The sequence below is a fragment of the Henckelia pumila genome, unplaced genomic scaffold (assembly GCF_033568475.1).
Source record: "Henckelia pumila isolate YLH828 unplaced genomic scaffold, ASM3356847v2 CTG_298:::fragment_3, whole genome shotgun sequence".
Taxonomy (NCBI): domain Eukaryota; kingdom Viridiplantae; phylum Streptophyta; class Magnoliopsida; order Lamiales; family Gesneriaceae; genus Henckelia; species Henckelia pumila.
Genome location: NW_027331797.1, coordinates 106,024 through 250,202, shown reverse-complemented (window position 1 = coordinate 250,202; position 144,179 = coordinate 106,024). Strand labels below are relative to the sequence as shown.

At 36.5% G+C, this 144,179-nt stretch overlaps 13 protein-coding genes and 1 pseudogene across 16 annotated transcripts in view; 8 read left to right on the top strand and 6 right to left on the bottom strand.

Annotated features, from left to right (window-relative positions):
- LOC140870911 (ATP-dependent zinc metalloprotease FTSH 4, mitochondrial-like) overlaps positions 1-6,105 on the bottom strand; it is a 6,140-nt gene extending 35 nt beyond the window's left edge. Inside the window, exons 1-7 of one of the 2 annotated variants that reach the window (XM_073273317.1) lie at positions 5,858-6,105; positions 5,118-5,202; positions 3,065-3,313; positions 2,639-2,884; positions 2,429-2,553; positions 1,420-1,896; positions 1-1,216 (exon numbers count right to left, since the gene is read on the bottom strand). The exon at positions 1-1,216 is cut by the window's left edge and continues 35 nt beyond it. In XM_073273317.1, coding sequence (XP_073129418.1) covers positions 290-1,216; positions 1,420-1,896; positions 2,429-2,553; positions 2,639-2,884; positions 3,065-3,313; positions 5,118-5,202; positions 5,858-5,884 — 2,136 coding nt within the window. In that variant the 5' untranslated portion in view covers positions 5,885-6,105 and the 3' untranslated portion in view covers positions 1-289. The remainder of the gene's footprint in view (positions 1,217-1,419; positions 1,897-2,428; positions 2,554-2,638; positions 2,885-3,064; positions 3,314-5,117; positions 5,203-5,857) is intronic. The other variant, XM_073273318.1, reaches the window with a different exon arrangement.
- Positions 6,106-6,282: 177 nt separating this feature from the next.
- LOC140870912 (pentatricopeptide repeat-containing protein At1g09190) lies at positions 6,283-7,934 on the top strand. Its single transcript, XM_073273319.1, has one exon. It carries the CDS (start codon positions 6,308-6,310, stop codon positions 7,781-7,783), a length of 1,476 nt encoding a protein of 491 aa, XP_073129420.1. The 5' UTR covers positions 6,283-6,307; the 3' UTR covers positions 7,784-7,934.
- A 528-nt stretch (positions 7,935-8,462) lies between these two features.
- Positions 8,463-10,553, top strand: LOC140870913 (heat shock factor protein HSF30-like). The gene is made up of 4 exons (XM_073273320.1): positions 8,463-8,885; positions 9,256-10,085; positions 10,170-10,231; positions 10,311-10,553. The coding sequence occupies exons 1-2, from the start codon at positions 8,574-8,576 to the stop codon at positions 10,021-10,023; spliced, it is 1,080 nt and encodes a 359-aa protein (XP_073129421.1). The 5' UTR covers positions 8,463-8,573; the 3' UTR covers positions 10,024-10,085; positions 10,170-10,231; positions 10,311-10,553.
- A 44,317-nt stretch (positions 10,554-54,870) lies between these two features.
- Positions 54,871-58,258, bottom strand: LOC140870920 (IQ domain-containing protein IQM1-like). Its single transcript, XM_073273327.1, has 9 exons — positions 57,839-58,258; positions 56,976-57,506; positions 56,732-56,846; positions 56,581-56,646; positions 56,404-56,492; positions 56,229-56,316; positions 55,906-56,136; positions 55,722-55,823; positions 54,871-55,614 (listed from the first exon to the last, which is right to left on the bottom strand). The coding sequence occupies exons 2-9, from the start codon at positions 57,443-57,445 to the stop codon at positions 55,234-55,236; spliced, it is 1,542 nt and encodes a 513-aa protein (XP_073129428.1). The 5' UTR covers positions 57,446-57,506; positions 57,839-58,258; the 3' UTR covers positions 54,871-55,233.
- A 4,621-nt stretch (positions 58,259-62,879) lies between these two features.
- On the bottom strand, positions 62,880-65,779 carry LOC140870944 (U-box domain-containing protein 35-like). Of its 2 annotated transcripts, none has more exons than XM_073273364.1 (7): positions 65,611-65,779; positions 65,447-65,520; positions 64,895-65,199; positions 64,566-64,767; positions 64,401-64,490; positions 63,872-64,300; positions 62,880-63,791 (listed from the first exon to the last, which is right to left on the bottom strand). In XM_073273364.1, the coding sequence occupies exons 1-7, from the start codon at positions 65,759-65,761 to the stop codon at positions 63,048-63,050; spliced, it is 1,995 nt and encodes a 664-aa protein (XP_073129465.1). In that variant the 5' UTR covers positions 65,762-65,779; the 3' UTR covers positions 62,880-63,047. The 2 variants fall into 2 exon arrangements, with proteins under 2 accessions (XP_073129465.1, XP_073129466.1); XM_073273365.1 differs by having other exon boundaries at positions 62,881-63,791; positions 64,949-65,199.
- An 8,261-nt stretch (positions 65,780-74,040) lies between these two features.
- LOC140870933 (peptidyl-prolyl cis-trans isomerase CYP57) lies at positions 74,041-80,216 on the top strand. The gene is made up of 10 exons (XM_073273349.1): positions 74,041-74,375; positions 74,812-74,990; positions 75,076-75,177; positions 75,305-75,402; positions 75,511-75,652; positions 76,069-76,288; positions 77,821-77,851; positions 78,489-78,681; positions 78,995-79,132; positions 79,702-80,216. The coding sequence occupies exons 1-10, from the start codon at positions 74,156-74,158 to the stop codon at positions 79,840-79,842; spliced, it is 1,464 nt and encodes a 487-aa protein (XP_073129450.1). The 5' UTR covers positions 74,041-74,155; the 3' UTR covers positions 79,843-80,216.
- A 440-nt stretch (positions 80,217-80,656) lies between these two features.
- Positions 80,657-82,993, bottom strand: LOC140871016 (RNA-binding protein 2-like). Of its 2 annotated transcripts, none has more exons than XM_073273464.1 (6): positions 82,810-82,993; positions 82,008-82,134; positions 81,611-81,914; positions 81,414-81,475; positions 81,146-81,227; positions 80,657-80,902 (listed from the first exon to the last, which is right to left on the bottom strand). In XM_073273464.1, exons 2-6 carry the CDS (start codon positions 82,125-82,127, stop codon positions 80,787-80,789), a joined length of 684 nt encoding a protein of 227 aa, XP_073129565.1. In that variant the 5' UTR covers positions 82,128-82,134; positions 82,810-82,993; the 3' UTR covers positions 80,657-80,786. The 2 variants fall into 2 exon arrangements, with proteins under 2 accessions (XP_073129565.1, XP_073129564.1); XM_073273463.1 differs by having other exon boundaries at positions 82,008-82,120; positions 82,810-82,992.
- A 324-nt stretch (positions 82,994-83,317) lies between these two features.
- LOC140870932 (uncharacterized) lies at positions 83,318-95,201 on the top strand. Its single transcript, XM_073273348.1, has 13 exons — positions 83,318-83,517; positions 84,502-84,676; positions 84,962-85,045; positions 85,551-85,792; positions 85,913-86,156; positions 86,799-86,878; positions 87,234-87,318; positions 92,950-93,081; positions 93,152-93,265; positions 93,827-93,874; positions 94,059-94,143; positions 94,531-94,581; positions 94,667-95,201. The coding sequence occupies exons 1-13, from the start codon at positions 83,375-83,377 to the stop codon at positions 94,759-94,761; spliced, it is 1,578 nt and encodes a 525-aa protein (XP_073129449.1). The 5' UTR covers positions 83,318-83,374; the 3' UTR covers positions 94,762-95,201.
- A 154-nt stretch (positions 95,202-95,355) lies between these two features.
- Positions 95,356-98,006, bottom strand: LOC140870964 (ran-binding protein 1 homolog b-like; annotated as a pseudogene).
- Positions 98,007-99,328: 1,322 nt separating this feature from the next.
- LOC140870963 (uncharacterized) lies at positions 99,329-101,153 on the top strand. Its single transcript, XM_073273390.1, has 4 exons — positions 99,329-99,648; positions 99,842-100,396; positions 100,524-100,839; positions 100,917-101,153. Exons 1-4 carry the CDS (start codon positions 99,329-99,331, stop codon positions 101,151-101,153), a joined length of 1,428 nt encoding a protein of 475 aa, XP_073129491.1.
- Positions 101,154-116,681: 15,528 nt separating this feature from the next.
- LOC140870983 (uncharacterized) lies at positions 116,682-118,417 on the top strand. Its single transcript, XM_073273418.1, has 2 exons — positions 116,682-116,811; positions 117,108-118,417. Exon 2 carries the CDS (start codon positions 117,158-117,160, stop codon positions 118,199-118,201), a length of 1,044 nt encoding a protein of 347 aa, XP_073129519.1. The 5' UTR covers positions 116,682-116,811; positions 117,108-117,157; the 3' UTR covers positions 118,202-118,417.
- A 1,113-nt stretch (positions 118,418-119,530) lies between these two features.
- Positions 119,531-120,882, bottom strand: LOC140870962 (uncharacterized). The gene is made up of 4 exons (XM_073273389.1): positions 120,513-120,882; positions 120,171-120,430; positions 119,920-120,102; positions 119,531-119,842 (listed from the first exon to the last, which is right to left on the bottom strand). The coding sequence occupies exons 1-4, from the start codon at positions 120,880-120,882 to the stop codon at positions 119,531-119,533; spliced, it is 1,125 nt and encodes a 374-aa protein (XP_073129490.1).
- Positions 120,883-127,428: 6,546 nt separating this feature from the next.
- On the top strand, positions 127,429-128,343 carry LOC140871030 (uncharacterized). The gene has a single exon (XM_073273478.1). The coding sequence runs from the start codon at positions 127,453-127,455 to the stop codon at positions 128,341-128,343; it is 891 nt and encodes a 296-aa protein (XP_073129579.1). The 5' UTR covers positions 127,429-127,452.
- A 13,066-nt stretch (positions 128,344-141,409) lies between these two features.
- LOC140871028 (protein BIG GRAIN 1-like A) lies at positions 141,410-142,349 on the top strand. Its single transcript, XM_073273477.1, has one exon. The coding sequence runs from the start codon at positions 141,455-141,457 to the stop codon at positions 142,337-142,339; it is 885 nt and encodes a 294-aa protein (XP_073129578.1). The 5' UTR covers positions 141,410-141,454; the 3' UTR covers positions 142,340-142,349.
- The last annotated feature ends 1,830 nt before the right edge of the window (positions 142,350-144,179 follow it).

Sequence of the window (144,179 nt, the reverse complement as noted above, 5' to 3'; positions counted from 1 at the left end):
AAGAAGATAAAAATAGTTCCACGGCGACATTGAAACAACGAGTATTCATTGCCCTTTGCATTTACGGCTTTCTCCCTTAAATTAAAAGGCTACACATTAACGGCCGCATCGGCCGTAATACGAACCGCGATTATTCTTCACAGGACCAAAATACTCATGCAAAGAACCAAGCATATGCACATTATAACTGATATACCAGCCAGCACGTTTTGTCGAATAGAGTTGGGCCCGAATCTTCCAAGTAGATCCTCTTCTTTCCAGCACCACTACTAGAGGAGCATGTAACATGCTAAGATCCAACAGGGGCAATCCCTTTTGCTTTGACCGCAGCAGTTGCAGCCGCGGCAGCAGCTGCGGCAGCAGCAGCGGCTGCATTTGGTGTCATTGGGGGAACTGGGGACTGTGAATTACTACCGTTCTGCGTTGCAATGATCTGCTGCTGTTGCTGCTGCTGAGTCTGCTGAGACTTCACTTGGTTAAGCATAGTCTTGATTTGACTTCCTGTAAGTGTTTCATGCTCGAGCAATGCGTTGGCCAGAGCGTGAAGCTCGTTGTTACGTGTGGATAGAATCGTTTTGGCATTGTTGTATGCCCTCTCCAAGAATTCCCTTACTTCCTGCTCAATTAGGAGCCGAGTCTCGGTGCTCATGCTCTTACCATTATCGTCATAGTTGTGAGTGACGACACCCACCTGTTTGCTCATGCCGTACTTGGTTACCATTGCTCGGGCAAGGTTTGTTGCCTGCTGAAGATCACTAGACGCACCTGAAGTCACTTCGCTTTCCCCGAAGATGAGCTCTTCAGCTACTCTGCCACCCATTGCAACATCAAGACGTGCGAGCATTTGTTTACGAGATATGCTCGTTTCGTCCTTCTCTGGCAACTGAGAAACCATACCTAGAGCCATACCTCGTGGAACAATAGTTGCTTTGTGTACTGGTAACGCGCCATCTGTATAAATGGCTACGAGAGCATGTCCTCCCTCATGGTATGCTGTTAGTTTCCGTGATTCATCGGAAATAACGGCTGATTTCCGTTCGCTGCCCATCATAATTTTGTCCTTCGCATGCTCTAGATCAAACATGGTCACTGCTTTGGCACCATCCATTGCAGCTTTTAGAGCAGCAACATTGACCAAGTTTGCAAGATCAGCACCTGAGAATCCCGGTGTTCCTCTTGCAATTATCATCAGATCGACATCATCAGCCTTGAGTACCTACACGACGGCGTGAAAATTGAAGCATTGAAATTTCAAATATTTAGAATCAAACGGATGTTACCAGCAACTAATTAACTCGTTCTTGATACCACACGGAGATAAAATGGTACTCAAGAAACAACAATGTTCACAGGAAGCAATGCATAGTAAAAACACCAATGGTACTCAAGAAACAACAAATGTTCACAGGAAGCAATTACCTTTGACATGTGAGATTCCAAGATCTGCCTCCTGCCCTCAACATCAGGATTAGGGACAACAATATGGCGATCAAACCGCCCAGGTCTCACCAGTGCCTTATCTAATGACTCTGGAAAATTAGTCGCAGCAATCACGATAATCCCCTCATTTTGTTTGAACCCATCCAGTTCAACAAGCAACTGATTTAAAGTCATTTTCATGTATTGCTGATCCTTTGGATTACGGCTCCCTCCTATAGCATCAATCTCGTCGATGAAAATGATACAAGGTGACCGCTTTTTTGCAGCAGCAAAGAGATCTCTCACCCTACGAGCTCCAACACCAACAAACATTTCTTCAAATTCACTCCCACTGCAAGAGAAAAATGGCACACCAGCTTCTCCAGCTATAGCTCTTGCCAACATTGTCTTTCCAGTGCCAGGTGGGCCAACCAGTAGAACTCCCTTTGGAAGCTTTCCACCTAGACGGGTGAAACGCTGCAATGACAAGCTAGCTAAAGTGAGAATATATATATTTATACTCCTTCCGCAAACCAGTACCAGGAGTTGGTTTAGGAATTCAAGAAAGGAAGGAAGAGAGTGGATGAACACGTAAGGTGTGAGGAACAACTTGCATTTTCAAGTCATTTTTGCCCCCGAAAACATAGTCCGAACAACCCTCATTCCAGTGCTAAATTCGCCCTCAACCAAACCCTCCAAAACTGCTTTCTCCCATTGAAGAGTTTAAAAGCTTTTGCAATTGAATATTGATGGAGAAAGAAAACGAATTAAGGTAACACTGAGACATGGAAGCAGAGTAAAACTAAAGCCATTTCAAAGAATCATCTGATATGGCTATATACCAAACTTATTTGGAGGGAACACACAAGTTCTAAAGTCAAATCTCTTGACATCATGTTAAATGCAATCACCGAAAACAAACATTTAAAACAGTAGTGTTCACAAGTACTTCATTCTTTTGGGCGTGTATTTGGGGGTTTACAAAACAATAGACCCATAAAGGCAATACCTTGGGATCACGAAGATAGTGTACAATTTCTTCCAGTTCAGCTTTGGCCTCATCAACTCCCTTCACATCACTAAACTTTGTATTAGATTCCATACTAGGCTGCACTTCTTCATGTAAACCAAGCCCTATACGCAAAGTGAGAAGCAGATTATTTATCATTTAATTAGAGAAAACACTGGATCACGAAGCAAGAAATCTGGCTGCACATACCTTTGCCAATTCCTCTATCCTCAATTAGAGCCCCAATACCAGAAATTAAAAGGAATGATAAACCCAAAGCACGAACAGTTCGCCACAACTGCTCTTTAAAGTGTCCTCCTTCCGCGGTCACCATATGTATAGGTGCATTTGCAGTACCCAGAACTCCCTCTTTGGAAGATTTCCCCACATTTCTAAAAGCTGAGAGTGCTCCAACACTTTCTGCACCCACTTGCGAGCTAGTAGCACCCGAGATCCCTACATATAACTCCAGTCAAAATAATAGCTCTCAAGGTACAAAACAAATCCGTAACCAGAGAATAGGAGTTACAAAACAATGGGGAGTAGTTCTTTCAATATAGCTTTACCGAGGTAGGAATATATTAATCAAAAGTAGCAAGTATTACAATTGGAAACAGTTTTCTCATTGATCCTCACCTCGGTGCAATGTTTTGAGAAGCTCACTTTCATCCAGCCTATCAACCTTCACCAAAGCCTTGACATATTCGGCAAGAGCTGACGGGTTAGCGTGTAGCGAAGGTTCACTCTCAAACATCCTTATGACTGACTCTGGATCATTTCGACGATATAGATCCTTAAGATATGCACCGTCATTTGATCCATCTGTTTCCCGCAATCTACGAGCTAGACTGCCAAAATAATTGGGCCTTCCAATAGATTCTGCTCCTAGAGTAAAATGAAGTTTGTGCACAACATGAGAAAACTAAAGAGGGTAGGAACAGATTGTAACCAAGAGAGTAGCATGAAATTACTGAATGTTCTACGATAAATCAATCACTTTAATCATGAAGCAGATATGACAACCAAACAAAGATGCAATAGATAATAGATTAAATTAATTTCCAATTGCATTCGGAACAAAAGAGGAGAAAAGGCACTACTAGAACTCAAAACACATAAAGAACATGGATATGCACTGTCTTTAATAACCTACAGACCTTTTCTCCTTGCTAAATGCATACTGACAAAATGGATTTTTACATTTTGAGCCGATCTCAAGAGGGACATTACCCTTGTCCAGGATTGTCAAAAGATTGACATGACATGCCATGATCTCGTTCAGAATGAGGAGACAATATTTATCAAATGATTTCATCAATGCACATTTAAGCATTAATTTTAATTTATAAGTAAAAGTATCGCTGGTTTAAACAAAGCTTTGTTGGCAATCCTGAATGCTTTCATGGGCTACAAAGGATGTGCAATTTGACACATGCAAGCTATGTTTAAAAAGTTAGCTGGGTCATTCTTGGCCAATTAATAATATGAAGGATTTTCTAAAACGGCCTCCCACAAAATGCCATAATTAGTATTGGATCTCTAATAAATTAACTTTTTTAAAAAATAGCCTTAAGTTTCAAAAATACCCTTTAAATCATTTTTTATTTTTAGCATTCCGTTGAATCATTTCTGCACGAACACAAAATGCATATTAAATTACATCTAAAAATAAAATAAAATTTTCCATCAAAATTCAAAACTAATAATAAAATAAAAGATAAGGTGGTATTTGGAAAAAAAAAAAAAGAAATAATGAAGTAAGAACTCTCATTTTGCATCAAAGGAATAGTTAGTGCAGAAGTCAAACTTTATTTTTCTTTTTAAAATTTAGATAGAAAATAAATAATAAAAACAATAATTTTAATAAAAAGTAATAAAATTAAAATTAATGATAAATAATAGAATACTAATGATCGTTGTCGCCGTCGTCTATAAATACTGCAGCCATTTCTATTGAAAGTTCACTTTTTATGTCATGTTAGAACAAGAGACATTAATATTTCCAAAAATAATAATAATAATAATAATAATAATAATAATAATAATAATAATAATAATAAATAACAAGAGACATTAATAATTTTTGCCTTTAACTTGAGTACTTCAAAATATTTAGTTTTTATATTGTTCAAGAAACATTGCATGTCAAACCCAAAAATAAAATACATAGAGGAAATTTATTTATGCTTAGTTAGAAAAGGGTAAAATAAGGTCATTTTAGGATTTTTTTACATGATATAAGGCCATATTATAAAATTTTAAGTAAATAAGGCTATTTTAAAAAATAGAGGTTTTAAATAGGCTAGTACAACTAATTTCTCTTAATTTGTACATATTCAACTCTTATGCTAATACAACCAAGTTCATGTTACCCACACATGTGGTGAGAGATAATCATCATAAAACACATCCACGGATCAATTAGCATATCTAAGTATTAGTAGCATGAAGCACAAATTCACATGAAACAAATACTAGAAAGCAAACTTTTGATTAAAAAACCATCAGAATCCAATTAAATTGAAATCAATCAACCTAAAATGTCTTCATTCTGTGTGCTAGTTTGCTACCATTCGACGAAGTTGTGAAGGAGAAAGTATCACAATCAATTTGATCGAAAAGAGTAAATATTTACATATTTGAAAGGGGCTGAACATAAGTTTTTAGCTGGGAAAGAAAAGGTAAGTACCACTTCCTCTAGCATATGGTGAAGTTCTGCAACTTCGGGCAGCTAAAATACTGAATTGCCTCAGCTGAAATTGTTCCCTTTTTGCCTGCAACAGCAATGCACGGGGAATCACTAAACAAGAACAACAAGTTAAAGGCTTAAAGCATACATAATCTCAAACTTTGGAAAGGTACATACATGCGATTAAGTGGTCATTTCAATGGATACAGAAACAAGTTGAATCTAAAATTTCCAAAGAAAATGTGATTAAATGGCAATTTCAATGAAGTTACAAGCAACAGAGCATTATGACAGCTTTTCCTTTCCAAGCGCCAAAGTGGCCACACCAGAACAACTTGAAAGAAGAGAACAATAAACTAAAAAGGAGAAGAAAACGGAGCTAAAGGGAATACAAAATGTCAACCACTTGAAACCTTTATTCGCGTTTACTGGATGATACTGATTAAATCAACAAAGAAAAATCCAATTTAGTCATCCTCCAACACAGCTGTATTTCAAAATACTGAATAGCCAATCTACTTTCCCACAAAAAAATAATGAATCTAAAGCAGTTAATTCAGCTAAATCTACAGAACTTGCAGCAAATTAAAACAGAAGTACAACAAAAATTCCAAGACTAGGGCTTTCGTAGGCGCACTCAATTCTCCACAGCAGGGCTTTAATCGTACAAAATTAAATTAATCGCATGTAAAATAAGTATAAGACATTAGATTTAAGTGATTAAAAACTTGGAAACTGACCTGATGGAGAAGACGTCGCAACACCATGTTTATTATTTCCCAAAAATTATTTTTTCGAAAAAAGGGATTTTCTTCTCTGCCCCTTGTGAAAGAATTTCAAAACTAAAACTTAAGTGTTGCGCGATAAAAATTGGGATATTTTTGAGGTAAGAGGTGATCGGAAATGGGAGGAGCTATGGCTATGCTTGGTTGGTTGGAGGCGAGGAGGGGAGGAGACTGGTCACAAGAACTTGCCTTGTCTAAAACTGACATTTTTTTTTATGAGATGAGATGAGATGGGCCCAATCTTGGACCAGATTGATTCTTGGTAGTGTTTTTTTCTTTGTTGGGCTTCAGGATAACTGGGCCTAGCCTGTTTACGAGAATATATATAAATTATTTGGATTTCAGTTTCATACTGTATCGAGAAAATGAGAGGCTATGAAGTGGAGCTTGACTTGTTTGAATGCCATGCCCATGAGTCGAGTTGGAGGAAGCGCAAAACAAGATGTGGAACGGAGGCTTCTCCGCCTTCTCCATGGTCGTCATACTAGAACCCGACTTGGAGAAATACATGGACACTTTCTTCGCCACCATCTCCACTGCTCCAACCAACTTCTTTCCCACTTCATTTCCATATGCTCTTCACTTAACAAAATGCCTTATGCACATCTTGTTTTCCATCACTCCCCTAACCCCAACATCCTTCTTTTCAACTCCCTCGTCAAAGGATACTCCCTTTGTGGTCCTTACATCCATTCCATAACCATGTTTTCCAACATGACACGCCGTGGCATTTGGCCTGATGAATTCACTTTTGCACCTCTACTCAAAGCTTGCGCCAATCTCCGGGAACTTAACTTGGGTCTAGCAGTCTACAAACAAGTTCTCGTCTTTGGGTTCGAGAGATTTGCTAGTATAAGAATCGGGTTGCTGGAGTTGTGTGTGAATTGTGAAAGAATGAGGGAGGCGAAGAGGGTGTTTGATGAAATGTGTACCCGGGATGTGATCGCTTGGAACTTGATTATTCGTGGATTTTGTAGGTGTGGAGATATGGAAATGGGGTTGAGTTTGTTTAGGGAGATGGGCCAGAGGAGTATTGTTTCTTGGAATACAGTGATCTCTTGCCTGGCGCAGAGTGGGAGACTTACAGATGTTTTGGGTCTTTTCCGTGAAATGTTGTATCAGGGGTTTGAACCTGATGAGGCGACAATTGTGACAATTTTGCCGGTTTGTGCTCGGTTAGGTGAAGTTGACATCGGAAACTGGGTACACTCTTTTGTTCAATCGAGTGGCATTTACGCAGAATATGTATCTATCGGCAATTCTCTGGTTGATTTTTATTGCAAGTGTGGGGATCTTGAGAGAGCTCTCATGGTTTTCGAGGACATGCCTAGGAAAAATGTTGTCTCATGGAATTCAATGATTTCAGGTTTGGCTCTCAACGGAAAGGGTGAACTCGGAGTTGAATTATTTGAACGAATGACGAATCACTGCAGCATAGGCCCAAATGATGCAACATTTGTCGGGGTTTTAGCATGTTGTGTCCATGCAGGCCTGCTGCAAAAAGGCCGAGATTTATTTTCTTCGATGGTCAAGAATCATCGTATTCAGCCGAAATTGGAGCACTATGGTTGCATGGTGGATTTGCTTGGTCGCAGTGGCAGTGTGGAGGAGGCATATGGGATTATGCAAACGATGCCTATGAAGCCAAATGCAGTTATATGGGGTGCATTGCTTAGTGGTTGCCGCGCAAAGGGCGAAATGGAGCTTGCTGAGCGTGCAGTTAAGGAGCTTATAAATCTTGAACCATGGAATTCAGGAAACTATGTGGTGCTGTCCAATATTTATGCCGAAAGAGGTGATTGGAGTGGAGTTGAGGAGACGAGAATGTTAATGAAACAGAACCGTGTCTCTAAAACGGTGGGACAGAGTTTGGTTCCGTAATTATGCCCCTACCTATTGGTCATGTTGTGATGAGATATGAACTGAAACTAAGGGGATGTAGATATATAGATACTCGTTTTATTAATTCTAATTCTAATTTGTATTGGACAACATCTTATCAATCTATTTGTGATTGGACTCACGTATTTGCCATCGGAAACAACTTTGTCACAAATTTTCTTCCTTCCTTCGTATTTTGGCCTACAACCTTTCTTTCATGTATTAGATCTCATCTCTTATTTGAGTTAATTTTAATATCCTTTCTGTTTTATGCATGCAATTTAAACTTTAGTCGTTTTCATGATCCTAATTCCTATCCGCCAACACTAAATTATGGCAAATGATAAAATTGTTTAAAAGATCTAAAAGGAAAACCATAAATTAGTTGTTCATTTTTGTGCAATTAATTTTCGTGCGCAGCATATACAAAGATGAAAGAATTGCTCCCAAGTCCGGAATTTATTTCCCTTAAATTAAATGCAAATAATTTTTAGAGATCAGGAAGTTTCTAGTTATAGAAATGATGTGTCTAGAGGGTTCTGGACCATTTCCCAAATTGTATTTGTAGCAGGCTATATCTTGGAATCCAGTAAGGCCCACCTAGAATATGCTGACCAAAATCCAAGAGAGATTCAAAAAAAGTTCAATTTCGTTCTCTAAATTTCCAGAACTTTCCTTCCCACTCTCACTTCCCTAATAAAAGTCACCTCACTCACTTGGAACTACAAATCCAGACGAAAAACAAACTCAAAAGTCAATTCTCGGGACTGAATTTTCGATCTTCAAGGCAATGGAAGGCGTCAAAACTAAATTACAGGGGGAATGCGACACCACCGATGGCGGCGTTGGTGGTGCAGCCTACTCGTCGTCGTCATCTTCTTCGCCACGACCGCTGGAGGGTCTTCATGAAATGGGTCCACCTCCATTCTTGATCAAGATCTTTGAAATGGTTGAGGATTCTTCCACTGATTCTGTGATTTCTTGGAGCAAGGCTAAGAACAGCTTCATTGTATGGGATTCTCATAAATTCTCATCCACTTTGCTTCCAAGATACTTCAAGCATAGCAATTTCTCTAGTTTCATTCGCCAGCTCAACACATATGTAAGTGTCTTCAAGATTTCCATCTCAAATTTGTTTCTTGCCTTTCATATTTACTGCATTATTTGCATAGATTCATACTAGCTAGGCCATAAATGGTTGCTGAATAATCTTTTACATTAAATTTTGCGTTTCCCATTCTGTGAGTTTTTATTAACTTGCTCTTTTCCATCTACTTCAACGCTCTGCTGGCCTATTTACCACTGGGAGCGGAAGTTTAGTTCAACGCGCTAATCTGTTTATAGACAGGGCAAAAAATAAAATATTTGCTTAATTTGATGATTTCCGATGCTTGCAATGGATTGTTTGCTCTGGTTCTGATATCAATATAGTGTTGGTTTTTATGATGTTACTAAAATGTTGAAATCTACAGGGCTTTAGAAAAGTGGATCCAGATAAATGGGAGTTTGCCAATGGAGGGTTTTTGGGAGGACAGAGACATCTCTTGAAAACCATCAAAAGGAGGCGGAACCTTGTGCAAAGCAGCATAATTCAACCAAGTGAAGGTTCTTGTGTAGAGTTGGGTCAATATGGAGTGGAGGAAGAGGTCGAAATAATGAAAAGAGATCGAAATCTTTTGATGACAGAAGTCTTGAAGCTTAGAAAACAGCAGCAAAAGTCGAAGGACCGAATCCTGGAAATGGAAGAAAGGATACACCGCGCAGAGGCAAAACAACAGCAAATGATGAGTTTTCTTGCCAAAGCCTTTAGTAGTCCAGAGCTCCTGCAGCAATACTATGAGAAATATAAGCAGAAAAAGAATCCAAAACGAATAGAAATTGGGCAAAAGAGAAGATTGACAATGGGTCCAAGCGCGGAGAATGTTCGAGAAGACCAAGATGAGGAGCAGTTTCAAGATATTGAACTGGAAATGGAAACATTTCTTTCGGCTGCAATGTTTGATGGATCGAGCAGTGGTGAAAAGGGTGCTTGTGACGAGAAAACTCCCTCCACGGGTGTGGCAAGTTTGAATCCTACCACGGAAGAACTGTGGGAGAAGTTGCTCGGTGATGATCTTACAGTTGTTGATGTCGCTGATGAAGTACCTGCCACAGACGTAACAGTGCAAAATTTGGTATCTGATACTCCAGAGTGGGATGAAGATCTACAAGAGCTTGTCGATCAGTTGGAATTTCTTTAAGCCCGAAGATGTTATTTGTTCTAAGATTGTGAAGCTTTTGGCTTTGACTGCTCCCACACCTGGTATGGAGTGGTGCATTTTCAATTCTGTGCAAAGATTCACCTTTATGCCAATATGATATGCTTCTTCTCTTCTTCTGGTTTCAGGGAATTAACGTGAGCGTGGCTGGAGGAAAAGAATTGATCAAACTCTCTATATCCTTTTCTTAGTTAAATGAAATTCACTTATCATCATATTTTTCAGGGCGAAAGTGTCGATGAGCTCAATTCTGTCTTCTGCGGATGCAGGTACAATAGTTCTCAAGTCTTCAAGAGGATCGGAAGAATGAATCCAGCAATTCAACATATGTTTGAAGCTATAATATTATATACATTTATGTTCTTATTATATTTATCTATCCCATGGGTCGTCGGAGTGACAATTGTGATCAATAATAATGATTAGTTTGAAACATTGTAGTATTATGTTATTGATTTGATTGATGTGAGAATATTAATTAATGCATTCTTTAACGATTAATAAACATTTGATTGATGGTAGAAATTGTTATTATCTTTCAACAGCATGCACACAGCAACACAGTATATAGCAAGCCGAGAGTTTGACTCTTTATCTTTAAGACAAATTTGTCCGCCTAGGTGCTTACGGGTTGATTAAAGTGTCTTTCAAAATAGAACTCTATCTCCAACTTCGATTAGTAGCACTACAAAATCGAAGCACTACGAACACTTGAAAGTGTTTAAAAAACTCAGACTCGATATGAGTATGCAAGAGAAGAAAAGAGAATCAGAAAATGAGAGAGTAGAAATGAATGGGGAGAGGTCTATTTATAGACGTTGGAAGACTGTCTTGATGGGTTGCATCACTTCAGACGCACTGGTTCAGTCGAAGTGGTGCACTGGTTCAGGCGAAGAGACGCACTGATTCAGGCCAAAGAGATGCACACGTTCAGCTTAAAGGACGCACTGGTTAGGACCCAAAAGTCGCACTGATTCAGGCTGAAGCGTTGCACTGATTCGGGCTGACACTGATTCGGAAGCAAAAAATAAAATACTTATTTAATTTTTGTCCAAAAAAGTTATATCATGTCCCAGCCCGTGCCGAGCCGGTCACGGACGGCGGCGGCGCACGCGTGGCTAGTGGTTCGAACCTAGCCTAGGCTAGGTCCGCTTTCCTTAACAAACATGGGTACCCCTTGGGGCCCCAACCCCTTGTCTTATCTTAGGCATTATATAGTGGTGTTCTTTCCCACATTTTACCAATGTGGGACAATGAGTATCAATCTCATGAAAGAGTGGGTGCCCGGTTAGCCAACTTGTGGCTAAAGGCTTTTATGACTCTATGTAAAACAATCTTTTGTTTAATATAATTTACACTTTTATAATGGCATTGACTTTATCTTTCTTCATATTGTTATATTATGATATACTATTGTTGTTTTGATAAAGACCTTGAATATACTATAGTGTATGTAAGATGTGGTAGCACATGGGGATGGCTATCATGAAACACATCTTATAGTCACTGTATATTCTAAACTGTTCCTAGTCAATTGAGCCGTCCGCAAATAAGGATAAGGATCGCTCGAGATTGAGACTAGCATTTGCGATGCCGAGTACCACGTTTCATTGGTATGGAACATAGAGATGTTCAAAGCATGCAAATGGATATTCATATGATGAATGATCGAACTACCCTATTCGGACTTTCCAAGTGGTTATCACTTATCGAGTGGATAAAGTCCGCGGTTTTGGTTGTACACCATTAGTCCTTATTACTTGAAACATTATTGAGACTCTATATGCTAGTACTGTACTTTGACTCGTTTACCGACTCTATTAGGGTCATCAGGTGTCGGGATTGGGTACAGTTACGACACATATAGGAGTCGATGCTTTGTTGTCAAGGATTCACCACATACTTGCGAGTGTGGATATCCTATGCGATCTGAGGAGATATTAGTGTGACGAATCTCTGGCCAGAGTGCATGATTTGTTTTAGGTTAATGGGTTTTCTTAATAACACATGCGATGTCATTAATAGATCTCCAAGATGTTATGCATAGTTATCGAATCTCGAACGACTCTCGATGCACCAATGGTTGTTGATTCGATCGGGATATTTGGTTGAAGGGACCGTACTGTACGCTAACCAAAATCTACTGGTTCTTGCAGGCACTATCAGTAATACCTAGGGAATCATGGGGCAATGTTGCTAGGCGCTCTTACCATGATTCGATGGGTAAGTCGGAAATTGTTGTTCCGAGTCACAAGGAGTTGTGAGCCCACGGTTAGCTGTATTCCTGAACCATTGAGGGTTATACAAGTAATGGATTACTAAAACCCCGTAGAGATAGTTAAATTTAAAGAGTTAAATTTAATGAATGAGAAGTTGGACTTCTTAACTAAAGGGAGTGAGATTTCCTAAAATGACATAGAGATGAGCATTTTTGGAAATCACTGAATTCGGATTCAGAAAAATTATCTTGACTCTAAAAGATGCAGAAATGGTTTCTGTGCACATTGGTGAAATCAGTTTATCAATCGGAGTCACGATGAATTTTATATTAATTTCTATAACAACAGGCTTGGCTTGTTGGGCTTAAGTTATGGATTGTGGGCTTTAAGGAGTTAGAGTCCTGATACAATTATAACTAGAAATTATCTATAAATAAAGGTGTTGGGTTCAAAAATTAGAAGCATTGTATATTGCAATTTTCGAAAATACACTCTAGAATTTTCAAGGGGATTTTCGAAATCCTCTATCTCTTTTTGGAGAAAATTCGACTTGTGATTTTTGTAAAAAATTACAAATCGAATTAACAGATCATATCTGTTTATTCTCTACGTAAAACTTCTGATTGATTTCTAGTGCAGTCAATCAGAGGGTTTCTGTTTTTTGTTCGTGGACCTAATTCCGGAGATAGATCGTGACTGTCATCAGTTCCCGGGATTTACAAGAAGAGCAGATTAAATTCTGTTGGAGTCCACGATCAAGCCTTTGCTTGACGAGGTAAAAATTTAATTGTGATTTTATTTTTACTTGAACAAATTTAATCGTAAAAGTTTTGATACCCATATATGGAATCGTTGCATATAATAAAATAAAATTTTAAACTTCCGCTGCACTGGGTATCAATTCTTAATTGATCTAAACACAGTTTTCCAACAGTGGTATCAGAGCCAGGTTGCTCAGATTAAACGATTAAATTAATCGATTGTACAAAATTTTTAAGCCTCGGTTTTTGAAACAAAACGAAAATTTAAATTGAATTTTAATGGGCAAATCGGGCAGCATCGTCGCTGCCCAAGGGGCAGCGACGGGCTGCCCAGCCCGGGATTGTCCCGGGCAGCCCGGAAAAAATTATTTTTAATTTTTAATTAAAATTTTAATTTTTTGAAATTCTAGTTTTTGATCCGATCGAAAATTGTTTTTGATTGGTTCACGAGGCATCGGATTGAATTGTTCGAGTACGAAAATTTTAAAATTGATTTTTGGATAAATTTGAATTTTTGGAAAATTTATAAATTTTATCCGTTAAATTAAATTTTATAAAATTAATTATTTTGGTACAATTGATGATAAGATATGATCTTATGGATGGATAAGATAAAATATGATTTTATCTTTTAAATTATGATGCCTTTGCATGTTTATCCAATTATTTAATTATTGAATTAATTAATGGATAAAGGATGATCGATTGCCATGACCAATGTTTTAGGTGTATGTTAGGTGATTTACATTTGTATTATTGTTGTTGGTGTTTATTAATGGGCTTGGTTTATAGCCCAATATGATTGTCATATGTAATAAAAGTGGGCCTGGTTTATGGCCCGTTCCCAACCCTAAAAATGTATCTCATATTTGTCATCAAAATTTATTGTAAATTTATTAGACTTAGTGGGAGACAAATATTTGAAGAAATGGTGGGCCCAGCAGACAATGAAGACTGAAGAAATGTAAATTGGAAGCACAATGTAATAGGATTGCATTGCATACTTGCATATCACCTAGGATTGGACTTAGACTTGTGATTGGCAACCACGGGTCGATTAGTTAATGGGATCGATCATCCTTAAATAATATATGATATTATTGATGTATGCATGTTTAGACTAAATTATATGAATCCCGCAAGCATACATAAATTGCATGATGAGACAAATTTTCAAAATTAAAATCCCTCATTTTAAATATGATTTAAAATTGATATCAAGATTAATAAAAAAGGAATTTAAATATTGTTTAAATATTTCTACCTTCCATCAACGATCAATGTATGAGATGCTACCCGCGGATACGGTCCGGCTCATATTATTGGGGGGGCCCGTTCGTCGGAAAGCTGTACATTGGATCGACACATGTTGTAAGTTGGGTGGAACTCCCATGGGATTGACTCATATTATTGGGGATCCACATGGCGACCGTCCATCAAAACTTAATATTGATGGGTTATCTTGACATGTCACAATAAGCGGCGTCATATTATTGGGCCCTTATTGGACATGAGGTAAAAATATGGGGGTTACTTTGGAAGTAATTGGGCTCTACCTTTTGAAAATTATGGTTGGCTGATATTATTCGGGATCATGATTTGTCAATTGGACTCCATGTTCTCACTAAGGAAAACAGTTTCCCGTTTTCACTAGAGGGTAGTGAAATCGTTAAAATAGTTGGAGTATAATTCATAAAATTAAAATTCGCCATATTTTATGTCTTAGTAAATTAATTAAACAATCATTGATTATTGTCTGTTTTCTTTTCAGTATACTATTACAATGACTTCTCGCAATCCACTGTTTTCAATTCTCGAACAAAACAAATTGACTGGCGCAAACTATACGGAATGGTTCCGTAAGTTGAAAATTATTCTTACTTCGGAAAAAGCTTTCTACGTGTTAGAGAAGCCGCCTCCGAAGGAAGCCCCGGCTAATACAAGTTCGGAAGAATTGGCCAAACTTGATTTATGGTGGGACCATGATATCAAGGCCAAATGCTACATGTAGGCTTCGATGTCTGATGAGCTTCAAAGGAGATTCGAGGATACCGTGAATGCTGCTGACATTCACAAGAATCTCAAGGAACTCTTTGGAGCTCAGTCAAGGTCGGAGAGGTATGCCACCGTCAGAGATCTCATGACGAGCCGCATGCGAGATGGGACTTCGGTCCGTGAGCATGGGGTGCACATGATTGGGCTCATTGAAAAGTTGGTAACACTCGACTTGACTTTGGAGCATGAACTTAGCGCGGACTTGTTGCTTCTATCACTTCCTTCATCGTTTGACGGTTTTGTGATGAACTTCAATATGAACAAGATAGAGGCCACCCTTGAAGATATGGTCAATATGCTTGTCACATATGAAGCCACACTAAAGAAGGATAAACCGGTACTCTTGGTTGGCTCCTCTTCTAACTCTAAGAAAGGACCAAGTGGAAAGGGTAAGAAACGTTCTGCCCCGCCCAAGAAGATTGTACCAAATAAGAAGGGAAAGGCCAAGGCTTCAATTGGGACAAAAGATGAAAACGTTTGCCATTACTGCAAGAAACCCGGTCATTGGAAACGTAACTGCAAGGAATACCTCGAACAATTGCGAACTGAAAAGGGTATGTTTTACATTGAAATAAATGTTTCGCTTAATACTTCTTCTTGGATATTGGATACCGGATGTGGATCTCACATTTGCAATGATTTGCAGATAATGACAAGAAGTCGTAAGCTAAGGATAGGTGAGACCCAGCTAAGGCTCGAGAATGGTTCTAGAGTCGAAGCCAAAGCTATAGAAGACATTTATTTAGTTTTGCAAAACAATTTTAAGTTATTTTTTACAGATGTTTTATATGTTCCGGATTTGGTCAAAAACATTATATCTATTTCTATGCTTGATAGAGATGGTTTTTCTTGCAATTTTGTGAATGAGATTTGCAATATTTACAAGAATGAATGTTTGATTGGAAATGGACAACTTGAAAACGATCTATATAGCTTAAAATTAAAAGACGTTCCAATTAATTATGTTGATAAACCGGTAACAACAATTAAAAGGAAGGACGATAGTCAAAACCCGGCAAACCTTTGGCATGCTAGGCTAGGTCATATTTCCTCAAGGAGGATGAACAAGCTAGTGGGAGAGGGCATGTTTGATATGTCTGATATTAACTCTCTACCTACTTGTGAGTCCTGCCTAAAGGGAAAAATGACTAAATCTCCTTTCAAAGGGAAACCTGAGCGTAGTCAAAATCTGTTGGATTTGATCCATACAGATGTTTGCGGTCCATTTAGGATTGGTACTAAATGTGGCAACACTTACTTCATTACCTTTACTGATGATCATTCTAGGTATGGGTATTTATATTTAATGAAATATAAGTCTGAAGCATTTGAAAGGTTCAAAGAATTCAAGGCTGAAGTAGAAAACAAACTAGGTAAAAGTATTAAGGCACTTCGATCGGATCGAGGTGGAGAATACTTAAGTACCGAGTTTTTGGACTATCTAAAAGAGAATGGGATTCTCTCTCAGTGGACTCCTCTGAAAGAGTGGGTGCCCGGATAGCCAACTTGTGGCTAAGGGCTTTTATGACTCTTTGTGTAAACAATCTTTGTTTAATATAATTTACATTTTATTAATGGCAATGACTTTATCTTTCTTCATATTTTTATATTGTGATATACTATTGTTGTTTTGATAAAGACCTTGAATATACTATAGTGTATGTAAGATGTGGTAGTACATGGGGATGACTATCATGAAACACATCTTATAGTCACTGTATATTCTAAACAGTTCCTAGTCGATTGAGCCGTCCGAAAATAAGAATAAGGATCGCTCGAGTTTGAGACTAGCATTTGCGATGCAGAGTACCACGTTTCATTGGTAGGGAACATAGAGATGTTCGAAGCATGCAAATGGATATTCATATGATGAATGATCGAACTACCCTATTCGGACTTTCCAAGTGGTTATCACTTATCGAGTGGATAAAGTCCGCGTTTTTGGTTGTACATCATTATTCCTTATTACTTGAAACATCATTGAGACTCTATATGCTAGTACTGTGTTTTGACTCGTTTACCGACTCTATGGGGGTCATCAGGTGTCGGGATTGGGTACAGTTACGACGCATATAGGAGTCGATGCTTTGTTGTCAAGGATTCACCACATACTTGCGAGTGTGGATATCCTATGCGATCTGAGGAGATATTAGTGTGACGAATCTCTGGCCAGAGTACATGATGTGTTTTAGGTTAATGGTTATCCTAGTAACACATGCGATGTCACTAATAGATCTCCAAGATGTTGTGCATAGTTATCGAATCTCGAACGACTCTCGATGTACCAATGGTTGTTGATTCGATCGGGATATTTGGTTGAAGGGACCGTACTGTACGCTAACCAAAATCTACTGCTTCTTGTAGGCACTATCAATAATACCTAGGGAATCATGGGGCGATGTTGCTAGACGCTCTTACCATGATTCGTTGGGTAAGTCGGAAATTGTTGTTCCGAGTCACAAGGAGTTGTGAGCCCACGGCTAGCTGTATTCCTGAACCATTGAGGGTTACACAAGTAATGGATTACTAAAACCCCGTAGAGATAGTTAAATTTAAAGAGTTAAATTTAATGAAAAAGAAATTGGATTTCTCAACTAAAGGGAGTGTAATTTTCTAAAATGACATAGTGATGGACATTTTTGGAAATCACTGAATTCGGATTCAGAAAAATTATCTTGGCTCTAAAAGATGCAGAAATGGTTTCTGTGCACATTGGTGAAATTAGTTTATCAATCGGAGTCACGATGAATTTTATATTAATTTCTATAACAACGGGCTTGGCTTGTTGGGCTTAAGTTATGGATTGTGGGCTTTAAGGAGTTAGAGTCCTGATACAATTATAACTAAAAATTATCTATAAATAGAGGTGTTGGGTTCGAAAATCAAACACTTTGTGTCTTATAATTTTCGAAATTACAATATAAATATTCTAAGGGTTTTTTCGAAATCCTTGTCCCTCCCGGAGAAAATTCAGACTTGTGATTTTTGTGAAAAATTACAATTCTGAATTAACAGATCATATCTGTTTATTCTCTACGCAAAACTTCTGATTGATTTCTAGTGCAGTCAATCAGAGGGTTTCTGTTTTCTGTTCGTGGACCTTATTCCGGTGATTGATCGTGACGCCATCGGTTCCCGGGATATACAAGAAGAGCAGATTAAATTCTGTTGGTGTCCATAATCTTGTTTCGAGATTGGAGGTAAAATATTTAATTAATTATTATTTATTTTACTTGTGTGATTTAATCGTTAAACGTTTTGATACCCATGATATGAAATTGTTTCATATCAAAGAAAAATAAAATTTTTAAACTTTCGCTGCACCGGGTATCGATTCAATTGATCTGAACACGATTTTCCAACAGTGGTATCAGAGCCAGGTTGCTCAGATCAAACGATTAAATTAATCGATTGTACAAAAAAAAAAAAATTTTGGCCTCGGGTTATTGAAACAAAACATATTTTTAAAAATCAAAATTTTATTTTTCTGACGGGCAAGAAAAAAAGGGCAGCGATCCAGCCCGCGCCCGGTCAGGGTACGGGCTGCCCGGGATTGTCCCGGGCAGCCCGGAAAAAAAATTAAAAATTGATTTTTGAAAATTTTGAATTTTTGAAATTCTAGTGTTTGATCCGATCGAAAAATGTTTTTGATAAGATCACGAGGCATCGGATCGAATTGTTCGAGTCCGAAATTTTTAAAATTGATTTTTGGATAAATTTGAATTTTTGGAAAATTTAAATATTTTATCCGTTAAATTGAATTTTGAAAATTGATTATTTTGGTACAATTGATGATAAGATGTGATCTTATGGATGGATAAGATAAAATATGATTTTATCTTTTAAATTATGATGCCACAGCATGTTTATCCAATTATTTAAATTTTGAATTTAAAATTGGATAATGGGATGATCGATTGCCATAACCAATTTTGTAGGTGTATGTTAGGAATTTACATTTGTCTTATTGTTGTTGGTGTTTATTAATGGGCTTGGTTTATAGCCCAATATGATTGTCATATGTAATAAAAGTGGGTCTGGTTTATGGCCCGTTCCCACCCCTACAAATGTATCCCATATTTGTCATCGAAATTTATTGTAAATTTATTAGACTTAGTGGGAGACAAAGATTTGAAGAAATGGTGGGCCCAGCAGACAATGAAGACTGAAGAAATGTAAATTGGAAGCTCAATGTAATAGGATTGCATTGCATACCTGCATATTACCTAGGATTGGACTTAGACTCGTGATTGGCAACCACGGGTCGAATAGATAATGGGATCGATCATCCTTAAATAATATATGATATTATTGATGTATGCATGTTTAGAACAAATTGTATGAATCCTGCAAGCATACATAAAAATGAATGATGAGACAAATTTTCAAAATTAAAAATCCCTCATTTTAAATATGATTTAAAATTTATATCAAGATTAATAAAAGGGAATTTAAATATTGTTTAAATTTTCCTACCTTCCATCAACGATCAATGTATGAGATGCTACCCGCGGATACGGTCCGGCTCATATTATTGGGGGGACCCGTTCGTCGGAAAGCTGTACATTGGATCGACAAATGTTGTAAGTTGGGTGGAACTCCCATGGGATCGGCTCATATTATTGGGGGATCCACATGGCGATCGTCCATCACAACTTAATATTGATGGGTCATCTTGACATGTCACAATAAACGGCGTCATATTATTGGGCCCTTATTGGACATGAGGTAAAAATATGGGGTTACTCTGGAAGTAATTGGGCTCTACCTTTTAAAAATTATGGTTGGCTGATATTATTCGGGACTATGATTTGTCAATTGGACTCCATGTTCTCACTAAGGAAAAAGTTTCCCGTTTTCACTAGAGGGTGGTGAAATCGTTAAAATAGTGGGAGTGTAATTCATAAAATTAAAATTTGCCATATTTTATGTCTTAGTAAATTAATTAAACAATCACTGATTATTGTCTGTTTTCTTTTCAGTATATCGTTACAATGAATTCGCGTAATCCACTATTTGCAATTCTCGAACAAAACAAACTCACTGGCGCAAAATATACGGAATGGTTCCGTAAGTTAAAGATTATTCTCAATTCGGAAAAGGTTTTCTACGTGTTAGAGAAGCCGCCTCCGAAGGAAGCCCTGGCTAATACAAGTCCGGAAGAGTTGACCAAACTTGATTTATGGTGGGACCATGATATCAAGGCCAAATGCTACATGCAGGCTTCGATGTCTGATGAACTCCAGAGGCGATTTGAGGATGCCGTGAATGCTGCTGACATTCACAAAGAACTCAAGGAGCTATTTGGAGCTCAGTCAAGGTCGGAGAGGTATGCCACTGTCAGAGAGCTCATGACAAGTTGCATGCGAGAAGGGACTTCTGTCCGTGAGCATGGGGTGCGCATGATTGGGCTCATTGAAAAGTTGGTAACACTCGACTTGACTTTGGAGCATGAACTCAGCTCGGACTTGTTACTCCTTTCACTTTCTTCATCGTATGACGGTTTTGTGGTGAACTTCAACATGAACAAGATAGAGGCCACCCTTGAAGAGATGATCAATATGCTTGTCACATATGAAGCCACACTAAAGAAGGATAAACCGGTACTCTTGGTTGGGTCCTCTTATAACTCGAAGAAGGGGCCAATTGGAAAGGGTAAGAAGCGTTCTGCCCCGCCCAAGAAGAGTGTACCAAATAAGAAGGGGAAGGCCAAGGTTTCATATGAGAAGAAGGATGAAAACATTTGCCATTACTGCAAGAAGCCCGGTCATTGGAAACGTAACTGCAAGGAATACCTCGATCAGTTGCGAACTGAAAAGGGTATGTTTTACATTGAAATAAATGTTTCGCTTAATACTTCTTCTTGGGTATTGGATACCGGATGTGGATCTCACATTTGCAATGATTTGCAGGTGATGACAAGAAGTCGTAAGCTAAGGATGGGTGAGACCCAACTGAGACTCGGGAATGGTTCAAGAGTCGAAGCCAAAGCGATAGGAGACATTTATTTAATTTTGCAAAACAATTTTAAGTTATTTTTGAGAGATGTTTTGTATGTTCCGGATTTGGTCAAAAACATTATTTCTATTTCTATGCTTGATAGAGATGGTTATTCTTGCAATTTTGTGAATGGGATAATATTTACAAGAATGAATGTTTGATTGGAAATGGACAACTTGAAAACGATCTATATAACTTAAAATTAAAAGACGTTTCAATGAATTATGTCGATAAACCGGTAACAACAAATAAATGGAAAACCGATAGTCAAAACCCGGCAAATCTTTGGCATGCTAGGCTAGGTCATATTTCCTCAAGGAGGATGAACAAGCTAGTGGGAGAGGGCATGTTTGATATGTCTGATATTAACTCTCTACCTACTTGTGAATCCTGCCTGAAAGGAAAAATGACTAAATCTCCATTCAAGGGGAAACCTGAGCGTAGTCAAAATCTGTTGAATTTGATCCATACAGATGTTTGTGGTCCATTTAGAATTGGTACTCAATTTGGCCACACCTACTTCATTACCTTTACTGATGATTATTCAAGGTATGGATATTTATATTTAATGAAATATAAGTCTGAAGCATTTGAAAAGTTCAAAGAATTCAAGGCTGAAGTAGAAAACAAACTAGGCAAAAATATTAAGGCACTTTGATCGGATCGTGGTGGAGAATACTTAAGTGCCGAGTTTTTGAACTATCTAAAAGAGAATGGGATTCTCTCTCAGTGGACTCCTCCTATGACACCACAAGTGAATGGTGTTTCGGAGCGTCGTAATAGAACCTTGTTGACATGGTTTGATCCATGATGAGCTTCACTGAGCTCCCACCATCGTTTTGGGGCCACGCGCTTGAAACGGTGGTTTTGTTGTTGAACAACGTTCACACTAAAGCAGTAGATAAAACACCATACGAGTTATGGAATGGCAAAGCTCCTAAGTATTCGTACTTAAGGATTTGGGGATGTCCTGCTTACGTGAAGCAGACAGTGGGAGATAAGTTGGATAGTCGATCCATCTTATTTTATTTTGTGGGGTATCCGAAGAATTCAATCGGATATTATTTCTATCATCCTGCTGAAACAAAGGTGTTTGTTTCAAGGAATTCCACCTTCTTGGAGAAGGAATTCTTATTGGATAAGAAAGTCAAGATGATGGAACTCGAAGAAATTCGAGAAGAACCCGAAATACAAATTAACGATCCTACACCTCAAGAATCATCACAAGACACGCCTATTGCTAGAAGATCCGAGAGAACTTCTAGGCCTCCTGTTAGATATGGTCTTCTTCTTGAAGGGGATCAAAGTGAACCCGATATTGGATGTGATCCAAGAAACTTCAAGGAAGCAATTTCTGATGCGGATTCTAATTTATGGCTTGAAGCGATGCAGTCGGAAATAGACTCGATGCATTTAAACCAAGTTTGGTCTTTAGTAGATCCTCCTGATGGAATTGTTCCAATAGGATGTAAATGGATTTACAAAAGAAAACTTGGGCCTGATGGCAAGGTGTTGACCTATAAGGCACGATTGGTTGCAAAAGGTTATACTCAAAGACAAGGAGTTGACTATGATGAAACCTTTTTACCAGTCGCAATGTTTAAGTCCATAAGAATCCTAATTGCCATAGCAGCATGGTATGACTATGAGATATGGCAAATGGATGTGAAGACTGCATTTCTTAATGGAAATATTAAGAAAGAAATCTATATGATACAGCCTGAAGGATTCACTTCCATGGGAAGCGAGCATAAGGTATGCAAGCTTCAGAGATCAATTTATGGTCTAAAACAAGCATCAAGAAGTTGGAACCAGAAATTTGATGAAACAATAAAGGATTTTGGTTTCATCAAGAACCCGGAGGAACCATGCGTGTACAAGAAAGTAGTTAAGAATGCGGTAACATTCTTAGTACTTTATGTTGATGACATCCTACTCATTGGGAATGACGTAGGGATGTTGCAGTCAACAAAGATATGGTTATCAGGTAGATTCTCGATGAAGGATTTGGGTGAGGCATCCTATATTCTAGGGATACAGATCTATAGAGATAGATCGAAGAGAATGATAGGATTCACTCAAGCAACCTACATCGACACTATATTGAAAAGGTTTTCAATGGATGAGTCCAAGAAAGGACATCTACCTATGTGTCATGGAGTTTATCTATCCAAGTCTATGTGTCCCAAGACTGATGAAGAGATAGAGAAAATGACACATATACCATATGCGTCAGCCATAGGTAGTATCATGTATGGGATGATATCTACTAGACCGGATGTGGCCTATGCTCTGAGCGTCACGAGCAGATATCAAGACAATCCAGGTCAAATGCATTGGAAAGCCGTGAAGGATATTCTTAAGTACTTGAGAAGAACTAAGAATATATTCATGGTTTATGGTGGAAGAGAATTGAAGAGTTCCTGCCCGGATAGCCAACTTGTGGCTAAGGGCTTTTATGACTCTTTGTGTAAACAATCTTTGTTTAATATAATTTACATTTTATTAATGGCAATGACTTTATCTTTCTTCATATTGTTATATTGTGATATACTATTTTTGTTTTGATAAAGACCTTGAATATAATATAGTGTATGTAAGATGTGGTAGTACATGGGGATGACTATCATGAAACACATCTTATAGTCACTGTATATTCTAAACAGTTCCTAGTCGATTGAGCCGTCCGAAAATAAGGATAAGGATCGTTCGAGTTTGAGACTAGCATTTGCGATGCAGAGTACCACGTTTCATTGTTAGGGAACATAGAGATGTTCGAAGCATGCAAATGGATATTCATATGATGAATGATCGAACTACCCTATTCGGACTTTCCAAGTGGTTATCACTTATTGAGTGGATAAAGTCCGCGTTTTTGGTTGTACACCATTAGTCTTATTACTTGAAACATCATTGAGACTCTATATGCTAGTACTGTGCTTTGACTCGTTTAACGACTCTATGGGGGTCATCAGGTGTCGGGATTGGGTACAGTTACGACGCATATAGGAGTCGATGCTTTGTTGTCAAGGATTCACCACATACTTGCGAGTGTGGATATCCTATGCGATCTGAGGAGATATTAGTGTGACGAATCTCTGGCCAGAGTACATGATGTGTTTTAGGTTAATGGTTATCCTAGTAACACATGCGATGTCACTAATAGATCTCCAAGATGTTGTGCATAGTTATCGAATTTCGAACGACTCTCGATGCACCAATGGTTGTTGATTCGATCGGGATATTTGGTTGAAGGGACCGTACTGTACGCTAACCAAAATCTACTGGTTCTTGCAGGCACTATCAGTAATACCTAGGGAATCATGGGGCGATGTTGCTAGACGCTCTTACCATGATTCGTTGGGTAAGTCGGAAATTGTTGTTCCGAGTCACAAGGAGTTGTGAGCCCACGGCTAGCTGTATTCCTGAACCATTGAGGGTTACACAAGTAATGGATTACTAAAACCCCGTAGAGATAGTTAAATTTAAAGAGTTAAATTTAATGAAAGAGAAATTGGATTTCTCAACTAAAGGGAGTGGAATTTCCTAAAATGACATAGTGATGGGCATTTTTGGAAATCACTGAATTCGGATTCAGAAAAATTATCTTGACTCTAAAAGATGCAAAAATGGTTTCTGTGCACATTGGTGAAATCAGTTTATCAATCGGAGTCACGATGAATTTTATATTAATTTCTATAACAACGGGCTTGGCTTGTTGGGCTTAAGTTATGGATTGTGGGCTTTAAGGAGTTAGAGTCCTGATACAATTATAACTAGAAATTATCTATAAATAGAGGTGTTGGGTTCGAAAATCAAACACTTTGTTTCTTATAATTTTCGAAATTACAATATAAATATTCTAAGGGTTTTTTCGAAATCCTTGTCCCTCCCGGAGAAAATTCAGACTTGTGATTTTTGGGAAAAATTACAATTCTGAATTAACAGATCATATCTGTTTATTCTCTACGCAAAACTTCTGATTGATTTCTAGTGCAGTCAATCAGAGGGTTTCTGTTTTCTGTTCGTGAACCTTATTCCGGTGATTGATCGTGACGCCATCGGTTCCCGGGATATACAAGAAGAGCAGATTAAATTCTGTTGGTGTCCATAATCTCGCTTCGAGATTGGAGGTAAAATATTTAATTAATTATTATTTATTTTACTTGTGTGATTTAATCGTTAAACGTTTTGATACCCATGATATGAAATTGTTTCATATCAAAGAAAAATAAAATTTTTAAACTTCCGTTGCACCGGGTATCGATTCAATTGATTTGAACACGGTTTTCCAACATCCTCCTATGACACCTCAGCTTAATGGTGTTTCGGAGCGTCGCAATCGAACTTTGTTGGACATGGTTCGATCCATGTTGAGCTTCACTGAGCTCCCACCTTCGTTTTGGGGCTATGCGCTTGAAACGGCGGTATTGTTGTTAAACAACGTCCACACTAAAGCAGTAAATAAAACACCGTACGAGTTATGGAATGGCAAAGCTCCTAAGTATTCGTACTTGAGGATTTGGGGATGTCCTACTTACGTGAAGCAGATAGTGGGAGATAAGTTGGATAATCGATCCACCTTATGTTATTTTGTAGGGTATCCGAAGAATTCAATCGGATATTATTTCTATCATCCTGCTGAAACAAAAGTGTTTGTTTCAAGGAATGCCACCTTCTTGGAGAAGGAGTTCTTATTGGATAAGAAAGGCAAGATGATGGAACTCGAAGAAATTCGAGAAGAACCCGAGATACAAAATAGCGATCCTACACCTCAAGAATCATCACAAGACACACCTATTACTAGGAGATCCGAGAGGACTTCTAGGCCTCCTATTAGATATGGTCTTCTTCTTGAAGGGGATCAAAGTGAACTCGACATTGGATGTGATCCAAGAAACTTCAAGGAAGCAATTTCTGATGCGGATTCGAATTTATGGCTTGAAGCTATGCAATCGGAAATAGACTCGATGCATTCTAACCAAGTTTGGTCTTTTGTAGATCCTCCCGATGGAATTGTTCCAATTGGGTGCAAATGGATCTACAAGAGAAAGCTTGGGCCTGATGGAAAGGTATTGACCTACAAGGCACGATTGGTGGCAAAAGGTTATACTCAAAGATAAGGAGTTGACTATGATGAAACCTTTTCACCAGTCGCAATGTTCAAGTCCATAAGAATTCTTATTGCCATAGCAGCATGGTATGTGTTGGGATCGGTTCAGAGGGTAGAGGGGGGGTGAATACACTCTGAAACTTTTCTTCTTTTTCTTCAAAATGATCAAGCGAGGTTTAGTTCACTTAATCGGTTTCCTCAACTTCTAAAACGTTTTGAACAACTTAAATAGTGCGGAAATAGTTCAGAGGTTTTAGTGATGCAAAGTTTATAATGCAATGTATGAGCAGGATGTAAGATAAATGGCAGTAAAGGCTAAAGCACGATTTTATGGAAGTTCGAAGGCTTAATCCTTCTACGTCTCCCCTTCTTCCACTTAGGAAGGAATTCACTAGAAGACTTTGGTTATTACAACGTCTTGTAATACACCCACTTCAGACTTAGGACTTATCCAATGCCTAATCCGAAACTCCTAGATTTACACAGATAAGATTCTCAGTTCTTATCAGACTGGTGGAAGCTTTCAGAGCAGCTTCAAGTCTCTTCAACACTGAGTATAGTTGAGTTGAGCTTCTCAAACTGCAGAGCGGTCGAGAGGCTTGGAAACCCTAGGATGATCCTTGACGATCAGATATGTGAACTGTAGGCGAGGGTTTATTTGAGCAGCAAAAATGAATGATCTTGTAAGTGTGCTCAAGTATATCAGATCAGGACTTCTGATATTATTCAAGTAATTGAGTTGATTGAGATTTTTCTGAATTGCTTGTCTCTCAGCGTTGTCACTCTTTTGTTTCTTGAGCAATCTTCCCTTTATATAGGTCAATCATCAACGTCTTTATTTTGAACGTTCTGATGCTGCATTGAATGCACATTTAATGCTCATAAATGCATTGATGATTCTGCATGAAGATCGTACACTGCAGACAACTTCCAGGGTCCAAAACTGGAATAAACGGTCGAATGCTTTATCTGTAGTCATTCTGTGTTTTTGCCATTTTGGTGCAACCTGTTGTCTCGATTGCAGGAGTCAACAAATCTTCTGATACGCCGGTTCTGCTTTTAATAAAGGATCCTGCAAAGAACATCTTGTCACAGGTACTTGTCTCGAGATATCTAGATAGGCAGTTGGCATTCTACCGGTAGAGATATTTGTCCTCTGCTGGTTTGAATAACCAGTTGATAAGCTTGTGACTTCAATCGGTCGAGAGACAAAGGCGGTTGCCAAGCTTCCGGTAGATAGATTTATCCTTGTGTCTTCAGCCGGTCGAGAGCAGGGGCGGTTGACAAGCTTCCGGTAGATAGATTTATCCTCTGCTGGTTTTGATAGCCAGTCGATAGGCTTGTGACTTTAACCGGTCGAGAGACATAGGCGGTTGACAAGCTTCCGGTAGATAGATTTATCCTCTGCTGGTAGATTCCTGAAATACAATGGTTGGCAGCACATTCTTATACAATGAGTTGTTGTTTGTTATCACCAAAATATCGGATTCAACAATTTCCCCCTTTTTGGTGATGACAAAACTTAAGTGCTCCAAGAACAATATGAAAGCATTAAAATGAACTTCATTGAGAGAATGAATTTCATTAAGTACAATAGGCATTTTTATTACACCTACAGAGAAAAAAAAAAAAAAATGCAGCTGCGATAAGTAAAGAAGAGATAAGTTGTTCATCTTTTGAACCAACTGGCTCCTCCTGACCTATCGCCTGACCTGTCGCCTTCTCTTCTTCTTCTGTCGGCTTATTCCTTTCTTCTGGACTCTTCTTCTCGTCTTCTTGCCTCTGCTGCTCTACGTTGCTCTTCTTCCCCCTTTTTGGCATCACCTTGGTTGAGTCGAAGGATGACCTCAGTGAGTTGAGTGCCAAGGCAGGCTTGCATAGTGTCTATTTTTGCATCGATTTGAGCAAGTAGAGTGGCTTGCATAGTGTCCATCCGATCATTCAACTGCTTGTGAAGGCGATTTTCGGATCGGATAACTTGTTCAGAGACGGTAGAGAGCGTGTTGATTTGAGTGAGATGATGATTAGTGATCTCTGTGGTCATACGAGCAAGGTCTCGAGACACGGTCTCGAAATGCCGAATCATCGTCTGGCGTGAATTATCAACGGAGAAGGAGGAGTTAGTGATGTCTTGAGAGAAGGACCTAACCGTTTGCGTGAGCTCATGTAGCCTATTAATCAAGGTATGATCTAGAGCTGCGGCCATGGCGTCAATCAAAGAATCATCAGTCTGAAGCATTTGCCCTTGTTGGTCATTTCTTGGTGAAACCGGGCTAGACTCACGATGATGTGGTGATGGTGATCTGGCTGGAGAGCTAGCTGATGGACCTTCCAATAATGGTACAGTTGGAGATGTAATAGTCTCGACTGCAGCCAATATGGTTGGTGGAGTATCAGGATCAGCACTTGGTTCATCCATAATGAGATCTTCCATAAACTTTTCAGTGGATGGAGATGGTTGATGTGCTTGATCAGCATCAGTCACTTGCTGTACTGGAGATGCAGGTGATACAATAGTGCTTGGTATCTCCATTGGGGGCACTATTGCTGCACTACTGCAAGGAGCTTCTGTCACAGAGGTGACAGGTATCTCTTGTGCAACCACTTCTGAAACATCTTGTGGATGACTTGGAGAGGTGAGAGCGGTCGTCACTGGAGAGGAGTGAGCAATTACAACTGCTTCCGGTTGAGTGACTGGTTGGACTGCGGTTGAGGAGGGGTCGACTGATGAAGATGCTGCCACACTCGATTTTAGAGCAGATGATTGAAAGAGGTCAGCAGTGATGAGATCGGTCAGAATCCCATCTGAAGAAGGGAGAGCATAGACGTCTTCTTCACCCTGATCTTGAGTGAGAAAGGTCTTCATCATCACTTGTGCTTCCAGCACATAAGCTTGTAAACAAGCTGCTGAAGCTGGTGTTTTGACATTGTTGAGAGCTTGGAAGTGCTGAAGTAGTTGAGTGATTTGACGTAGACTATCCTGTAGTCCAGTCAAAATCACAAAATCATCGGCAGCGGTAGGACTCTTGGATTTGAAATTCTTGACACGCTCATTAATTAGCAGAGATAGCAGGCTTCCTCGAAGCTTCAAGTCTATGAGCTGTCTTCTTCCCAGAGCCTCCACGATATCTTCAGTATCAGCAAATAGAAGCATCTTCTGCTCAATGACGTTTAGAGATTTCCATTTAGGAAATATTTGAGCGAGTGTCAAGTGAGTGCGGGAGTGATGCCATTTGTCAAAACGTTGTAGATGACGCTTGACAGTACGGAGCACGTGAGAGATGATCAGATTAAGCTCTATCGTAGCTGCTGGTTGAGCCTTGGGTGTGTAGATCATCACACCTTTCCCTTTGTCTTTGGGATCAGCTAGAGTGACCTTAGGAGCTGATAAGGCACCTTCTCGGATTATCACACCCTTTGTAGGATGAGGAGCAGAAGAAGCAGCAGCGGTAGTGGTCTCGACCGTTGGCAGGGTAGGAGCAAGTCCAGAAAGAGACTTTAACTTCTTGTGCTGCCTCTTCTTCTCGCCTGCAGACGTGGATGACACAGCTGCTTTGGAGACCGAAGGAGATGACTTGCTGAAAGCTTGAATCAGTGGAACATTCTCACGTGATTCGTCTTCAGAGTCAGATTCGATGATCAGTTGGCGCTTGGCAGACTTCTTGGTATAGACTGGTTTGGCCACGACCGGAACCGTTGAAAGCGGTTGAGGGATAGCAATAACCTTTGCGGTTGAGGGCAAAGTGTCGACCGCAGTCTCCTTTTTGTTCAGGAATTTGAGAATCGTGGACTTGTTGAGCCATTTGGTGGGATGCAGAGGCTCAGTCTTGGAGAAGTCCACTCCAAGGACGCTCAAAATGTGGCAAATTTGCAGAGCAAATCCCTCGGATTGCCCTTTGCCCCTGATCATTTCACATAGAATATTGAACAGAATATCTGACCAGTTTATGTTGATCTTGGAGGCAATACACGCCATGTATTGAAATTTCTCCAGCGTCACTTTGTCGTAAGATCCAGCCTTGGCCAGAAGATTCTTGGCCACGATGTTGGTCAAGAGCCTGAATGGAGCTTTGAGAGATGTCTTCTGGGCCGGCAGTTTGATTGGAGCATCAGTGGTTGAGAACTCCTTCAACCAATAAGAGCAGTTACCATCTGGAAGATCCGTGCATTTTGTCAAACCCCTGGAGGGCAAATCAAATGTGCTGGCGAAGAACTTCTGATTGAAAGAGTAGGCCTCTGTCTTGATCACGCATTTGATAGTCCCATGCTCGATTTGAGCGGTGGCGAAGAACTCCTTCAAAACAGGCAAATCGCAGATGGCACTGCATTCCAGAAATTTCTTCAGTCCAGAGACTTCAAGCATGGTGAAGACCTCTGTAATTCCTGCATTGTTTGCCTTAACCACGGAGTCAAAGTTGATTGCCAGGCAGGTCTTCTGGATCGACATGATAGCTGTAGATAGAAACTAGAGCAGAAAGTAAGCAAAATCTAGAGAATAATTCGATGGAGCGTTTAGTGCAATATGAAGGCTTTAGCAAATGTGAAAGGTTGATATACGAGTGTAAAGAGGTATATATAGGAACCTATGGGCCATAGGGTGACGTCATGAAAAGTATTTTTGAAATTCAAAAAGTTTTTGAAGAATATAATCACCGCGCCCAATTAATATCATCTGGTTCAAAGCACAAGGCTGCTAGTACTAAGCCTGTCAGACACTAGTTTAAGGCGGATGATATGCCAATATTTATGGCAATGTAAAAGCTAAGCTATTAATGTCATAATGGCAATTATTCCCCTTAAAAACATGCATACTAACTCAGATCTACTAAGCCAAGAATATTTCGAAAATATGAAAACTTAGCGTCCGGTAGAGGCTTGGTGAATATGTCTGCTGCTTGCTGATCGGTAGAGATGTATTCCAGCTTGATTTCCTTTTTTAAGACATGATCTCGGATAAAGTGATGCCTGACATCAATGTGCTTTGTCCTAGAGTGCATCACTGGATTGTGAGTGATGGCTATGGCACTTGTATTGTCACAGTAGATTGGAGCTTCACTCGACCGGATTCCATAATCCTTAAGCTGCTGTTGAATCCAGAGTATTTGAGCACAACAGCTGCCAGCAGCAAGGTATTCTGCTTCGGCGGTCGAGGTAGCAATTGATGTCTGCTTCTTACTTGACCACGAAATCAGTCTATCTCCAAGGAATTGACATGTGCCGCTTGTACTTTTGCGATCAATTCTACACCCTGCATAATCTGCATCTGAATAGCCAATAAGATTAAGATTTGAATCTTTGGGATACCAAAGACCCACATTAGTGGTTCCCTTAATATATTTAATGACTCGTTTGGCAGCAATGAAATGAGATTGCTTAGGTGCTGCTTGAAATCTAGCACATAGACAGACTGAATACATAATATCCGGTCGACTGGCAGTCAAATAAAGCAATGAGCCAATAAGGCCTCGATACATGGTTACCTCGACCGGAATTCCCCCTTCATCTTTATCAAGCTTGATTGATGTACTCATGGGGGTAGATCCAGTTGAGCATTGTTCCATTCCAAACTTCTTTACCAATTCCTTGGCATACTTGGACTGATTGATAAATATTCCAGTTTCAAGTTGCTTCACTTGAAGTCCAAGAAAGAAGTTTAGCTCGCCCATCATGCTCATTTCAAACTTCTCCTGCATTAGCTTAGAGAACTTTGAGCACAACTTGGGGTTAGTTGACCCAAATATAATGTCATCAACATAAATTTGTACTAGTAACACATGATCACCTTTTACAAATTTAAACAGGGTCTTATCGACCGTTCCAATTTGGAAATCATGTTCCAGTAAAAATTTTAGTAATGTGTCATACCAAGCACGTGGTGCTTGTTTTAATCCATAAAGAGCTTTGTCAAGTTTATAGATATATTGAGGATGAGTAGGATTGACAAAACCTGGTGGTTGTTCAACGTACACCTCTTCTTGAAGTAGACCATTGAGGAATGCAGACTTGACATCCATTTGATAAACTTTAAAATCCTTAAAAGCTGCATAGGCAAGAAAGATGCGGATTGCTTCTAGTCTTGCAACTGGCGCGAAAGATTCCTCAAAGTCTATGCCTTCTTGTCTGAATCCTTGAGCAACAAGTCGAGCTTTGTTACGCACAACAGTGCCATGTTCATCGAGCTTGTTACGAAACACCCATCTAGTTCCAATCACATTTTGATTTTCCGGTCGAGGAACTAGATGCCAAACATTGTTGCGGGTGAATTGATTCAGTTCTTCTTGCATTGCCTCGATCCAGCTGGCATCTGATAGGGCTTCATCTATCTTCTTGGGCTCTACCTGAGATATGAAAGTTGCATGCAAGAATTCATTAATCATTTGACCACGTGTTTTTCGAGGAGCAGAAGGGTCACCTATGACCAACCCAGGTGGATGATCTTTGTTCCACCTAAAATAATTCCCTAAAGGGTTGTCATCAATTGGTTGATGAACGTCCTCGTTTACTGGATCATCATTGGCAGGAGGATCGTTATCAACCGGTGGATCCACTTCTGGCCTTGTTTGATCACAAACGGTAGAGGGAGCTGGATCATCCTTCTTTGGAGGATATAGATCACTGTCACTCTCTTCCTGTAGATTTGTGTTTTCCAATCTGTGACTCAGATCATTTATGCTCCCTTGAGTTTGTTCTGTACAAAGAATAGATTCATCAAAAACAACATGAATGGTTTCCTCGACCGTTAGTGATCTTTGATTGAACACTCGATAAGCTCTGCTAACGGCTGAGTAACCAATAAAAGTTCCTTCGTCTGCTTTGGCATCGAAGGCTGTCAAATGGTTTTTGCCATTGTTGTGGATAAAGCATTTGCACCCAAAAATTTTGAAGTATGAAATATCAGGTTTTGTGCCATTCCAGATCTCATATGGAGTTTTGTTAAATCGTTTATTAATCATAGATCTGTTTTGAGTATAGCAAGCTGTGTTAACTGCTTCTGCCCAAAGCCTTTGAGAAACATTTGAATCAGCAATCATAGTTCTGGCTGCTTCTTTTAAAGTACGGTTCCTTCTTTCAGCCACCCCATTTTGCTGTGGGGATCTAGCAGCTGACAGCTCATGCTTGATTCCCTGATCATCTAGATAAGTCATAAGAGTGGTGTTTAAAAATTCAGTCCCTCTATCACTCCTGATCCTATCTATCACAGTAGATTGTTCATTTTGCAAGCGTTTAAAAAGTTTAATCAGGTGAGGTGCAGTTTGATCTTTTGAAGAGAGAAAGATGACCCAAGTAAATCGAGAAAAGTCATCTATAACAACAAGAGCATATCTCATTCCTCCTATGCTTCTTACTGGTATAGGGCCAAATAGGTCCATGTGAAGTAAATCTAAGCATTTGGAAGAAGACATACACCCTTTATTTTTAAAAGTTGCTCTCACCTGCTTTCCTAGTTGACAAGCAGGACAAACTTTATTTTTTATAAAAACTCCTTCAGGCAGACCAGAAACCAAATCATGCTTCCTCAAGTTAGAAATGGACTTAAAATTTAGATGATTTAATCGCTTATGCCACAACCAATGTTTATCATGATGAGCAGTAAGACAAGTAGGTGAAGAAATATGTGAGCAAGACCAGTTTACCTTGTAGGTGTTTAGGTCTCGTACACCGGTCATAAGAGTCTCACCTTTGTCATTTTTTATGAGGCAAGTGTGTTTGTGAAACTCGACCGAATGATCATTTTCACATAGTTGACTAATACTTATCAAATTATAGCATAGTTTGTCAACAAGTAACACATCTTTAATAATGATGTTACCATGGATAATCTTACCCTTACCCACGGTTTTACCTTTGGAGTTGTCTCCAAAGCTGATCTTTGGTCCTTTGCACAACACCACTTCTGTTAGAAGTTCTGGATTCCCTGTCATGTGTCGTGAGCAACCGCTATCTAAATACCAGGTAGTGTCCTTGATAGAAGTGGTTTTCTCACCCGTTTGGACTTTTAGTACCTGCAAAGAGTGAGGAACTTTTGGTACCCATATCTAGTAGGGTCCAGGTCGGATTAGCCCTTTCGGGACCCACACCTGGAACACCCTTACAGGTTTGCCCGTGTGTGTGTCCAGAAATCTGTGCGGTCGATAGGCAGTAAATGTGTGTGCTTGTGAGGTTGCTGTGTGCTGCTTGCCTTTTTGATTTTCATCAGTTAGCCTGTACCTCTTTTGAACTGGCCTGCAATTAAAGTACTGGTAAGGCTTCTCCTTTGACCATCTTTTCTTAGAGTAGTTAGACTCATTCCATGGCCTTTTGAAATTAGATTGGTTTCCCTTTCTTCTTTCATTAGGTTTTGGTTTGATCCAAGTTCCTCTTTGATTAGAGATCTGGGGATCCACATATCCCAGCCCTCTATGCTTAGAGCTTCGTTCGTTAGATACTTTCTGATTTTTGTCAAAGCTGCACTTATCGTGTTCATATATCGTGCTGGACCTGACAAATCTTATTTTGTTAAGATTGCCTTTGTCCAGGCTTGACTGAATACAGGACTCCATAGACTGTTCATTTGTTCCAAACCCTAGACCGGTCTTATCATGTACCGGTCTTTGGATTTCTTGAATCTTGTCAATGGTTACAGAAGATTTATTCCAAGCCTTAATGGTTTCAAGTAGTTTTTTATTCTCAATCAAGGTAGCTTGGAATACTCTTTTCAAGGTGTCGTTCTCAGTAGCCAGCAGACTTAGCTTGACCTTAAGACCATCAAGCTCTTTTTGCTGCATGCAGCTTGATTCGCTTGACTTATCTTTTAGGTCAGCTCTTTCTGCCTTTACTTCCTCGAACTCCTTGGATAATGCTTTGTATTCATTAGCCATTTCGTGTAAAGCAGTAACCAAATCACTGTGAGTAAATTCAGGTGAGCCAAAGTCAAATACCTCCTCAGCTTCTTCTTCGATGTCAGCCATAAGGCATTCCACCTTTTCATCATCGCTGTCATCTGAAGAGCTTCCGGTATTGGAGTTGTCGGAGTCAGACTCAGCCCACTTGCTTTTGCTTTCGTCTGCTACTAGAACCCTTTGGTCTCTTCCTTTTCTAAGGGTCCTCTTGTCCTCCTTGCCCCTTCTTCTTTCAGAAAATTGCTTCTGATCATTGCTCTTAGGCTTGGTGCACTCTGCAATGAAGTGGCCTGGCTTGCCACAGTTAAAACAAGTAGGACCATCGTTTGTATGGTCCGATTTATGATAATTTTTAAATTTAGAATTGTTTTTACGCATAAATTTACCAAATTTCTTGACAAAGAGTGTCATGGCTTCATTGCTGATTTGCTCAGCTGATCTCTTTGGAGCTTTCTCGACCGGTGGACGTATCACGGTTGAGGTTAAGGCCTTGGTTGGTTGAGAGGTAGATGGTTCATCTTCTGTTCTCATGTTGAGCTCGAACTCGTAGGCTTTGAGATCTGCAAAGAGATCATGCAGTTCAACCTTGCTCAAGTCTTTTGACTCTCTCATGGCCACTGTCTTGATCTCCCATTCTTTGGGCAGAGCTCTCATAACCTTCACAGCAATTTCACGGTTAGTATAAATTTTACCTAAAGCAATAAGATCACAAATGATACTACTGAACCGTTCATCAAATTCAGCCATGGTTTCCCCTGGCTTCATTTTGGCGTTGTCATATTTTCGAATGGCCAAGGTGAGCTTGTTTTCCTTTGTCTGGTCATTCCCTTCACACAGCTGAGTGAGCTTCTCCCAAATCTCCTTTGCTGTGGGACATGACTTGATTTTGCTGAACATATTCTTGTCCAGTGTTTTGTATAGGATGTCCCGGGCCACATTGTCAAGATTGGCCTTCTTTTTGTCCTCAGTGGTCCACTCAGCTCTTGGTTTCTCAATCATTTGTCCTGCACCATCGGCTAGAGCTGGGTTGACCTTCATAATTTTGATAGGACCGTCTGTTATGACATATAGCATGTCATCATCCTGTGCTGCAAGATGTGCCTGCATGCGAATTTTCCAATCATCATACTCTTCTTTAGAAAACATAGGAATTCTGTTGAAAGAAGTCATGATTTTAAAACTTTAGATCAGCAGTTGAGAAAGGAACCCGCTCTGATACCACTTGTTGGGATCGGTTCAGAGGGTAGAGGGGGGGTGAATACACTCTGAAACTTTTCTTCTTTTTCTTCAAAATGATCAAGCGAGGTTTAGTTCACTTAATCGGTTTCCTCAACTTCTAAAACGTTTTGAACAACTTAAATAGTGCGGAAATAGTTCAGAGGTTTTAGTGATGCAAAGTTTATAATGCAATGTATGAGCAGGATGTAAGATAAATGGCAGTAAAGGCTAAAGCACGATTTTATGGAAGTTCGAAGGCTTAATCCTTCTACGTCTCCCCTTCTTCCACTTAGGAAGGAATTCACTAGAAGACTTTGGTTATTACAACGTCTTGTAATACACCCACTTCAGACTTAGGACTTATCCAATGCCTAATCCGAAACTCCTAGATTTACACAGATAAGATTCTCAGTTCTTATCAGACTGGTGGAAGCTTTCAGAGCAGCTTCAAGTCTCTTCAACACTGAGTATAGTTGAGTTGAGCTTCTCAAACTGCAGAGCGGTCGAGAGGCTTGGAAACCCTAGGATGATCCTTGACGATCAGATATGTGAACTGTAGGCGAGGGTTTATTTGAGAAGCAAAAATGAATGATCTTGTAAGTGTGCTCAAGTATATCAGATCAGGACTTCTGATATTATTCAAGTGATTGAGTTGATTGAGATTTTTCTGAATTGCTTGTCTCTCAGCGTTGTCACTCTTTTGTTTCTTGAGCAATCTTCCCTTTATATAGGTCAATCATCAACGTCTTTATTTTGAACGTTCTGATGCTGCATTGAATGCACATTTAATGCTCATAAATGCATTGATGATTCTGCATGAAGATCGTACACTGCAGACAACTTCCAGGGTCCAAAACTGGAATAAACGGTCGAATGCTTTATCTGTAGTCATTCTGTGTTTTTGCCATTTTGGTGCAACCTGTTGTCTCGATTGCAGGAGTCAACAAAACTTCTGATACGCCGGTTCTGCTTTTAATAAAGGATCCTGCAAAGAACATCTTGTCACAGGTACTTGTCTCGAGATATCTAGATAGGCAGTTGGCATTCTACCGGTAGAGATATTTGTCCTCTGCTGGTTTGAATAACCAGTTGATAAGCTTGTGACTTCAATCGGTCGAGAGACAAAGGCGGTTGCCAAGCTTCCGGTAGATAGATTTATCCTTGTGTCTTCAGCCGGTCGAGAGCAGGGGCGGTTGACAAGCTTCCGGTAGATAGATTTATCCTCTGCTGGTTTTGATAGCCAGTCGATAGGCTTGTGACTTTAACCGGTCGAGAGACATAGGCGGTTGACAAGCTTCCGGTAGATAGATTTATCCTCTGCTGGTAGATTCCTGAAATACAATGGCTGGCAGCACATTCTTATACAATGAGTTGTTGTTTGTTATCACCAAAATATCGGATTCAACAGTATGACTATGAGATATGACAAATGGATGTAAAGACTGCATTTCTTAATGAAAACATTAAGGAAGAGATCTATATGATGCAGCCTGAGGGATACACATCCATGGAAAGCGAGCATAAGGTATGCAAGCTTCAGAGATCAATCTATGGTCTCAAACAAGCATCAAGAAGTTGGAACCAGAAATTTGATGAAATGATAAAGGATTTTGGTATTATCAAGAATCTGGAGGAACCATGCGTGTACAAGAAAGTAGTTAAGAATGCGGTAACATTCTTAGTACTTTATGTTGATGACATCCTACTCATGGGGAATGATGTAGGGATGTTGCAGTCAACAAAGATATGGTTATCAGGTAGATTCTTGATGAAGGATTTAGGTGAGGCATCCTATATTCTAGGAATTCAGATCTATAGAGATAGATCTAAAAGAATGATAGGACTCACTCAATCAACCTACATCGACACCATATTGAAAAGGTTTTCTATGGATGAGTCAAAGAGAGGACATCTACCTATGTGTCATGGAGTTTCTCTATCCAAGTTTATGTGTCCCAAGACTGACGAAGAGATAGAGAATATGACACACGTGCCATATGCGTCAGCCATAGGTAGTATCATGTATGGGATGATATCTACCAGACCGGATGTGGCCTATGCTCTGAGCGTCACGAGCAGATACCAAGCCAATCCCGGTCAAATGCATTGGAAAGCCGTGAAGGATATTCTTAAGTACTTGCGAAGGACTAAGAATTTATTCATGGTTTATGGAGGGAGAGAATTGAAGTTGGAAGGCTATACCGACTCTAGCTTCCAATGTGACGTGGATGACTCGAAATCAACCTCTGGATTTGTATTCGTGCTCAATGGCGGTGCTGTCTCTTGGAAGAGTTCCAAGCAGGACACCACAGCGGATTTCATCACTGAGGCAGAATACATTGCAGCATCAGCTGCTGCTAAAGAGGCGGTTTGGATAAGAAAATTCATCCAAGAGTTGGGTGTAATTCCTGAAGCTGTTGGTCCAGTCCCGGTGTACTGTGACAACATGGGTATCGTTGCTCAGGCAAAGGAACTAAGGTCTCATCAGAAGTCCAAACACGTACTGAGGAAATACCACATCATCCGGGAGATCGTGGAAAGAGGAGACATCAGTGTCGAGAGAGTGGCCTCTACAGACAATATCGCTGATCCGCTTACTAAGCCCTTGCCAGGACCATTGTTTGACAAACATCGCGAAGCAATGGGATTACGTAGTATGACTAGTTGGCTTTAGGGCAAGTGGGAGATTGAAAGAGTGGGTGCCCGGTTAGCCAACTTGTGGCTAAGGGCTTTTATGACTCTATGTAAAACAATCTTTTGTTTAATATAATTTACACTTTTATAATGACATTGACTTTATCTTTTTTCATATTGTTATATTATGATATACTATTGTTGTTTTGATAAAGACCTTGAATATACTATAGTGTATGTAAGATGTGGTAGCACATGGGGATGACTATCATGAAACACATCTTATAGTCACTGTATATTCTAAACTGTTCCTAGTCAATTGAGCCGTCCGCAAATAAGGATAAGGATCGCTCGAGATTGAGACTAGCATTTGCGATGCCGAGTACCACGTTTCATTGGTATGGAACATAGAGATGTTCAAAGCATGCAAATGGATATTCATATGATGAATGATCGAACTACCCTATTCGGACTTTCCAAGTGGTTATCATTTATCGAGTGGATAAATTCCGCGGTTTTGGTTGTACACCATTAGTCCTTATTACTTGAAACATCATTGAGACTCTATATGCTAGTACTGTACTTTAACTCGTTTACCGACTCTATTGGGGTCATCAGGTGTCGGGATTGTGTACAGTTATGACACATATAGGAGTCGATGATTTGTTGTCAAGGATTCACCACATACTTGTGAGTGTGGATATTGAAAGAGTAGGTGCCCGGTTAGCCAACTTGAGGTTAAGTGCTTTTATGACTCTATGTAAAACAATCTTTTGTTTAATATAATTTACACTTTTATAATGGCATTGAATTTATCTTTTTTAATAATGTTATATTATGATATACTATTGTTGTTTTGATAAAGACCTTGAATATACTATAGTGTATGTAAGATGTGGTAGCACATGGGGATGGCTATTATGAAACACATCTTATAGTCACTGTATATTCTAAACTGTTCCTAGTCAATTGAGCCGTCCGCAAATAAGGATAAGGATCGCTCGAGATTGAGACTAGAATTTGCGATGCCGAGTACCACGTTTCATTGGTGTGGAACATAGAGATGTTCAAAGCATGCAAATGGATATTCATATGATGAATGATCGAACTATCCTATTCGGACTTTCCAAGTGGTTATCACTTATCGAGTGGATAAAGTCCGCGGTTTTGGTTGTACACCATTAGTCCTTATTACTTGAAATATCATTGAGACTCTATATGCTAGTACTGTACTTTGACTCATTTACCGACTCTATTGGGGTCATCAGGTGTCGGGATTGGGTACAGTTATGACACATATAGGAGTCGATGCTTTGTTGTCAAGGATTCATCACATACTTGCGAGTGTGGATATCCTATGCGATCTGAGGAGATATTAGTGTGACGAATCTTTGGCCAGAGTACATGATGTGTTTTAGGTTAATGGGTTTTCCTAGTAACACATGCGATGTCACTATTTGATCTCCAAGATGTAATGCATAGTTATCGAATCTCGAACGACTCTCGATATACCAATGGTTGTTGATTCGATCGGGATATATGGATGAAGGGACCGTACTGTACGCTAACCAAAATCTACTGGTTCTTGCAGGCACTATCAGTAATACCTAGGAAATCATGGGGCGATGTTGCTAGGCGCTCTTACCATGATTCGATGGATAAGTCGGAAATTGTTGTTCCGAGTCACAAGGAGTTGTGAGCCCACGGCTAGCTGTATTCTTGAACCATTGAGGGTTACACGAGTAATGGATTACTAAAACCCCGTAGAGATAGTTAAATTTAAAGAGTTAAATTTAATGAAAGAGAAGTTGGACTTCTTAACTAAAGGGAGTGGGATTTCCTAAAATGACATAGGGATGGGCATTTTTGAAAATCACTGAATTCGGATTCAGAAAAATTATCTTGACTCTAAAAGATGCAGAAATAGTTTATGTGCACATTGGTGAAATCAGTTTATCAATCGGAGTCACAATGAATTTTATATTAATTTCTATAACAACAGGCTTGGCTTGTTGGGCTTAAGTTATGGATTGTGGGCTTTAAGGAGTTAGAGTCCTGATACAATTATAACTAGAAATTATCTATAAATAAGACTGCACTGTTCGAAAATTACAAGCTTTTCAGTCTAGCAATTTTCGAAATTTCAGTCTATATTATTAAAGAGGATTTTCGAATTCTCTGTCCCTTTCGGAGAAAATTCGGTCTTGTGATTTTTGTGAAAAATTACAATCCGGATTAACAGATCATATCTGTTTATTCTCTACGCAAACTTCTGATTGATTTCTAGTGCAGTCAATCAGAGGGTTTTGTTTTCTATTCGTGGACCTGATTGAAGAAACGTTCATCAGTTCCGGGGATATACAACAAGAGCAGATTAAATTCTGTTGGTGTCCATAATCTCGCTTCGAGATTTTAAGGTAAAATATTTAATAGTGATTATTTGTTTTACTTACACAAATTTAATCGTAAAGTTTTGATACCCAAATATGGAATCGTTCCATATTAATAAAAATAAATTTTTAAACTTCCGTTGCACCGGGTATCAATTCCAATTGATCTGAACAACATTTTCCAACAGTTGAACGAGCTATACATATTTGCTTAGAGGATTTCCACGACACAGCTCCTCCACCGATGGTAAATACATATCCACTTGTGAACTTCGAGTCTTTTGTGTCTGAAATCCAATTTACATCACAATATCCTTCAAGTACAGAAGGATATGTTGCATAATGTAATCCATAGTCCATTGAATACTTTAAGTATTTAAATACTCTTTCCAACGCTTTCCAATGATCATGACTAGGATTACTTGTAAATCTATTCAATTTATTTATTGAGTATGCAATATCAGGACGAGTACAATTTTTAATATACATTAGACTCCCAATTATCCTTGCATATTGTTGTTGAGATACGGGTTCACCTCGATTTTTGGATAAATGTAAACTTAAATCCACAGGTGATCTTAACGGCATAACATCATACGCGTTGAATTTTCTAAGTACTTTCTCAATATAATGAGATTGTGTTAGGATAATTCCTTCAGGCACTTATACAATCTTAATTCCTAAAATAACATCTTCTTTTCCCATATTTTTTATATCAAAATGTTTTGTCAACATTTTCTTAGTTTTCATGATGATATCATGATTACTACCCATTATGAGCATGTCGTCTACATATAGACAAACAATTACATACGAGTCATGTGTGTCTTTTATATAAACACATTTATCACACTCATTAATCTTGAATCCATTTGACATCATTGTTTTGTCAAATTTTTCATGCCATTGTTTAGGAGCTTGTTTTAGCCCATACAATGATTTAATGAGTCGACACACTTTTCTTTCTTGACCGGGAGCAATGAATCCTTCAGGTTGTGCCATATATATTTCTTCCTCTAACTCACCATTTAAAAATGCCGTTTTTACATTCATTTGATGTATTTCGAGATTATTTAAAGCAGCTATTGCTATAAATACTCGAATAGACGTTATTCTCGTAACAAGTGAATATGTGTCGAAGAAATCCAACCCTTCTTTTTGTCTAAATCCTTTGGCCACCAACCTTGCTTTGTATTTTTCCACCGTTCCATCAGCTTTGTATTTCCTTTTTAAGATCCATTTGCATCCTAAAGGTTTGCTTCTCGGTGGGAGATCTACTAACTCCCAAGTATGATTTGTATGATGGAATCTATTTCACTGTTTATGTCCTCTTTCCAAAGCGGAGCGTCAGGACTAGATAACGCTTCGCTTAAGGTCCTTGGATCATTTTCTATAGCATAACTAAGAAAATCAGGACCAAAAGTTTTAGCTATCTTAGCTATCTTACTACGTCTTGGTTCTTCACTTTCACGAGTTTTCTCATTAGTGGATTCATGAACTCTTTTGGAAGAGCTCTTTTCTTTTCCTTCTTTATAAGAAAAGAAGTTCTCAAAAAATGCAGCATTTCTTGATTCAATAATCGTATTCTCATATATATCAGGAATTACTGACTTGTGCACTAGGAATCTATATGCACTGCTGTTGTTTGCATATCCAATGAAAATGCAATCTACAGTCTTAGGTCCAATCTTCACTTGTTTTGGCTTTGGTATTTCTACTTTCGCCAAACACCCCCACACTTTCAAGTATTTGTATGAGGGCTTATGTCCTTTCCACAATTCGTAAGGAGTTTCATTCTTCTTTTTATGTGAAATTTTGTTTAGAATATGATTTGCCGAAAGTATTGCTTCCTCCCACAAGTTTTGGGGTAGTCCAGAACTTATTAGCATGACATTCATCATTTCTTTCAGAGTACGGTTTTTCCTTTCCGCAACACCATTAGATTGTGGTGAATAAGGAGCCGTTGTTTGATGAATAATGCCAGATTCATTGCAAAATTCTTCAAACGGAGCAACATATTCACCTCCTCTATCACTTCGAATTTTCTTTATTCGTTTGCCTAATTGATTTTCAACTTCATTCTTATAGGTCTTAAATGCTTCAAGAGCTTCATCTTTGCTTCTTAAAAGAAACACATAACAGAATCTTGTGCAATCATCTATTAATGTAATAAAGTACTTTTTCCCACCTCTAGTTTGTACAAACTTTAAATCACAAACATCGGTGTGAATTAGTTCTAGAGGTATTGTGCTTCTTTTCACAGTGTGAAAAGGTACTTTTGTTAATTTAGCTTCAACACATACTTCACATTTGTAGTTTAAATCAATCTTAGTCCTTGGAATAAGATTTAGTTTTCCAAGTTTTCTCAAAGTGTTGAAGTTAACATGTCCTAATCTAGTATGCCATAAATTAGAACATTCAATCAAGTAATTCAAAGCATTAACTTTATTACTTTCAAGATCACGAAGTACAGTCATTACATTCATCTTGAACAGTCCCTTTTCTATATATCATTTCCCTAGGAACTGTCCATTTTTCATGATTACAACTTTTTCAGCTTCAAAAACTATTCTAAATCCGGCCTTAACAAGCCTAAAACCGGATACAAGATTCATCCTTATGTCCGAAACATGAAGGGCATCAATAAGAGTAAGCTCTTTTCCCGAAGTCATCTTGATCACCACTTTTCCTAATCCAACGATCTTAGAAGTCGCATTGTTACCCATATAGAGCTCTCGTCCACTTATAGGAGTATACTTCGAGAATAGATCCTTGTCAGCACAGACATGTCGCGTCGCTCCGGTATCGATAAACCATTCTTTGGGATGATCAACGATGTTAGCCTCGAAGATTACTGCTGACAGATCTATCTCAGACAAATCAATAGGCACAAATTTGTGTTGGACCGCATTTGCCCGGTACTGATTGTCCTTATTCAGTAAGCGACAATCCTTGGCTTTGTGGTTCATTTTCCCGCAGTTTCAACAGGTTCCTTTCCACTTCTTATTTTTCCCTTGCATTACATCTTTCCCAAACTTCTTCCTCTTCTTCATAGCGTTCGGCTCTACCAAGTTTGCCTTTGCTTCCATCGGCATCTTACCAGCTTTGATCTCTGCTTTGCGATTGTCTTCCTCAATTCGCAGCCTGACGATCAAGTCCTCGAGCCCCATTTCCTTGCGTTTGTGCTTCAAATAATTCTTGAACTTCTTCCATAAGGGTGACAGTTTTTCGATTAAGGCAGCCACTTGGAAGGACTCACTGATCATCATCCCTTCAGCCATTATATTATGGAGGATGATTTGGAACTCTTGCACTTGGCTAATCACCGTCTTGGAATCAACCATTTTGAACTCGAGAAACTTACCGACTACGAACTTCTTCGTGCCAGCATCCTCTGTCTTGTACTTTTTCTCTAAGAATTCCCACAGTTCCTTAGCAGTCTTGGTTGCAGAATATACACTATACAACGTATTGTCCAACCCATTCAGTATTTAGTTTCGGCACAAGAAGTCGCTGTGACACCATGCATCGAAAGCAGACCTTGTTTGTGTGTCAGCATCCGGTACCGGAACAGCAACAACTTCCTTCAAAAACCTTGCAAGATGAAGTATTGTGAGGTAAAACAACATCTTCTGCTGCCACATCTTGAAGTCAGTACCGGATAACTTTTCAGGCCTTTCGGCATGCGCATTAGAAGCAGCAGGGGCCGTGACAACAGCCGGTGTAACAAGCGGCGGCGTAACAGGGGGCGGTGGTGGGGGCGTAACAGAGGGCGGCGTGACTTTGGCAGAAGGATCAGTAGCCATCATACGAGATTTTTCTTAAACTTGTTATTGATCTTTCAACATCATGCACACAGCAACACAGTATATAGCGAGCCGACACTGAAAATAAAATACTTATTTAATTTTTGTCCAAAAAAGTTATATCATGTCCCAGCCCAGCCCGAGCCGGCCGATCGGACGACGGCGGCGCGCATGTGGCTAGTGGTTCGAACCTAGCCTAGACTAGGTCTGCTCCCCTTAACAAACATGGGTACCCCTTGGGACCCCAACCCCTTGTCTCATCTTAGGCATTATAAAGTGGTGTTCTTTCCCACATTTTACCAATGTGGGATAATGAGTATCAATCTCATTCACAACCCACAACAACCAACCATTTTTCCAACAAAAATTTTTCCAACAAAAATTACCAAACATAACCCAAGTGTAAGTGTTCCACCAGCTTTTCATACAATGATGGACTTATATTTTCACTATAAAAAATCATGTATTCCTTTTTCTTTTTCTTTTTTTTTTTCCTTTATTCACATGTTAGCGTTGTTGGAAAACTGTGTTCAGATCAATCAGAATTGATACCCGGTGCAGCGGAAGTTTTAAAATTTTATATGGAATGATTCCATATCATGGGTATCAAAACTTTACGATTAAATTGTGCGTGTAAAATTAAATAACAATTAAATTTTTACCTTGAATCTCGAAACGAGATTATGGACACCAACAAATAACTCTGCTCTTGTTGTATATCCCAGGAACTGATGGACGAACAATTCTTCAATCAGGTCCACGAACAGAAGTTTAATCCCTCTGATAGACTGCACTAGAAAGTCTATCAGAAGTTTCTGCGAAGAGATAGAACAGATATGATCTGCTAATTCAGACTGCAAATTCGAAATTCGCAGACTGAAAATTCTCTAAGACAGAGAGAGGGGGGCGGCCGAAATTCCTAGACTGGAGGCTAGGGTTTTCGAAAATTTGAGTGTGTAAGTTGTGTGTAATTTCTGTACTGCAATAACTTATTTATAATGTGGGCTGCTAACAGCTTAGAGCCCATTAGTCATAAGTTCAAGCCTGACAAGCAAAGCCCGCATGTTCAGAAATTAATATAAAATTCATCGTGACTCAGATTGATAAACCAATTTCACCAATGTGCACAGAAACCATTTCTGCATCTTTTAAAGTCAAGATAATTTTTCTGAATCCGAATTCAGTGGTTTCCAAAAATGTCCATCACTATGTCATTTTAGGAAATCTTACTCCCTCTACTCTTAAATAAGAAGTCCCACTTCTTTATTCACTAAATTTAACTCTTTAAATTTAATTATCTCAACGGAGATTAAAAATCCATTACTTGTGTGACCCTCAAGGGTTCAGGGATACAGCTAGCCGTGGGCTCACAACTCCTTGTGACTCGGAACAACAATTTCCGACTTGCCCATCGAATCATGGTAAGAGCGCCTAACAACATCGCCCCATGATTCCCTAGGTATCACTGATAGTGCCTGCAAGAACCAATAGATTTTGGTTAGCGTACAGTACGGTTCCTTCATCCATATATCCCGATAGAATCAACAACTATTGGTAAATCGAGAGTCGTTCGAGATTCGATAACTATGCAATGCATCTTGAAGATCAAATAGTGACATCGCATGTGCTACTAAGAAACCATTTCTTAAAACACATCATGTACTTTGGCCAGAGATTCGTCACACTAATATCTCCTCAGATTGCATAGGATATCCACACTAGCAAGTATGTGGTGAATCCTTGACAACAAATCATCGACTCCTATATGTGTCGTAACTGTACCCAATCCCGACACCTGATGACCCCAATAGAGTCGGTAAACGAGTCAAAGTACAGTACTAGCATATAGAGTCTCAATGATGTTTCAAGTAGTAAGGACTAATGGTGTACAACCAAAACCGCGGACTTTATCCACTCGATAAGTGATAACCACTTGGAAAGTCCGGATAGGGTAGTTCGATCATTCATCATATGAATATCCATTTGCATGCTTTGAACATCTCTATGTTCCATACTAATGAAACGTGGTACTCGGCATCGCAAATGCTAGTCTCAATCTCGAGCGATCCTTATCCTTATTAACGGATGGCTCAATCGACTAGGAACTGTTTAGAATATACAGTGACTATAAGATGTGTTTCATGATAGCCATCCCCATGTGCCACCACATCTTACATACACTATAGTATATTCAAGGTCTTCATCTAAACATCTTATAGTATGTCACAACATAATAATATGATAAAAGATAAAGTAAATGCCATTATAAAAGTGTAAATTATATTAAACAAAAGATTGTTTATACATAGAGTCATAAAAGCCCTTAGCCACAAGTTGGCTCACCGGACACCCACTCTTTCAATCTCCCACTTGCCCTAAAGCCAACTAGTCATACTACGTAGTCCCATTGCTTCGCGATGTTTGTCAAATAATGGTCCTGGCAAGGGCTTAGTAAGTGGATCAGCGATATTGTCTGCAGAGGCCACTCTCTCGACAGTGATGTCTCCTCTTTCCACGATCTCCCGGATGATGTGGTATTTCCTCAGTACGTGTTTGGATCTTTGATGAGACCTTGGTTCCTTTGCCTGAGCAACGGCACCCGTGTTGTCACAGTACACCGGGACTGGACCAACAGCTTCAGGAATGACGCCCAACTCTTGGACGAAATTCCTCATCCAAACGGCCTCTTTAGCAGCAGCTGATGCCGCAATGTATTCTACCTCAGTGGTGGAATCCGCTGTGGTGTCCTGCTTGGAACTCTTCCAAGAGACAGCACCGCCATTGAGCTTGAACACAAATCCAGAGGTTGACTTCGAGTCATCCACATCACTTTGGAAGCTAGAGTCGGTATAGCCTTCCAATTTCAGTTCTCTTCCTCCATAAACCATGAATATATTCTTAGTCCTTCGTAAGTACTTAAGAATGTCCTTCACGGCTTTCCAATGCATTTGACCGGGATTGGCTTGATATCTGCTCGTGACACTCAGAGCAAATGCTACATCCGGTCTGGTAGATATCATCTCATACATGATACTACTTATGGCTGACGCATATGGTACATGTGTCATTTTCTCTATCTCTTCATCAGTCTTGGGACACATGGACTTGGATAGAGAAACTCCATGACATATAGGTAGATGTCCTCTCTTGGACCCATCCATTGAAAACCTTTTCAATATGGTTTCGATGTAAGTTGATTGAGTGAGTCCTATCATTCTTTTAGATCTATCTCTATAGATCTGAATTCCTAGAATATAGGATGCCTCACCTAAATCCTTCATCGAGAATCTACCTGATAACCATATCTTTGTTGAATGCAACATCCCTACATCATTCCCAATGAGTAAGATGTCATCAGCATAAAGTACTAAGAATGTCACAGCATCCTTAATTACTTTCTTGTACACGCATGGTTCCTCCGGGTTCTTGATGAAACCAAAATCCTTTATTGTTTCATCAAATTTCTGGTTCCAACTTCTTGATGCTTGTTTGAGACCATAGATTGATCTCTGAAGCTTGCATACCTTATGCTCGCTTCCCATGGATGTGTATCCCTCAGGCTGCATCATAAAGATTTCCTCCTTAATGTTTCCATTAAGGAATGCAGTCTTTACATCCATTTGCCATATCTCATAGTCATACCAAGCAGCTATGGCAATAAGGATTCTTATGGACTTGAACATTGCAACTGGTGAAAAGGTTTCATCATAGTCAACTCCTTGTCTTTGAGTATAACCTTTCGCCACCAATCGTGCCTTGTAGGTCAATACCTTACCATCAGGCCCAAGCTTTCTCTTGTAGATCCATTTACACCTTATTGGAACAATTCCATCGGGAGGATCTACTAAAGACCAAACTTGGTTTGTATGCATCGAATCTATTTCCGACTGCATAGCTTCAAGCCATAAATTTGAATCCGCGTCAGAAATTGCTTCCTTGAAGTTTCTTGGATCACATCCAACGTCGGGTTCATCTTGATCCCCTTCAAGAAAAAGACCATATCGAATAGGAGGTCTAGAAGTCCTCTCGGATCTTCTAGGTATAGGCGTGTCCTCTGAAGATTCTTGAGGTATGGGATCATTATTTTGTATTTCGGGTTCTTCTCGAATTTCTTCGAGTTCCATCATCTCGCCTTTCTTATCCAATAAGAACTCCTTCTCCAAGAAGGTGGCATTCCTTGAAACAAACACTTTTGTTTCAGTAGGATGATAGAAATAATATCCGATTGAATTCTTCGGATACCCTACAAAATAACATAAGGTGGATCGACTATCCAACTTATCTCCCACTGTCTGCTTCACGTAAGCAGGACATCCCCAAATCCTCAAGTACGAATACTTAGGAGCTTTGCCATTCCATAACTCGTATGGTGTTTTATCTACTGCTTTAGTGTGAACGTTGTTCAACAACAAAACCGCCGTTTCAAGCGCGTAGCCCCAAAACGATGGTGGGAGCTCAGTGAAGCTCATCATGGATCAAACCATGTCCAACAAGGTTCTATTACGACGCTCCGAGACACCATTCATCTGTGGTGTCATAGGAGGAGTCCACTGAGAGAGAATCCCATTCTCTTTTAGATAGTTCAAAAACTCGGCACTTAAGTATTCTCCACCACGATCCGATCGAAGTGCCTTAATATTTTTGCCTAGTTTGTTTTCTACTTCAGCCTTGAATTCTTTGAACTTTTCAAATGCTTCAGACTTATATTTCATTAAATATAAATATCCATACCTTGAATAATCATCAGTAAAGGTAATGAAGTAGGTGTGGCCAAATTGAGTACCAATTCTAAATGGACCACAAACATCTGTATGGATCAAATCCAACAGATTTTGACTACGCTCAGGTTTCCCCTTGAATAGAGATTTAGTCATTTTTCCTTTCAGGCAGGATTCACAAGTAGGTAGAGAGTTAATATCAGACATATCAAACATGCCCTCTCCCACTAGCTTGTTCATCCTCCTTGAGGAAATATGACCTAGCCTAGCATGCCAAAGGTTTGCCGGGTTTTGACTATCGATTTTCCTTTTGTTCGTTGTTACCGGTTTATCAACATAATTTATTGGAACGTCTTTTAATTTTAAGTTATATAGATCGTTTTCAAGTTGTCCATTTCCAATCAAACATTCATTCTTGTAAATATTGCAAATCCCATTCACAAAATTGCAAGAAAAAACCATCTCTATCAAGCATAGAAACAGAAATAATGTTTTTAATCAAGTCTGGAACAAATAAAACATCTCTCAAAATTAACTTAAAATCGTTCTGCAAAATTAAATAAACGTCTCCCACAGCTTTGGCTTCAACTCTAGAACCATTTCCGAGCCTCAGCTGGGTCTCACCCATTCTAAGCTTGCGACTTCTTGTCATCACCTGCAAATCATTGCAAATGTGAGATCCACATCCGGTATCCAATACCCAAGAATTAGTATTAAGTGAAACATTTATTTCAATATAAAACATACCCTTCGCAGTTCGCAACTGCTCTAGATATTCCTTGCAGTTACGTTTCATGACCGGGTTTCTTGCAGTGATGGCAAACATCCTTGGACTTTTCCATGTTTGAAGCCTTTGTCTTGTTCTTTTTCTTGGGTCCGGTTTTCTTGGATGGGGCAGAACGTTTCTTACCCTTTGTACTTGGCCCCTTCTTAGCAGAAGAAGAGGAGCCCACCAAGAGAACCGATTTATCCTTCTTTAAAGTGGCTTCATAAGTTACAAGCATATTGACCATCTCTTCAAGGGAGGCCTCTATCTTGTTCATATTGAAATTCATCACAAAACCGTCAAACGATGAAGGAAGAGAGAGAAGTAATAATTCCACATTGAGTTCATGCTCCAATACCAAATCAAGCGTTACCAATTTCTGAATGAGCCAAACCACGCGTACCCCATGATCACGGACCGAAGTCCCTTCACGCATGCGACACGTCATTAACTCTTTTACAGTAGGGAACCTTTCAGCTCTCGATTGAGCCCCAAAAAGTTCCTTGAGTTGTACGTGAATGTCAGCAGCATTCACGGTATCCTCAAATCGCCTCTGGAGTTCATCAGACATCGAAGCTTGCATATAGCATTTGGCCTTGATATCATGGTCCCACCATTTATCAAGTTTGGCCAACTCTTCCGGACTTATATCAGTTGGTGCTTCCTTCGGAGGATATTTTTCTAACACGTAGAACATCTTCTCCGAGGTCAAGACAATCTTCAACTTACGGAACCATTCCGTATAGTTTGCGCCAGTCAGTTTATTTTGTTCGAGAATAGAGAATAGTGGATTGCGCGAATTCATCTTAATGAAATACTGAAAAGAAACAGACAATCAGTGATTGTTTAATTAATTTACTAAGACATAAAATAGGCGAAATTTATTTTATGAATCTCACTCCCACTATTTTAACGATTTCACTACCCTCTAGTGAAAACGAGAAACATTTTCTTTAGTGGGAACATGGAGTCCAATTGACAAACTATAGTCCCGAATAATATCAGCCAACCATAATTTTCAAAAGGTAGAGCCCAATTGCTTCCAAAGCAACCTCCATGTTTTTACCTCATGTCCAATAAGGGCCCAATAATATGATGCCGTTTATTGTGACACGTCAAGATGACCCATCAATATTAAGTTGTGATGGACGGTCGCCATGTGGATCCCCAATAATATGAGCAAATCCCATGGGAGTTCCACCCAACTTACAACATGTGTCGATCCAATGTACAGCTTTCCGACGAACGGGCCCCCCCAATAATATGAACCGGATCGTATCCGCGGGTAGCATCTCATACATTGATCGTTGATGGAAGGTAGGAACATTTAAACAATATTTAAATTCCCTTTTAATCTTGATATCAATTTTAAATCATATTTAAAATGAGGGATTTTAATTTTGAAAATTTGTCTCATCATTTAAAATTTGTATGCTTGCGGGATTCATACAATTTAGTCTAAACATGCATACAATGATAATATCATATATTATATTTTAGGATGATCGATTCCATTACTAATCGACCCGTGGTTGCCAATCACGAGTCTAAGTCCAATCCTATGTGATATGCAAGTATGCAATGCAATCCTATTACATTGTGCTTCCAATTTACATTTTTTCAGTCTTTATTGTCTGCTGGGCCCACCTCCGTCTTCAAATCTTCATCTCCCACTAAGTATAATGTATTTACAATAAATAACTATGACAAGTAGGGGATACATTTTAAGGGGTGGAAACGGGCCATAAACCAGACTCACTTTTATTACATATGACAATTCATATTGGGTCATAAACCAGGCCCATTAATAAATCCAACAACAATAAAAACAAATGTAAATTCCCTAACATACACCTACAAAATTGGTCATGGTAATCGATCATCCTTATCCAATAATATTTAATTCAAAATTAATTTATAGGATAACATGCAATGGCAATTAAATTAAAAAGGATAAAATCATATTCCATATATAAAATCTTATTTTACATACAAAATCATATTTTACCTTTTTATCAAATAAAATCATATTTTACATATAAAATCCACTTTTATACATAAAATCATATTTTACTCAATATTTCCATAAGATCATATCTTATCATCAATTGTACCAAAAATAATTAATTTCATAAAATCTGATTTAACGGATAAAATCTATAAATTTTCCAAAAATTCAAATTTATCCAAAAATCAATTTTAAAATTTTCGGACTCGAACAATTCGATCCGACGCCTCGTGGACCAATCAAAAACAATTTTCGATCGGACCAAAAATAGAATTTTAACATATTAAAATTTTAATTAAAAATAAAAATTAATTTTCCCGGGCCGCCCGGGACGATCCCGGGCAGCCCGTGCCCCAAAAGGGGCTCGGGCCGGGCAGCCCGTCGCTGCCCCGGGTTTGCCCATTAATTTTAAATTTTTAAAATTCTTTTGTTTCAAAAAACCAAGGCTTAAAAATTTTTGTACAATCGATTAATTTAATCGCTTGATCTGAGCAACCTGTCTCTGATACCAATGTTGGAAAACTGTGTTCAGATCAATCAGAATTGATACCCGGTGCAGCGGAAGTTTTAAAATTTTATATGGAACGATTCCATATCATGGGTATCAAAACTTTACGATTAAATTGTGCGTGTAAAAATTAAATAACAATTAAATTTTTATCTTGAATCTCGAAACGAGATTATGGACACCAACAGATAACTCTGCTCTTGTTGTATATCCCAGGAACTGATGGACGAACAATTCTTCAATCAGGTCCACGAACAGAAGTTTAATCCCTCTGATAGACTGCACTAGAAAGTCTATCAGAAGTTTCTGCGAAGAGATAGAACAGATATGATCTGCTAATTCAGACTGCAAATTCGAAATTCGCAGAATGAAAATTCTCTAAGACAGAGAGAGGGGGGCGGCCGAAATTCCTAGACTGGAGGCTAGGGTTTTCGAAAATTTGAGTGTGTAAGTTGTGTGTAATTTCTGTACTGCAATAACTTATTTATAATGTGGGCTGCTAACAGCTTAGGGCCCATTAGTCATACGTTCAAGCCTGACAAGCAAAGCCCGCATGTTCAGAAATTAATATAAAATTCATCGTGACTCAGATTGATAAACCAATTTCACCAATGTGCACAGAAACCATTTCTGCATCTTTTAAAGTCAAGATAAATTTTCTGAATCCAAATTCAGTGGTTTCCAAAAATGTCCATCACTATGTCATTTTAGGAAATCTTACTCCCTCTACTCTTAAATAAGAAGTCCCACTTCTTTATTCACTAAATTTAACTCTTTAAATTTAATTATCTCAACGGGAATTAAAAATCCATTACTTGTGTGACCCTCAATGGTTCAGGGATACTGCTAGCCGTGGGCTCACAACTCCTTGTGACTCGGAACAACAATTTCCGACTTGCCCATCGAATCATGGTAAGAGCGCCTAGCAACATCGCCCCATGATTCCCTAGGTATCACTGATAGTGCCTGCAAGAACCAATAGATTTTGGTTAGCGTACAGTACGGTCCCTTCATCCATTTATCCCGATCGAATCAACAACTATTGGTAAATCGAGAGTCGTTCGAGATTCGATAACTATGCAATGCATCTTGAAGATCAAATAGTGACATCGCATGTGCTACTAAGAAACCATTTCTTAAAACACATCATGTACTCTGGCCAGAGATTCGTCACACTAATATCTCCTCAGATTGCATAGGATATCCACACTAGCAAGTATGTGGTGAATCCTTGACAACAAATCATCGACTCCTATATGTGTCGTAACTGTACCCAATCCCGACACCTGATGACCCCAATAGAGTCGGTAAATGAGTCAAAGTACAGTACTAGCATATAGAGTCTCAATGGTGTTTCAAGTAGTAAGGACTAATGGTATACAACCAAAACCGCGGACTTTATCCACTCGATAAGTGATAACCACTTGGAAAGTCCGGATAGGGTAGTTCGATCATTCATCATATGAATATCCATTTGCATGCTTTGAACATCTCTATGTTCCATACCAATGAAACGTGGTACTCGGCATCGCAAATGTTAGTCTCAATCTCGAGCGATCCTTATCCTTATTAACGGATGGCTCAATCGACTAGGAACTGTTTAGAATATACAGTGACTATAAGATGTGTTTCATGATGGCCATCCCCATGTGCCACCACATCTTACATACACTATAGTATATTCAAGGTCTTCATCTAAACATCTTATAGTATGTCACAACATAATAATATGATAAAAGATAAAGTAAATGTCATTATAAAAGTGTAAATTATATTAAACAAAAGATTGTTTATACATAGAGTCATAAAAGCTCTTAGCCACAAGTTGGCTCACCGGGCATCCACTCTTTCAAGCGTAAATAATGCGAGCAATGGAAACATTTCTTAGACCTCCTCGAGTCCTTAGATAATGCTTCATCAGTTGAGCCAGCATGTGAATATGGAAGTGCCTTGTTTTTTTTCTGGCCTAACTTCTTCAGGGTTTCCATAAATCAGGGATTTGATAAATAAAGAAAGCTATGGCCTATGGGGATTATTGTTATTAATGGGCCATGAAGTAAAGATACAAAAAATTGTTACTCGATGAGAGCCTCACAAGATTATCCCGTGCCAACCTTCTACACAACTCTTGGGCTAGGAAGCCCCATATTTGAAAGTCTAGGCGACACTCTAATCTTCGGGCTCGGCCGAGGGGAAGGGATTGGAGGGCTACTCTTTGAATATCGTGGAGAAAAATTAACAGTGGGGGATAGACTGACTTTTTCAAGTGCCTGGCATTGAAGCTCCATCGGGTAGTCCCTAACACACCCAATTCGGGGGCCGACACCACTGCTCCAGTTGCGTGATAATGTTTTGGTGAGGTCGAGTTTTGGTGCATCGATATTTTCTGTATTGATTTGCATACCGCCTTTATGAATTTCGGCTGTTGTTACTGTGGCAGCTTCCAAGTGATCATATTCGGTAGCTGGTTTATTGTCATTGTCATAACTGGAACATATCTGTAGGAAACATGAGCCAAAATCATTTGGTTGAGATCAAATTAATCATGTATGTGGATTTCTTCTATTCGAGAATGGACAAGAAAAGATTGGCTAGCTAGCTATACCTCAACATTAGTCATATCAACATGGTGTTCCTCTAAGAAGCTGATGAATTCTTTAAAATTGTCTTCTGTTGGAAGATAGTGGCCGCTGTGACGCCATAATGCCTGCGATTACCGAAAACAACGAAGAATTGTTTATTTATTTATTTTTGGTTTTCTCTCTATTGAATATAGAGTTGACAATCACCTTAAGAATGCCATTGGCAACAATCAATCTGCCGGCTGATGTTGTAGCCCCACCAGAAAGAAAACTCGAGTGCTGAAAAACGCCTTTCTTTTTCTTCCCCACGTACAAAGTTCTAGACGTGCTGAGGACAAAAATCCATTTTGAATCTTCATCTGAGTTCAAGAGACTCCCACTTTGTTTGTACACTAGTTTCCCTTCTTCAATTCTCACTTCATATGATTCCCTCTCTTTCTACAAGAATATGAAACAAAAGCATATATATATTGTCATGAATTCACAAAAAAACGGATAGATCCAGAAGAGTGTGAAAAATGAAAGCTTACAGGCCCGAGATACTGGATACATTGTCGTTGAAGGTCGGCTCGGGGGCAGCTAGAAAGATCAACTTCCTTTCCCTCTCCAACGTCCAGCCTTAATTAATACCAAAAGGCGATGAAACGTACGTACGACTTGTTTTCTTTTTCAGATTTTGTTTGAATGATCAGTGAAAAGTCTTACCAGTAGAAGAAAGGTTGGAAACTTTTCTTGTCCGACCATACATCGAAATACAAGTGTAAGTTACGTCCATAGCGATGACGGGGATCGATCTGCATGTGGAAAAATAAGACCAACTTTGTATCATTAATTAATTGTTTCCATGAGCATGTTTGTTGAGCAAGCGAGGGCTTAGCTTACAGCTTCAAGCCAGTGATGCAGAGCTAATTTCTGCGCTCTCTCATCCTGCAATAACCCCTTGCCAACCTATAAAAGAACAAACACACACACAATGCTGTTAATTTTTTAGTCCGAAACTAAGGCCTCATTCAACATCGTGCGGTTGCCACACCTTAGCAGCTCTCCTCCTTGCACGATACCAGCGTGACGCAGCAGTTTCTTGTTCATTTTTGTTGAAGAATGAAATCGAGCTACGAGCCAGAGCAGCAGCATCTAATGTTTTCCACCTACATATATATATATATACACAAATTAAGTGAAAACAACAAGTCTTAATCAAAACACACTAGAATATATATAATAGACACACACATGATTTCCGTTGATAATTAGCTAGCTTTTTAAAGTAAACGAACCAGAGCTCTTCAACCACAACAGCACAATCTGCAAGATTTCTTCGAGTCCGGTAACTCTTGTATACTTTCTGCAGCTTTATTGCAGCAGCATCAAACTCCTCCATAGGTACCGGTCTAGGAGAAGAAAACCCATGATCCAAAATCGGAGGAGAAAATCTGGCCGGCTCTGGCTCGTTAGTTGATTCACGATCCTTTTCATTTAAAAATTCAGAATAAATATTCGACTTGTTAACTACTACCAATCCCTTTAAAGGAACATGTGTATTTAACATCCGTGTATCTGGTCTTGAGCTCCTCTCCAACTCTTCGTCCCCATGGAAACTAAATGTTCTACGCATCACCTCTCCATCTTTACTTCCAAAGCTTAAAGATCTTGCGATCACAGTTTCTACGGTATCCATAACATCGAATATCTTGCTTCGTAAGATCTCATTCCATGGTGATAAAAGAAAAGAAATTGACCACCCCATTTGCTGGCCTGTAAGCGGTAATTAAGGGACTCCTAATTCTTGATTCCTCGATGATTCAATGCTGCTTGGCAAGATGTAAAATTTATCAATTTAGATTTAAAAAGCGCTGATACCGCTAGAGGCCTATAAGTTCTCCATATTTTACATTTTGATCCGTGTGTAAGTGGCCGTGATGATTCTTGATTCATTATACAAGCATAATCCCAATTTAGTAACGACTACAAATCGGAATAAGCACAAATCAAATCATTACTAACAGCTCATGAATGACAGATAGTGTAAACCGACAGCAAATATGCAAGAAATTAAGAACCACAGAAGCAAAAGTTGCCAAATGACATTTATCCAAGAACTAGTAAACTGGAAAATCCATATATATATATGTAGCTTCACCTTAACAAACAGATATCAAGACTCTTGATTATTCTCTTGTTTTCGCCACTTTTTCACCCCACTCTATTCACAGTCTTTTATCTCTGGGGAAAATAAGTTACTATAATTTAAATGATATTTAATGCCAAGTACAACAGCCAACTACTCTGCACTAGTCGATTTATAGACGAGTGTCGAACATCAAAGTCAGCATAAAATAAAATAAAAAAAATGTAAATTCAAAAAGGTGAGTAAACTAAACGACAAGCATTGAGCATCAGATATTCCACGACACCCAAAAAAGTTTAGAAAATTTAGCAGAATGTTGAGTGGTGAAGCTTCGGTGAAGTTCCATGGAAGGGGAAATGCATGCAGGTAGTATAAAAATTCCATTAATATAATAATTAATAGTTGCCCATGTGACCAATCGCTTTGTAGATGGACCGGACGGGGAAGGAATTTGTGTGGTGGAAAAATCAATATTTCCTTCTTCTTGTTGTTGGGGAATGGATTTTGAAGATGGAAATGGACCAGAAGCTACCGCATAAGTTAGACTTTGACGACGACTCTTTTGGTCTTCTAAAAAGGTCATTACCCCACAGGATCTAAATGTCGTCTAGTGACTCTAGTCCAGTAGTCCGTATGAATATATCAAAATAATATCATTTTGTTGAATAATTTTACGAAATTACAAACTTTATGAAGAAATTTTTATATAAAACATTTTTTGTCTTTGTATATCATCAATATTTGTGATTGAATCTAGTTTTATCAAAACTTTTGTAGTGAACATTGAAGTGCATCTAAATAATGCAACATATAATTGATCATGCGAAAATACTGATTGATATATACCAAGAATTTGTATAATTTAGCGTTGTGCTTGATTAATGTTCATTGTAAAACACAAAAGAATTAGAACCTGTTTTCTTTTAAATTGAAAAAGATATCACTCGCAATAAATTTTGTTTATCATTTTTACCCCCAAAATATATTTATAAAATTAATTTAATACAAATACCTTAATTTAAACCCGAGGCAATACAAAATAATGGTAGTTTGACATCTTCACATAGCAAAAATAATGCTCAATATCCACACTTTTAGAATATAAATAAATAAATAAATAAAATAAATTAATAGATAGACACAGAAGTAGATATTGTAGACTCGTAGATTGATAAGGACTCTTTTTATTATTATCATTATTATTATTATTATCATTGGAACATTTAATTATTTCCAATTAAAGTTGAACATATTGCATATATGTATATATATATATACGCTTGACGTACCTTATTAAAATCTCTTACATATATTTATATGAAGTTGACATTTATCCTGCACACGTCGATAAAAATCTAATTAAATTTTTAGTAGATTTCATTTGGGAGGGTCTCACAAATATTTTGGAAATATGATTTATGTTATATGTAATCAAAATTTGTATGAAAAAAATATGTTTGTGAAGCAAATAAAAATTAAAGCATTTTGGTGTTTCAAAAACTGGATCAGTATTAATAAAAAATTATGTGAAAAAAATACGTGCACTTTATCTACAAGCAAATAAAACTTAAGTATTTTGGTGTTTCAATCTTCCAAGAAACTGGATCCTTATCTAAATATAAACGTTGTCTATCAATTTTGATCTTATCATAATAACTTATTTTACAAAAAAATATACTCAATAAATTTCTCCAAGGTGTATACAAGAGGGACAAAGTTAGACAATATACAGTGAAAAACTTTGACATTGATTCACACTTTTATAGTATGTATAGATTTGACATTGATTCACACTTTATGTATAAAATGTATAGATTATTTTTACAAAGGGTGATGCTACATGTACACGGAGGGTTACACGTTGAGTTACATGTTGCAATTGAAATTACATAAATATTCTCAATATATTTTGGAAAGAGTTTTTTCAAATAAAGTGAAGGGATAATTTTGTAATTTCATGTGAAATGTGTAACCCAATGTATAACTCAATGTGTATATTAATTTAGCATTTTTTTGTACAAATAGTTTTATTCATGATGTTGAAAAGAGTAATTTGAATTTAATAAGATTGGAACAAATATATTTTTATTAAATTTCGATGAGATTGAAGTATTTTTGTATGATAGTGAATTTATAATAATATTCTTAATCAGTTTTATATATTTTTATTTATCTTATTATGCCATAAAATGAAAATAGAGGCTCCTATAAGTTCTCATTAATCTTGTAAAAATCTTATACAAAATGAGAAAAGTTTTTTATTTTCCAAAAATATTTTTTATATAAATTATTATTCATTTATATTTTAAATATAATAATAATATATTTGACGCAACAAAAAAAAGTGCAATATTCCTTGCATTTAGTGTGCCCGAATGTCCCACCAAAGGGATGGATGAGCTCGGTTGGATGAGCTCCGTGCATTATCATCGAAACTAGTTTCTGTGTTGTACGTATAAAAATGTTTTTAGTATTTTATAATGAAAATAATTTTGAATATGTATTTGGACAACATTTTTGTAAAAAATTTATAATTTTTTTTATAAAATTTTTCTCAAAATATAATTTATAGAAAATAGTTGAAGATTTTTTTTGATGTTTTTAGAAATATAATAATTGTGATTGAAAAGATGAATACAATATTAATTAAGGTCATTGACAATACACATGCTCCTTTTGACGACCGTACTTGTGTTGCACGTTTTATTTCATCCTATCTTTACAGGCATTGCCCCCATGATAGATCTAAGGGTCCTCATTTATCAATACATGCGGGGTCCACTAAAAAATAATGAAATCCACTTTTATTAATAAATGTCAACCGTTAGATCTACCTCAAGGCAGTGCCTGTATAAGTAGGATCTAACTTACCGTGTTGCACATGATGTCTGCGCAATAAATGCATCGAGATCGAATTGTTAGAAATATTATTATTATTAATTATGTCTTTTTTTTTTACTTTCAGCATTTTAATTAAAAATTCGTATATTTTAAATTTTATAAAATCGCAATATTTTTATGCATTTAATTAGTCATTAGATGAAAATAAAAATAAAACCAAATTATAAAAAATAAATCCTCTCCATCGCTAACAAGAAAAAAAAAATGAAAAATTAAATTAAACTAACTGGTTTTTATAAAAATATATATAGTTTCAAATTTCTTAATTTTTAACGATAAAATCCTTGCTCTAAAATATAATTCAACACGCCTTTAACAATAAAAATGTTTTTAAATAGTTATTCAATCCCAAATTTATATTTTTTTAAATATTTTATAAATTTTTGTAATTAAAATTTTTTATTAGTAGTATATGTCGAATTAAATAGAACCTAAAAGTAAGTAAGCTAGCCATGCATTTGGAAGCCGGTGGTTGATAATTAATAATGGAAAATGCTGTACAAATAAGTTTGATGTCTATTAATGAAAAGAATTATGAATAATTAATGAATCCCTAGCTAGCTACGTACACAAATATATAATTAATTGATCATCTCAGACGTTGCGTGGCCCTAACCTTGAATATTCTTGATCTGCGCATGAAGCTTGCCTGGATAAAGACAAAAGTGCATTTTTGGGATGGTAGGATGAAATCCTGTTGCCATTTTCATCATACAAAATGGTATCGTCATCTTCATGATCCGGAACTCTACATTTTTCCCCCAGTATTATAGTCTTCTTCCATATGGAGTCCTCGTGTTTCAACTTCCTGCCGCCAGAATCCTCCCTCCGATTAACCTTCATGCTCAGACTCGACGTGAGCTTTGACACGGTGGAGTTTGATCGGCTGTGATGTTGGTGGTGGCACGAGGCTGCCCTCATGTGGTGCTGCTGTCTCCCAGGCGGTGGCGGGATCGGCGCCTGCATTAGTACTTCTTCATCGGAGATCACTACTTGTGGCTTGCCGGTGCTCTGCTCATCCTCTGGGGAGTCCTGTCCTGGAGACGATGTCGAGTCCGACACGTATTCTGTTTGTGCATGCGCCGGAGTACTTTTCTTCCCGGTTATGGCTCCGCATAGGAATGAAACTGCATGCATGCATCAACAATATATAAATCCATCAGATTAATTAATTATATATATATGAATAAATAAATATATATATACTCATTGTAGCTTTGATATTATTCGGCATGCATGCATTCACCTAAAGCAATTTTCTTTCCCATGTTGGCATAAGGATGAAATTCTTTCTTTTGTTTTAAAAAAAAAACAAAACAAACAAGTTGTTTTTTGGTTTTCGGTTTAAGCATTTGATGTTATTGTTTTTCTTCTTAATCCATTCCTTAGATTGCTTGAATTAAGGATTACCATTATAAGAGTAGTGGCAAAGATCGTTCCATTCGATCGAATTGTGTGGCTAGTTATAAGACCTATATATTGGGTTCTATATATATTAATATTCGACTCGAATTAATTAATTTCATGCGTGTTTAATTTGTGTAAATGAAATTCATCATCATATTGAAAACTCAACGGAATTCTTGATAACATGTATTCTTGAAACTGATCGAACCCAATTCTTGATAACATACATTTCCAAAAAAATACAGGTCGATATTTCTCAATCGATAAATAACGCTTAATATTAACTAGCTAAGTTACACGAGGAAAACAAGGCCACATGCACTCTACTCAGTTTAATTTACAGAAAAAATGATTCCTCCAAACCAATTCAACATGTTCATATTTTTCATTGTCAATGTCAACAAGTGTTTCCTAAAAGCTCTCTTAAAGACTACCTAAGAAGCATATATATATAAGGCCTGAAATCGTTAGGCTGTATAAGTCTTTACATTTTTCCATTAGTAAGCTAGCTGTATTTACATTTTTTGATCAGTGACGGACTTTGATGAGATTTTTTCCTTCATGATGGGATGGGAAAAAGTTCGAATCTTGATGAGATTTTATGATTTCCAGCTCGCGCGTGCCTCATGGATGAATAAAGAGAAAGAAATGGTACTATATATTGAATGAAGGGGCGTGCATGCGTGATTTTCCATTCGGTATATAAATTTGCCATTTTTTATAGAAATCATCAATAGCAAAATATGTTTACAAGATATAATATAAATGTATATTGAATTGATCAATTACGAAAACTCTAAATATGATAAACACGGCATCATCAATATACAAACCGACTTCTAATAATTAATTATATTTTTTTTTCTGGGACTTCTAGCTATATATATATTTGAAAAGACAAAATCACATGATTTTATTTATAATCATGACTTGCTATAGATGAAGAAATCCCATGTCCTAATACGTGACTCATGATCCCCAGTTCTTTAAGCCTGTTAAGCTCCGGCATCACCACCGTACCAAGATCAGGTCTGTCTTTTCTTCTCAGCTCAGCACATTTCAGAGCCAACTTTGCAAATATCAATGCCTCTTCAACAGGCCAATTGGACACTGTTGGATCCAGCAAGTCCGCAAACGTCCCTCTTTCGATAGCCCTGTCGACGTGGTGAGTGAGTCCCATTGGTGGCCTTGCGGTGATCATTTGCAGCAACAACACCCCCAATGAATACATATCGGATTTCGTCCCTAACTTGCCTGTTTGCTGATATTCTGGATCGATATAACAGAAGGTGCCAGCAGCCGAGGTCATGTGGTATTGCGTGACACTATCTGCAACAGATGGTGGGACTAACCGAGCCAACCCAACATCACTGATCTTGCAAGTGTAGTTGTGGTCCAGTAGAATATTAGCAGGTTTTAAGTCCCGGTGTACAAGTGGTTCCGGCTTAGCTTGATGGAGGAAAAGAAGCCCTGTTGCTATATCTGCTGCAAGCTTGAACCTAATCCCCCAGGGAATGGGAGGGGTGTTGCCCTTTCGAAACAAACGATCCTCTAGGCTTCCATTGTTCATGAATTCATATACCAAGCATCCGTATTCGGGGCAGGCGCCCATAAGCAAGACCATGTTTGGATGTCGTATACAACTCAGGACTTCGATCTGCATAATTTGCATACAGAATTAATGAGTATGTGGTCTCTCAAGGTTTTAATTCAATATTATAATAATTAATTAAACACCTCTTGTTGGAACTGTTTTCTCCCTTGTGCAGCATCTGGTCTTAGAACTTTTATGGCAACCGGAGTGTGATCAAGTTTTCCTTTAAAAACAGGCCCGTATCCACCTTCCCCGATTTTCATGGACCTCGAGAACTTACTGGTGGCTGCCTCAATCTCTTCGATTGTGTATTTCCTGTAGCGAACATCATTGTTTGACAACACATCGAGCGCTCTGTTCTTCTCTTCTGCTTCTCGTTTGGCCTTCATCTCTGCGTACTTTCGTCTCTGCGTTTCCCTCTCAGCTATTTTATTTGCTTTCTCTGCTGCTTCGATGGCTGCTCTACATTTTGCTTTCTCCATCTCTGCAAGTGCCAGGGCAGCCTCTTCAGCCAGCCGTGCCTGCTCGATACGACTCATTTCACCTTGATTCAGCTGCTGAAGTTCTGTAGCCTAATTAAATATATGCAAAAACACAATTTTTAATTCTTATTATACATATGATGAGAGGATCTCTTCATCAGTCAGTCACAAATCAAGTACTAGTTACTACCCTCTGTTGGGCTGAAACTGCGTCTTTGCAAGCTGTGTTGTACATATTCATGGCTTGTTTCATCTCTTGCTTTAGTCTTTCGAATTCATTCTGCATAAAATTTCCATAAATTTATTGGAAAACACTACTCAAGAACAACGATTCAGGCCACATCATGATACTTACTGAAGACGCAGACGTCTCCTCCAGATCAACTAGATATCCCATTTTGTCACAATCTTTCATTTGTACTTGTGTGATATCCATTGATCCAAGATCCATTAAACCAGTCTCCATGGAACTGAAACTCAATATATTTTTATTCCAAGTTCTGGAAGTCTCAAGTCCATCACCATTTTTCCTTTCTCCCTTTACAGAAGCAGCACTCCTGTTTCAATGAATAGCGCATCAAATTGTTTCTCTCACTTTTTTTTTTTTTTTCAACGTTAAATTCCACCTGTTTAAAGTAAACTTATTATGACTGCAGCAAAATTAAAGGGTTTTAAAAAAAATACACAAAACTTGGATTGAGAGACGATTTTGGTGCACTAGGTGGTGGAGATGGGTACTGCGTCGGAATTGATTGTCGGGCTGCGGGACGTATTGATTGTGTCTTCCCTTTTGATATTACGTAGACCGAACAAAAATCGGGTGCAGCCTTGTTTATCATGGTTGGAACATCATGAGCCCAAAATTTTCTGGCCAGGGGATGTCTTGACGAGGCACCAAGAACAATGTTGATGATTTTGTGTTTGTTGATGTAGTCTAAAAGTGTGGTATGTGCATCTACGCCTTCGAGAATAACTTCTTTTATTACTATCTGCAATATATACGAGATTGAGCCATAATTAATATTTAAACAGCAAATTAAAGGTGGGTACAAATTAATTAATTAATATTTAACATATATGCAAGTTTTAAATCCATGAGTACTCGATCGATCGATCGATCTAGTGTTTGTATGCATGGATGGAGCTAGCTAGCTAGCTAGCATTGGTAAAAAAGTAGTTGTTTACAATTAATTAGAATAATAAAAATGGGGACGACACACAGATCATTAGACTTACCCTTTTACGGGCACAATATGTACGAAAAGTTGAGAAAATGTCATGAATATTTGATGCACCGACGTTCCCAGCTTCTGCAGTTGTACGTACGCACGTACCATTTTAAAGCATCTGCAATGATATGAAATGAGAATACATACATAAATAAGAAAAGGATTGGGTACCTGCATGTTGTATATTTTTGATCTTGACGTGGATCAAAATAAGAGTGAAATTGGTAACGAGAAGGTGCTCCATTGCCCATCGGACAGCCGCTGCGCTATTCTTGTCTCTGTCAATGGCCACCGCAGTTGCGTTGTCGTCATGAGGCGCCATGCATTCATGACAGAATCCGAAAGTGCCACCCGCGCGCCACCACTTAATTTCCCCCAACCCTCTGCACAAATTAAGCTTTTGCGACCTCTCGTTATTATATATATACAAGTACTATTTATAGGATGTTATCATTTGATCCATTCATTTTGGTGATATATATCTTAACCATACAAGTCATGACCTGTACGTTATGCATGCATGGTCTTTGGATTTGAACGTCATGACAGGATGGGATCGAGGTCTACTCTCAAATGGTTTATGAAAGTTTTTCGACTTGTATTGTTATGAATGTTTTGAGAGCTTAGATATTGCAGATGTTGATTAATTGTTCCATTGTTATGATGGTGATATATATATGATTACAGAACCCATTTTTATGTCATTGCATTTCGTCTGAATTATAGATAACTCCCTATTAACATACAAGTTTTTGTCTTCAGTCCCTGTGTCATAAAAACCAAGTTTTCAGTCCCTTACACACAATAAATGTTTGTATTAACTCCCTAATTGAAAATTTTACGCATTTGCCCTCACCATTCATTACACACGGGCTTCCCTTCCTTATCTTCTTCTTCACTCCATCTTCTTTGATATGCAAAAATCCCGATCGGAAAAATCGAATATCAAAATAATAGTCTCGCCTGGTATACGATCACCTCTACTCATTTTCCCTTCTCGTCTCTTCCATTTAACTTCTATTGTTTTCTTCATTAAGGAAATCGCACAACCCAAAAAAGTATTGTTTTTTGCGTTGGTTATCTTCGATTTGTCACACGATTTTTGCTGTAAGTTTTTCTTCTTACAACTAATTTTTGTTTGATTTTCGAAGGATTATTTTGATTTGACTCTGATTAATTTTGTTTTTTTTTTTTGCTGCAGGTTTTTGTTTGTTTTTTCACTGCTTTTTGTTCGAATTTTGAAGGGTTTTGTTCAATATAACTCTTGTATTTTGCTGCATATTGTGTTCGGTTGGTAGTTGATTTTAAGAATATTTGTAGTTGATCTACGTGTTATCTCTTTCTCTTTCGATGCACTCATCTCCCATGCTCGAAACATGGCTTAATTTCTTGGGTTTTTTTCCGAAAGAACTTAGGTTCCAACTTCGCCGGTGAAGGGCTAATGGAGAAAAGCTCGCCGGAGTTGGGATTTTCTTAAAACCCAATTCTCATGTGGTGCTGGATTGGGATGGCTCTGTAGGATGGATCCTATTACAATCACACATAATTTTCATCCTTTCCCGTGAAGTTATCAGTGTAAGAATTTGTGGCAATAATTTCTTGGCTTGTAGGAGTGGCTGAAACGCTTGTTCTACAAAGTGAGTAGTTGGCATTGTTTTAAATCCAAACGTCTATACAATCAATGTGGAAGAAATGGATTCTAATCAGTTGCTCTTCTTCCTGAAATTCGATCAAACAAATGGCGCATTCGCTGGAGTTTCGGCCGGCTGGCGCTTTCCCATTTCCTTTGTTGAACTTGAAACTAGTATTATTTTGATCACAGCCTCGTTTAGACCACGATTCTCGGGCACCGAAGAGCGAGACAAGGAGGTGGTTTTTGGCTATGCGTCTTCCAGAGAATGAAAACCGGATTAAAAGATCAATTTGGTGATAGTATTTTATACCTATTTCAGATTATGTTGTAAGTAGTAATTGAAATTATAAGTAATATTGTGCCATTAATTAAGTTTATAATATTTTATTATTGAAATATACAAATAATGGTAAAAAAATTAGTTTTTCTAAGTATTATACATTAATTAGATAAAAAAGTTAAAAAAAAATGAACACGTTATTCTCCGAATATTATATGTCCGGTTCCCTGCATTTTGTACATAATTAAGTATTACTTATATCTAATTCAGATAATTTTGTGCCTTAAATAAGTAATTTTCTGCCAATAATTAAGGTAGTATTTTGTTCTTGAAATATACAAATAACAGTAAAAAAGATAGTTTTATATGCATTAATTAAATAAAAAAGTTCAAAAGAAAGGAACATTATTCTATGAAAATTATATGTCTGGTTTCTTGTATTTTGTACCTAATTAAATATTATTTATAACGAATTCATATTATTTTGTACCTTAAATAAGTAATTTTGTTTATAACGAATTCATATTATTTTGTACCTTAAATAAGTAATTTTGTGCCAGTAATTAAGGGGTTAGTATTCTCTTATTGAAAAATATAAATAAACATAAGAAGTTAGTTTTTTTTAAAATCTTATGCATTAATTAGAGAAGAGTTCAAAAGAAGTGCACCTTATTCTCTGAATACTATATTCTCGGTTTCTTGCGTTTTGTACATTATTAATTATCATTTATACCAAATTCATATTATTTTGTACCTGAAATAAACAATTTTGTACTAGTAATTAAGTTGATATTTTTTTGTTCTTTAAAGATACAAATAATAGTAAAAAGTTAGTTTTTCTAATTCTTATGCATTAATTTTGTTTTTTTACATCATAACAAAAAAAAACATAACAAGCTACAAAAGCCCATAACAAAACTCAAAACACCTGTTAGCAAGAAGAAGCCTACAGTAAATCCAAAGAAGTGCACTTTGTTCTCCGAATATTATATGCTCGGATCTCTGCGTTTTGTACCAAATTAATTATTATTTATACCAAATTCAAATTATTTTGTACCTGAAATAAATATTTTTTTACTAGTAATTAATATGATAATATTTTGTTCTTTAAAGATACAAATAATGGTAAGAAGTTATTTTTTTAAATCGTATACTTTAATTAGATAAAAAGAGCTAGAGTCTTATGCATTAATCATATAAAAGAGTTCAAAAGAAATGAACGCTGTTCTCCGAATACTATATGCCCCGGTTTTTTGTGTTTGTACCTAATTAATTGCTATTTATACTGAATCCATATTATTTTGTACTTGAAATAGGCAATTTTGTGCCAGAAATTAAGGTGATAGGATTTTGTTATTGAAAGATACAAACAATAGTAAGGAGTTAGTTTTTCCAAATTTTGCGTGAACATCTAATTAATAATTCAATATTTAAAATAATTAATCACATTCACGTTCGGTGGATACAACAATCTTTCCACCGAATACTCAAATTCGATAACAATGTGCCATATTTACTCTTATATGCATCATATTTTTACTTGGATGTACCTGGTTTACTTACATATGTATCTTATTTAACTATTTTATTATTTACTTATCAATTGACATTAGTGTAATTTTTTGTATGTAAATACTAAAATTGGAGAAATATGTATTATATTCACCTCGTTATGTACTCTATTTTAATACTATTGTACTTTATTTACTTGGATCTGTATAATCTTGAAGTGAGTAATTAAATCTTTAGATTATACTTGACAATTGATATAAGTGAAACTTTTTTGAGTAGTTATTATATGATTTTAGTATATCAAACATATATATATATATATATATATATATATATATATATATATATATCCCAACTACCAACCATTAGTGGTACGTGTATATATACTTGTGTGAACATCTCATTAAAATAACTAATCACATTCACGTTCGGTGGATACAAAAATCTTCCCACCGAATACTTAATTTCGATAAGAATGAGCTCTATTAACTCCCATATGTACCATATTTTTACTTGGATATACCTGGTTTATTTACTTATGTACTTTATTTAACTATTTTATTATTTACTTATCAATTGACATTAGTGAAGATTTTTTTGTGTAAATACTCAAATTGGAGAAACATGTGCTATATTAACCTCTTTATGTACTTTATTTTAATATTATTGTACCTTATTTACTTCGATCTGTACCATCTTGAAGTGAGTAATTAAATCGTTAGATTATACTTGACAATTGATATAAGTGAAACTTTTTTGAGTAGATTTTATATGATTTTAGTATATCAAATTTTATCTATACACACCGCTAATGGTTGGTGATTGGGATATTGGTGATCTATAGTTAAATTCATATCATATAAACATTCCATAAACATTCATGAACCACTTATCAAGAAGTTGATCACATGTTTGTTATTCTTGATATATGTTCTTGTGTGAACATCTCATTAAAATAACTAATCACATTCACGTTCGTTGAATACAACAATATTCTCATCGAATACTCAAATTCGATAACAATGAGCTCTATTAACTCCTATATGTACTATATTTTTACTTGGATGTACCTGATTTACTCACTTATATACCTTGTTTAATTATTGTATTATTTATTTATCAATTGACATTAGTGTAGTTTTCTTTGTTTAAATACTCAAAATGGAGAAATATATAATATATTCACATCGTTATGTACCTTATTCTCATACTATTGTACCTTATTTATTTGGATCTGTACCATATTGAAGTGAGTAAATAAATCTTTAGATTATACTTGACAATTGAGTAAATATCTCATTAAAATAACTAATCACATTCACGTTCGGTGGTTACAATAATTTACCCACCGAATACTCAAATTCGATAACAATGAGCTCTATTAACTCTTATATGTACCATATTTTTATTTGGATGTACCTAATTTACTTACATATGTACTTTGTTTAACTATTTTATTATTTACTTATCAATTGACATTAATGTAGAATTTTTATCTAAACACTCAAATTGGATAAATATGTGTTATATTCATCTCGTTATGTACCTTGTTTTAATACTATTATACCTTATTTACATTTTTTTTTTTGTGCTTTCTTGAAGTGAGTAATTAAATCTTTAGATTATACTTGACAATTGATATAAGTGAAACTTTTTTGAGTAGTTATTATATAGTTTTAGTATCTCAAACTTATATCTATACGCATCACTAATGGTTGGAAATTGAGATATTGGTGATTTCTAGTTGAAGTCATATCATATAAACATTCCATAGACACTCATGAACCACTTAACAAAAAGTTGATCACATGTTTTCTAATTTTAATATATTTTCTTGCGTGAACAACTCATTAATAATTCAATATTTAAAATAATTAATCACATTAACGTTCGGTGGATACAACAATCTTCCCGCCGAATACTCAAATTCGATAACAATGTCTTATATTAACTTCTATATGCATCATATTTTTACTTGAATGTACCTGATTTAATTACATATGTACCTTGTTTAACTATTTTATTATTTACTTATCAATTGACATTAGTGTAGTTTTTTTGTGTAAATACTCAAATCGGAGAAATATGTTCTATATTCACCTCATTATGTACCTTATTTTAATACTATTGTACCTTATTTATTTGGATTTATATCATCTTGAAGTGTCTATACGCACCACTAATGATTTGAGAATTTGGATATAGGTGATCTCTAGTTGAAGTCGTAGCATATAAACATTTCATAGACATCATGAACCACTTACCACGAAGTTGATCACATGTTTGCTAATATTAATATATGTTCTTGTGCATGTGAACATCTCATTAATAATTAAAAATTTAAAATAACTAATCATATTCACGTTCGGTGAAGACCACAATATTCTCATCGAATACTCAAATTTGATAACAATATGCTCTATTAAATCTTCTCTATATTATATTTGTATTTGGATGTACCTAATTTACTTATATATGTACCTTGTTTAAATTTTTTATTATTAACTTATCAATTGATATCAACGTAGTTTTTTGTATAAATACTTAAATGAAAGAAATATGTGATATATTCACCTCATTATTTACCTTATTTTAATACTGTTGTACTTTATTTACTTGGATCAGTACTTGATTTCAGCATGCAAAGCAACCCATGCGCATACCCACGTCTGTGTGGGTTGCCTCATAGGTTTGGCGGAAAATTCCTTAAAACTTATATGTGACGCACACACATTTCCATGTCCGCGTGGGTTGAGAAAAAAATTCGCGGTACTCATATTTGTTTAAATGTGTACTTTATTGTCTCCAATATGTACCTTGTTTTAACATATTTGTACCTGATATACTTAAATGTGAGAAATATGTGATATTCACCTTGTTATGTACCTTATTTTGACATTGTTGTACCTTATTTACTTGAATTTGTACTTGATTTCAGCGTGCATGGCAACCCATGCGCATCCTCATGTCCGTGTGGGTTGGGCAGAAAATTCTTTAAAACTCATATGAGAGCCACACCCATACACATGTCCACGTGGGTTGGATAAAAAATTCTCACCACTCATATTTGATACATATGTACTTTATTCTTCCCAATATGTACCTTATTTTAACATGTTTGTACTAGACATACTTAAGTGTACTTGATTTCAAGTAATTAATTATTTATTTCTCAATTTGTCATGAGTATATTTCGTGTGGATGACTACTCATATTTGATACATATGTACTCTAATGTCCACGATATGTACCATATTGTAACATTTATATATTTGATATACTTAAATATATACGTGATTTCAAATGTTTAATGATTTACTTGTCAATCAACGCTAATATATATCTCATGTGAGTGATTACTTATCCTCATCAAATGGATACATTGATAGAATCAGTACAGAATAAATCACAAAAATGTCAATTTCACAATGAAATTTACACAATAATTTAAGTAATCACATAAACCTCCATTTTCAACAAATCCAAGAAAAAAGCGCTCCAAAAATTCCATCACTGCGCAAACATGATGGTCTAGTTGTTGTTCTTGGATCCTGAGATTATGGCTTTCTGAATAATATTATATATCCATTTTATTAACCAAAATCACAAAACCCACAAAACACGATCTAATTTTCCTCCCAATATTGCTTCCAATAATATGTGGCGGCTTAGTTTTGTTTCTCTGTAATACCTGCTCATCCATGGCGGCCCGCCCCCTCTTTTTTTTCTTCTCTTCTTTTTTTCCCATTCTTCTCTTTTTTGTTGTCTTAGGCGATCAATCCACAGGGTACGTGATTGTGAATGCCTTCTTTATTGGGAAGGGAAGCTTCCATGCATATGCGGAGGGGTTGAGTAATTGGGATTCGATGGATGAAACTCCATGCCGATGGTCTGATGTACATAACCTGCAACTTCAAGAATGGAGTTGTGGAGATAAACCTGAGGTACATTGAAAGAGACAATCCATTTAACATTTAATATATATTAAAGGTTATTTTAGGGTTTAAATTAAAAAAATAAGGACATATTGGTAATTTCGAATCAAAAAGTGAGTTGAAACATACAAATGTGATATGTCAGGAACTGGAGAATTACAAGAACTGACATAGGGACTGGCCAGAAACTAAAGTTTGGATTTAGGGATTTAATCCCAATTTATCGATAATTTATTTACTGATTAAAATTTATATATATATATATATATATATATATATGTGTGTGTGTGTGTTCTTTTTAAAGTAGTGATAGCTACCTAGTAATTGATATAAATAAATACTGCTGTAAGTTTTCAACACGTTTCATAATCTAAATTAGAGCTAGGTTGAAATTAGACAAATTAAGCATTGAAAAAAAAACAGAGTTGACAACACATATTCGAGATTAAAAAACACAAGAGCACATAATAAAATGATCCTATTGAGCCAATAACTCATAAATCAAAATTGTTATATTATTAAAGTTTTTTTCTTGAGAAAATTATTGTTACAACAATGGATTCAGTTCCAAGTCTAAAGTTGAAGGGCGTGTTTTTTTTTTTCGAAAACGAAAACGAAAACATAAACAAAAAAAAAAATAAATAAAAAAAAATAAAAAAAAGGAAACAATTTTTTTTTTTTTTTTTTATGAAAATCTTGCAATATTATTAATATGGTTGAGTAGATGCTACCCTGCCCTGCGGGTGATGTGGCGGCTCATGATTGGTCAAAATCAGTGGGCCCCACGTAGGACCTACTAATTTGGACCAATCATGGGATTACACATCGCCCGCAGGGTACTCCCTGCGGGCGGCATGTACTAAACCTATTATATAGAGATAAAGTTCAGTACAAGATTAAGGCCCAAACATCCTGCGGGCGGCATGTACTAAACCTATTATATAGAGATAAAGTTCAGTACAACCGTTTGGTTTCAAAAGCAGACAAAAAAAGCACTTTTTTAAGTGCTTTTCATTTAATAAATTGTTTGGTTGACCAAAAAAGTGCTTAAATAAGCATTTTTTTAAGTCAAAATTAAAACTTTTTCAAAAGCTAAAAATTATAACTTAAAAAAACACTTTTTAAAAAAAATGTCAACCAAATCCAAATTACTTGACCACTCAATATTGAAAATTCCCAATCTCCCACATAAAAGGAAACAACTTAATTGTATATCATTCGTCGTTTTTAAGCTTTTCTAGTCTAGGTTGAAGACTCTCTAAATCGAAAGCAAAAGCCCTAAAAACTGCGGGTTTCATTCTACAATCGCGCTGTTAAATCTTGAAAATAGTTGGCAGACTTTACGATTGTACCGAAATGTCGACGGTGTACGTTTTGGAGCCGCCGACAAAGGGCAAGGTGATACTCATGACTTCGTACGGCGCACTGGACATCGAGCTGTGGCCGAAGGAGGCGCCGAAAGCCGTGCGAAACTTTGTGCAGCTGTGCCTCGAGGGCTATTACAATGGTACCGTCTTCCATCGTGCGATTAAGTCCTTCCTCGTTCAAGGTGGTGATCCAACCGGCACTGGAGAAGGTAACAGCTTTTCATAATTTTCAAAATTAGGGGTTATCGTATAGCTGTATGTTTATGCAATAATTTTTCATACAATAGTTGGTGGTTTATTTAGTTTTGAATGGATATACATCACTTGAGGTCCTGAAGTTAGTGTCTGGTTAGCATTTTTCACGTAGGATAGACCTGTGCACAATGTGTGAATAATACTTACGCTAAAATTATCTGCTATGCAGGAGTTAGAAGCCTTAAACCTAGAATTAGAAATAAACATTAGTAATTAGTTGTATGGTATAGTTAAAGCTTCACTGGTTGTGTTTTAGTATTGACACATTCTTTGTCATACTTAGTTTCTTTTCTGGAAATACAAGATTAAAATCATGAACATGCTTCATTTTGGTTCTTGATTCAAACCAGGTTTTTCCCCCCTGAATAATTCATATATTTTATATCTCAGGTGGGGAGAGCATTTATGGTGGTGTCTTTTCTGATGAGTTTCATTCTCGTCTAAGATTCAAACATAGGGGTTTGGTTGCATGTGCTGGAGCTGGCTCACCAAATACAAATGGCAGCCAGTTCTTCATTACTTTGGATCGTTGTGATTGGCTTGACAAGAAACACACAATATTTGGCAAAGTAAAATTGATTTGATTTAGTTATGTTTCGTGGCTGGAATTGACTACTCGCAATTTTTGAGCTGATGCTTCTTAATTTTGCGTAGGTAACCGGAGATTCGGTATTTAATCTCTTACAGTTAGGTGAAGTGGAAACTGATAAAGATGATAGGCCATTGGATCCTCTTCCCAAAATACTTTCGGTCGAGGTATGTTGTGACTCTAGTGAATGCAGTGCATCAATCGGTTAATCGGTGTGTGGTTTAATCTTAACTCTTAGCATTTGCCAACAATTCCAGCTGGCACACTCTTGACTTGGGAATTGTGATGCCTTAGGTATTATGGAATCCATTTGACGACATTGTCCCTAGGATCGCCCCTACAAAGTCATTGCCATCATCTGAAAAGAAGGAAGTAAAGCAGAAAGTTACTAAGTAGGTTTTGCTTCCTTGCAGTTGCTTCTCATTCAGTCATGTTGTCTAGTTCTCAGATTTATGAATTTTCTCATTTGGTTTGCTAATTTCTTGTTATCCGTTGCGCAGGAAACTGAATTTGCTTTCATTTGGAGAAGAAGCTGAAGAAGAGGAGAAGGAACTGGCAGCTTTCAATACGAAGATAAAAAGTAGTCACGACGTTTTGGAAGATCCCCGCCTCCTGAAGGAAGAAAATCATGATGATAATTTGGTAATGATGATTTTTTGGTAGATATCTGATTTGTTGGTCATGCACTTTACTTTCTGAAGTGGATCAGTATATGTATGAGCTTAGTATTTCACATTTAAACAAAGGTGCAGAGCTTATAGATGAAGAAAACTGGAAGAAACACATGTACCCACCTCTTTTTTTTACACCAATTAAGATATAGTTCCTATAATTTATTCAAATTAGATTTGATACAGAATTATTAGTTGTTCGTAGTAGTATCTTATCTTCTGCTTATCAATATCATATGTTCAGTTCAAAGTCTTGGTGATTATGTTATTGTTGGAAATTCCTGATGTTCATCAAAAGCTTTAAGTGCACATTGCCTAAGCGACTTTTTTTTCTTGCCTAAATGAAATTTTATGCAAGGCATAATCTATTGCAGTATACTGTTGCAGAGCACAGGTGAAGTTTTGAAAGCAAAGGAGGTGCGCTTAACCGTTAGAGAAGCTTTAAACTCAAAGATAGAGAACCACAGAGAATCAGATTCTAAACCTCCTAATTCTCTTGATGATAGTGATGAGGATGACATTAGCTTTGATGCAAGAATGCGACAACAGATAATTCAAAAAAGGAAGGAGCTCGGAGATTTGTCGACCAAGCGAGTGTTGTCCAGTGGTGAGCCAACAATCTGTAGGTTTATGTGTGATTTTCTTTGTAGTATAAAACGAAAGCAAATGATTCTACTTTCATTTTATTCTGAGTTTGATGGGAAGAATATGCTAGTTTGAGCAAGTATTCTTCGATCCCAACTTTCAAAAGCAGTCCTTCTCCCTGACAGAAACAACCAAAAAAATACATAAAATTATATTTTGCTTGTCTTTACACCATTGAGATGGTAAAGTTCATCATTAATTTCTGGTTGAAACATTGCATTAGCTTTTCCCAAATGACAATATCTGCATGATTGTTTATGCATACATTAGACTATTGATGAAGGCGGAAGGGGTAATTAACTGGGAAAAACACTCATGTAATACAGGGCTTTTCTTTTCTTTGCTTTGCTTTGCTTTTTCTTTTTATTTATGAATTACCAGTAACTTGTGCATTTGTGCCCAATTTGTACATGCATCTTCACCTTTACATGTATATATTTTTCTCTTGAACTCTTTCTGGGTTCATCACAGATCTGCTCACTGACATCTATGTGGACACGAGTTGTTGTGAACTTGTATGGGGTTGCATGTGTTAGTTCATTTATACTAGTGACTTTTGTATGCGATGCATGCATATATATAATTTTATGTTAATTATTTTCGTGTTAATTTTCAGGATGATATGATGAATTAAATATTCAAAATATTAAATAAAGATAAAAGAATATTTAGTGATTTAAAAAAAAATTTAAAAAGTGATAAGATAAGGTAATTATAGATAAAATACAAATGTACGATTAATTAAATATTCAAAAGTTTAGATAAAGATAAAATAATATTTCGTAATTTCAAAAATTTAAAAGGTAGGTAAAATCTTATAATTATAAATAAATTACAAATAAGTTAATTACACTAAACCCTTTACCTTGTTAATTTGTTAATATATTATATGTATAGATGTAATTTTCATTTAAGCTACACCAATATGTTTCTCTACTTTAATTAGATGGTATATAGAATGTAGATATTACGTATTTGGTTATGGCATTTGGCTATTTTATTATTTTATATTTATATTTAAGTTAATAATACATGGTAAATCAATTAACTGTAATTTTATAACTTTTTTATACGAAACAGTTACCCAGTGATGCTGGGGCGATCAGTTAAATGCAAGTCTTCAACTTGTTTCAGCCAAAATGTTTTCCCAGTGATCCTGGGCAAGTCAAGGGCTTTTTTAACTGGTAGTCTGGTAATAATTAAAAAACATCGGGATGCTATACTTCAAATCATTTTCCCATGCACATATGACATGTCATGCATCTTGGTTGTTGGTTTAATGCTGTAATTTTACTTTTCCTATGGCACTCTGTCATTGTTCTTTAGCAGTGGTTCAACTAGGCAATCCTGCAGGTTAAAAGTTATTAATAGTTTTCTTGTGAGGTGTAATGGAACTGTTATTTGTTTCTTTGAAAGCATGTTATCTTCTTTATATTTTATCTGTGCAACTAAGCATACATCTTTCTAATCATCCAAGCTTGTTTTGGCATGTAGGACCACGGAATCATACAGCATCTCCACCAAGGTATTAATACCGTCCTGAACGGTTTTGTCCTGTTATTTATCCTCTTTTACTGTCTATGTTTATGCAGCTTTTGATGGAGTTATATTCAGTTAAGTTTCAGCTTTGGTGGAGTCATATAGCATATTTGTTGTCGCATATGAATCTCCTTATGTTTTTCCAAAATGGGCGATATTTGCTGTCAAGTAATAAAGCTTTTGTAAACATTATGGGCTTGAGATGCTCTATAGATCTGAGATGAAGTCTCTTCAGGCGCTGACCATTGTGATTCTGGTATTGTTGGAAGGTTCAGAAGAGGGTCTAGGAGGATGATATTGACTATTGGTTTCTTCCTCCCTTTGTTCACCTCTCATTTGATTCAACGTTAAATGCTGATATTTAAATTCTAGCAGAATGATGAGCAGCATAGTTTATATTTGATTGCCTGAAAAATCCACCATAATGGAAACATTCTTTCACAAACTTGTATTCACTTCTGACGAGCTGACCTATACAACAGGAACCATGACCTTAAATGTGTGTAGAATGCTATATGTGTTCATTTCTCAAAACCATGGTGTGCTCATTTTACTTCAGGGATGTGGAATATTTTTATCCTCTTGATTGATTGAGACTACTAACTCAAATATGTATTTACCAGATCTGATTCTGAAAACCATGATGAGAAACCAAAGTTGAATAAGTTGTCTATCAAGAGAAAAGGAATAGGTTCAGAAGCAAGGGCGGAACGCTTGGCTAATGCTGATTCAGACTTACAGTTGCTTGGTGTAGCAGAACGAGAGAGACAGCTGCAGAAGCAGAAGAGACGTAGGCGTCAAGGACACGAAGATGATGTATGCTTTGTTAGAATTATTACGTGGGTATTTATGAGTTGTTAGCATTCTGTTGCATTTGTTTATTGGTTAAAGATCATCCTCGAGGACAATCTAGGTAAATTAAGCAATACTTCATTCCGTTCCGCCCATCGCACAAGGTAGAATTCAAAGTTTACATGGAGAAGTGATAATCGAGCTGAGAAATACCTTTTGAGATTAGGTCCATAATTCACACTGCATGGATGCTTAGTCATTTTCACCTCTTCCAGGTTTGGTAGTTCCCTTAGCTTTAAAGCTTGGTATTGATCTATTTCATGTTTGTGGACGCTAGGTTCTAGCAAAACTTCAGATGTTTAAGTCAGCTGTCTCAACCAAATCCAAATCGTCTAATGATGAAAATGCTGGTGGGGATGATGATTCAGCCAATTGGATGGGTGTTTCATTGCGGTTTACTCCGGAGGCTGGCAAGGTATTCTTCAGATCACTTCATGCCGTTGTGGACCCATTACTTATTATCAGCCACTATATCCTGATTGAATTTAATCAATTTTGCTCCTTTTGACAGCATCATACTTTTTTTGGTCATTTTTACAATCTTTTTCTGTTAGCTCGTCCGACAGTATCAATTATTCAGTATTTACATAAATAGCAAATGGGGAGAGGTGGGAAAGTTTGGTGGCCTATTGATCTTAGGAAATGTTTTTTTCAGCGAAAGAAACTCAATGCATGTTTCAAGCTCATATTTGATCTCTTGATGATCACAATAATTTTCAGATTCTCATTACTCAAAATGAAATTACTCAAACATTTCGTCAAAAACAATCGACTGGAAATTTGATCTGCCGACAATTTTATCCCCCTTTACTTTTCCATTTTTATCCTTCCTGTAAATAAAAAATTAATACTGAATTCAGTTTTTCCATGTTGAAGTCACAAATAAAGAAATGGGGAAGCACACTGAGATATATTATATTTTGAAACTCACATACACAGTACACTAGATGAATTAAGATGGCTTGTGTCTTAATCGTTATGCAGGGTAATATGTCACGCAGTGATGATCCTAATGATTATGTGGTGCATGACCCTCTGTTGGAGAAAGGAAAAGAGAAATTCAACAAAATGCAGGCAAGAGAAAAGAGAAGACAACGACAATGGGCTGGGAAATCTCTCACTTGACCTTTATTCACTTATTTTTACGTATGGGCATGCGTTTGACTGGGCGAGTTTTAATTAACGTTACGGCATCATTATACCGCCACAGCTGTGGAGCAATGATTCAGCAATGTTTCGGGTTAGTTTTTACAGTAGTGACCTCGTTTGTGTCAAGGATAAACAATCACCAAGTTGGCTAACGAATGGGTTGCCCTTCAGGCCCCCCCCCCCCCCCACCCTAAAGTTCCCAGTGTGTTTTACTTGTGTAGATGCCATCATCACAAATCCAAGTGGATCTTGCAATTGTACAACCTGCTCACAAACAAAATTGAGAAACCGTACACCTCCAGTTACCATAAAGAACCTTTGTATTTAATAGTGTATCCTAAATTGAATTTTGTCAAGTTTCCAGTTAACGTTGCTTGCTTGAACTTGTACCCTAAGACACCGTTTGGTTTGAGTGATAGGATAAGTAATCCATAGATAAGTAATATAATGTAAATTAAAAATAAATAGGAAAAAATAGTTAATACATTATTTGATTTGATGAATAGATTATAGTTTTTTTGATTTAATTGATGTAAAATTATTAATTAATAAATAGATAAATAATATGACGAAAATAAGACGAAATTAATTGGAATAAGTTATACATAGATTAATAATTCATCAAACCAAACAATACCTCAATTATAAGCATGCGTTCTCTATAAAGAATTTCATAGCCCCGTGTTTCGTCAGCTTGTAACAAAAGCAAAATGACCTCCAATTCCATTTCCAAATAGTGGACTGAAGTAAAGTTTGATTTAACCAAAAAAAATAATAAGCGAAAAGCATATAATTCATGAATTTGATAAAATAAATCGATATGTCCGAGACCGGTTTACACTCAAGAAAATGTAGCAACGGCAGCAAGCAATGCTCTGGGATAATATTGTGCCAATATCTTAAGTATTTGGAGGTAAATTTTATCGTACACCTCCAAATCGTCGCTCTTCTCCCTCGGATGGTAGGCGGAAAGGAAAATGTGCAAAATGGAGTTTTAGTATACGAGAGTCTGGTTTCTTGTCATCAAATTTGTAACCTGCGAGTCCAATTGCTTATATCATGATGAGCATGGGCATACATCATAAATTTAGAAAAGAAGACAAACATGAGATTGAAAGAATCTATTTCTTTCAAAAGATCGGAGATTAGACGATGAATCTGATATTTGAATTCATGAACTGCATCTGATATTAAATCGAGATGATGAATTAACTTCATTCACATTCGAGTGCTTTTTTTTTAAAAAAAAACTCAAAATGGGATGTGATTAGGCTCTAACCTTGAAGGGCTTCCAGAGCAGTGAGCGCGCACTTGGCATCAGTGAATTCAACAAAGCAGAGCACCATGGCCTTGTCTCCGCGCTGCCAGGACATTTTGTTGGCAACAAAGAATAGCCAAATAAACGATTGGGGAAAAAAATAGCATTCATGATGTCAATATAAATAAATATAGACTTGAGCCTCTGTTTTAACATCCAGCAACAAAGTTTATGCCTTTAGGGCGTGTCCTGATATATCCTGATACGATTAAACGAGTGGCAAACTTACACGTCTCGGCTCCTTGTGAACAACTCTAAGTTCCCTAAATCCAATAAATGGCCGAAAAAGATCTATAAGCGAGTCAAGGAACTTGAGACCGGGACCAGTTGAGTGCACATGGGAAAAATGCCAACATCTGATCAGGACATTAGCTGTATCGTAAAACAATAAAAGAAACATGAACGGTATGAAAATAGCAAGGATACGTCCTATTTCTCTTCTTGTAGAGTCAGTTGGAAGCCCTTCTACAAACAGAACATTTGACTGTCCACTGGGAACTGGAGGACCATCAGAACTCCTCACAGAATTGGGCCTTTCATAATTCACATTGTGAATGGCAGGAATAGAGCCCGAAGCAACATCTATACTGTGGCCTAGAAAATTTGGATCGTCAAAAGAATATGGATTGCCTCTAATGCTAGCTCCAGCAGTCAATCCACCGGCACCATGCTCAGAACGAATACTAGAAATATTCTCGATGCCAAAAGACCCAGGACGAGATGGTAAGATCTAAATCCGAAACCAAAAAACAAAAAAAAACACCAATCAGTCATCATACGTATTCGACATACAAGAAGGTGCTTAGAAGACAAAAAAACACACATCTTTTTGGAGAAAATCCAAGGAATCAATCTTGGGGTTATATTGATTATAAGCACTCTGTGTTGATTGTTCGGGCAGTAAGTAACCTGGAAAGCTTGGATTCTGGATGCTCCCTGTCATAGTAAAACTATAAAACTATGGTGAAACAATACATAAAAATAAAAAACAGAAAAAGAAAATAGAACAATATTCACGAGGTAGTGGCAGGCCACACAATTACACTTTGCACGATATACATTGTTCAAGTTTCAGCAAGATGAAACATAGCTGTTCATTAGCAATGGCTCGAGTTCAGGAAAAAAATACCGAGGGCGGAAAAACTTTCAAATTTGGCAGTTTTTGCAACCTCTAGAGATAACTGATCATGGATTTTACCACCTAATTTGATGAAATTCTACAAAAGGCTAGTAATCAGCTGTTAACAAGAAACACAGAGTTTTTTTGCAAAATTTCAGCACTAACAAAATTGCAATAGCAGGTGAAAATTGCGCAGCAGCAAAGCCAACTCACTTTGCCATGATCCTCCGACGTGCCTAAGGCACACGTGTTTTAATTCTACCATACATTAACATGTGCAAGCATCTATCATGGTTCTTTGCGTTACTTTGAAAATTATAAATAAATAGAGCATTTTCAAGAACAATAAATAAATAAATCACTCCAAATCGAGATGTTCCCTTCTCCTAAGTAACTTCTTTTCATCATCTGGAAAAGATGCTTTGCAGGTTATAGGAATTAGTAATTCGATACTATATAAAGCAGGATGCACAAAAATAGCTACTGTAATAGACAGTACTAAAACCTCTATCGGAAGACACGGGAGGAGGAACGGAGGCGCGGGCGGCGGCGGCGTATCTCCAGTAAGGATCCGCCATTCCAAAACACAATTGTGCTTCAGCAAATAAAATAAAATTGGGCTCTCTGGAAATTTTTGGGGCCTTTTTTATCAAAATTTTATTCAATTCTTTTTTTTTAAAACTATCAGGCATATGAATCAGATTTATTCGTCTATAAACGTATTATTTAGAACCTAGTCTTCAATAAATTAGGTATGAAAACATGGAGGGTAATAATAACCATATATAAATAGCTTTTGGAATAACAATTGTTTTGAGATATTCCCAAAATAATTGTTTGTGGAGAAATTAAAAAGGAAAATAAAATATTTTAATTATATAAAATGAAATAAAGTGTAGTACAAATACACATTGACCTAAAAACGACACCGTGCGGGGGCTTTTAATTTTATTTTTATTTTTATATTTTTGGTTTCTTGTTCCACTTGTGCACAGACAGCGCACATCACACTACAAATATATATACGGAGAGACTAGCGAAACAATTGTAGCGGAAATCTAGAGATCAAAATGGAGGAGGAAGAGCACAATAGCAGAGACGAAGAAGAGATTCTTGGTTCAAGCTTGACTATGGAAAAAGTCGCTGCTGCCAAACAGTTTATCGAGAATCACTATAAGAATCAGATGAAAAGCATACATGAACGAAAGGAAAGGTATCTGTACACTTTTTCGATGCGTTTTGGTGTTAGTGGCAGCTTTCAACTTCCAAAATGCAGTGAGTTTGGTGTTAAATAATTGCTTGACTAGCTAATTAAGTTCGCCAGTTACAAGATCTATTTGTTCTTTCTTTTTCATTGGGTGTCAGTCTCAGCAGAATTTAGTGGTCAAATGCATAAGTGGTAATTCTTTATGAGGCAATGCTATAATTAAAATGATTACCTTCCTGTGTACTTGAAATATATTAAGTTTGATAATTGTCATTAAGATGCTGGAATCTATTTCACTCAACGAGCTTGGTCACTCCTTTTAGGTGACGCTTGCGTGGACTAAGGTCTTTTTGGCCTTTCATGTTCAGTGAACGTAGAAATGTTGCTAAGTTTATAAATTATAATATATGTGTCTGCTCATCTGTCTATTTAAACCCTCGTTTATTTTTCTGTTTTTTGGTAAAATCTAATAATTGACTTAGTGATGATATCAGTTCTAGGAGGTCAGTTCAAGATACTCAGTTTGCTAGTTGAAAGTTTGTCGTTCCAGAGATTCTTTGCCTTATGTGCTTTATCGGGTGAAAGTAAGAGATTTCAGGAACCAATATGAGAACTTTTGAGGATTGGGTGAGCAACACGTGTGCCAAGGTTTTTGATGATATGTTACAACACAATGCCACAGGCTGCTAACTATGGGATGATGGTTCTTATTTCAACTCTTTGATATATGAGAAATCACAGTTTTTTCCTTGGTTTATTCTTTTTTCGATGTTTACTTTGTCTAGTGTATTGGGATTTGGGCTAGGGTTGATTTCTTAGAAACCTACTGGAAAGGTGCTTTATTAATCTATTAACTGATGAAAGTGGGATTTAAGGGTAAAGCTTTATCTTTTTGACTTCATGCTGATGAATTTGAATCGACACAGGTGCATATTTGGTTGGCCTATTAGCTAAATCTTGACCTTTTGTGTTCTTTACTTTTTTCTTCAGACGATGGGTATTAGAAAGAAAGTTAGCTTCTTCAGATGTCCCCAAAGAAGAACAAATAAACCAATTAAAGGATTTAGAACGAAAGGAGACTGAGTTTATGCGATTGAGGAGGAACAAAATATGTGTGGAAGATTTTGAGCTTCTAACTATCATTGGGCGTGGAGCATTTGGTGAGGTTCGTGATTTGCGCACCTTTTTTCTCTTCAACTGTAAGATTTAACGGTTTTCCAACAATATGGTTGGATATTCATGGAATATTTGTTTTGATATTTCATTGATCAATAAATTCTTCTGGCATATTTATTATGGAGATCTGTCTTTTTGTAAACATGATGACTTCTTCATGCTATTCGTCGCTCTGCTGGGCGGCTCAACGGCGTTAATTTGTTAAGTCTAATGGATACGTGGTCAACACTTTTCATCTTACTTTTGTTGTCGCTGATTAAATTCAAAACCCCAGGTACGCTTATGCCGAGAGAGAAAATCTGGCAATATTTATGCAATGAAGAAGCTGAAGAAATCTGAAATGCTTTTGAGAGGACAGGTGAGTAAATCGGTTAACAGATCAAACTTCTTCTACCATTATCTAATCATTGTTGCTTTTATCTTAGCTGGATCCTTGAAACTGTTTTTAAATCCGATTTGAGAAGTTGGCTTACAGCACAAAAGATGTGGCTTCACTTTGTATATTCTATTCTATTTATATTTCTTAGTCATTGTTTAGGTGCAAATGATATTATTATCGTACCGATATCCCACACAAGTGAAAATGATCCCATTGATCTCGATGTTTTGGCTCTCATTGTCGAAGATATGCCCAGTAGTTGTTTACTTTTATTTATTTGCTTTTATTATTGTGAACATATTTATGTGTCTTCTTTTGTCTTATTGACTTTTTGGACATGTTTTTTTGGTTCTTTACAGTCACAAAACTCATTGTTAATCTCTCAAGGATTCAATGCTTAAGCATGTTGTAGATGTTTAGACGTTATTTCACTTAGCTAGTTCATCAGCAGCTTGGCACTTCACACGAATACTCTGCTGCACAGGTGGAACACGTTAGAGCAGAGAGGAACCTTTTGGCAGAAGTGGCCTGCCACTGCATTGTCAAACTGTACTACTCTTTTCAAGATGCCGAGTATTTATATCTTATCATGGAATATCTCCCTGGTGGCGACATGATGACTTTACTTATGAGGGAAGACACACTTTCTGAAGACGTGGCTAAATTTTACATTGCTCAGAGTGTCCTAGCCATTGAGTCCATTCACAAGCATAACTATATTCACAGGTTGTTATGATCTAAAAATCTTACCTGTTAGTTCCTTCTATACCAAATTTTCTAGTTTGTTTAAGTCCTATAACATTGGAGCATGCGTCCTGCTGACTCTTTCCTTTTAATTTTTTTTAGGGATATTAAACCTGATAACCTTCTTCTAGATAAGAATGGTCACATGAAGCTCTCAGACTTTGGTCTTTGCAAGCCACTTGATTGTAGAACTTTATCTACTGTGAACGAAGATGAGGTCATGGATGATGAAAATATCAGGGAACCAATGGATATTGATGGCCGCTTTCCTGATGCTGCCAATGGTAGTAATTGGAGAAGCCCTCGTGAACTACTACATCACTGGCAGATGAATAGGAGAAAGTTGGTAAGAAATTATAAAATGAGTTCGGAGGTTTTATGAACTAATTGACCCAGAGACACTATTACTCCAAATAAGGCTCTTCTATGTTTATTATTGTTTATGTCTGGACAACTCGGATAATTTGATTTGTAAGGCTGTAGTTCCAATATTCATTATACTATCTATTTGTTTAGTCATATGATGGAATTAAAGCAAGCATTCCATATTCTGGCCAATGCATGTCAGTTATTTCTAAAACTGAAGCTGATGCTATTTTGGTTGCTTTGATGCTTCTTTCACCTGAGTGTTGGTTGATGTGCTTTCAATGGGTGGGTGCAATTTACTGTGGGGGCGTTTCTAAGTTCTCATAGAAAATTACTCATAGTACAAATTATGCTACACAGTTAAGTAGCGTTATACCCACTATTGAGTGAAACTCCCAGAGGTACCAACCTTAAACAGGCGAGTTTGTTATTGATCCTGCCTTGGAGCTCTTATTAGTTTATTCTAATATCTAGTCATGCAATACAAATCTCCATACTTTTCTCTAGGTTAGAAAAGGCACCACGAATCTGTCATTCACTTGTACCCAAGTCCCAACTGGTAATTTTTTAATGTGCTTTACTGTCCTCGTTAGTCTATCATAAATGTTTTGTTTTCATCTAGGCATTTTCAACTGTGGGTACACCAGACTATATTGCTCCTGAAGTGCTGTTGAAGAAGGGCTATGGAGTGGAGTGTGACTGGTAAATTCAAGTATCCCTTGTTTATGAGTTACACTTTTGTCGTTCTTGTGGTGACTCACCGCTGCATTTAAAAAAATCTATGTGCTTACAACTCCGATATGCTTGGATCATTGGTCAAAAACTGTTTACATTTATTTCCTGATCCCTGGATTTCAGATGATATGTTGTGGCATGAGTCTTTTTAGCCAATCTAAACATATCACAACATGCATTCGATTCTTTGATGAATGATGCTCAAGAATTCAAGAATTCAGATCTTTATCATTCTCAGCGCTTTGTCAGTTAGATTGGTTGATGCAGAAGAAAATGAAATTTGCTTGTAACTTGACATTCTAATCACCACATTTGGATGCAGGTGGTCACTAGGTGCAATTATGTATGAAATGCTTGTTGGTTACCCTCCTTTTTATTCCGATGACCCAATGACGACTTGCAGAAAGGTGCATATATTAATTATAATATATTCCATTATTTGGTTTCTTTCATGATTTACATATCTACCTCTCATACCAAACCTGATCTAGTAAATATCGCATGTGACTTTGAACGATGTCTTATGTACCACATGAAAACACTTGGCTTTCAGATTTCTTGGGTGTACTTTATCTGTAAATAGACAAAAATGTCATAGTTATATGGTGCATCAGCCTTGTCCTATCAAATTTTGTGTTGGAGTGAATTAGATTGCTTACTCAAGGACATATTTCATGTCCAGGTCTCCTGTACTGGTAACTTTGCGTTGGAGTTTTCAATGGCAGAGCCAGGATTAAAAATTTACCCGGGCTAAAATTTTAAATTCTGGAATCCTTTAGTTTTTTGAATCGAGTTGTAAAGATGCATGTTCTAGTATTGAACTGAGTCAACTTCCTCTGTACAAGTGTTGCTGTGGTATTTATACATCTTAACTACTTAATGGAAGAAAAAGGAAAACACGACTTTCACTTTTTATATCCAACAGACCTCCCTCAAGCTTGATATAGGTTACGTATACCAAGCTTGGACAACAAAAAAGAAAATTGCTCATGTCCTAAGGCCTTAGTGAAAAGATCAGCAACTTGGAGAGAACTAGGAATATGCATCGTCTTGAGCAAACCGGCTGTAATCTTTTCTCGCACCAAGTGACAGTCGATCTCAATGTGTTTTGTCCTCTCGTGATACATAGGATTGGCGGCAATATGAAGGGCAGCTTGATTATCACAGTGCAAAAGCGCTGGTTCGGACAGCTGGACACCCATATCAGCGAAAAGTCCTGTAATCCAAACAAGTTCACATGTAGTCGAAGCCATAGCTCGGTATTCAGCTTCAGCAGAGGAACGAGAGATGGTGTTCTGTTTCTTTGTGCGCCAGAATAGCAATGAATCACCAAGCTTGATGCAAAAACCCGTAAGGGAACGACGAGTCATGGGGCATGAGGCCCAATCAGAATCACAATACCCAAACAGTTGAAATGAATTCTGAGTAGGTAAAAAAATTCCAACACCAGGAAAGCCTTTAATGTACCGAGCCACTCTTAATGCAGCATCCATGTGAGACTCTTTAGGAGCATGCATAAACTGACTCAAATGTTGTACAACATAACAGAGATCTGGACGAGTGATGGTAAGATAGATAAGTCTGCCAATCAAGCGTCGAAATCTGTCCGGATCAGAGAGTAAAGGATCAGGTAACACATTCTGATTTTCCTGATGTATAAGAAAATCGAAATCATGGCTGGTCAATTTCTTGTGTTGCTCCATAGGTGTGTTTAATGGTTTAGAACCCGAAATACCAAGATCAACAACCAACTCAAGAGCATACTTCCGCTGATTTAGAAAAATCCCATCTGTAGATCGCGCAACTTCAATTCCCAGAAAATACTTCAATGGACCCATATCTCGAATTTGCAGTTTAGAATGCAAAAAAGACTTAAGCTTGATGATATCATTCATATTACTCCCGGTGATGATAATATCATCAACATACACAATCAAAAAGGTAATATGAGAACCAGACTTGCACACAAATAAAGAATGGTCATGCTGAGACTGAGTATACCCTCCTTCACGCATCACACTGGCAAATTTAATATTCTATTGACGAGACGCCTGTTTAAGACCATACAAGGATTTGCGTAATTTGCAAACCATATTTGGATCACTGACCTTGTATCCTTGTGGCAAGTTCATGTAAATATCCTCATCTAAGTCCCCTTGAAGGAAGGCATTGGCAACGTCAAGCTGATGTAAGGACCATCTATTCATAGCAGCAAGTGTAAGTAAACAACGGATGGTAACGATTTTGGCTGTTGGACATTTTTGCTTGTGCTAATGCCCCCAGAAATTCTTGGAACCCTGACGTCGGTTAAACCCGACAAGCTATACTCTAATCGATAGTGGAAAAAGTATCATGAAAATCCACTCCAAATTGTTGGGTATAACCTTTGGCAACCAATCGTGCCTTAAAACGATCCACTGTACCATCAGGCAGAAACTTAATTTTGTATACCCATCGACATCCAATAGGCCGGACGTTGGAAGGTAATGGCACTACATCCCATGTATGGTTAGCTTCCAGAGCTTCAAGTTCCATATGCATTACTTGTTGCCATCGAGGATCAGAAAGTGCTTCATGATAAAATCGTGGTTCCTTAATGGATGAGATTTTTGCTAAAAAACTTTGATAGGCTGCAGAAAAATTGGAATACTTAATGTGATTGGAAATGGGATAGGAACAAGAAGGATTGGATCGAGAAGACAAGGTAGGACAAGAAAAATCAGTAGTCCAAATAGGTGGCTTAGTTATCCTAGAGGATCTTCGTGGCTGAGAAGAGGATTGGATGGGTGTGGGATCAGGAAGAACTGGAACTGAAATCTCAGGATTGGAAGATGGGAAATCATGGACAGATGGTAATTCTGGATCAGGTAAGTCTGGGATAGTGGATGAACAAGGAAACATAGGAAAATCATGAGATGAAATGGCATAAGGAAATAAAGTCTCATGAAACACAACATCTCTAGAGATATAAAATTTGTGAGTTCGAATATCCATGACTTTATATCCCTTTTGAACATTTGAATAGCCCAGGAAGACACAAGCCTTAGCCCGAGCAGAAAACTTATGTTCAAGGACCAATGAGGTAATGTAACAGAGGCACCCAAAAACCCGGAGATGATCAAATGGAGGTGGCTTACAAAAGAGTGCTTCAAAAGGTGTTTTATTGTGAAGAAGTGGAGTGGGAGTGCGATTGATAATGTATACAGCTGTTAAGACACAGTCACCCCAAAATTTTAATGGAAGAGTAGACTGAAATCTCAAAGACCTAGCAATTTCTAAAATATGGCGATGTTTTCTTTCAACAACACCATTTTGTTGAGGTGTATATGGGCAAGAGCTTTGATGAATAATGTCAAGAGAAGAAAATAAGGCACTGCATTCATTCTTAAAGAAATCAGAGGCATTATCAGTTCGAATGACTTGAATATCAGATTTAAATTGTGTGCGAACCAAAGCAGAAAAATTCTTAAGGATTCGAAGGATGTCTAACTTTGAATGCATGAGATAAGCCCAAGTTGCACGAGAAAAATCATCAACAATGGTTAAGAAATAACGCTCTCCATTATAAGTGGGAACCCGAAATGGTCCCCATATATCCATATGTAATAAAGCAAAAGAATGTAGGGCTCGAGACAAACTAGATTTAGGAAACACTGATCTTGTTTGTTTTGATAAGGGACAAACAGTACAATGATGTAAAGATTCTTTATGAGCAATAAAAGGCAACATACACATGCGAGAAAGGGACATATGTCCTAAACGTTGATGCCAAAGATCATTGCTAATGGAATTACAGGAAATATTGACTATAGGTAGTAAAGAAGATGTTTTGCTAACTGTGAACCAAGATTGCTTGGAGAGAAAACGTTTAAGGTAATATAGACCATGAGACTCCTCACCAATCCCCATAATCTTCCCACTCGTGAGGTCCTGAAACAAACAAAAATGGGGGAAAAAAATGACTACACAGTTATGAGATTTGGAAAATTTTGAGATAGACAGGAGATTGAATTGAAAATGAGGAATGTAAAGAACATTATGGATAACTAGAGAAGGAGAAATCTGGACTGATCCTACACTAGTGATGTGAACACGATCACCATTCGGCAACCTAACTGAATTAGATGGTTTAAGCAATGATTTGGCACTATGAAGTAATGAAAGATCACCAGTCGTGCTCATTTGCCCCTGTATCAAGTATCCCAGGAGCACCTGCATGATCAGAAATACTACCTGCCATGTTAGCAATGGGAGCATCTGGAGATTTCAATGAATTATTGTCCAGTAACTTCAGGATTTCTGCATATTGAGCAGGAGTAAATATAGAAGATTCCACTTTAGAAGTGACATCAGAAATATCTTCGACAACATTCACATCGGCTGGATTCTTCCTTTCCTTATGAAAAACTCTGTATGGCTTCCTGGGAGTGTTTCTAGAATGCTGTGGTTTGTGAAGTTTATGGCCAGGAGGATAGCCAACAAGTTTATAGCAGTAAGCTTTAATGTGGCCAGGACCATTACAATAATCACAACGAAGTTCATCCTTCTTAGAATCAGTAGCCCTGTTTTGTGTAGAGTAAAATACGGAAGGAGGAGCTTCCACAGCAGCTAAGGACCGATGCGATTCTTCATGAGAAATTAGAGAAAATGCCTGACTAACAGTAGGCAATGGCGTCATCAGCAGAATTTGACTTCTCACGTGCATAAAACTGTCATTAAGACCCATCAAAAATTGCAGTAGCTTCAAATGTTGATCATGTTCAAGATACTTGCGGGCTGTAGCACATTCACATGAAGGCAATGTAACCAAGGACCCAAACTCATCCCAGAGTTGTTTAAGCCGACAATAATACGCTGAAATAGTGTTGTTTCCTTGAAGTCAATCTACCTATTTCCCGGTGAAGCGCAAGAGATCCATTGATCTTATCAAATTGTTCCTTTAAATCAAACCACACTATAGAAGCCTCAGTAGAGTACACGATACCACCAAATATTTCCTTAGAAACAGTGTTCAAGATCCAAGACAATACAAGCGCATTACATCGCTCCCACTGTGCAAGAGAAAGAGTTCCCGGAGCTGGTCGAAGATAAGTTCCATCAATGAATGGAATCTTATTTTTCGCGCGCAAGGCAATTAGCATAGCTCTACTCCATACACCATAATTATCAACACCAATCAGCTGCTCGTTGATGAGATTTATACCTGGAGTATCGGAAGGATGTATGAACAGAGGATCATTTGAATTTGAATACCCAGCCATGGCGATTTGCGATCGAAATGTGAAATCAAGCAACGAGTTCCAAAAAAAAATTGCAATCGGCTGCGGATCTTCAACAAATCAAGAGAAAAATGAAGATAGACCAAAGCGGATCACAGCTCCGGTAAAAAAAAACCCCAAAATTTTGTTTTGAATCTGGCTTTGATACCATGTAAAGATGCATCAGTGAATTAAGGGAGCAAAGAAACTGTTCTAGTATTGAACTGAGTCAACTTCCTCTGTACAAGTGTTGCTGTGGTATTTATACATCTTAACTACTTAATGGAAGAAAAAGGAAAACACATCTTTCACTTTTTATATCCAACACGAGTAACCCGAGCTAATATCAAATTAATCCAAAATTTTACAAAATTAATATATAAAAAAAATTTGGTTCACCTGAGCTTTACATGTGGCTCCGCCACTGGAGTTTTTTTGTTAGCTTGATTGGCACTTATCATGATAATTGACCGTATTACACTGCGGTGAAAATTAGAGATAGCTTACCTCATTGCAATAAGCCATTTGTTATGTGTTTACTTCAGCTCTTAGAAAAGATGAAAGTAGTCATCACTTATTCATGTGTAAACTGAAGATAATTATTGATTTGTATTGACTTATTGAGCATTTGTCAGAGTCAGATCTACAATCTTCTGTTGATAGCTGCTTGTGACCACTAGATACAAATAACATATTAAAATGCATGCAAGGCATTCCTTCAAAAATTGAGGGTTACTTCTGTATCTATTGTCTCTCATAACGTTTACTATTGGCTTCCAGATTGTTCATTGGAGAAATCACCTGAAGTTTCCGGAAGATACCAAATTAAGTCCTGAGGCAAAAGATCTCATTTGTAGCTTACTCTGTGATGTCGAACATAGGCTTGGAACTGCGGGAGTGGCCCAGATAAAGGTATATTTTGCACAAGATTATCTTTCGGTAAACTTTCTCTTTCTTACCAGCACCAATTAATTTGATGCAGGCGCACCCTTGGTTCACAGATATTGAATGGGATAAACTCTATGAAATGGAAGCAGCATTTAAGCCAGAGGTTAATGGAGAATTGGACACCCAGAATTTTATGAAGTTTGATGAAGTATACGCAAATTTTTATTTTTATTTCTATTATTTTCAAATGTTTAAGCTACTTAAGTGAGTCATGAAAAAATATGCAGATTTGCAACCGTGCTGTAGTTAATTTGCTAGTTTTTGTACCGTTGTTCCTTGCTATTGTGGCAGCTATGACTTTCTTATTTTGTGGCATTGGTGTACTAAATTATAATGTATAATCTATGTTTAACAACATTTTGAGAATGTGGATCCATGATCATAACTTAAGTATGTTTGCTTGGTAGCAACTTGCACCCATTCTCTGAGATCAAAGTTGCTGTTTTATATCCCTCCACTTTCCTCAGCACCTGTGATTTTTAGAGCCTGCAATTGAGTCTTTAAGGACATTTTTTCAGTTTCACGCCAAGACACTGAATCTTATGGCATGTCTTAAAAATTTATATATACCACTATAGTTCTTATTAAACTTAAAATTTTTTATCCTAGTGTCTTTGATTCTTAAATGCTAAATGACTTTGAATAGTTCCTTGTGTTTTGTTGTCTCTTTGACTATCCTTGTTAGTTAAATTGTTTCTTATTTGAACAGTTGGATACTCCAACACCAGCAAGATATGGCTCAGGACCCTCACGAAAGGTGTTTCCCTCTTCTTGCATTTTCTTTTATTTGTAGGATACTCAACTGTTGTATATTATGTGCTTCATATTGATTATGCAAACTGGATATGTGGCCTCCATTACCATAGTTTTGTTATTTTATGAGTAAACATGATTGTGATCTAAATGAACACCCCTCGTTTCCTTATTGTTATATCAAACAGATGCATCTTTCTCCAAAAGACTTGAGTTTTGTTGGTTATACGTTCAAGAACTTCGATGCTGTCAAGGAACTGCGTAATTTGTCAGGTCAGGGTTTTGTATTATACTACGTCAGCACTGGTAGTAAATATTAATATTTGATGGTGCATCTGGGCATACCGTTGTTGATGTCAAAGTACAGTACAATTTGCTGAATGTCTTGAGCTTTTGCCTCTGATATTTAAGCATGAAGGATTGTAAACTGCCTGAGCTGAATATTGAACTTCTAATTCTTACTTCAGTTGGATTCTAGAGGCTTCTTACTTCCCTATTTATCTAAAAAGTAGGTGCAGTACATTGTTATCATGCTGTTTCAATAAAATATAGAGACCATTATTGGTGTTCATGTTTCTCCCGAAAGAGAGAGATTGCTAATAGGGGATAAGAGTGCTTCATAACTTTTTCTGGTCGCATTTAAGCTGTGAAACACTGCAGAGCATGCAAGGAGTACATCACCAAGTCGGCCATCGATTGATACTATTTTTGGTGAGGCATTTCTTAGAGATTCAATTTGACAACTACAGTACTTCCTTAATTAAGAATCTAATTCAATGATACCTAAATCTTCTAGGTGATTTCAAGGAAAGCCAAGTGATCAAAGAAACAACAGAGGAATCTGATATACGAATGCTCACATCAATGGATGATGTGATGATGTCTCCATAACAATAAATTCCATGATCAAGAAATCAGGAAACTTCACAAACAATGGCGGCGTATGCCTGTATATTTGTAGGCTTCTCGCCCCAACTTCATGTTTCACAACGAAAGAATTAGACGACTGCCTCTTATCTTGCAGAACCACCATTCAAGTGTACATACGGTATCAAATGCATCAATTGTAGGACATGAACATGATTTTTGTGCAAATAGGTATTGAGAGTAGGGTGTGTGAGATTGGCTCTGGCTGCCCAGGTTGGCATTTGAAAATTGAAATTGCTCTCTCTTGTGGCAGAAGTTTCTGGTTCATACACTTAGAGGACTTCTAATTATTCATCCTGGACGATTGAACGGAGAAACGTAGTGGCTGTAATTTCCGTTGATATTAAGGCATCCTTAAAAGAAGGTGTCGGATGTGTTTGCGTGTTATTAATTAGTCGGATTTATTTTTCTTATCATCTCAGCAATCAATTTTTATGTTGGGAATATCAGTAAGATGTGCCTAAATAAGACAGCGAAAACTTTTGTTCAAATTAGTTAAAACATCCAACTAAATGAGTTGAATCTGCCTCGTCATTCGTTCCACTGTTTAGAATTCAAGGTCTCAGAAGTCTCCAAATCAGTTGGGGGCAAAAACAACCATTTGAAGTGAACAAAATGGGAGAGAAAACACAAATATTAGTGAAGTTGCTTTGACGAACTTGAGATTAAGTTGATACAGATATATTCCAGAGTGATCCCCCGTTTAAAACCATAGGAAATGGACTCCTTGAGATGTTACCCAGAATCTCAACTCAAATCACACCAATTGACACCAACCGGAACAAAAGCCTGCACACTCGATTAATTTGGTATCTGACATCTGATGTTGGGTTTATTCAAATGAATAACCCATGCCTCAAAGTTCAACCCCTGCTCAGTAAAAATCCACACAAGAAAATCAAATATCTCACTCCTTGTACCCAGATTTTCAGGTCACTCATTGAATTCTTTCTCCTACCCAGCTAAAAGTGCTTTCTTGGCCCCTGGTTTCTCTTCATTCTCTTTCGACTCAACACTCAACTTTTCAATAAGATTTGCTGCAGTGACTGCTTCTGCACTCTCTCCAACAGCTTCTGCCTGGGATTTTGTGATTTCTTCAATTTTGTCCTTGAAAGATTTGTAATCTGAAATAATCATGAAATGGCCAGTGTATGAAAAACCTTGCAAAACTCGTGCCCTGCACCAAGCTTGGACTTGCAAGTTCGAAAAATGCAATAAAGCATGTTATGGGTAAAGTAAAATTAACTCACTCTCCACAGATGCAAAACGAATACAGAAAGTTTCCTCCTTTAACTCTCCATCGGCAAATCAGCAGCATGCCATACACATGACTTGTCATTCCCTAGATGTTCTTGCACTGACAATGAAGGCAGCACTGTAATTACAAAGGTAAGGCAAAAATTTAGGCATATACACCAACTTCTTTAAACAAAAAAGACAGGAACAGTTGCATGAATTGTAAATTTGGTAATATCACTTTCGGCAACAACGACATGTATATGAGAAGTATATCTCCTGTCATATAAAGCATATAGCTATGCGGTTCAACTAGAAAAAGAAAAAGTAGGTATATGATTAGCTAACCAAGATGGTTGGCGCAGATCTTTAGAGTCTTGTTCTGCCTCATGACAAGCCTAACTTTACCAGTCTCCTGGTGCTTTAGAAGCTTCACAGTACCGACTCCCCTCTCCTTCCATTGGGTGCCCTCCTTGTCAAATCTATACAATTTTGCTTTCCTATCAATCAAAAAAGATTCCATGTGATTCTAATCATTCTGCTGCAGTCAATTAGTAATTCGATAAAATTTTCCAAAAAAATGAAATGAAGGAAATGCCACCATGTTTATAACCACAAGTGAGCGCGCAGCAAAGCTCCTAACAAGTAGAACTTCATCTAACTACAAATTTATCGATCACGGCTGGATGATCCAACAGAATCACTACCAGAGTAGTGCAACAGAAAATAAGCCTTGCCTTCATCTAATGAATCGGATAATTCAGCAACCAAGCCACCTCAAAAAAAAAATTCAGTTGAAATGGTAGTAGTAGATGACTGACAAGTTAAGAAGAACATGTTGATTCTCTTCACCAGTGGCGACGGAGACTTGTTGAAGTCGGACGATGGGGGCAACATGAGCTCCGGTATCTTCATCTTCGGCGGATGGCTTGGAATCTTGGTCGTCGTCTTCCTCCTCATCTGCTTTTCTCAGAGTCGTGGGTTCTGTGTTGTTGCTCGATCGCCGAGCAGATTAGGAGTGTAAACGAACCGAGCCGGTTCGTGAGCTTTATGAGTTCGCTCGATAAATATTTGATTCATATTCGAGCTTATCGAACTCGAGCCGAGCTTCGCTATTAGTTCGTGAGCCTTAATATTTAATTAATATAATATAATTATATAATAAATATATATATATTTCGAACTTTTTCGAACCATAATATCCGATCAATAGTTCACGAATAGGTTTGAATGTTTCGAGCCGAACTCGAACTTCATTTTGAGCCGAGCTCGAACCAAAATATTTAAAATTATTGAGCTTCGAATCGAGCTCGAACTCGAATATACTCTTATCGAGCCGAATTTGAGCCTTAAAATTTTACAACTAGAGATGAATTTTATTTTATTTGGTGCAATTGGGCTAGCTTTATTTTCAAGGAAATAAATAAATATTACAAATTCTGGGGAAACGTACAAAGTAAAGTAAAAATAAAATAACAATCCTCTTTGACAACTTATTGCATCTTGGAACCAATATATATATTGTATTGTATCTCCGCTAACATTTCTTGGAACCAATATATATATTGTATTGTATCTCCGTTAACATTATACATATTTCAATTTCAATCAATCAATCAATGAAAGCACAGAGGACCTGGATGGTTGTGGATGCCCTCGTAGGTTGTTAAAACAAAATTTGGGTCTTTGTTGTCTCTTTCCACCCTCTTTTTCACAGTGCAACCTTGAACGCAGCACTTGTAATAATTCCTATTGATTTGAGATATTAACAAATTAAAATCTTGTCCTTTGGAATAAAATATATATATGAATTCAAGTAAGCAAAAGTAGTGTAGTGCCTACCTTGGATTTGGGCTATTTTTCACCATTTTTTTGCCATACTTCCTCCACTTGAAGCCGTCGTCTAGTATCTCAATCGCAGACTTAGTTTTGAAATCAACCTTAAATGTCTCTCTGATGTCCGAATTCTTCATCTCCGTGCCACTTACGGTACTGCTACTGCTACTGCTGCCTCCTTCTACAAACAACACATAAATAAATAATATTAATTCACTACCTGACTTTGTATTACCATTACTTGATATATATGTTGCATCAATCTACTGGTGTGAGTGTAAGGGCCTTCATCATAGAAAGTGGATTTTGAGGAATTGATGGAAAAAAATGTCCCTCCTGATCAATCCATTCATTATCAAACTCATCTAACAACACATCGGAGAGTTCAAAGTTAGCCTGCATATCAGGCAACTTTGTGTTAATGTTATGATCATCATCCATAGGAATTAATGATTAATCGTGTGCTACGATCGAGTTAAGTTGGCTATATATATAATATAAATATAAATGAGTGTAGTGTTGAAGGAAGCTTCAAAGTTGGATATATATGTTATTACTAATTGTGGACTGTGTGCTTATTAGACCAATTTTTAATGATCGTGAGCATGGTTCCTCGAAGCTTTCTAATTAATTTTCTTTTCCATCAGGCCCAAGCCCTTGCACCACCACACAAAATCCAATTGTATCCCTTATTAATTAAATTTTAATATCAATCAAATTATAATGGGGAATCCATCAATAAATCCCCAAGGATAGTATTGAATTGTGATCCAGTCCCCTTGTCAGTGTTTAAAAGTAAGGGGTCCCCACTGGCAAATAAAAATAGTCTTAGCTCCCTAATATAACGAAAAGTCCTAAATGTCCTTATGTTTGAATACACGTAGCTCACTTTCTCTTTTATCGATGACTTGATTTTTTTCTCAGATTTCCTTTCTCCCTACACAGGGCATGTAAGCCGTGACTGAAGATGGGAATTCCAAAATTTTCGAAAGCTTGAATAATTGTAGCTTCCACTCTTGGGCCGAAATTCTGTGATCCACATTTTGAAAGTTTGAATTGTAAAACAGTAAGTGTGTTCGTTTGATTTTGTCTACGTTTTTTGGAGCAATTTTTTGAAAGTTTGAATCGTAAAACAGTAAGTGTGTTCGTAAATTTTTGCCCTAGAACTGTGGTGCAATTATTTTCTTATCGTGGCTATAGATTATAATCCAGGTTTAATTTTTTTATGAACTCATGTTCTTCAATTCGCTCCTAAATTGACGTTAATATATGATAAAAATTTTGAAGAAGAAAAATTCATTCGTTTTTTATGATATCTTATTAGTTAAAAAATTTCCCCTAAAAAAATTCTAATGTATATTAATTTGTTATTTATTTGGCTTCACAACGATGAAATTATAAGCTTGAGACACCTTATTCACATCAGTGTAATTTTTGTTGATTTATTTTTATTACAGCAATGAATTTAGGGGTTGGAAGTTCAAATACTGGTTTTATTGGTAGTTGTCACTACAATGGTGAACTCTATATGATTTCAATCAGCAATCCAACTAATCTGATGGAGCTTTTCTTCACTCTGTCGAGAAAATGTGTGGATATGAGGTCTGATCTAATTTCCCTGCAATACCAAGCTCCTCATGAGAAAATTTTTGTTACACTGAAAGAGGACGATGACGTGTTTACTATGCTTAATCTCCACACATGTTTGAAGCTAACAATCATTGATATGAGGGCGGTGAGGAGAAATGATCCATCTATGGGCAATAGACATCTTCAAAGGTAAATTGATCTTAAAAATATGGTACTTTTTATCTCAAGTAAATGTTCTACAAATTTATTTATAGTACTACATTTTATTTGAATTAGGAATAAATTTTTTGAATATGATAATACATTGTAATAAGTTAGTACAACATATTATATGAGTCTCCGAGAAGATATGGTTGTAATGTGATTGTTTTAAATTGAGAAGGATTGACATTATTGAAGAGAACACCGGTTCGACGAGTGAGCCACAGATGACAATGCTTACTCTTAGAAATTCTTTGGATTCGTGGAGTCATTGCATACGTGGTGAGGGTCAGACATTCAAAGATGCGGCAGAGTTTAGGATTTATCTTAAGAGTTTTGCTATCGCAAGTAGAAGATCTTTTTTGTACAAGAAAAATGATAGTGAGAAGGTGATTGTAGTTTGTAGTGATGGTAATTGTAACTGGAGGATATATGCATCAAAACATAAATCTGATAATATATTTGGCATCCGTAAATGCAATCTTAAACATAGCTGTGGCGAGGACCATCTGCGCAGTCGTGGGCATCCTAGGGCTGATTCATCTTGGGTTGCAAATGTGGTAAAGGATAAGTTACGAGCTGAACCGTTGTACCGTCCTTGTGAAATGATAAAGGACATTCATCGAGAATATGGTGTTGAATTAGAGTATCATAGAGCTTGGATGGGGAAAGAATTAGCTATGCATGATATACATGGCACTGATAAAAGGGGTGTATGGAAGATTACACTGGTATTGTAATGCTGTGAAAGATACTAATCCGGGGAGCTTTGCAGAATATGAGATAGATAAAGAAAGTCGAAAGTTCCAAAGGCTGTTTATTTGCTTGAATGCGTGTGTTGTTGGTTTTATTAATGGGTGCAGGCCATTAATTTTTGTGGATGGAACTCACATAAAAAACAAGCATCAAGGATGCATATTGGCAGCAGTTACAAAAGATGGCAACGATGACTTATTCACGCTGGCTTATGCTGTTGTTGACGCAGAGAATGATAGGAACTGGATGTGGTTTTGTCTTAAGTTGAGACAAGTACTCTTGTACAATAACGTGATGATTTTCAATGATTACACATTTTTCTCGGATCGGCATCCTGGGATAATTAAGGCAATTGAAAGTGTATTTCCCAATAGCCATCATGCCTACTGTCTCAGACATTTGGTTGATAATTTTGTAAAACAGGTATGCCTACTGTCTCAGACCTTTTTTAATCCAAAATATTTTTATTTTTTGTAATTTTTGTTTATATTTGATTTCAGGTTATGCGTAGATATCCTATGCACAACAAAAAACATTGGAGTTCCATTTTCAAAAAAGCTGCGTATGCCTATTCCAGACAGGATTACAGTGAGCACATTAATAGCATCATTGAATCAATGCCAAATGCAAGAGATTTCATTATTAACTCACAGCCACAATGTTGGGCCAATTCTTTATTTCCTGGTAATCGATGGGGAGTGATCAACAATAATATAGCAGAATGCTGGAATAGCTGAGTGAAGGCTGCAAGGTTTCTCCCTATTGTCCCTATGGTTGATCATATTCGCAAACAAATAATGAAAATGATGCATCAACGTCGTGAGGCATCATCGGAATTGAACAAAGAACTTACTCCAAAGAAGGAGAAAATATTAGTTTCTACCTGCATTAGTTCTAGAAGCTTGAGAGTTGATAGATCCAGCAATGCGAGTTTTGAGGTTGTTGAGGGTGACAAGACATATGCTGTTGATTTGAGACATCATACGTGCTCGTGCCGTGCTTGGCAAGTACTTAAACTTCCTTGCAAGCATGCTTCTGCAGCGATTGAGTCTAAATCATTATCCTTTTATGACTTTTGTGATAAGTGTTATACTACGAGAATGTATCGTGAGACATACAGAGCGACCATAAATCCGATACCCACGTTTGACATGTATGAATCTCAACTGGATGAAGATAATGTGATATATGCACCAGATTCTCGAAGTCAACCCGGACGTAGAAGGACAAAAAGATTTCCATCTCAAACTGAATTACGCACATTGAACTGTGGTCGGTGCCATAGACAAGGACACAACAGAAGGACATGCAAAGAATCAATTAACTAGTGTAATATCTTACCATAGAAAATACTTAGCAGTTGTGTCATTATTTCTTTGTAATTAGACTCATTAATTTATGGTTGCAATATTTTTTTTACTTAGTATGTACTGATTCTGTTGTGTTTTGCAGTAAAGAAACGACAGATGCCGAAAGACACACAAGAGTGGATTTGTCGACCAAGAGGCATAAACGTGGTCGCAGTGTCGATTGAAGTTGTGATGTTGAGTTGTTTGCTGTCGAACAACTTATTTCATTATGTGTTTTGTCCTTTGTATCGTACTGTTTGGTGTTGGATTTATGTTGGTGTTTTAGCAGGTTATTTATGTGTAAACTTTGTTAAGATGCTAGATCATTGTATTGTGATCTTGAACATATGTTGTTTGGATATTGTTGCTTAAGGATTTTGGGTCTGTTGTGGCCTTTTCAATTTAGACTTGGTGATTTTTGGTGGGATCTTTTACTATTATCATATGCTTATTTACTGTCATATTTGGAATCCAACTCGTATGCTTCCTTTGAGTTCAACTCATATCTCATTTGAAGCCAATTATAATACAAATCTAAGTACACATGTGCCGATAACACATACATACATACCCAGATTTCAACCAAACTTCAAAGATTCAAATTGATAACAAATACACATCAGATTTCATCAACGCGCAATTAATACAAGCAACAGCGTAATGAGAAGTACAATTGCGAAGATAAAACATCCACAGCCAAAACAGCAACAAGCAACTGATATGTCTGATAATAATTTATTTTGAGCATCAGATTGGTGAGGTCGATTTTCATGTTTCGGTTCATCACAGGGATGAGCAAAAAAAGCAGAGGATTGCTCATATATCATTGACTCGCGATTAATATCGGTTTGACTACCACCGTGGAATTGTGACTGTGTTTTGTGTGGATTTCCGTCATATTCATCGCCCCAGACAAAACGATTTGGGTGTTGCAGATCTGCGGGGCATATGTAGTATGTCGCTCCTGGTCTTGTTGACCGTAGACCTGCTTTTCGACGAGTCATCTTTCCTCCACCGCATTGGCATTCCGGTGGCTCCTTTACCTCCATTGCAGATCTGCAACAATACGAAAAAAGAAAAATAGGGTAGAAGAGAAAATATTCCAGATCTGAAAACAAAAACAGCTAAGTGATAAATAAAAACCACAGATCTATCCAATTTCATGGTATTCACTTACTTTTATGGCCTTGTGGTCACAAGGAAGAAGATGGGTAATATTGATAGTGATGAACGCTTTCCCTTATGTAAACGAAAATGAAGATGATGTTTCCCCTGTATTTAATACGGATAGCCATTTAAAGCGAGTGGGTCCTTCTCGCTTTTTATTATAATTTTAATTTAATGAAAATAAAAACGGGCATAGTACTCAATTACACACTATGAATACTCATTTTAGGCAAATTAACAACGACAATCTATTTCACGTCTTCAAATACGATTTGTGTCTTAAAAGTGTTCAAGTCTCTTGTGTGATATAGACTAGTTCCAAGCACACGTATTTGAGATTATGTGTGCAACAAACCTTTAAACTCCATATTTCTTTGTAACCTCATTGAATTCGAGAATTGTGATTGTAACATATGTTCTCTACTCATCGTTTGTCCCTTGTTTTATTTCTAATATGATATTTTACTTTTAATTTCATTATCTTTAACATCAAATAACATAAAATGAAGTAGTTGAACTAAAGTTCACCTTCTTTGTGTTAAATCTTCATTCACATTACGAAGACACTCAATTTTCAATTAAATAAGACATTATGGTTGATATGATGTTGGTACTCCATTACGTTTAAATCAGTATTGATTTACATATAATAAACTTCGATTACAAACATAAAATACTTGATTCATAGTAGGTTTGCCTTTGTCATGTTTAATCACAATGATCTTGAAAATAAATTAGTAAGTTACTATGAAAAAAACATATTTGAACATCATATTATGTTTGTGTATTGTCGACTCTATTGAGATTAGAAAGTTAAGGAAATTGAAGTTCTATTGTTAGATTTTATTCTTCACATGATATTTCTTGTACAACTTTAATGATCTTGACAATCAATTATCCTAAGAACACTTAATTCAAATTTATTATATTTTATGTGTTTAGGACTTGATTCGTATTCTAATATCTTTATTTTGTTTTTAATTGATCTCTCATGGTGGATGGTATATCGCCAAATCATATCATCAAATTTCATGTTATAGAACTCTATTATGTCCATATCATGATTGATTTATTATATTAAGTGTTGGATTTATACAAATCCATATTCTGTGGGCCTAACATAGTTTTCCACATAGTACTTGATTTCTTTCGAGTACTACTTCATATTGAAGATTTAATATTGGATTGCAAGATGAATATGCTTCATTAATGGATCAAAATACTGGCATATATTAACAGTTATCACTCACAGTTAATGGGTCTAACTTTATTTTTTCCACATAGTAATGGCTTCATTTGGAATAATACAATATATTGAATTGTTAATATTGGAATTCAATGTACATGATACAATAAGATTTAAAACTTGTGGATCAAAATGTTTGCATACATCATATTCCACTACTGCAAAATATATCATGCATCAAAATCAGAATAACCCAAAATATGTCACATCCTATAACTCAATCAACTTTGTTCGGACATGATCTACCACCATGTCTCCTGGTAATTCCAAAATGCACTGTCATCTTTCACATAACACTCACCCCACAGACATGTGAATATACCACAATTTTGATCGATTCCCTGCTCACGGCTAATCTTAAATATCACATCACCACTTCCGACATCGCAACCCACCATATTTAAAAGATATCCAGCCACAAACTTTGCCTATAAAAATAATTAAATTGAATTTCAACAAAATATTTGAAAATACCAAATGAAAATATTCAAAATTATATTTAAATGCCAACTTACAAATATTTTTGCAGCACCCTTGCGAAATGAGCTGGGCATGGAGTCTTTCACCCAAAATATATTCTGACCCGGACATAAAGTCAACAAGAACCAGTGATTCTTGAAGACTATAGGGAAAAGTATATATTTACAACATGTCACGACCTCTTTGTTCAATTCAGAAAGCTTCGTTATTGTACTCTTACGCAACGTTAACATAAATTCACCGAATTCAAATTCCCCAACCCTTTTTTTCTTCAACTGCTCAAGATGGCTTATCACATCAACCTATTAAAATCATTCATGAATAATAATATTATTATCAACAGAGTAGTTGAAGAAAATATATCAAATCTTTCTAATATTATATACCTGCACCAACGGAGACATACAATAGATTTTGTGACTATTTGCACATTCAGTGGTGGTCAATATATTGAAATACGCGTGTATTACATCTTGTCTTATGGACTCTCCAAATAACAGTTTCATCAAGTCCGTTGCATCCATTACAACATCCTTATCTTGCCAAACTACACCACTACAATTACACGCATATAAGTTAAAGAACAATTAAACTGTAAAAATAACCATAGAAAGTTATTGAACAATAAAAAATTTACCCCAATCTATCTCCAAAAAGATACGTATCTATGATATCCTTACAATCCTCCGAGATCTCAGTACAGCCACAATAATCAACTCTGCCACGATAAACCTTAATCGAATCCTCTAATGCACTTTCGGCAATGCCTAAAATAATTGAACTTATATTGTCCTGCAACAAAAAATGTATCACAATTTAAAACTTAATGTAATAGTTAAAAAGTATAATGTCATTATAAATTTACCACATTCACAAATTGATCGACTTCAATGATATCAGAATTCAATGCATTTTTCTTCTGCCGCTTCATAGTGCTACTAGGAGGTGTCATTAACATTGAATCTGTTCTCTTTCGCATTTCATCACATCTGGTCATAACTCTTTTCGCAACAGGTGAACAAGGAATTCCACTCGATGAATCGCTATCATCTTCTTCACTGTCATTTCTCACTTTGTCCACATCTGAAACCTCAAATTTCGCAGCATCAGCATGCAAATTTATGTACTCGAAGTAATCTTCCTTCTCAAATTTTCCATTAACATCCACATTCTCATCTCCGATATTTAAATTTTTATCCTCACATACATTCATACCACCATCGTCAGATTTTTTATTCAATTCAACCTTGTCACCTCTATTATCATCATTTTCATAAATTTTCACATTCTCCTTTTTCAACCTTGCTGCTATTTCCATGTTTCTTTTTCAAACATTCCAACTCATTCTCTAATCTTCTCATATGCAACATCACTTCAGCATCATTATTACACGTTCTAACCTGACAAAAAATATTTCAATTTAATAAAATTTATGGTTGCTCAACATTTTATAACTTAGATATTTATTAGATTTTTTTAAGTACCGGATCAACACAATCCATGGTATCAAGAACAAGTTTCTTCTCCTGAAAAAATGGTTTTATCCACACAATCTTATCACAAATAGAATCTTTGTCAGTTTCAATTTAAATTATATATAAGATAAAAATAAAAAATTTATTTTAACGAGTAAGAACCTTCCTAGAAGTTATCGATTGCAGGAACAATTCAGCTGCTTTCGATTGCAAAGGGATCTTGCTATATTACCATTTGAACATCCTTGGAAAATAACGTATGCAACGGGCTTTGCCAAGCATAGGCACATGTTCATAAACCCAAGCCTACAAAATTCAAAACATTATTGTATATTAACAAAAATAACCATTAGTTAAAATTAAATATGTCTTACCATCAAACCAACAAGACATCCATCGACATATTTTTTGTTGGCCTTATTCATCTTCTTCGAGAAACCCAAATGATCTAAAATATCATCCAACAAGAATCTATATGCAACATCACCCCAAGAATATTCGAAAAATGTATCCAGATCATCCAAATAAGACCAAATATATTGTGGTGTACATAAGTTACTCACTGGAAACACCACACAATTAAACACAAACAAAATAAAAAACCTGACAAAGTCATCTACATCTTGATCAGACTCCTTATCAGCTAAATCAATAAGTTTTGTGGATATAGCATCTCTGTCGGCAATTGATCGTTTTCCTTGGAAATAACGATCCAAGAAATCTGATCCCAAATTCATATCCATGTCCACAGGTTGCCCTACTTGAGGCAAGCCTAAAACAATTGAGAACTCGGCAGCAGTGAAGGGCATATTCATATCGGGTCCAAAACAGAATGACACATTTTCTGCATCAAATCTTTGTATGATGTAATCAACTCGTGTACTGAATATTGCCAACTTTGGCATCTCCAACCATTCCACAAGCGGTGTTTTTGAAATTCTTTGACGTTGTCTATTACCTAACTTAGGCAACAGAATTTTCATCACATCTCTAAAAATAGTTGTAGAACATCGTGAAAATGATATTTTACAACTATTTCGACGTCCCTTAATTCCATCATCAATCTTTTCCTTTTTCCGTGGCATTTCTGAATTGTAAATGTAACATATCATACATTAATCTATGATTTACAAAATAACATAAATAAAAAGGAATCACAATACGAAACTGGAGCATTTTAACTTTTTAAAGTCATAACTGTAATTCATGCTCACTCATGAACAAATGTAATTAAATATATTATACTCATACTCAAAATCATGTTCAATCGAATATACTAACCAACTGAAACCTTTCTTATAATCCAACGATACGTGAGCAATCGGAAAAAATAATTATGATTGAATCACTATATCACAAAATTTGAGCTCCACCTTGACACAATTGAGTATTCACCAAATGGTCAATGCTTCGTTGTTAACCATGAAACATGAAGAGAAAAAAAACTTCACAAAAAGCTAGCTATAGTTTATGGGCTCGCTAGGTTCCAATTCCGAAACCCTAGAATTTGGGCATTCGTTCGAGAAAAAAATTATATCATCCAAAAAATGAAACAAAAATGAAACATAACACTAATAAACACAATGTATCACAAAAATTACCAGAAATTACACAATGCCTTGGAATTTCAATATTCCGAAACCCTAGAATTTGGGCATTCGTTCGAAAAAAATTATATCATCCAAAAAATGAAACATTACACACTAATAAACACAATGTATCACAAAAATTACCAAAAATTACACAATGCCTTGGAATTTCAATACACTAGAATTCGGGCATTTGTTCGAAAAAAATTAAATCATCTAAAACTTAAACAAAAATGAAACACTATACACTAATAAACACAGTGTATCACAAAAATTATCGAAAACAGATGCCTTGGAATTTCAATATCCAAATCACCAAAAGAAGAGAAAATAGGTTTTGTTACATCTCGATAATATTGGATAATGATTATCTTACTAACCTTCGTTGCGCTAGCTACAAGAGCGATGATGCTACACTTCTAGGGCCTGAATTCTTTTCTTCTCCGTTGAAAAGATGCTCAGAAAAATCGAGCTAAGAAAGATGATTCTACTGAGTGATGTTGCCGCTGAAACTTTAAAAGGGAGGAATAAATGTTGCGGTATTCTTGTGGATTTAAATAATTCTCAAGGGCAATACGGTATTATCTCATCAAAAGGGAGTTAAAACAAAGAATTAAAATTTATTGGGGACTGATTCCGGTAGAAGTCTGACACAGGGACTGTCCTCAAATTGAAAAGTAGGTGTGGGGATTTATTCCCAATTTCCCGAATTATAATATATATCATGACTTTTCTTCGGTCAATGAATTTCTTTCTTTCTTTTGACTGAATTATTCAGCCAAATATTTATTTAGAGTGTAGAGGAATGAAATGGAGGAGGGGGCAACCCCTAGGGTAGATGAGCCTTAGGCTGGTAAGCTTGACTTTATCTTATGGGTTGTTTTTGAACTGTGAACTCTGAAGGAGATGCGCGTGAACTACACACTCGTGATCCCCTACAAAGTGTTTGTGGTCCCCTATCTTTTCTTTTATAAATATGGGCTTGCTCTCTTCATTTGCGACTCATTCACTCTCATTTTTTGACTGGCGCCCAAACTCTTTTTTTTCTTATTCGTTCACGTATCTGACTTGAGCATCGTAGTGGCTACGCCGAGACACCCTCCCGGCCCACTCTAACATTATTTGCTTGATTTCAGGTTCATCTCCGGACTTGAAGCTTTGTGCTTGAATTGGATTCAATCCATCAAATTTTAGGGAGTATCATATAATATATATATATATATATATATATATATATGTGTGTGTGTGTATCAGTGTATCGGCATATGCGTTATGTGCTTATAGAGTTTTTTTATAATAAATTTGATTTATTTTCATATAATTAAGGATAATATCATAATTACAAAAATAATGAATGGTCATACTTTCACTTGAAATGCTCATATTTATATAAGTATCATCATACAATAATTTTAAAAATGATTGAGGAATTAAACTGTAATTTTAAATATTGAAATAAAAAATTAAAGAAAATAATAAAGTGCAATAATAATCGACAAAAACTAATTAACAAATCTATATATTCGTGTATTTAGATACACTTAATTAATAATAAAAATTTAAATTATTCTATCAGACACCTACTCAAATCCAAATTATCTCATCCAAAGTCCAAACGCAAGTCTATATATAAAATACATTTCGTTTTTATTATATAAAAATTCATATATTTTACACCCAATTATATAATCAATTAGTTCGATTTCATTTTTTTGAGTCGTACTACTACGTGAGATAGATTTTCAAAAATCAAAGTATAGATTGAAATAATAATTTGCTTCAAGTTGGGATTTATTGTGCACTTTGCAAATCGATAAAAACAATTATTATATTATATATATGCTATAGATGGAGAAAAAAGAGTCAATTATGAATAAATCCCCAAACCCAAACCTTTCTTTCTCCCAACTCCCTCCCTTAAAGATTCTTTCTTTGCACTCCCTAAGGACCACAAAACTTGATTATTTTAATATTTAATTCTTGTACTCAATATGGGTTGTTTTGTGCTTAGATCTGAAGGTTTTATACTTATATTTAAAGATTTCTGTGCTTATATCTCATGTTTTAATGCTTATTTTGGAACAAAGAATTATGTGCAAAAAATGGTATCAGAGCTTTAGGTTAAATATTCAGACTTAATATTATTCGTTAACTCATATTTTTCTTTGTTGAGGAGAAGATTTTTTTACAAAAGATGACTTCAAACGAAGGTTTGAATCAAGAGGATTTTATTTATATGAAATCCTATAAACAAGTTAATCTGTTCACAATAGATTACTTACGACAGAAAGATGATTTCTAACTCTCAATTTTTAGAAATTACCCCAGATTCCTCTAAACTCTCCGGAAATCTTAGAAAAATTCAAAAGACGGTACAATATTACAGCAATCAGCTGTATGAAATAGCTCGGCAGATTGAAGGAATCTTTAAGAAACAAGAAGAAATTCTTGTAACCCTAAAGGATCTTCAAACTAAAATCACAAATCTAGAACAAACTTCAGGTTCTAGAAAAGGAAATACAGGAGGAAGGTTACCACTCTCGTTTGGTACCGAACCGTTGTTACATCAGAAAGGTAAAACCAAAATGGTTCAAAAACCTTTAACTGATGATGAAAGGATGATTAATCTTATAAAAGCAGTATCAAAGAAAAACACTATCTGATGACTACTTTAGAGAGATTAAATCTCGAAGATCTAAAAGATCTCGCGGATTTTTTTGCGAATCTCAAAGTAGTAGATCTAAAAATGAACTCCCTTGATGGTGAACAACCCATAGGGAATCCCCCAAGATATGCGGTTAAAACAGAAGAACCACATAGTGAGTTTCAGGTTGGAGAAAATTCACATCCAGCAGGAACCAGATCAAGAAGGAGTAAAATCCCACTCCATCAAACTCCTTACGGATTGCAACTGCTGGACATGTGGAGCAAGAGGACATATATCTACAAATTGTCCAGAAAACGAGAAAAAAAGAGTTAAACTCTTTGAAGCAACACCAGATATGGATGATGCGGTCTTCTTTCAAGATCTAGTCCAAGTATATCAATTTGAGGATATCCTCTCAGATGAAAGCATATACGAAGAAGAGATATTGTTTAGTCAAGAAGATTCTGATGATGGATCAGAATCAGAATCAGAATAAAGAAGAAGTGTTTCGGCATGAAACACATGAAAGTTTGGCTGGATTCTTTAGCCAAACTACGATATCTCATAATATGGTCCAAAAGATTATGAGAAAAAATCCAACGTTACAAAAGTACTAGGGATTTTCGGCAGGACAAGTAGAAAGAGTCTTAGGCAACCTAGGGCTTAGACAAAGAAGACATAATTTGATTTACAAAGTATCCAGAAGGGAAATGACAATCCCCATGGAGTTAACAAGTAATCAAATAGAGATGCAGTTACTTTCTTTTGAAGAAATAAGAGAGGAATTGCAAAAGTTGAAAGGTGAGGTAGCAAGGACGATGTCTTGGATTCATATTGGAGCAATCCAAATAATGATCAAGGCAACTTTTAAAGAAAGAATAGATTCACTCATAGATATCGTAGTATGCGATAAAAGAATGGGGAATATTCAAGATGTTGTCCTGGGTACTATATCAGGAAATCTTTGTGCAGGAAAAATTGTAGGAGTTATCTATCCAAAAATAGCCTACAATTTAGCTGACAGAGACTTTAGTCGAGCCTTGACGTTGCATCAAAACTTCAAGGAAAAGAGACTAATGAAGGAAGGTAATAGACCATATTCTATTACATATCAAATTTCATATGCTCTTTCTAATACTCATCATTCTGAATTATTTATTAGAAATGAGTTCATTGAAATTCCAGAGATCTTTGGGAAAGTTGCTCATGCAATATACCCAGAAAGAATCGAGTTTCCTTTAATTCAGGAAATAGACATTCAAATCCAAGACAGACCGGTTCTATACAGAGACCTTAAAATAGAACCTCGAAGGTTATCTTTTCAAGGAAACCGAATGACAAGTAGGAGATGGGACAAATCTCCTATTCAAGAAATTCCACCAGAAGAAAAAGAGTTTTCTATAATAGGAAAACTTAGATCTCCAGAAGGATGGAAAGAAGTGAAAATAATATTCGATATTACAAGTCATCGGAACCAGTTCCCTTGTAACTCGATTTACTATTTGGAACAACATGAAAAAGGAACTTACCAAGGATTGATAAATATTGGAGAATTGGAAGTTCAAATATGTGGAATTCCAGGAAAAGAAGTGGATCATCTCATTCTTGGCCTAGAGTTTCTGGAGGACCATATACCATGGAAACGCCTTGAAAAAGGAATAGAGTTCATGGCAAAAGAAAAGACTTGGAGGATTCAATAAGAATTCTACGAAATGGAAAACCAAGAGAATTGGATAAGGGACAATCCCTTAATCAGATTCGAGAACTCTGTTTACAAACAGAGGAAGAAGCAGCTGTTGAAATTAGTAAGTCATGAACATGATTTACTAGATCGCATTGAAGAGGTAGAAAGGAGTAACCATACTCTACCTTCTGAAGCCTTAGGAAGACTAAAGGTGAATAGTCTTAATCGGATTACTGAGTTACAACACAGTCTGTTAAAAATGGTAGGGCCATTTAGTAATCCCTTTAAAAAATGACAACAAGTCCTTTCTCCATATACATTCCGATAGGGATGTTGTATGAACAATATAAGGCTGAATACTTTGCAGCTTATATTGATTCAGGAGCAGGAATTTGTACAGTAAAAAGAGGAGTCTTCCCTAAAAAATGTGAAGAAGATTTGCCAAAAATTGCTGGACGAGATTTCTCTCGAAGAATTTTAATTCTTTGCAAAGGAATAAAACAAGCAGAGATCCTTATAGGAGAAGCAGGTCAGACACCTTGGTACAAGGTAAAGACACCACCAATCTATTTTCATGATACAGGAGCTGATATTCTATTAGGAAATAACTTCTTACAAATGTTTAAGAAGTACACACAAGACAATGAGTCAAGAAGACTTATGTTCACTACAATTTGTGATCATAAAATTATCGTTCAAAGACTCAAAGTTGCTTTTTATCGACAATTGCCGATAATATTTCGCAGCCAGCGTGGTGATAAGGGACAACTTTTTCACCCAAAAATGAAAGATCCAAGAAGGTTTGGAGAAACCATGTTGAAAATAAGAACAGAAAAAGAACTCCAAACAGAGGATATGGAGCTTCTCAAGGTAACTCTAAATCATAGAGATATAGAGTTAGAAAATAAGGTATCCCTTGAAGATGTCAAAAAGAGGCTCAAAGAAAGTTATAATGAGCATCCTTTGGCATGGTGGGATAGAAATCAACTCAAAGACAGTCTTACTCTAAAGGAAGGCAAAGAGTATGAATTCGTCAGATATAAGCCTATCCCGATGAACATAACAGATCAAAGGGATATGAGAATGATTATCAAGGAACATTTGGACCTTGGTCTAATCAAAGAAGGAGTTTCACCATATAGTAGCCCAGGTTTTCTGGTCATAAATCATGGTGAAATAAAAAGAGGGAAACCCAGGTTAGTTATTAACTACCAAGGTATTAATAAAATCCTGGAGTTTGACGGGTACTTCATACCTAGTAGAGAATATCTAATTAGCTGTGTACGAAATGCTAGAGTGTTCTCAAAATTTGATTGTAAGTCTGGATTCTACCAGATAAGAATGGAAGAAGGCAGTAAGAAATTCACAGCCTTTTCTACTCCACAAGGACACTATATTTGGGAAGTTGTGCCTATGGGATTGGCTAATGCACCCCAGATATTTCAAAGAAAGATGGATAACTTTTTTAAAGATTATTTCAACTTTATGTTTGTTTATATTGATGATATTCTTATAGCATCAAAAAATATAGACGAACACGTTAAACACTTAGAGATTTTCTCTAAAATTTGTAAACAAGAAGGACTGGTGTTATCTGAAAAGAAAGCAGTCATAGCAACAAGGAAAATTGAATTCCTCGGTATTGAGATTGATGAAACTGGAATAATTCTACAACCCCATATTGTGAAAAAGGTAAAGAATTTTCCAGATAAACTCAAAGATGTAAAACAACTCCAGAGTTTTCTTGGAGTAGTTAATTTTGCAGGGATGTTCATTAACAATCTAGCAATGTACAGAAAGGTGTTCAGTCCTTTGTTAAAAAAGGATGCTAGGTTTATATGGACCGATGACCATACTAAAGGGGTAAACCAATTAAAAGAGATATGTAAGAATCTCCCAAAAATGGCTATACCCATAGATGAAGATGATCTGGTATTATTTACGGATGCAAGTGACGATTGGTGGGCGACAGTCCTTACCAAAATCACTCCAGATGGGGAAATACCATGCAGATACTGTAGCGGTCTTTTTTCAGAATCTGAGGCCATTAGATGACATATCAACGAGAAGGAATTTTATGCGGTTAAAAGGGCTTTTGAAAAATGGCCATTATTTTTACTTGCTAAAAAATTCACTCTGAAGGTTGATAACACCCAGGTAAAAGCTTTCCTAAAGAATAAGATTGAATCTAAACCTGAGAAAGCTAGGTTATTAAGATGGCAAGCATTATGTCAAAATTATATTTTTGATATTGTTATTATTAAATCTCATGAAAATATTCTTGCAGATTTTTTAACAAGAGATGGAAGGCAGTGACGTGGATTCCATCCTGAAAATGCAGAGGCATCTCAGGGAACACCTTGGGTTGCTTTAAAACGGTTCAACCAGTTAGCCATTAATGCTGAAATGGCCGGCAGGTTACAACAAGTTGATCGGATCAAAGTATCTAATCGAATTACAGGATGTATGCAAGCTCAAACACAACTATGGGCTGCTATTCAAGGGCCAATTGTGAAGGCTATAGAGAAACCATTGGTTTCTCATAAACAAGATATACTAAAACCATTGGTTTTACAAGAACAAGAAATACAACCACCGGTTGTGAAACAAGATGTTGAGGAATCTAAAAATCAAGAAACAAGAGCTAATCTATCATCAGCCTTTGATGATCTGGATGAAGCAACAATTGATGAAGATAACTCATCAAGTCAACCCTCCGCCTCTGGGGCAAAAGAGGAAGAGATCAATCTTAGGCCCAACACTGACAAGGGCAAATCTAAGATTGATACTAATCCATCTATTATTTCTCCATTCCAGGTTTATCAACAGAAGTGGGAGAAATTGAATACAAGGAATGAAATCAACCCGAATACTTGCAGGGTTGATATTGCAGGAATATATCCAAGGGTTTGGCTAAAAAACAATGTCAATCCTAAAGATGTAAAACTCTGGTATGAATTTGGGGCTTTGGCCTCAGTTTATACAACGTCACCAAGCTTTCTGGAGATATCACAGTTACCAAAATGGATTCAGGAAGCAGTCCAAGAAACATGGGCAAATAATGATCATTTGTCCAGAGGAGATGTGCTTGAGTTATATTTTTTCAGTGCAGCTCCAGAACCAACAATGAAAGGATCACACGAACCCTTTCATTTTATCAAGCTGAGGAGACCTGATATAAACAGTCATAAATTTATCAAGGATCCTAAAACTGAAGAAATACCCTTGGTGTCCACTTTCGGGGAAAATGAGATCTCAACCAGAAGGGCATGGGGTATTTGGGTCTGTCTTACTGAGATGGACAAAGTCAAGTTTCTATTCAAATTTTATCAGAATTCTGTGAACGGATCGTTCCTGTTGAACACAATGACAGAAAAAACTACAGCATTTGCGGAAGAACTCTTCGAAAAGAAGAGAAATCTTTTGTGGAACAACAAGCTGCCGGGGAGTAAAGAAACTCGCCGAAAATTTTGTAACATGGCTCATATTGGACGATGGTCAGAGAATATCTGCCCAAAATGCCTAAATCAGAAGGAGCCAGAATTTGAAAAAACCTTTAGACCCCGAACGGATCGAAAGGATTTTTCCGAGACAAGCAAAGGTGGACAAGGACAACCAAAGATGCGTTTTCACAGGGGTCTACTTCAAAAGCAAAAGATGTCCCGACAACAATAAAACAGGCATGTGAGGAGAATAAAGCCAAAAGAAAGTGGCAGACATGTGATTCCTCCACTAGTAAAAGATGCCATTATAAAGAAATAAAAGACAGCTGTAAGATTTCCTGAAGTTTCTCGGTGAAACGAGTGGAACTACAGCTATAAATACAGGCATTTGAGGAAGCTGAAGACATCGATCATTTCCTTCAGTTTTCTTACGAATAAAATTGTTGTAATATTTCTCTTTCTATTGTAATAAGTTTTCGTTTATGTATTTCAAGAACAAGGCTACTATGAGTAGCTAAACAAGTTGTCTTCTCCTCTTCAAAGGAGTTGATTTATGTAATATTATGTCTGAATAATTTTTCTAAAGTCTCTTGTTCTTTCATGTTCATATTTTATAATTAAATTTATATACCATACGCCTTAAGGTAGAAAACGAATTAAGGCTGTGCTGGGTGTCGTTGAAGGAGCTTGTGCAGAAACCATCTGTTGCGACTGCGTGGTTGGAGTGTGAGGAGCACTTCGTAAAACTCGGCAGGTATGACCCGACGACATTATGGTCAAAGAGGTATTTAAATTTGATTCACTTTACGGAAGCATGTTGGACCCTAATCTAAAGTATATAGGCTGGAAACCTACATGTTGGACCCTAATCTAAAGTATATAGGCTGGAAACCTTGCGCAACCAATAGTTCTTCACGACATGAACTGGTTCGATAGGTAAAACAACGCCAAAGTACAAAAGATTAGTTGAATACTTGTTTAATCAAAATTGGGGACCACTAGGAAATGCAAACTAAAAAATTTGAATGTAGTGAGTTAGGAGAAATTTATGTTTAGGTTTAGGGATTTTAAAATAATTACCCCGAGAAAAAACTGGTTACGGTATTTTTTTTGTGTTAATATTATATTTCACAGGTAGACCGACACGTGTCCGTGTGGGTTTGATCCGCAAAACCCTCGCCTCGCCCAAAATCCCTTAAACACGCACACACTCACTGCGCCAACCCCTTTTCACTTTTTCTTTCAGCTACATGTCAAGAGATCTCCCCTGCTTCTCTTGAATCAGATCTTCCAGATGATCTGCTGGGAATTTCTGGTGAGGAAATGTTGGATCTTTTTTGTGCTCACTCACTCTCGTTCCCTTATCTGTTTGCGTAAGCGCAAAAAATAGCTGGTTTTGCAATATAATATTACGTTAGAGTTGGTTCTAGTGTATTCTGAGCTCCACCCATTTTAATATTCCTAAAACTACGGGCAGGGTTCGTTTTGTTTTATGTTTTTGCGAGTAATTTCTAGATCGTTTTTTTATGTGTAAATAAATAGATAAATTTGGGGTTTTTTTCTGCCAGAAGCTAAGATTCAGTTTTTTTCTATTGTTGGGGAAATTTTGAGTGTGTTTGAGCGAAGCAGTTGTTCTTATAAAGAAACTAAAAGTGGCGAAGATGAGTTTAAGTGCTGCGGAAGATGATTCTGCATCGGAAATCCATCTTCCCGCTGATATAGATTGGGAGATGCTTGATAAATCCAAGTTTTTCTTCCTTGGGGCTGCTCTATTTTCAGGTGTTTCGGGCACTCTTTATCCCATCGTTATGTTGAAAACACGGCAGCAAGTGATGTTGAATGAGATGTCTTGTTTCAAAATGGCGGGTTCCATCATGAGGACCGAGGGGTTCAGGGGATTCTACCGGGGTTTTGGGACTTCTATAATGGGAACTATCCCTGCCCGAGCCCTGTATATGGGTGCACTTGAAGTGACTAAGAGTAATGTTGGGTACATAGCAAGCGGTCAAATGGGATTTTCTGAGGCCTCGGCTTCGGCTATTGCTAATGCTGCTGCTGGCCTAACAGCTGCAATGGCTGCACAATTAGTTTGGACACCAGTTGATGTTGTGAGCCAGAGACTAATGGTTCAAGGAGCTGGTTGTAATACAAGTTCCTGTATGGTGGGATTGAAAAAATACAGCGGTGGGATTGATGCGTTTAGTAAGATCATACATCTGGATGGAGCAAGGGGGTTATATAGGGGATTTGGGATTTCTATATTGACTTATGCGCCCTCCAATGCAGTGTGGTGGGCGTCCTACTCTATAGCACATAGGATGATCTGGAGTGGTGTAGGTTGTTATTTCTGTAAGAAAGATGAGAATGGCAATGGTGGAAGTGGTTATAGGCCGGATGGAAAAACTGTAGTGGCAGTTCAGGGCCTGAGTGCTGCAATGGCAAGTGGAGTATCGGCATTGGTGACAATGCCCCTCGATACAATCAAGACACGGTTGCAGGTTTTGGATAGTGAAGAAAGTGTGCGTGGTAGGTCACCGACAATTTTACAAACCGTGAAGAACTTAGTGAGGGAAGGTGGATTAGCTGCTTGTTACAGAGGGTTGGGACCTAGATGGGCATCGATGTCAATGTCTGCCACGACCATGATCACAACATATGAGTTTCTTAAGCGGCTTTCGACCAAAACTCAAGAGAACTTTGCTTAGTGAGGTTTAAGTGCAATGAATCTTTGGGAGAGGAAGAGAAAGAAAGGGGTAAAGAAATGTTTTGTGTATTTTCGACCCCTGGTTTTAGTTACCTTTATCATTTGCTGCCTAATAGCATCTCCAATGTAAATTCTGTAAAAAATGTAGAAATGCATGGTGATTTCTTTCTGCCTCGTATTATCACACACATTCTGGTATCGTCCGGATTTATAATAAATTTGTTCTCATGGTTAAAAAATTTTATGTTTTCAAACTCAGGGTTTTAGACCTTGACATGTTTTACTCCCACTTTATGACACTCGTTTTGTAAGTGGATCGTAGAAAATAAATCCATTACCAAGATATTTCATGAATACTATTATTACATCATTGAGTGGGATTTATGGTGTCACACACACACACCGGTCATTTCTGTGCCGGCCGAACATGGATTTTCTGAAATACCTCATTCTTGTTTTGGGTTTCATGCAGTCTTTATAATGTTTGTATTACAATTGGTGAACTGAAGTTTGATAGAATGACAAATAAGAAATGTAGAATAATTCGTAAAACCTCGGAACTTTGAAGGACATGAGGTAATTAATAGTATAATTTTTATTCGGTTACCATGCAAACCGAAAATGATTTGAATTTGTAATCAGAAATTCTTATTTAAAATGTAAAGTGTATAAGATATAAGTAGGTGAACTTAAAAGATGAAAATAAAATGGTTTGATATTATGTACGTATGAATTTGCTAATAGGCAAGAATCTGAGTGTCATTTTTGCAAGGGGCCACCGGATGACTGGACACATTTGAGTTGGTTGCAGCGTCACATGTCTCTTAAGGGACTCGGGGAGTCGAACCTCCCTTCAATAAACAACTCTTCCAACAAGGAAGAGTGCATTTTATGGTCAAGGCCTAAATCAGTGGTGAGAGAGCCACTTTTCTTTATTTTTTTTCTTTCCTCAATCAATCATTGTTATATCTTTGAGCCCATATGTGTCACGGAAGTTATTCGGATTTTATAATCGATTCGTCAAAATTCAATGCGCCTAATTCATCCTAGATGTATAACTTATGAAGTTCGACTGAAGCCCAACAAAGTTGAGCTAGGGGCCGGCCATCACTTTTCTCGTACACCTAATACAACATTAAACTATCGAAGGGATTAGTTTTGTTGATTGTGCACTTCAACTAAGCCAGTAAAATTCAGTTTGGGAACCAAGATTAGAGAGATTGTATTGAGCATGTAAGACACATGTCAAGGGTGTATTTACACTAATCGAATCCAAAGAAGTTGTTTATTCCACATAAAATAAAAAATGTAGCAAAAGGTGACGAATGTGTTAAAAGTATGAGTGAGGAGGGCGGAGAGTTGCAGCCCCAAGTTCCCCTGGGGTTCGATTAGGCCACGACATAAGATGAAGCTGAATGGTTTCAGCGTTTTCCATCGCCAAAACTAATGTTTGCTTGATTTCGGCATTGTCACAGCAGTGTATAAAGCCCTCCAAATCCACAGTTGAAGGCATCAAACTCTTCCCTTGTAGCCTTGAAATCACGAGCAACTGATTTGCGCTGTTGCCTTGTTCAACTAAGTTTCCTATGCCTGCTCGTTCTGCTGCTGTCCCATTTGTTATGGAGGAAATGAAGATGAATCCCTGTTATACATACATTTTGTTTTGTTAATCACATTCAAATAATAAACAACATTTAACGAGGTTCAAAATGTGTCAACCTCCTCCGTTCGTTTCATGTCCATTCCGAATCGGGTTTCTCCAGGTTCTGGGATTAGTACAAGTGAAACCTCTGATACACCAGGGAGAAACCAGAGTCGGATGCCTTGCACTATGTTTACTGTGGTATTGAGGATTTGTTGTCTGCCGCGACTCAACTCCTTGTCTTTCACCTGATTGTTCTCCTTTAAAAATTAAGGAGTTGTTTAATCAAATTCAGAGCCGATAGGAATGTACTGATAATCATACATACCGAAGTGATGATTTGTTCGGTTTGGATGTTGACGAAAACTAGAGGGATCCCTGAAGACACCGCAGCAGAAAACCAGGCCATGGCCCTGACCGTGGATGCTTCGGTTCCGCGTTCACGCCTTAGGGGTGTGAAGAGAATCGAGCTAACGACTGTAGACCTTGGATCAGGCAGATATCTTCCCACCTTGGATTTCCAGTCGTATCTCATCCCCTTGCGGTGAAATCCCTTAAAGTCCAAATTCACCACTCTTCTGCTCATCTCTGTGGCATATATAACAATTCCCTCAACTGCATTATCATTTGGATCTGTACTTAAAAATCTAAAGAAGCAGAAAGAATCTACCTTGGAGTTGGAAACACTTTTCGTAAGTCATGTCCGCAAGAATCGCAATATGTCTTTCATCAGAAGCTGCTCTGACGGTAAACTTCTTGTGTAGCTTCACATCTCGATCCTGAACAACACATGCCTGTAGTTTCAACGTGCTATCTCCCCGTCTCACCCTTAACCACACACATTCTCCCCCACGGTTTATTCTACCAAGAAGAGAGTTCAATTCTGAGCTTATTTTTGGTGCTACGAATGATTCATGAGCACGATCTTCTGCTACGCCTTCGATGATGTCGCCAGGCAATGGCATGGTTTCATCCCATTCTTCTACTGACTCCTGCTTCACTTGTTTTACGCAGACTACTGTAGTCTGCAGAGGGCCCATATTATGGTTTTTTGTCTTGCAAAAGTGAGGCTGATCGGGTTTCTTATGTATTTGAGGTGATAACGGCAATCACTAGGGAGGGATTTTTTATTTGTCGAGGATTGGATAATTGCAAAGATCTTCTTTTATCCGTGTCTGCGTGTGATACTATGCTTTGACGTTCTCTATGTTTTATCTTGGTCTGTCTCCTACGTTCTTGTTACTAGGTTTACAATGTGAAGCAATATATTATTAATTATTAAAACCAACTTGAACGTGGCACTGCTTCTTATATGCTTCTCCATCAAATTTGAAAAACCGATGCTTCCTCCAAATTACTGGTCAAATGATTCTAAAGTTAGTTTCAGTCCATGCATGTGGCTGACAGTGAATTAAGACCTTGTCCATGACACTTTTCTTAATGCAAATTTCCCCGAAAGTGAGTGTGAACATGCTTTGATTCACTAAATATTCATCTCACCCCTCAAAAATTTGATGACAGGTCAGTGATAAAATGAAATAAAACAGGATGGCTTGATAAACGAAAGAGTTCTCACACTGAAAAAAGGGTTAAAAACACTCTAATCTCATTTCTCTTCTGTCCTACCAAAAATGTTGTTTAATAACATCATAATATTTAGCATACAAGAAAAACATCAAGTCAACATATATTGGCAAGACTGTGTTCAAGCTCGTGTATCTGTGTCAAAACATGTGCCCTTTCGCATGAATTATTCGAATTTAGACTCCTTTTTCTTCTCCGATATTTGCCACTCTATACTCTTTATCTGCAACATTTTCCCGAAAAAGATACCACTCACATTGACATGTAAACGAACTGCAAAGTGAATAATTAAGATGAAATGGATCCTGCGAGGCCACCTTGTTTGCGGCAAATATTCTTTAGATATTCATTTCCTTAGGCGTGGCACTAATTGGAAGATAGAAATACCCTGTCAAGTCTTGAAGTTTCATCTTTCCAGTTTTTTCCTTCTGCTCTATATATTATCAGCACGATGATAATGATAATAATGATGTAAAAGGGCAAATTGTGAACAAACTAAAAAATATGAGGTTGTGGACTTGGACAGGTGAAAAAGATTAAGAGAACAGATGAAAACAGAGTCGAGGTTTAAATTTCCAGAGCCAAAGATGCGTGCTGCTTTCGTGGAAATTTTCAACTAACCTGTTTTTATTAAATAGTTAATGTGTTTTTCTTTCAATAATTTATTTATGTGACTTTTCACTTAACTAATTTATTTAAAAAATATATCATGCACTCTTTCAAATATAAAAAAAAAAAATTACTATTAATATTCTCTTAAATATTTTTATCATACTTTCTAATTTATTTTATTCGATTTTATAATTCACATATGAACAAATACATTGAATACTAATAATATAGTATATGAATACTTAAAATAAAAAAGTTTTATAGTGTGCTTTGCATAATGTACATAGCGTATTCAATTTTCTAATTTATTTTATTTGATTTATCTACTAATGTTAAGGATGATATTTGATCTAACTGCGATCGAAAAAAGTTTTTCTCCACACAAATAGTGATTTTGAGATTCATGTTTTATAACTTGAAAATTTATGCATTTATTATCGATAATTTTAAGTTTATATATTATTTAACTATTAATTACTTGATATAATTAGAATTATAATAAAACTAAAAAAACCTTTGCACACTTAATTTCGTATGAAGCTCGCTTAATTTTCTAATGCTTGAAGCTTTCGTGATGTTCATCACAATTCACGTTTTTAGAACCTTGTTTTTAAGTCATTTGTATCAGTATCGTGATAGATTAATATATTTATTGTAATTTATAAATATTATTATCTCTTTAAATTAATATTCGATTTTATGTTTGGTTTGCTATGAGTTTTGACAAAAGGAAGAACGATAAATTCAATTAAGTGATTCACAAATTTTGGGGCAAAAAAAATTATTAAAATAAAGACTGCGTCATACAACAAGAAACTCGTTGTTGCTTGAACAATCACACATTAGAAACGTTAAAACATGTCTCGTTTATTAATAAAGACTCATGTCATTTTTGTGCTATTATTTCTCATCTTTTTTTCCTAATTTAAGTCTTGTCTTTTTCAGCTAAATTCAACATAGATTTGACTAATTTATTTCTTTTAACATATAATATAATTATTAATATGAAATATTGGTTTCGTTGCTTTGGCACGTGTACGCACGTACTTATGCCTAGTATATATATATATATATATATATATATATATATATTATCATGATGATGATCATCTCTCTCCTGATGAATCTCGAGTTTGAAGGTCCGATCGAGTACCTGCAGAAAATAAACAAATTAATGTCTTGTAATCTATGAAGAAAAAGGGACTGAGATGAGTTTTGACTTTTGAATGATCAAAATTCAACCAAGAAGCGCAAGTACTGCATGCCGCCATTGGATTCATCCTCAACAGTTAATAGTGCACCTACCACGGTGTCTCTTTGCTAATAATAATTAATTAATTAATTAATGTATGCACGTGATGACATGGACCTGTCCACGTGGATTCAAGTGACACCCTACTGACAAATTAACGCGACAACTACTGTGCCTTCCAGTCAATCTACATGCATAACCCGTAATGTCGACGTTGGCATTTGGGTACTTAGTCTCATATGCTAGATTTAGTATTCACAAATTAGATTTAACGGTCCGTTTTTTTATGCAGGCAAATATTTATATAAATATCTCACTTGTATTAAATTTGGGCAGTTGGATATCTCATTGGGCACTATCCCAATGGGATAGCATACTAGCATCACACAAATAATTGACACCCCAAACAAACAAAACTGCATGAATTTATATAATTCATCTTCCTTTAATTTCTTCTTCATCAGCTGATCATCTCCAATTAATTAGCCCGTCATCCTATCAACTTTGAACATCTCTTTTACTCCTAGCAGCTCCATCGACCGAGAGCAAAAAAACTAGAGCTAGCTCCACTTTTATGAAATTATTTTACCAATTTATATTTACAAAAATTAAACTATACATGAATATATATGTATTATTTTTTGGTGTTTGTGTGTGCATGCTAATTAAAGATACATGCAGGGATAAAATATCTAATTATTTTGATGTCGATCGGTCGGTATATATATATATATATATATATATATATATATATATATATATATATATATATATATTATATTCATGATCGTTAATTAATAAGACTATACATATGAAATTATGGAAACGAGTATGGGTCCAAATATATATATATAAAAACTTGTCATTGGGATCTGCATCTGTACATACATATTTATATATAATATATATATCACAATCTATACTCTCTTTTATGTTCTCACCAACACATTGTCCCCCTTGTCTTAATTACTGCCAATTTATGTTTCGGAAAATTGATTGTTTTCCCAAAGTAAGTCATCAAATGGCACACATATTGCGTTTATTTGTTATAATAAGTATAGAATTATATTAATAATCTCATCAATCACATATTTACTTGATTTTTGAGAATCCGTATTAACTCATAAAGCTCATCCATATTTATTTAATTTAAACTTTAAATCTTGATGATTTATTACAAATAAATAATGCGATAAATAATCATTTTCAACAAATTATGTTTTCAATTGAAAAAAATTACATTAATATCATTTACTTCTCAAAAAATAATATATGAAAACCTCATTTTTAAAAATTATAAAACATAAATATAAATTTCAAACACTTTAAGATATATTGAATATATTTCATTTGATTTTAATACATGAAAAATCCATTTAAAATTATAAAAAATGAATAAAAATTCTAATAATTTAAGATACGATTAATAAATTTAATTGGATTTTATATGGAAAACTATTTTTTAACTCAATTTATTAATTTTTGTTTTAAAAAATAAATAATATTTATATTCAATATTTTTGGTCAATTAATAATTTACATTTGGATTAATAATAATTTATATTCTTCATTAAAAGTCACAATCTCAATTTTACAAATACAAACTAAAAATAAGATTATATATTATAAGCAAAAAGAAAAATTTGTAACTCGTCACTTAATCATAATATCAATCACAAAATTGATCTATTAAAATAAACATGTGATTATTTATCCATCAGTATTCAACATCCTATAAAATTAATTTAATAGTTTTAGTAGTATTTATCTATATATAATTAATACTACTAAATAAACACAACCATATAATATTGAATAACGTACGGGCTGGCAAGGTAGCTCCGTAACTGAGAGTTTTATTTCATATGTATATATACATATTGCAGGTAGTCGATTAATAAAGAGTAGCGGCCACAGCATGGTCCAAGCATGGATGACAATCGATCCGTTGCCCATATTGATGGAGAAATTAAGATGGCTCGTGTTTTTTCTTGCTGACAACAATATTATTAGCTTCGCCCATACAACTAATCACTTGGGGATTCCCTCTGTGCAAGGGAATCTATATATATATATGTGTGTGTGTGTTTTTAATTTAATTATTTATGTATTTTACTCTTCAGTTAACTCATTTATATAAAAATTATACCATTCACTTTTTCAAATAAAAAATTAAAATTATTATTAATATTTTTAACATCTTTTTTTATCATTCGTTCTAATTTATTTTATTCGATTATATAATATTTCATTTATGAACAAGTACGTGGAATACTAATAATAATAATAATTTTTCAATCTTACAAGATAGTATATGGATACTTAAAATATAAAATTTCATATCATACTTTACTTTTTTAAAATTAATTTATCTATTATCTATTAATCTATTATTATTATTATAGATATATGATAAAAAAACTGTGATGAACTTAATTTTTTTTATTTTTTATAAACTATTTTTTTGTGTTGTCCTTTCATATCGTGTGCATCTAATATATATATATATATATGTAATAGATTTGATTTGATTGTTGAAAAAAGCATGCATGATCCAACTTGTACACTTCACCGACCCCCACGCAGATCCACTCACCCTCACTTCACTCTCTCCCCCACAATATCAGAGTCCATTTGTACTCCTTAAAGAATTCTAGACCGGACATTCATCTTTTCTTTTTTCCCCCTTTCTTTGCATCAAAAGTTTCACTTTGGCGGAGGTTTCTCTGCACAATATCAGGGAATGTTAGTTCTTTGTTAATGGCAAGGTATCTGAATCCTCACTCGAATTTTATACATTTTTGCATTTCCTGTCGTGGGTCGATTCTGTTTTCAGCTTGTGATTTCTGGCTATCTGAAAGATTTGATCTTGATCCGTTCTTTTGGATGTTTTTTCAGTTATTTTGTTCTGTTCTTGATATGTTGTTGTGGTGGTGTCGTTGATTCGGCTGAATTTGATGTGCATAGTTTTTTTCGTGATAGGGGATTGAGCGTTAGTGAAGCTGTTAATATGTAGTGCGCCAAATGTTTGTGATCTTTAACTCTTTATTTCAAATTACAATTTTATTTTGGAGATCTCAATGCTGACATGTTTAACCAACATTCCATTTCTGTACTGTTTCGATTGCGAGTAAACTAGAGATTCAAAGAGTGAGTCTGCATTCTTCCTGTAATGTGATGAATTTCCCTTTGCATGCTATGAAACAATGAATTATAAGTTTTGTCCGTAATTCATATTATTGCATGTGCCGCGGATGCGATTTTTTAGTCTCATTTCGGGGAAGAAAATAACATACATTTGAACTTGGTTGTGATTCTTAAGTTCCCTAAAATGTTCAATCTATCTTGAAATATTGATGCCAATGTTGAGATGTTTAACCAACATCTCATTTCTGTACTGATTTGGGTGCCACTAAACCATAGATGTTATTTGTTAATAGTGAAAAATAGTTTAAATTCATTGCTATTCATATTCCTATCTCCCCTAATGCAATTTGTTCATCTCATTACGGGAAAGAAAATAGTGAACACTTTAACTTGGAATTATGGTCATTAAGTTTTTTAAATTGGACTACTTATCTTTAATTATTGCGCAGGTTATGATCTTGTATGATCTTTTATTCACGGAATTAAAAATTTTTTCTCAAAAAAATTTACGTGGTTGTGGTTTTTAGCTTTGTAGAAAACTCTGTCTAGCAATTGATAATTGATGCAACATTATTGTGTTTGATTGTACCTTATATATGTTGAATAATCATGGAGGAGTGCATGAAATAGTGATAAAGATTCAACCTGATAAAATATATGGTACCCTGTCGATAAATGCAATCCTCAACTATGAATGCTCAATTATTTAAGTATTACGTCTGACTAATTGTTGTGTGCAGGTTTATATTGACGCTAGGGTGTGGACCTCAACATAGTTCCTAATTAATTTTGTTGGCCTTTTGTAAGGTGTTACCTCAAAAATGTGAAGTTTAAGTTGACATTTGACAGTTAAACTCAACAAAATGTTCTTGGTTACTTTTTCCCCCCTTATGTTGGATATATTTTTTTTCTAATTAATCTCAGGATCCTCGTTGCTGGTCAATGATTTTGATTTATGAACTTGTGCAACTTATTATTTGCCTACAGTTCTAGGATTCAACTATTATCCCGATAAATGGAATCAAGAGGCAGAGGCAGCCGGAGTAATTCAGCCGGCATGACACTAAGCACGATGCTCAGCGACAAACGAGGGCCAATTCGACCAGGTGAAGAACAATTTCCTCGGGTCCATTCAAATCGGACCCTCTCAGACATAATCCATGATGAATCTGGTGGTACAACAAACTATTACACTGGAAAGAAGAGCTGGAGGCATTTCAAGGATAAGCTCCGTCGCCGACGGGGTGCAGCCTGGACATCCACATTCTCCACACCTGCGTCGGACATCCCCATCAACAATCGCTCGATGAACCGCCGACCATCTGGTGGATTCCCGTTAGACATGGCTCATCAAGTTGACATCTCAGCCATCCTTGATGTCGACCCAGAATTGATGTCGAGCTTGAGAAACAAGCCAAGTCTCCAGAGAAACACAAGTTGCGCCATGGAGCGAGAAAGCGATAGACTGAAGCACACGCAAGCACTGGGAATGAGGAGGTTACAGAGGGAGGATAATGGTGGCGAAGATGATGACGAGGAGAAATGCAAAAGCGAGGAAGGGGAGAGTGTCAGCGAGGAGGATGAGGAGGAGGGCAATGCAGGAGGGGAACAACCGGTGAGGATGTCTCTAATGTCATTATTGGCCGAGACAGATCGAGAAATGGGGTTGGATGGATCGTCGTACATGTTGGACGAGGACGACGAAGATGAAGACGAGGATGAAGATGGCGACGAGGATGGAGAAGAGTATCATAGTTGTTGTGTATGCATGGTGAGGCATAAAGGAACGGCCTTTGTTCCCTGTGGGCATTCCTTTTGTAGGCTTTGTTCAAAAGAGTTATGGGCTCAAAGAGGGAACTGCCCACTCTGCAACAATTACATCTTAGAGATTCTTGATATCTTCTAAATTTCACATCATTTGTTTTCTTCTCTATGCTTTTTTCCATTTTGGTATTTATTTATTTTTAATAATTTATACATACATTTTCAACTTATGAATAAAATTTTGAATTCTCTTTTATCTCTTTCAATAATTTTATGTGTGGTTTGATTTATTAATCAGGTCTTATATATCTCACGTAAATAATATTCAAGGAACCGGAATGAAATCATCTGGCTAAACCAATATAAGGTATAATCTTGAGCTTGGATCGAGGAATTTGAAGCTACAAATTTCAATTTTAATTAAGGATGTTTGGATAGAAACATTTTAAATCCATTGATTTTAAATATATTCAAATGTAATTTTTGTTGTTTAGAAAAATAACATCATAAACTTGAAAATCCACTATTTTCATGTCTATATAGTATTTCATGTTAATTATGATGAATTTCAAACTCACCCACTAAAGTTGTCATTTAAAATTCATTAAAATTTATATAAATAATGTATGGATTTAGGATTCAATTTATTGTTTCATTGTATGATTGTAATTTGAATCAAGATTGTATTTGTACTCTAAAAATAATATTCTTTCATTGAACGTCTCATTTTGGCGTAGATATGTATCGAGGTTGATCTGTTAAATTCTTTACATGATAAAATTTATATTGGCATGGGTGAAAAGATTATGAAACTGCGTGTTGTCTATAAGAATTTGCCTAAATAATGTTTGGATTACTGTCATGTGGGTCATAATGTGGTTGAATGTTACGTGAATGGTAATAATCCTAAGCATGTGCCTAAATCAACTCGCCGTAATGGAGACTTGAGGAATGTTATTATTAAAAAACGAGAGCAAGCTATAGAGGATTTTGTTGATCCTGCTCAGTCTGCGGATGTCCCTCATTTGGAATGGAAACAAGTGCTACTACTTAAATTGTAAACCCAAGTGTAGATTGTCTGCAAGTAATATATTCGTACGTACGAGCTCGATCCACAAAGAGGATGTTTTAAGTTTAAATTTAAATAGATTATAGATGGAAAGATTATTATAAAATTTAAAGTGCACAAATTATAAAGTTGTCAAGGCTCAAAGGTTCATTATTGATTTATTTAAGATTGTTTAAAAAAAACTAAAATAACAATAGTACAATAAGAACAATTAAATATTTAAACAAATATATTATATAATATAGTTTTCACTATATAAATATCAGATTAACAGATATTTAATTCATGGTACCTATAATATATATATATATAAATGCATAAATATTAACATAAAATTAAATGTTAGATCAAATCACAATATTTCATTTACAACAACCAGCAGAGCCACACTATCGTCTAAATAAAATATATGACTTAATATGTTATATGCAATAAAGTAAATTTTAGTTGCGATAAAGTAAATTTTAGTTGCAATAAAATAAATGTTAGATGCGATAAAGTAAATATTAATGTTAAATTAATTAAACTATATATTTCATTTAGAACAATTGGCACAGCCACGCCATCGCCTAAATAAAATATATAATTTAATTATAATTAGATACATATATATTTATAGTATATAATAATGTAGTATTTATTGTATCATATTAAATAAAAAAATCAAGGTAATCACTTCAAGGTACCAAGTATTTGATGCAAATATATGACAATAAATCATCCAAAATTATACCTACAAATAAAGATTAATTAGTAAAAATAAAAATAGAAAAAAGAAAGAATATGTAGTAACCCAGATTCCATTTTAAGATAATAATATGATAAACATGATTAAGGGTTGATAATTAATCAATTTCGGAGTGTTATTGGACTTCGGAAGAGAATTTGGGCTTTTGACTTTGGGCCGAATCGGAAGCTCCGAACCCAGATCGGAAGCTCCGATCCCAGCCACTTCGGAAGCTCAGCGAAAGCACCGAGATCGGAAGCTCCGATCCTGGAACGGACGTTCCGATCTTCGGTTGCCAGCTTTACCCGATGACTCAGTCATGAGTTTTGACAAGTGTTGATCGGAGGCAAGATCGGAAGCTCCGATCGTCGGATCGGACGTTCCGATCCCGACGTGTCATGCATGCAAGGCGTGAGCTGGATCGGAAGCTTCGATCCCGAGATCGGTGGTTCCGATCCTGGCCGGGAATTTTGCCTATAAATAGGGCTTGTCTGATTTCATTTGAATTACGAATTCATGAAGTTCCTTCTTCAGTTATATAGTGTGAGTCATACACTTAAGGGCCATATCAGTTTTAATAGAGGTTCTGGAATAACCAAGGTGTGGTTATAGTCATCCGAGACTAGCGACTCCAAAGGGCTATCTACGGACGAAGGTATGGTCCGGGAATCTATTTAAGTTTTGGGAGTACTTATTAGCTTAGTTAAGGCTTATAGAATTTATGTAGTGATACGGTGAACTTTTGAATATAGGCTTGAAACCTAGGATCCTACTATACTTGAACTAGCCTAGAGGTACGTACACATTGACTGAGATTGCCAGCGAGTATACATGTTTATATGTTGCATTTATTTGGCATTATTATATGGCATGATATATGATTTACCGCTTTCTATATTCATATGTCATATGCATATACACGTTGAGCCTATACCTTGTTATACCTGACTATAGAGCCGCTCAGCTCTATACTCGATAGTCTGTCACTGAGAGTACCGCGACGGCGGGGGAATTTATGTCTGTCTACTCTGGTGTACTAGACGAGTTTGGTTGCACCCAGAGGTTGATCCGTGCGGTGGTAGCACTTATGTGGCGCCGGTACTGAGCATGACTTTTCAGATGACCCTTTACCAGTCATCATGTTGCATGCATTATATACATATGTTTACTCATGTCTATGTACTGGGCGTTAGCGCTCATGTTCTAATTGTTATCTTGGACACCCTATTCTATGGGGCAAGTCGCAAGATGGACGGAGCTGGTAGTTCGAGGCAGGACTAGGGAGCCGGATCTTTTCAGGGAAATTTATATAGCAGGATTTGTTTTAGTTGTATAATGTTTACTTTTAAGTATTTCGATTTGGTTGTATCACTACAGATTTAAGCCTGGATTATGTTACTAAGCTGATATGTAAATTTAAGTTTCCGCACGTTTTACTCTGTTAAGTTATTTTGTTGTATTAAGTTTAATGCATGCTATTAGTTGTCAGTTAGTAGGTGATACCATGCAGGGTCACTACATTTTTGGTATCAGAGCCAGGTTAGATTTTGGGATTAGTACTTAGGATTTAGAATTAGTTTTGAGTAATTCTTGCGCATTTGGGATTTTAATGTGCAATTCTTTTCAGGATATGGCTGACGAGAGTCACGGTAGTGTTGGCCAGGGAGGCGGTCATCATCATCGTCATCACCACCATCATGATGATCAACATCGTCATCATGAGGGTAGACGTCGCTACTCTATCAATAAATTCATGCAAGTAGGACCGAAACCTTTGGTGGGAGGCGAGAATCCTGAACAAGCAAGAAGTTGGATGTCTAAACTTGAGAGTACTTTTCGTGCTTTCGATTGTACTGAGGATCAGAAATTGGAAGTTCTAGAATTTGTTCTTGAGGATCTAGCACGTTTTTGGTGGGATGCCAAAGCTGCTCAGGCACGTACTGAGAGAGGACAGGTGACTTGGGGAGATTTCTGTCAGCAGTTCCAGAAACTGTATTTTCCTCCAGCTGTTCGCCAAGCACGATCGATGGAGTTGCTTACTCTGAAGCAAGGATCAATGACTATTGATCAATATCAGCAACGATTTCTTGATCTGCTACCTTTCAGTCCTCATATTAATGAGAGTGATGCATCGAAGTATGATCTCTTTCTACAAGGTCTGAACCAAGATATCTACTCACATGTTGTTTTCTGTGATGACCCAGTATCTTATGAGACTTTGGTGAACCGTTGCTGTCTTGTGGAGACCAGCAACAGGCGGGCACAGTTGATGTTGCCAGCACAGCCTAGTGGATCTTTTGAGACTCGAGCTCAATCTGTTGTGCAATCTGGACCTACGTCTTCTTCTACTCCTGCTACTTCATCTGGATCTCGTGGTTCACGAGGTATGTTCCGTTTTGGGAAGAAGAAGAAGAAGAAGGAGGAGTTTTGTAGTCACTGTGGAGGGAAGCATCCTGCAGCTTCATGTCGGAGAGCTACTGGTGCTTGTTATATTTGCGGTCAGCAGGGACATCTGCGGAGAGATTGTCCTCAGCGCATGGGTTCTGCTAGTGGATCGGGATCACAAGTTGGATCTCAGGCTTCTACTTTTCCACGTCAGCATCCAGCACCACAGAGTTCTTCTGGTTACCATCCCCAGACTCAAGGGCAGGTATTTGCTTTGTCTCAAGAACAGGCTACTGAGGAAAGCGATCGCATGTTGGCAGGTACCTTTCTGTTATGTGGTATTCCTGCACTTGTTTTAATTGATACTGGAGCATCGCATTCCTTTATTTCTAGTCGCTTTGTTAAGAGACATAGATTACCTTATGTATCATTAGATATGGATTTAGTTGTATCTACTCCGCTGGAACAGGAGATAGTAACTAAGCGTCTAGTGATGGGTTGCCTTCTAGAGTTTGAGGGTAATACATTATCGGCTAATTTGATGATATTAGCGATGACAGATTTTGACTGTATTTTGGGAATAGATATGCTGACTTTGTATCACGCTATTGTGGATTGTTATCAGCGTCTGGTACAGTTTCATCCTGTTAAGGGTGATAGCTGGTACTTTTATGGTGAGTATGCGCGACCTCCGATGCCACTTGTTTCGGCTCTGAAGGCATGACATGTCTTGGAGTCAGGTTGGGAGGGCTACCTTACCTATGCAGTTGATATGTCCATGAGTAGTACGGGTATTTATCAGTTATCGGTAGTCAGTGAGTTTCCTGATGTATTTCCTGATGAGATTCCTGGTTTTCCTCCGGTGCGAGAGGTTGAATTTGGTATTTATTTAATACCAGGAACTACGCCTATATCCCGAGCGCCTTATTGTCTAGCACCATCAGAGATGAGGAAATTGAAACAGCAGTTACAGGATCTGCTTGATAAGGGATATATTCGTCCGAGTGTTTCTCCGTGGGGAGCACCTGTTTTGTTTGTCAAAAAAAAGGATGGATCGATGCGATTGTGTATTGATTACAGACATTTGAATCGTGTCACCATCAAGAATAAGTATCCTTTGCCGCGGATTGATGATCTGTTCGATCAACTACAGGGTACTTCTGTTTACTCCAAGATAGATCTGAGATCTGGATACCACCAGATGCGGGTACGAGACTCATATATATCTACGACTGCTTTTAGGACCAGATACGGGCATTATGAATTTCTGGTGATGCCATTCGGTTTGACGAATGCACCGGCAGTCTTTTATGAATCTGATGAATCAGGTATTTCGAGAATATCTGGATAGATTTGTCATCGTCTTCATTGATGATATTCTTGTCTATTCTCATGACAAGGATGAGCATGCACAGCATTTGAGGATTGTTTTACAGACGTTACGAGATAAGCAGTTGTATGCGAAATTGAGCAAGTTTGAATTCTGGCTTGATCGAGTAGTGTTTCTCGGTCATGTGATTTCTAATGAAGGGATATCTGTTGATCCTAGTAAGATAGAGGCAATGCTGAACTGGTCTCGTCCGACGACGGTTGCTGAGATTTGTAGTTTCTTGGGTCTAGCTGGATATTACCGTCGATTCATCGAGAATTTTGCACAGTTGGCCAGACCTTTGACACAGCTTACACGAAAAGATGTTGCCTTCATATGGTCCTCGGATTGTGAGGAGTCATTTCACGAGCTGCGTGGACGTCTTACTACTGCACCTGTGCTAGCTCTACCTTCTGGATCAGGAGGTTATGTTGTCTATACTGATGCCTATGGTCAGGGGTTAGGATGTGTTCTGACACAGCATGGACATGTTATTGCCTATGCTTCTCGACAGTTGAAGACGCATGAGAGCAATTATCCAGTACATGATCTCGAGTTAGCCGCCATTGTATTTGCACTCAAGATTTGGAGGCATTATCTTTATGGCGAGAAATTTGAGATATTCACGGATCACAAGAGTTTGAAGTATTTATTCACTCAGGCAGAGTTGAATATGTGACAGAGACGCTGGATGGATCTTCTGAAGGATTATGATTGCGAAATCAAATATCATCCAGGTTCTGCTAATCTTAATGCTGATGCCTTGAGTCGGCAGGTAAGACTTTCTGCACTTCAGACTAGTGAAGTATCTCATATGATTCAAGAGTGCTGTTCATTGAGTTTTACGCTCAAGCACAAGAAAGGAAGAAATGAGATTCGATTGTATACTATTTTATCTGAGCCAACATTGTATTCTCGGATCAGAGATGCTCAGATATCTGATGTTAAGACTCAGCGTTTGGCACGTTTAGCCAATGGAGTTAATACATCTGGATTTTATTTTCAGGCAGATGGTTTATTATGCTTATCTAATCGAGTGGTTGTACCTAATGTTGCGGAGCTCAGGAACGATATTCTATCTCAAGCTCACAGGAGTCGATTATCAGTTCATCCTGGAAGCATGAAAATGTATAAGGACTTGCGAACTAGATTCTGGTGGAAGGGGATGAAGCGTAGTGTGTATCAATTTGTTTCTCGATGTTTGGTTTGTCAACAAGTCAAGGCTGAATATCGACGACCAGGTGGATTATTGCAGAATCTTGAGATTCCCGAATGGAAGTGGGAGCACGTAACTATAGATTTTGTTACTCACTTACCTATGACTTCACGTCAGTGTGATGCTATTTGGGTCGTTGTTGACCGTTTAATGAAATCAGCACATTTCATTCCTTATAACCGGGAGTATTCTTATGATCGCATGACATGTTTATACATCCAGGAGATAATGCGATTGCATGGGATTCCAGTGAGCATAGTCAGTGATAGAGACCCGCGATTTACCTCATGTTTCTGGGGTATTTTTCAGGAGGCATTGGGTACCACTCTCAGTTTGAGCACTGCATATCATCCGGAGACTGACGGACAGTCAGAGCGGACGATTCGTACATTGGAGGATATGCTACGTACTTTTGTCATGGACTTTGGCTTATCTTGGCAGGATCAGTTACCTTTGATCGAATTTGCCTACAATAACAGTTATCATCGTAGTATTGATATGGCACCTTTCGAGGCATTGTACGGTCGATGGTGTTGTACTCCGTTATTCTGGGACGAAGTCGGGGAACGACAAGTCGAGGGTCCTGAATTGGTGCAGCAGATTGTAGACAAGGTAGATTTGATCAATCATAGGATCAAAGTTGCTCAAGATAGACAAGCCAGTTATACTAATATTCATCGCAGGTCACTTCAGTTTGAGCCTGATAAATATGTGTTTCTACGAGTATCACCTTTCAGGAAGGTGATGAGATTTGGCGTGAAAGGCAAATTGTCTCCTCGTTTTATTGGACCTTTCCAGATACTGGAAAAGATCGGAGATGTTGCATATCGTTTGGCGTTACCACCAAATCTTTCCAGTATATATAATGTTTTTCATATGTCGTTACTTCGACAGTATATATCGCTAATGAATCTCATGTGATTCAGTCTACTGATATTCAGCTAGAGCCAGATCTGTCTTTTGTTGAACGACCAATTCGTATCTTAGACAGAAAGGAGAAAGTTCTTCGGAACAAGACTATACCACTTATGATGGTACAGTGGCAGCGCCGAGGCATTGAAAAAGCAACTTGGGAAACTGAGAGTCGTATGCAAGCAGAATATCCTGAGTTGTTTGCTTTGTATTTTTTATTACCATGTAGTTGTAATTACAGTTGTTGTAATAAAACATGGTTTGAAGTTTTATACTATTATCTTGATTTGTCTTTAGACGTTATTTCGCGGACGAAATATCTAAAGGTGGGGAGAATGTAGTAACCCAGATTCCATTTTAAGATAATAATATGATAAACATGATTAAGGATTGGTAATTAATCAATTTCGGAGTGTTATTGGACTTCGGAAGAGAATTTGGGCTTTTGACTTTGGGCCGGATCAAAAGCTCCGAACCTAGATCGGAAGCTCTGATCCCAGCCACTTCGGAAGCTCAGCGGAAGCACCGAGATCGGAAGCTCCGATCCTGGAACGGATGTTCCGATCTTCGGTTGCCAGCTTTACCCGATGACTCAGCCACGAGTTTTGACAAGTGTTGATCGGAGGCAAGATCGGAAGCTTCGATCGTCGGATCGAATGTTCCGATCCCGACGTGTCATGCATGCAAGGCATGAGCTGGATCGGAAGCTCCGATCCCGAGATCGGTGGTTCCGATCCTGGCCGAGAATTTTGCCTATAAATAGGGCTTGTCTGATTTCATTTGAATTACGAATTCCTGAGGTTCCTTCTTCAGTTATATAGTGTGAGTCATACACTTGAGGGCTCTATCAGTTTTAATAGAGGTTCTGGAATAACTAAGGTGTGGTTTTAGTCATCCGGGACTAGCGACTCCAAAGGGCTATCTACGGACGAAGGTATGGTCCGGAAATCTATTTATGTTTTGGGAGTACTTATTAGCTTAGTTAAGGCTTATAGAATTTATGTAGTGATACGGTGAACTTTTGAATATAGGCTTGGAACCTAGGATCTTACTATACTTGAACTAGCCTAGAGGTACGTACACATTGACTGAGATTGTTATCGAGTATACATGTTTATATGTTGCATTTATTTGGCATTATTATATGGCATGATATATGATTTATCGCTTTCTATATTCATATGTCATGTGCATATACACGTTGAGCCTATACCTTGTTATACCTGACTATAGAGCCGCTCAGCTCTATACTCGATAGTCTGTCACTGAGAGTACCGCGACGGCAGGGGCATTTATGTCTGTTTACTCTGGTGTACTAGACGAGTGTGGTTGCACCCAGAGGTTGATCCGTGCGGTGGCAGCACTCATGTGGCGCCGGTACTGAGCATGACTTTTCAGATGACCCTTTACCAGTCATCATGTTGCATGCATTATATACATATGTCTACTCATGTCTATGTACTAGGCGTTAGCGCTCACGTTCTAGTTGTTATCTTGGACACCCTATTCTATGGGGCAGGTCGCAGGAGGGACGGAGCCGGTAGTTCGAGGCAGGACTAGGGAGCCGGATCTTTTCAGGGAAATTTATATAGCAGGACTTGTTTTAGTTGTATAATGTTTACTTTTAAGTATTTTGATTTGGTTGTATCACTACAGATTTAAGCCTGGATTATGTTACTAAGTTGATATGTAAATTTAAGTTTCCGCACGTTTTACTCTGTTAAGTTATTTTGCTGTATTAAGTTTAATGCATGCTATTAGTTGCTAGTTAGTAGGTGATACCATGCAGGGTCACTACAGAATATACAAAATATAAACAATCTTACTTGACCAATAATGAGACCTTTTCACCTAGACATTAATGAGTTTAGCTTGCCATCAACATGAAACTCAAGAATAAGGATAAAAAAATTTCATACTTGAACTTGAGAAATATGCTCACTAAGACTTTTATTCTCATACACATAATATTTATTTTACAAATGAGAAAATTCACATTCTCTTGCACACTTCAAATCTTGTACAATACCTCTATTTATAGGCCAAATGAGAGCAAGAGTCTAAGACTCATTAAATGTGAAATAGTAAAGTTGGTGGTTGCTTGTCTCCTTAAATGTCAATACCATGACCCAACTTTAATTGACATTTTTGATGCCTTAAACCACCGATTCAGACATTCCATTTAAAATAAAACACGTAAAAAATTTTGTGTAGATGTGTTTGGACTTATGATTCACCTCTTTTGGATAAAAGATAAAATAATTATGATATTTTTACTCCAAGATGATCATAGTAAAAGTAAATCTATCTATTTTGATGTTTGATCATTTTGATCATCTTAATGAAGTTTTTGGAATTTCTTGTCTTCTACAAAGTTGAAGATGTCTCTTTTGTGATTCTGCAGGATTTGAGATTACTCCAATATGACCTATGTAGCTTGAGTAATTTTATTTTTACCGAACCTGCGTAAACCATAAAATTCAACATTTTTAGTAAAATATTTAAATATAAACACATAACACTAAAACAATACAACTTCATAATTTTAATGAAACTTTAATTTTAAAACATAACTTTTAACATATAAATAATTACAAATTTTAAGTTTCATCAACAAGTGGATTCGAAGAAGGGGAAGAAGAAGGTGGATGTGGAGATGGAGGCTATGCGAAGCCCTGTGAATCTGCGGGGTCGCCTAGCTCGAACAGATTTGATCCTTTGTTAGTTGATTCGATGAAGATGCGCTTTCGTAAATAAGGAATACAATCCAATAAATCTACTTCTTTGAGGAGAAACTTTCATAAACCAAGATATGAAGGTTTATGGGCTAGTATATATATATATATATATATATATATATATATATATATATATATATATATATATATATATTATTGTATATATATGAAAAAATTATTTTTTTAGTCTTGTATGTTTGTCACTTTGCGATTTTGGTCCTTTATATTTTTAGATTTCAGTTTTAGTCCGCTATCTTTATTTTTTTTTGACAATTTTAATCTTTTTTATGATGTGGCGCTGATGTGGCACTAATACAGTGTTGATGTGGAGCTGACGTGTATAGTGTCACGTAAGAATTTTCGAATAAAAAATACTGAAATTGCCAAAAATTGAACATGCAGGACTAAAACTGAAATATGAAAACATAGAGAATCGAAATCGCAAAATGACAAACATAAAGAACCAAAATTTCAGTTTTTTCATATACATATATATATATATATATTATGGTCATTAAATTCAAAAGTATTTTCTTAATAATATATATATCTATTCTCATACACGAACACACAAAAACACCCTGCTTATAATTAATTAATATATATCAAGTTCAATCCAATTGTGCAGTTGCATATATAATATTTAATTATAAGCGTTACAAATATACATGTATGTGTGGTCTTAATTTCATATAGGTGGCTTCAACAAAAAAAAAAAAAATTATATAGGCAATCTAAAAAAAAAGGGTGAGCCTCACCCCCAAGGGCTCCACACAGAGCCGCCCCAAGCCCCGGCGTGAAGATAGATAAATCAGGGTTATGTCTGGCCAGGTAAATACCCAAGGAGAGGAAGGCTCGCAAGCGCGATAAACAAGGCCAAATACACCTTTTACGGGATTCGAACACTCGTCACTTTCTTTTTCACCAAGGCCTTTGCCAGTCCAGCTGTACCCCGGGGAGCAATTATATAGGCAATCTAGCTAGCTAGGGAAGATGCATGGGAATCTTTTAACCATATATTCAAACATTCAACAAATTAAATTAAACGTCCCCATTCGGACAGACAAGAATTCTGCACGGAAAGTGATACATCTTAGGAAATGAACCTCTCATGTCTGAAATTGTATTGTTTAATAAGGAAAAACAAGCATGTGATCTTGACTAGGTTTATGGGGGCAGAACAACCACATCTAATTAATTAACCTCCATCCATTGGGTATATACTTATCCTGCTGCATGACCCATGCATTAACTAATCAATGTCCAATTTGTACGTCTTTTCTCCAAAGTCACTTCTCTAGCTTGTTCAAATATATATGAGAAAATATATTCCATATAAAATTTAGATTTAACCACATATATATACATATATCAATTTAATAAAAATTCACAGCACCGTATATGTCCATATATAGTCTAAAAGGAATTAATAATTTTTCATCACAGAGGAAACTCATAAATATATATATAGTCGGAGTGTCTCGCTAATTAATAGGTCTAATGATCAGGACTGGATGTGATAAATCATTAATTTGTCACTTTTTTGATTGATTGATACGAAATCATATATGTTTTTCGAGATAGATATCCTATGATTAAAGTGAAAGGCTTTCCTATTACTTATATATAGATTTCCTATGATCAATCATTGCCATTTTAATTACGTACGGGATTAATGGTTGGTTTCTTAATTCTAATGCCCTCAATAAATTAATATATATAATATAATATTCCAAAAATACTTACTCGTGTATTAGTTTATCTATATATTTTCCATTCGCATGCATATATGTTTACAAAATAAAATTAATGTTTCATATATATATAGATTATAACCTTTAATTTTTTTTTCAAATTAAACTTTAGGTGGGGCGTCTATCCTGCCTTCCTCATTTATTCTTCGACGAAAAGTATTACAAGGTGTATTTATATTTGGCGATGATTGCTCATATTTTAGTAAATTTCTTTTAAGGCTTTTAAATATTTGAGGAAAGTTTACACCAACCATATTTTTGTCCCATTGTAATCAATCATGGTAGATTTTCCCTTTTTTTTTTTTTTTTTCTTTTTTGCATTTGAATTTTTTTGGTTTTAAATGGTCGATTTAGAAATTGTTTTAAAAAATGTTCAATATTAATGTGCATAGTTGAATCGAACATTTATCGTACGTCGTCGGATCAATATTAATATAATTGAAATTGTTATATTGATTTTAAGTAGCAAAAATACACTCATGTCTTTTCTTTGAATAAACAGTACGTATGATCTATATATGCAAATTTTAAGATTTTACTGATCTTGTTACATATAATATAATATATATAGAGTAGCGCGTGTGTATGTATAAGGTAAAGAGAATATTTGTGTGATATTGGTGATTTCCGTTGAAAATTAAAATATACTTGATCTCGTCAAATTAAAATTAAAATCCGAGTTCAAAAAAAAAAAAGAGTTTAAAGACTTTTATATTTGATATAAATCTCATTTAATTACGCTTGACCATATTTAAAATGCTAACAAATTAGCATGAGATGATATGAGATTATTCTATGCTATACTTGGATTAATTCTCCTTTCATGATATAGTCAAATTACAACCATTGGATAATCAACACATTTTTATAAAAAATATAAGGGTTTCACGTGATGTAATCTTATTGAAATAAGGGAAGAAACATTCCCGATATAGCATAGACTAATCCGATTATATGTGCTAGCTCCATTATAAATACACACACACTCTGTCTGTCTCTCCACACATTTATCTTTCACATAATATCTTTGATCACAAATCTTTCTCATTTCCCTTAATACTTAATCCAGTACGAGTGCAAATAATGTACAGGAGAGAAAATTCCAGAAAAAATGATCACCACCACAACGAGCCATCTTTTTCCTCCACCCTTCTGGATGAAATCTACCGATCCATTGATGATAATTATAAAGAGGATTCGATGTATTTTTACAGATGGGGGACAGAAGAGATCAGGAGGAGGGGTACTGTGGTGGACAAGTACTGGATGGAAAATGATAATCATCATGAGAATGTTGTTTTGGGCTGCACAAGGGATTCATCGGCCGCGAGGCCAAAATTAGTACCAGATGTCGTCCGAAGACAATTATTAGAAGAGTCGTCGTCGTCGGATGATCATGATTTGTTAATTAATAAATCCAAGTCAAGAGCTCTCAAGATTTACGCAAGTCTGAGAAAAGTGAAGCAGCCCATTTCGCCTGCAGGCGGGAAGCTAACCGGTTTTATCAACTCTCTTTTCAATATTATTAATCATGCCAAGTTGAAAAAAGTTGGAGATAATTATTTGGAATCATCGTCTTCCAATTGTTCTTCGGCGTCGTCGTATTCTAGGTCGTGTTTGAGCAAGAACTCGCCAAAATCCAGGGATATAATTGGTATTCAGAGAAGGGTGAGATTTGATCCTGCAGTGAGAGTCATTGAATCTAAATCTAATGGTGGCCGAGATCATTCTAAAGTACCACCCAATTATAACTTGAGGCGGCTAAGAGTACCGAAGAATCATCGGAAAGTACTACTTGTTGATGATGATGATGATGATGATGATGATGACATAAGTGATTCCAGTTCGGATTTGTTCGAGCTAGATCACTTGTCGTTGTTTGGACACACTAGATTTTGTCAAGAACTTCCCATGTACGAGACCACTACTCATGATCATTATGGTACAAATCGTGCGATATTTAATTAATTAATTAATAATCGATTAATGCATGCTAGCTAGCTAGCTAGTGGTTTAATAATGTAATGTTTTAATTTTCCTAGATCGAGTTTCTTTAATTTTGTATAATTAATTTTTTCTCTCTCTTCTTTTTTTTTTTACAAAAAAAAAACAGATGAATCGATATTGTTTGGTTGGAAAATTATTATTATTGTCAATTTTTCATCATGTACTGGTTGCTTTCTATAAATTAAAACGAGTTTCGAGTTTTGGTGGAGTAGAGACAGAGACTGGCAAAAGAAAGCTATATACTATGAATTAATGGATCGGAGGGGGTGGTGATCCCAAGTAGAGAGTGACGGATAAAAACAAGATAATGAATTGTAGGGATTTGGGAATAGGGAAAAGTTGCATACTTTTATCTTTTCTTTATTCTTTGATGCAATATAACTTTGCTAATTATAATATTTGAGTAATTTTTATCCAACTTATTATAATGTCATTTTCTACTTTAAGCTTTGTATTTTCAAATTCTTCATGGGGATAAGTTCGTATTCATGAAGACCAATCTTCAGCTACCATATTAATATCCTAATGTTTTGGGACCATTATATTGATTTAATTTTATATACAGGCCTTTTGGATACTGCCTTGACTCAGGCCAACACAAACCAAGCTAGCTATCGAATTGAATGATTTTTTGTTCTCACACTAAATAATATATAAACATATTATAGGATGAAATTATAAAATAAATGGTGTTTTTTTTAGTTCTAAACAAAAATGGTGTTTTTTTTTTTGTTTTAAAACTCTTATTAAAAATTATTTTATATATTACTTTAGTCTAGGTAGATTGAATAAAGTACTCGCTAGCTCAATGAACATTATATATAATTAAATATATATTATAGTTTATGAAATAACATAAATACTTGCTAAAAATTAGTTTGTGAATACCTAGTTGTTTTTATTTAGTTTTAGGTTACAATATGTCATTTGTTATGTCTTATGTGTGCAAACATGCATTCTACGTATTAATGTTTTTTTAAACAAAAAAGAGTTTAAAATATTTATCATTGATTTTAAAGCTAGCATGCAATGTGTTGCATGCCTTGATATAAAAAAAATTAATTGAATTCACATCATTCTTTTGATTTGAATCAAATGTGCACACACGTCAATTACCAACTGCCAAAATGAATTAATTTTGTATTTAATATCAAAATAAAATTATATATACTATTAATACACATAAATTTTATTGTATAATTGAACATATTATTTTAAAATCAAATATAAATATTTATATATTTAAAAAATTATGTAAATTCTTTTTTTTTCTTGAAATTCGGTTCTTTTTTAATTAAAAAAACATACTTTATCATAATTTGTTAACTTTATTTCAATTTTATTTTGATTAGTTTTTAAATTTTTTATTAAAAAATCTATTTAATAAAAATATATTTTCATCTATAAATTACTTTTCTTGTGTATCATATATTAACAATATATGAGTGCTAAATATTTTTCAATATACGAGTGCTAAATATTATTATTAAAGAAAGGATTTTAAAAAATAATAAGCAAATTAATTTTTTAAAGTAAAAATGAGTTTATTGGTATATTAACTTGTCTATTTTTTGGTTATAATCCATTAACTTTTCAAAGTTTGATTTTAGCACAATATTTTTTAATTTTCGGTTATTTTGGTCCAATTGCCGACGTTTCAGTTTGATATGTCATCATTTTCTACCACGTCATCATTTTTCGATGTCACGTAAGCAATTGGACCAAAATAGTAAAAAACTAAAAATTAGCGTAACAATACCAAACTTTGAACAGTCAATGGATCAAAGCAAAAAATATAAAA

What these genes read in the sequence shown, in the direction of transcription:
- LOC140870912 (XM_073273319.1), top strand. Translation starts at nt 6,308, where the DNA reads ATGCCCATGAGTCGAGTTGGAGGAAGCGCAAAACAAGATGTGGAACGG.
- LOC140870913 (XM_073273320.1), top strand. Translation starts at nt 8,574, where the DNA reads ATGGAAGGCGTCAAAACTAAATTACAGGGGGAATGCGACACCACCGAT. An exon ending in TTCGCCAGCTCAACACATAT is followed by an intron (nt 8,886 to 9,255) that starts GTAAGTGTCTTC and finishes TGAAATCTACAG; the next exon opens with GGCTTTAGAAAAGTGGATCC.
- LOC140870920 (XM_073273327.1), bottom strand. Translation starts at nt 57,445, where the DNA reads ATGGGGTGGTCAATTTCTTTTCTTTTATCACCATGGAATGAGATCTTA. An exon ending in TGCATCACTGGCTTGAAGCT is followed by an intron (nt 56,493 to 56,580) that starts GTAAGCTAAGCC and finishes TTCCACATGCAG; the next exon opens with ATCGATCCCCGTCATCGCTA. An exon ending in GTATCCAGTATCTCGGGCCT is followed by an intron (nt 56,137 to 56,228) that starts GTAAGCTTTCAT and finishes ATATTCTTGTAG; the next exon opens with AAAGAGAGGGAATCATATGA.
- LOC140870944 (XM_073273364.1), bottom strand. Translation starts at nt 65,761, where the DNA reads ATGGCGCCTCATGACGACAACGCAACTGCGGTGGCCATTGACAGAGAC. An exon ending in CAAAAATATACAACATGCAG is followed by an intron (nt 65,521 to 65,610) that starts GTACCCAATCCT and finishes GTACAACTGCAG; the next exon opens with AAGCTGGGAACGTCGGTGCA. An exon ending in TCTCTCAATCCAAGTTTTGT is followed by an intron (nt 64,768 to 64,894) that starts GTATTTTTTTTA and finishes TCATTGAAACAG; the next exon opens with GAGTGCTGCTTCTGTAAAGG.
- LOC140870933 (XM_073273349.1), top strand. Translation starts at nt 74,156, where the DNA reads ATGTCGACGGTGTACGTTTTGGAGCCGCCGACAAAGGGCAAGGTGATA. An exon ending in CAAGCGAGTGTTGTCCAGTG is followed by an intron (nt 76,289 to 77,820) that starts GTGAGCCAACAA and finishes TTTGGCATGTAG; the next exon opens with GACCACGGAATCATACAGCA. An exon ending in CATACAGCATCTCCACCAAG is followed by an intron (nt 77,852 to 78,488) that starts GTATTAATACCG and finishes TGTATTTACCAG; the next exon opens with ATCTGATTCTGAAAACCATG.
- LOC140871016 (XM_073273463.1), bottom strand. Translation starts at nt 82,882, where the DNA reads ATGGCGGATCCTTACTGGAGATACGCCGCCGCCGCCCGCGCCTCCGTT. An exon ending in TGGATTTTCTCCAAAAAGAT is followed by an intron (nt 81,915 to 82,007) that starts GTGTGTTTTTTT and finishes TTTCGGATTTAG; the next exon opens with ATCTTACCATCTCGTCCTGG. An exon ending in TTCACAAGGAGCCGAGACGT is followed by an intron (nt 81,228 to 81,413) that starts GTAAGTTTGCCA and finishes ATGTCCTGGCAG; the next exon opens with CGCGGAGACAAGGCCATGGT.
- LOC140870932 (XM_073273348.1), top strand. Translation starts at nt 83,375, where the DNA reads ATGGAGGAGGAAGAGCACAATAGCAGAGACGAAGAAGAGATTCTTGGT. An exon ending in CAATGACGACTTGCAGAAAG is followed by an intron (nt 87,319 to 92,949) that starts GTGCATATATTA and finishes ATTGGCTTCCAG; the next exon opens with ATTGTTCATTGGAGAAATCA. An exon ending in ATTTTATGAAGTTTGATGAA is followed by an intron (nt 93,266 to 93,826) that starts GTATACGCAAAT and finishes TTATTTGAACAG; the next exon opens with TTGGATACTCCAACACCAGC.
- LOC140870963 (XM_073273390.1), top strand. Translation starts at nt 99,329, where the DNA reads ATGAATTTAGGGGTTGGAAGTTCAAATACTGGTTTTATTGGTAGTTGT. An exon ending in GGCAATAGACATCTTCAAAG is followed by an intron (nt 99,649 to 99,841) that starts GTAAATTGATCT and finishes TAAATTGAGAAG; the next exon opens with GATTGACATTATTGAAGAGA. An exon ending in TTGATAATTTTGTAAAACAG is followed by an intron (nt 100,840 to 100,916) that starts GTATGCCTACTG and finishes ATTTGATTTCAG; the next exon opens with GTTATGCGTAGATATCCTAT.
- LOC140870983 (XM_073273418.1), top strand. Translation starts at nt 117,158, where the DNA reads ATGAGTTTAAGTGCTGCGGAAGATGATTCTGCATCGGAAATCCATCTT.
- LOC140870962 (XM_073273389.1), bottom strand. Translation starts at nt 120,882, where the DNA reads ATGGGCCCTCTGCAGACTACAGTAGTCTGCGTAAAACAAGTGAAGCAG. An exon ending in CCGAACAAATCATCACTTCG is followed by an intron (nt 120,103 to 120,170) that starts GTATGTATGATT and finishes TAATTTTTAAAG; the next exon opens with GAGAACAATCAGGTGAAAGA. An exon ending in ACATGAAACGAACGGAGGAG is followed by an intron (nt 119,843 to 119,919) that starts GTTGACACATTT and finishes TATGTATAACAG; the next exon opens with GGATTCATCTTCATTTCCTC.
- LOC140871030 (XM_073273478.1), top strand. Translation starts at nt 127,453, where the DNA reads ATGGAATCAAGAGGCAGAGGCAGCCGGAGTAATTCAGCCGGCATGACA.
- LOC140871028 (XM_073273477.1), top strand. Translation starts at nt 141,455, where the DNA reads ATGTACAGGAGAGAAAATTCCAGAAAAAATGATCACCACCACAACGAG.